The sequence below is a fragment of the Astyanax mexicanus genome, chromosome 10 (assembly GCF_023375975.1).
Source record: "Astyanax mexicanus isolate ESR-SI-001 chromosome 10, AstMex3_surface, whole genome shotgun sequence".
Taxonomy (NCBI): Eukaryota; Metazoa; Chordata; class Actinopteri; order Characiformes; family Acestrorhamphidae; genus Astyanax; species Astyanax mexicanus.
This window is the reverse complement of record NC_064417.1, coordinates 7,680,349-7,810,352: the sequence shown is the minus strand read 5'-3', so window position 1 is coordinate 7,810,352 and position 130,004 is coordinate 7,680,349. Positions and strand designations below refer to the sequence as shown.

The 130,004-nt window shown below is 37.5% G+C and overlaps 1 protein-coding gene across 1 annotated transcript; it reads right to left on the bottom strand.

Moving 5' to 3' along the window:
- Positions 1-17,986: 17,986 nt before the first annotated feature.
- Positions 17,987-117,199, bottom strand: smpd3 (sphingomyelin phosphodiesterase 3). Its single transcript, XM_022683891.2, has 8 exons — positions 117,031-117,199; positions 63,060-64,916; positions 44,412-44,487; positions 37,044-37,205; positions 33,248-33,337; positions 24,896-24,959; positions 23,112-23,274; positions 17,987-21,283 (listed from the first exon to the last, which is right to left on the bottom strand). Exons 2-8 carry the CDS (start codon positions 64,524-64,526, stop codon positions 21,182-21,184), a joined length of 2,124 nt encoding a protein of 707 aa, XP_022539612.2. The 5' UTR covers positions 64,527-64,916; positions 117,031-117,199; the 3' UTR covers positions 17,987-21,181.
- Between the last annotated feature and the right edge of the window lie 12,805 nt (positions 117,200-130,004).

Here is a 130,004-nt window from a genome sequence, read left to right as displayed (position 1 = left end):
TACATGTTATATCCAAGTGTTGTCCCATTAAAAGACATAATATAATATGTGATCAATCATCATTAATCACACTTTTCTTCACCTTAAGACTAAGCTTTACATTCAACACATTTTAATATAAATATTAGAATCCGTGTTAGATTGGCAAAATGGGGTAATATTTATATTACTCGTGTCAATTACTTAAACGAATGGTACTAATCACAATAATATTTTGTGCCTAATCATAGTTAAAATCATGATTAAAAAACATAAATGTAGTTCTTCACTTATTTTTTAGAGGACGACAAAAAATGTGTAGCGTGGTCTGTCTGGAAGACTAGATCTTTTTTTACATCTCAGGGTAGTTTATTATAATGTGCTGAGAAAAAGTTTAACATGGCATGTTAAAAAAATATTCTGTCAATAGAGAAAAAAAGACGAATTGATTGATGGCTGGATAGATGAATGGATAGTTAGTTCTAGGTCACTGAATATTCAACATGGCATTTCATGGCAAATAACTGAGGATGTGACAATTTGTTGGCATTCTAAGGACCATACTGTACACCCTGTGCAAAACACATCACAATGCTCTTTGCTATCTCACACCCTGTGGCGGGAAATACAGGTGCGCCGCTGACTGATTAAAACCCTGTCAACAGTCAGCCACTGAATCCTATCTTAGCTATGCAGGAGCGTTGTGCGCATTGTGCATGCTCATTGCGTGTGCATCTCTGCTTGGTACATACACAAATAAACATGCTGCAGCGCACAAATTCAGCATTTACATCAACAATAAACAGAATAAAGAATAAAATAACATTGCTGTTCCTTTAAATGAGCTGCTGGTGTATCTTCACATCGTGAACGAGCAGGTCAGTATCCTCTGCTGAGGCGTACAAAAGTGTTGCGCTGTTAAGATACAAACGCGCCAAAGTCAGAGCTCACCTGCCTCTTAAAGGGAATGACAACTGGCATAGTGATTGGTTTATTTTAACGTTACACCCAAATTATACTTATGATTAACTAAGAGAATAAATACATGCCTTGTGTATTTTAATAACAAAAAAGGACACTCACTCTCTTAATTAAGCTGCATGATCTGCAATTGACCGATGCACTATATATATATTGTTAAAATAGGACTCGTAACTTAATGTTACGTCATTAATAAATCACTAAAACCATTCTTTATAGGGAAAAGCACCATAAAACTGGATAATTGGATAACAAATAATTCTATGCATAGAGAAATATATTACATACACAGAAAGAAGAGTGTCATAAGTATCAAACACAACACAATATTCTGTTTATATACAGTATTGAAATTTTTTTTAGGCACCTGTGGGAATTTTAAGTAAAGAAAAAGCTTTTTATATGTGTAGTAAGTGTTTATGAGCTCAGTAAAACACTAACTTAGCATTACAATAAACAGCTTTTACATCACTGTTTTCCTTAAAACATCTCCTAATATCTCCTCATCTGAGTTTAATATGAGTTATTTTGTTCTAGTTCTCATCATATTAATCAACACCTGGTTTGGTAAATTGGTAAGTGTGGTAAATCAGGTGAGCTGCTGACAGAACTGAACATAATATACACATGCTGGCTGAGGAGCATCCAGGAGAAATCTGGAGTCTCTACAATTTGTTCTTCAGCTTGGCTCACAGGATATAACATACTTAGTTAAAAATGAAAATTCCTTGTTGCGTTTTAATGGATGTATGTTTATTTGCATCTGTTCAAATCATATGTGGTGCTTTTTTCAGGTAAAAACACTCATATTGCTGAGATAAATGGATTAGTGTAATTTGCTTTGGTGCCTAAAACATTTGCACAGTACTGTATATATTCTGTATATTATAAAAAAAACAGTATATTTGTTTTTAAATGTAGTGAGAAAGTAAGAGTATGTGCATGTGTGTATTAAAGTCAGCACTCCTCCACAGCGTTTCGGATCCTCTTTCATTACGTAGCGCAAGGCCTGGTGGTGATTTGAGCTAAATTTGGTGACCAAAAAAAAAACAAAACAAGAGAAGTATCTGCTTGTGTTTCGCAACTCTTCCCACGAAAGTCACATAAAAAGAGAATTGAAAAATAAATGATCACATCTGCATTTTTAGTTAGTAAACAAGAAACGCGGATCTAGACGTGACGGACCACAGCGGCACATGTGAACAGTACAGTGAAACTCCTACAGATATGATTTCATCTTCAGCTCCACACTGTAGACTTCAGAGGGGAAAATCCCTCGAACAAGCTTTATTTAAATGAACTCACTCATAGCTGAAGGATGGATGACGAAGCTCTTTCAGAATTGTTCAGACTCATTTTCATAGAACTACAATATATTATCTGTAGTAATACCCGGAATCATTAGCACTTAGCACTTGATGAAGATGGGGGAAACGGTTGGGGGAAATTAAGTAAAGATATGTATATAATGTTTGATTCCAATCCAAAAATATTCAAAAATGTCTATTAAAAATATCAATCCTTTAAATTTCCCAATAATCATCAGTGCGCCTTTTAATCCAGTGCACCTTATGTATATATTTTTTTACCAGTCCGTTTGTAAAGAGCAGTAAATTGAGTCTGGAGCAGTATTAGCATTAGTTGTTAATCATGCTAAGCGCTAGCTCTTTCATCATTCAGATGTGAGTATTGTCAGCCTGTAGTTTGCTGCTAACCCCAGCTAGCACTGCTGGAGCAGCATTAGCATTAGCCACTAATTGTGCTAAGCGTTAGGTCTTTCGCCATTTAAAGGTGAGTTGTATCAGCATGTAGTTGTTTACCATGTTAAACCGAGCTACGAACCACTAGCTAATATCGCCCTGGCTTACGGAAGCACTCAGGGTTCCTCAGTGTAGCACTGTTGGGTGGAATTACCCGCTAACAGCAGCTAGTTTTGGTGCAAATCTGGAAATCTAAGCTTACAATACATAAGGTAGCGCTTTACTCACTCTTTACTCACAATTTTTTTAAGAATTAGAGTTTTGTTTACTTAGCTTAGCATCAGCTGCTGATTTAGAAGGAAAACATGTCAACACCCCTGTTCCTTACTAGTGGTGCATATTGTGCCTTATAATACGATGCACCTTGTGTATGAAAATAGACATTTGTTGATAGCGTGCCTTATAATCCGGTGTGCCTTATAGTGCGAAAAGTATCAATATGAATATTTTACTAGATTAAAAGAGCAGATAAACCACTATAGTACTATGTGCTATAGTGAAAGGATATGTACTCTATCACAAGCATTCATTAAAATAAAAGTATGGAAACTGTTTCATAATTCACTGCCTGTCCAAAAAAAAAAAAAAAAAATGCCACCAAACAAAAAATGTCAGAAACTCTAATATTTGTTTGGACCACCTTTAGCTTTGTTTGCAGCACACATTTACTGTACCAATGTTTTGATAAGCTTTTGCAATTTCACAAGATTAATTTAAATCCAGTTTTGCATTCATTTTTCACCAAGATCTTGCAGCATTGATGATGGTGGAGTCTGACCACTGCACAGATTCTCAATGAGGTTAAGGTCTGGACTCTGTGGTGAACTCTCTCTCAATCCATGTGTGAAAATGATGCTCTCATGCTCCCTGAATAAATCACTCTTTCACAATTCCAGCCCCATGAATCCTGACATTGTCATCTTGGAATATGCCCACGCCATTAGGGGAAAAAAATCCATTGATGGAATAACCTGGTCTATATTCAGTATATTCAGGTAGTCAGCTGACCTCATTCTTTCAGCACATACTGTTGCTGAACCTAGACCTGCAGACCAACTGCAGCATCATCAACCCCACATCATTTACTTATTAAATCCAGGTGGAGACTTCTTTTTCTTGGCCAGGCATTGTATAGCTGTATCATACAAAATATATAGGCATTGTAATGCAATCTAACATGATTACAATAGCAGGAATTGTACTATAGTAAAGGTTTGGGTACTGTTTCACAATCTAAGAACAGAAAGTTTAGTACAAAAAAATAAAAGTATTCAATTTTAATAAATGTTAATCTAAGAAAAAACAAAAATCCAAAAGTTTTTTTGAAATTGGAATTATCCACAACTGTCCATAAATTCAGAATGATTCAGCCTGTTTGTATCTGTTTGTACTTGTTAGTCTCTTTACTAAATGTTAAGTGGCCGTCTATGACACATTGTTTTGCTGAATGATGACTGGTGAATGGTGTGATACACAGTTAGTCAGAAGTCAGGAACTGCACATGGGAAATGTTGCTAACACAAAAATAAAAAGGAAAAAGAAAGTTTTAAACTTCTGGCAAGAGCCAGGCAATAGATATAAAAGCAACCCATAAAAACAACTGTCTATGCTTACCCATCTCCACTATAAGGGGAATAATAACGATGTTTCCAACAATTGGAGTTATTATGTCTTGATATTCTATCTTGGTATTTTTAATCTCAGTGTCTTCATGAGGGAGAATCAACTGGAATAGTTTTTTCAGCTTCTTAACCCTTGTGTGGTGTTCGGGTCTGTGGGACCCATTTTCATTTTTCATCAAATGATACTAAAAAAATATTAATAAACATTGCTTCATTTGTAAATTTGAAACTAAACAAATTTTCTACTCATATCTTGAGTTTAATTCATTTTCTTTTACATTTTATTAAAAAAACTAATAAAAAAGAGTAGCACTTTAAAAAAAATGTAACATAAGAAAGGTAAAGGGCAAATATTAACCATGTAAGCTGTTTATATTGCTTGCAATTTAGGTGAAGCAAGCATGTGTAAAGCATTTTAATGTAAAATTGCTTAATTTTGCTGAATTAAATACAAGTAACAAAGAAAACGAGTAACAAAAATATGAACACCACACAAGGGTTAAAGGAGTTCCTGGAGGTGCTGAACAATAATTGCTGCTTTTCCTTTACTTTCCTTTTACTATGTAACACCTTATGTGTCTATTAATAGTTTTCATGTTTTAATATTAATATACAATGTATATTAATAAATTAAATAAGAAATAAAGAAAAACAATAAATGAGAAGGTGTGTTCAAACTCTAGACTGGTACTGTAATAGTAGGTTGCCTGTTTATTAGAGACATTAATATTCTCATTATTTTACAGTACAGTTGTACTTGCTTTTAAGGAATACTACAGTAAAAAAGACCCGGATGTGTTTTGAGTTGTTTGAGTGACATTCCTGACATTCCCTTTAGTCTCCTCAGTCACACTGACCGGGTAGATTCCTACCATTTAAATTCTTCAGCTAGTAAAGTTTAAGGTACATTCTGACATTCATCAGAAGGTCTGCATTGTTTTCAGGCCTCTAACTGAGGCTGACTCAGACGGACTTCCCTCCACAGGCCTCTGATGAAGAGCTTGGCTGATCATGTGGATGTGGTTGACTATTGATGTGTAGTGTTGTAATGAAGGTAATGTTACTATATTATGAAATTTACTGCTTAAATAAAGCAGAAAAATGTGGAGAACCAACATGACTTGGCTGATCAATCACATCTGGAGTCTGTTGAAAAGTTAACGTGCTCGATTCATTTGGAATCAGTAATGCCTTATTATTTTTTTAGCACAAACCATAAGCGATTTGCTTGTGGTGAGAACATGATTTGGTCACGATCCAACCAATGCAGACAAACCAAGTCTCCCTGAAGCTGCGGGAGTCTCCCCCATTTCGGTAGCGGCTCCCTGATGCCCGCGAGTCACATATAGTCTCCCGGAATTCAGAACGAGTGCCCCAAACGTGCACACAGGCAACAGACTTTTATTCTCTAATCGCGTGTGGGAAGGAGAGAGAGAAAACAGAGAGGGTTCTGATTGGCCTGTTCTCTGCAAAGAGTCTGTGAGACAGCCAATCAGTTTTTAGTGTGGGCGGGCAGTGTTTTTCCCCCCTCCCGGACGGGATTTGTTCAGCGAGTGAGAGAAAGCAGATCATGGCGGAGGCAATATTAATAATTATTGTAATATGATATGAAATGTTTTTGATGTTGTGCATTTCCTTGTGATATTGTAACTGTCAATTTTTGTCAAATAAAGGCTTTTTTTCCCCCAAAAAAAAGAAAAGCAGAGGCAGGGCCTTCCAAAAAGAAAAAAGATAAAACTAATTTTTAATACTCTAAATTTAATAAAAAAAAAGTAAAATTAATTAATAAAAAAGTAAAGTTTCGTTATCCTTAGGTGTGTGTACAAGTTTTTTTTTTTTTTTTTTTTTTTGGGGGGGGGGGGTAACCTTCCTGAAATCAACTTTTGCAACTTGGGATGTCTGCCAATCTATCACATACACTTTTTTAATTTTTTTTAGTTTTAATTGAGCCAAACTGCTGTTAAAGTGCAGTTTAATCCAATATGTTAGCCAGATAATATACTGCTATGAACAAACGCTGTCTTTGCTGCTCCATGCTGTTTACACTCGCTATATGTGCAGAGTTCACTGTTTGAAAACACAGTTTGAATTAAAGCACAGTGGCAAATGTTCAATATTCAGTGTTAAAGCAGCTTCTTCACACTGCATAGATACACGCAATGAAACACAGACTCTTCCCGCTATATTTACTCTCTGCTCCTCTGACCAATCAGAGGAGACAATATGCTTGCGTGGTTTATTGGTTCATATTTTGATGTTTAGGTTTATACCTGTGTGAAACCAAACCAAACAGAGGGAGAAAACACTCCAAACAAATAAACTCATCAACTGATCCGGACCATAGAAACTATAACACAACTACAGGAGTTCAAATGCTCTTTTATACTCAGCTAAATAAGTTCTAAATCAGAAATTCTGGGTACCACTTTAAAATAAGACTACCTTTATAAAGGGTTTATAAATGTTTTACAATTAGTTTATTAATGGTTACTAATTAGGTTGTAAATGCCTTAAAAATCATTAATAATCAGTTATAACACATATGTAGAAAGGGCAACAATGACCTGTTGTTATAGAGAAAATATGCTTGCGTGGTTTATTGGTTCATATTTTGGTGTTTAGGTTTATACCTGTGTGAAACCAAACCAAACAGAGGGAGAAAACACTCCAAACAAATAAACTCACCAACTGATCCGGATCAAAGAAACTATAACACAACTACAGGAGTAAAATGTTCTTTTATACTCAGCTAATTAAGTTTTAAATCAGAAATCCTTACAACCAAGCTGAGATGTTTACAGTAATGTAAAAAAAGTTTCCTCTATTCAATGTTTCATGCATTCTTTATTCCAGGGCCCCACGTTGGCTTTACTTACTAGTATTCTAATGAACACCACTAATATAATTATAATTGAATTTTACATTTCTTACATTAATTCGTTAATTTAAATTTAAATATCCACTATAAATGCCTTCACATGCTCCCATCTGTGTGCTTACCTGTTCATTTGTAGCTCCTCCCCCTTGTTACCTGTCTTCAGGTGTTTCCTGTTTCGTGTACCCGTTTGTGTGTATAAAGAGTTCCCTTTGTTCCTGTCTCACTCGTCCGTGGTTGTGCGTTTTTTACGTCAGTCAGGTTCTCGTGTTTCTTTGCTTTCATAGTCCTCAGTATTCTCCCTGTTTCATGTTTCGTATTTTATTTGCTTCAATTGTTTTTTTCTTTGTTTATTTAGTTCCTCGTTTGTTTCTTTGTTTATTATTCAATAAATCTACTCGCATTTGTATCTGCCTCCACGTCTCCTCCTTGCCCCAGTATGACATAAGAAGAACAAGTGCGATTAATCGCAGTTAATCACAGAATATTTAATCGAATGACAACACTTATATATAGGTAGTGCATAATGAAGTTGTAATAAAAACAGTATTGAGTCTTCCTCATTTTTTTCATTGTTGTTATAATAATAATAATAATAATAATAATAATAATAATAATGATGATGATGATGATGATGATGATGATCAGAGGCACTTCAGAGTCACTGCGCTTTCCTCCGAGCGTGCTGTGATGCTACTGGGCAATGCTACATCAGCAGCAGCTTTAAAATAGTCAGTAGCTGGCTACACATGTATCGGAGGAGGCATGTGCTAGTCTGTGCTAGATGGGATAATCAGCCTAACAAAATTTGGGTGGAAAAATGGGTTCAAAACAATGACCATCACTGGTTCAAACAGTCAATTCAAGTTAAGATGTTAAATTGGCAGATTAACTTGTTAGTTGTCATCAAATGTAGCATTTTAATTTTCGGCCAACTTAAAATGTATTACTGCTCATAATTTTGTTAAGGTTTTTAGCAAAATTAATGTGATAAAAAATAATCATTTAAACTTTTATGTTGTTTACAATGTATTTTTTTACATTGTAAAGCCTCCAGAATTAACTTCTAATAATGTCAACATTTAGTATGAACATCTAATATGTTTATTATTAAGCATACAATTCTAGTAATGTTAATTTCCAGTGTGAACTTCTAATAATGTTAATATTCAGCATGAAGTTCTAATAACATTAATATCCAGTATGAACTTCCAATAATGTTAATTTCCATTATGAACTTCTAATAATGTCAATATTCAGTATGAACTTCTACTAATGTTAATATCGATCATGTTTACATTGTAAAGCCTTCATGGTCTTAATGATGATGATGATGATGATGATGATGATGATGGTAATTGTTATTATAGACACCTAAAACTTATTGGTGAATTCCAGCATATTCATTGTTAAGAGTGGAGCTTTATTAAATGTTCTGGTCTTTCAGGGGTAAAGTTTTCTGCAGGTACTTTCTGAAGTTTATGAGTCTGCTCTGTTTGAAGGTCGTGTTTAACCGAGGCTGATTCAGACTCACTTCCCTCTACAGGCCTCAATAAATCACACTAAACAGGGTTTTTCCTTCAGCCTGAGGAAATTACTTCCAAGGAAAAATCTGCATTCTTTATTACATTTATCTTCAGCTTTGGAATTTTTGGAAGATTTGTGTTTAAAATTAGTCTTAGCTGAGTCTGGGCCTTAACACGAGATCTGGACCTGCTTTAATAAACATTGTAAGTCGAGTCATTCATTTTGTACTCCTTATACTCCTTTTCAATTATATGAGGATTATCTTTAAACTGGGCATCTGGTCCTGCCAGTTAAACCCAGCATGAGGCTTAATTACTGGCACTGAGCCAGTTTAACAATAGACTGTGATGATCATTACCACGTGGACATGAGCCTGACTCACAGTCCACCAGCTGAGTTATCATATGAATCTGGAGATTACAGAAGATCCCCACACAATTCCTTAGTAATAGCTGTGTAATGTGTTATTGTTAACTGCGAAATATACAGAATTTCATATATGCTTCAAAAAAACATCAATAAAGATATTTACTCGTAATTCAAATGAAGATATGCTTCTATGATTTAATAAGATTTTTATATTAAAAGTTTTCATTTAATGCCATTTAAACTACATTTAAAAATAAAAAGATACATATTGAGTAATAAATGGTTAGTATTCTGTAACTCTACAGCTAAAATAAAGTCTTACTGTGTAATTGAAATGAGGTTTACTGTAAGAAAGAAGAACTTCTAATAGCATGCATATCCAAACCAAATTTATAATAATATTAATATCAGAATAATTTGTCTAAGAACATTAATATCCAGAATGAAACTCTACTAACATTAATATCCAGAATTCAATTTTAATAACATGCATATCCTAAATTAATTTCTAATTCATTTATTATGTAGATTGAACAATAACATAATAACATTAATATCCAGTGTAGACTTCTAATAATATGTATTTTCAGTATGAAGTTCTAAAATTCATATCTAGTATGAACTTATAATAATATTAAAATCAAGTATGAAACACTATGTTAATATCCAGAATTAACTTCAATTAATGTCAACATTTAGTATGAACGTCTAATATGTTTATTATTAAGCATACAATTCTAGTAATGTTAATATCCAGTATGAACTGTGAAATGTTAATATTCAGCATGAAGTTCTAATAACATTAATATCCAGTATGAACTTCTATTAATGCCAGTATTCAGTATGAACTTCTATTAATGCCAGTATTCAGTATGAACTTCTATTAATGTCAATATCCAGTATGAACTTCTATTAATGTCAATATTCAGTATGAACTTCTATTAATATCAATATCCAGTATGAACTTCTATTAATGTCAATATCCAGTATGAACTTCTATTAATGTCAATATTCAGTATGAACTTCTATTAATATCAACATCCAGTATGAACTTCTATTAATGTCAATATTCAGTATGAACTTCTACTAATGTTAATATCGATCATGAACCTTTATTAATGTCAATATTTAGTATGAACTTCTAATAATGTTAATATTTAGTAAAAAAAAAAATAATAAGGTAATTTTCATTATCAACTTTTAATAATGTTAACATACAGTACAAACTTTTAGTAATGCTAATATCCATTATGAACGTTTAATAATGCTAATATCCATTATGAACTTTTAATCATGTTAATAATCAGAATGTACTTTTACGATCATTTAAACAGAATAAAACTGTAATAACGTGTATAAAAAACAAATGTCTAATTAATTTAATATTCAGAATGAAGTTTTAATAACATTACATTTCTGAATAAAGTTCTAGTAACAATAATATCTAGTATGTATTTCTATTAATGTTAATATTCTAAATAAGACTCTAATAACATTAATATACAGAATGAATAAAAAAAAAATAGTATGCAAAATTACGTATTAATACCAATATTAATTTCTAGTTCTAGTAGCACTAACACGGAAATGAAGGGATAACATTTAGACCCCGTAGTAAGACTTTTATAGACTTTTTTAATTATATATTATATAATTATATATAATTATATATTATACAAAATAAACATTTATATATAACTAATATATGATGTATGATTCATATGTGATTCAAAATCCAACCTTTAGATAGTTTAAATGTCTGTATTTTCTCATCTATATAAGATTCTGAAGTGTGTGTGAGAACTCTGAGTTTCTGGTTTGTGTGGTTAATACTGTAGTTCTCTGTTTAAGTTCATGTGACGTGTGGCTCTATGTGTAAAGTAGCATCCCCCCCTCATTCGTGTTCACTGTGCTCTCTCTCTCTCTCTCGTGCTCTCTCTCTCTCTCTCTCTCTCTCTCGTGCTCTCTCACTATTGTGTGTGGTAAACCTGGGAAGCCCCCAAAACCCCTGCTCTCACCGCACCCCCCACAAATAAAGACACGGAGGCCAAATCAAAGAGGGAAACTCTTTATAAAAAGCAGAAGAACAAAAAAAGCAGTTAAAAAGAGCTGAGACAGAGAAAGTCATTCAACCCCCCCTCCCCCAATCCACCCCCCAACCACATTCCACCCACCCCGGATAACCACTCTTAGATCAAACCCTGTGCCAGATTCCATTCTCCCATAAAGAAAAACCAAAAACGAGAAGAACCTCGACGTAGTTCAGAAACCTCAGGGTGTGCTGATGGGCTCGGATGAGGAAGTGAGAATCAGTGAAACTTCGCCACACACTGCATGCACTCTACTGCAGCTCTAACTGTCTGACCCCCCCAACGGTGACCCCTGACCTGGCAGGTCTGGGTAAGAGCTGAGCTGTGTTTCGAGTTGTGGTTCCCTAATCCCTGTACCCTATGTTGGTGCACTATTATAGGGAACAAAAATGCTCCTCTGTTCATCAATTATTATTACCAATTACCAATATTACTCAGGTTCAGAAGTGTACTATTGTTGTTTCTGGTACTGTATGAATGTACTTTATAATTCACTATTGTACACAGTATTATACTCCCAACATAGTTGCACTATACTCGCTCAAGCAAAGCAAAAAAATAATTATATACGCAATATATAGTCACAATATTGTTTTTATGACCATTTCCTTGTTTCTACACTCATTGTCCACTTTTTCAGCTTTGCTGATCATATAAGAGAACAATCTACAATCTAATCTATAGTTTCTCTGCTTGCATTATTATCCTCCTTTTACCCTGTTCTTCAATTACCAGACCCCACAGGAGAGACCACCACAGAGCAGGTGTTTATTTTGGTCAGTGCATTCATGTACAGTAACTGTTCACATACTTGCCTGTGTGCTACACATGTTACTGGAGGCTTCCACTAGAGGGCAGCTCAGGCGTCTTATGACTGCTGGACAAAACTTCTGTCGGCTCCATCGCCACTCTGTTTTTTAATCCTTTTTCCGCAGTTGCAGATTTCAATTTCAATTTCAGCTAAGACGTTTCAACATCAACTTTTAAGCCAAGAGGGTCATATTTGTTGATATTTACAATCCACCAATTTGATGCTGCTGAGTACTGCACCTCGCATATGCGTCATGTTAATTTGTGCACAATCATCGCTCCAAGAAGACGCAGGATACAGGATACAGAAGGCCTCATCCATCCATCCATCCATCCATCCATCCATCCATCCATCCATCCATCAAACACATAGTTAACAGAAACCATATGTCTATAGTGTTTGTTTTGCTGGTATGAATAGATCTCACACAGCAGTACTGCTGGTGTTTTTAAACACCTCAGTGCCACTGATAGACTGAGAATGGCTCACCAACCAGAAACATCAAGTTAATAGTGTCCTGTGATCATTGATGAAACACTAGAAGATGACCAACATATTTTCATACACACTGAAAAAAATGATGAGTAAAATTTACTTTAAAGTTTCTTAACTTTCTGCATTTGCTTTTTTTTAAGTAAATTTAATTTCAAATAAATTTAAGTAACTTCAACTCGGTTTCAAGACTTAAATGTTACATAGAGTAAATAAGTGAACTAAACTTCAGTCAATCCTTTCTTTTAGTAAACTTTACTTCATTTCTGCATACAATATTACCTAAATAAAATAATAATAATAATTTATACAATATTCCTCAAATAATTTATGATACATAATATGAATAATTTCTGAAATTTAAATATTTTTAGTTAAAACACACATTCAAATATTTACATAATCTCAAAGATTATTTTGTAAACAGACCAAGTCTCACTGTCTCAACACATGGATGCATGTAATACATTGTTTTTAGTAAACTAGTATAAAGAATGTATTACAAGCCATCCGTGTGTTGAGACAGTGTTATATGTGTGTTTTAACTAAAAATATTTAAATTTCAGGAATTATAATATATTGTGTATTATAATTTTTTTGAGTAATATTGTATAAATTATTATTATTTTATTTAGGTAATATTTTATGCAGAAATTAAGAAAAGTTTACTAAAAGAAAGGATTGACTGAAGTTCAGTTCACTTTTTTACTCTATGTAACATTTAAGTCTTGCAATCGAGTTGAAGTTACTTAAATTCATCTGAAATTAAATTTACTTAAAAAAAAGCAAATGTAGAAAGTTGCAAACCCTTTTTTAAAAGTAGATTTTACTCATAATTTTTTTCACTGTGGGGAGGATAACAATGTTTTTGAATTTCCTTCATTTTTACACAATATGTCTGACTGTGGATGAGTGGAGTCCAAACTCTTTAGAGATGGTTTTGTAACCTTTTCCTGCATGATGAGCATCAACAACTCTTTGAAAGTTATCAGGCTGGAAAAACTCATCAACGTTGTGTGACCAGGACTAAAGGGATGAACAAGACAAACTGCGCAGCAGCAGATCCAGAGCTTCTGTTTCTGACTTTACTTTATCTACAGTGAATGAACACAGTGTTTAAAAACTCCATCAGCACTGCTGCTGTATCTGATTTACTCACTGTACCAACAGCACAACACACACTAACACCTCATACACCAGGTGTTTACCACCATGCTAATCAGTGCTAATCACTGCAGTGCTGAGAATAATGACCCACCACCCAGATAATATAGTACAATATCTCTGTGGTGGTCTCTTCTGTGGGGTCCTGAGCACTGAAAAACAGGGTGAAAAGAGGATAATAATAAAGTATGTAGAAACACAGATGCAGGACTACAGTATCTAATTATAGAACTGCATAGTTTTCCTATATGAGAATGTAGAAACAAGGAGGTGTTCATAATAATCTGACTTAATATTGTTCTATATTAAAGTATGACTTACAACAAAAGTGAAATCCTTTTGTTGTGCCATATAAAAAGGGAAAATTCAACAGCTATAGTTTTCCAACATATTAAAGAGCAATTTAACCAGATCATTAATTAAACAATGTAAGCATTTGAATGGTTCTTAGTGAAGTTATGGTTCTGTGATGATGGATCTGGAACCACTGTCTGTACTATAGAACCAAGGAAGTCCACCCCACCTTTGGAGGAGTATAGTGAATATGGCAGTTTCAAACATATTCTTCAGCAAAGAGGTTCTTTGTAGGTTCTTTAGTTAACACAGAACACAGAACTCATAATTGATCATAGATAAAAGGGGGCTTTCCCTGTTTAACAAGTTCCTTTCTATAAACTTCTTTCTATGAATAGAGATTCTGGAAACCCCACCAAATAGGATTACACTATTGTTAGAAGTCAAAGAATCATTTTCACTACTATATAGAACCTTTATTTGCTGGAGTGTACAGTATAGGCCTGGTCTTTTCAACACATCCCTTGTTCAAGGATGAAAATGAATTGAGAGTAAATGCATTATTCAGGTAGGAATTGGAAATGCTGACCTCTCCAAAGTGGTTCTTAATCCCAGGCCTTTGAAACACATTCCCTATTAAATTCAATTCAGTTTTATTTATATATAGCGTTTTTTTATATTACATAAGCTGTTACAAAGCAGCTTTGTGCAAATCCAGGTCAGGTTTATGTTATCTAACACAGTGGTTCTCTAATTGGTCCTCAGGGCCCAAAATGGTCAACAGTTTTGCTGATATTTAAAGCTCACCTTCCGCGAAAATCCGATTTTTCTTGTTTTTTGTGGAATACAGTAGGTCTCTCCGAGTTGAATGTGTACACCTGCACATTAAACTGTTTTGCAGCCCCCATTGTCTGCAGGAGCTAAGCAAAGAAATCCCCCCTCCCCCCCTCCGAAAAACGGGTGAATTTTGAATTATCTTTCTGCCTACGTAGGCAGAAACTCACAGACCAGCCCACCTTGGCTCGAGAAACTCCCAGAGGCGGAGCTGAAGCGACGCAACATCACCGCTCATCAGTTAGGAGGTGGGAGGCAGTGAGCGGCAGAGCGGTGGAGGGGCGTCGCAGTGCTCCTAGCCAATCAGAGGAGAGATATTTGCATGCTGTTTGCATGTATGAATATTCATGAGCAAAGCTGGAATCCGGTCATTTTGGACACACCCCTAAAACAGTCCATTAAAAAAGAGCTATACAGAGACACCTGAGCACTTTTTTTTTTACAAAAACGGCTCACATGTCATTCATTCATACTAGAGACCACAACTAGACATTTTAAAATGAAAGAAAAAAACGACGGAAGGTGACCTTTAATATGCTGCATTATTTAGCACAGAGATTAAAGAGATTTTAATGTATTAATTATTACTGAGTGTTAATTACTAAGATATCATGATATATATATACTTGATTGCATGTCCTTCAAAATTGTTTCTTTGAGCAATGCCATAAAAAAGAGCATTTGATTCCATAAAATAAGGGTTTTCTAATAGAAATGTTTGAATGCCTTATGCAGGTTTAAACCCCTAAATCCCATTTCTTTTAAGGGTTACTCACACAACTCAACTATTACAACAAATATTTAATACAACCAAAAGTGTCTCTTTTATGGCATTGGCCACAGAACCATGTAAATCCCATTTATTTTATTTATGAGAGTATGTCTCGTTTTCTTCAAATCTACTGTTGTATCTAGGCTATTAAGTTCATTATTTCTAATAAAATTGTCATTTTTAATAGAATATGTACAGGTGCATGTCAAAAAAATAGAATATATTTGAAAAGTTACTTTATTTCAGTAATTTAATTAACAATGTGAAACTCATTTATTATATAGATGTATTACACACAGAGTGATCTGTTTTAAGTGGGTTTTTTTATTTATTTTACTGTTGATGATTATGGCTTACAGCCAATAATAAAAAAAAAATCAGTATCAGAAAATTAGAATATTATATTAGACCAATTGGTACTTTTGCATGTGGGCAGTGAGCCAAGTCCTGCTGGAAAGTAAAATCCGCATCTCCATAAAAGTTGTCAGCAGAGAGAAGCATGAAGTGCTGTAAGATTTTGTGGGAAAACAAAAATGCACTGACTTTGGACTTGATAATAAAAAACACAGTGGATCAACACCAGCAGATTTCATTTTCCAGCAGGACTTGTCACACTGCCCACATGCAAAAGTACCAATTGGTCTAATATAATATTCTAATTTTCGGAGATACTGATTTTTGGGTTTTCATTGGCTTTACGCCATAATTATTAACCATAAAATAAATAAACGCTTAAAATAGATCACTCTGTGTTATATATATTTAAACAGTATGAGTGTCACATTTTGAACTGAATTACTGAAATAAAATAACTTTTTAATGATATTTGAATTGTATAAATGCACATGTATATTGTTGGATCACATGTAGGATGTTTCTACTTATAGTTTGTTGTGTTCAAATAATAAATTGTGAATCTAAAAATTTGTGTACCTGATTAGGAGCACAAATGTGCAGGCCTGAGGACTGGTCTGATTATGACTGATCTTATAACTGAGCTCCTGGATCAAGCTTTGCAACTGGTGGTAATATTTTAGATACTTTTACTCTTTTACAAAGACCTGCTATCTCTAATTTTGTTAAAAAAATGTCAGAAAAATTATCTTTACTTTCAATGGAAAACCACAAAGATAGAGATAGAAGGTTTTTGCACAACAGTAAAATGTTTATTCCAGTGGTTCCCAATCTAAGACCTGAGAATTTTTTTTCCTCTGATATAACACAAGTAAATAATACAATTTAAATTAAATTCATTAATTATCAGATGTGTTAAATCATTGTGTGTATACTCAATGAGGTCCACCAGAACCACTGTGTTAAAGTCCACTGAGCAGTTTAGGACTAAAATTAGTTACTAAGAGATTTAAGCAACTCTAATTAGATACAACTGTAGTGTGTAATAATGCCCAAACTCTTCCAGAAGAGTAGAGATAAATGCTCCTGTTTCATGTGGGTCTGAGAACCTGAACACCACAGCATCCACCCTGTAGTTAATGGGCGCAGTTGAAGGATGTGGCAGAAGGTTCTAAAGACTGGTCCTGTAGTGGGTGGGGTTAAGACTGGCATTAAGTTTAAGACTGGGGTTATTTACAGTAAGGCTGAAGACGTCTCTTACCACACTAAAGGGCCGAATCTCTCAGTTTCCTCCAAACAGAAAAGAGCTCTACACTAGATCTTTAGCAGAGTCCTACAATAGCAAGAAAGCAGAGCGATGCATCATGGGAAATGTAGTCTTCCGTTGCAGTTTTGAGTCATTCATTGAAAACATTCACTATAAATTACAACCAGAAATCATCTCGGACCCCCGAGGCTATTAACAAGGGCAGTGAAGACAGCCTAAAGTGAAAAAGGCAGCTGCCTCTCGCTCGGACCTCTATGGAGAGGACATCTGACGGTGCCGAATCCTACAGTATTTAATGAACACATGCTCTACACTGGCCTATTTTATATATACGTTACAACTCAATGCCTTCTAAAGGTTCTGATTAACGTTCCTGATAAATTGTAAAATGTAAAAGCTAAGAAATGCATGAAAAGTTCTATACAAATAAAGCTATTATCTACAAAAATGATATCATAGTTTTTCTTCTGAGGTAAAAATATTTTTAAGGTTATACTCATTATTATTTAGATCAATTATTCAGATTTGGCCTCACCGGGTGAGAACCTGTAGGCCTCGGCTCATGTTATTGGCTGAACCGGTTCCCCACAGGTCCACCCTGCTCTTAAAGTGAATGGTCTACTGTTTTTTTTTTTTTTTTTGTCCACCTCTAACAAAAGAAACATGGTTTAAAATTCACCTGCAAGTAGAAAAAGGGCTGTAAGTGCCAACATGTTGAAGTACTGCTATTTAACATATTGTTCTATAGGCCTGTTTTGGTTTAGGCATTTCAACTGATGCACAATGAGTCAAAAGTCAAAAGTATGATATAATACAAGATTGAAAAGAAGTAGAATATTTCAAAATAATATTTTGGACGCCCAGTGAAGTCCAGAACATTTCCAAAGTACCTTCAAAAGTAAGTATTTAAAAGCCCCAATTAGGAACTGCTTCAATGGCCACACCAGTAAAGAAATTTGTCAGAACCTTCAAACATCAGCACTATAATGACTCACTGTCGTCCGTTATGAGTATATTTATCATGCAGGTGTGAAACTCATGACCAGAGCTGACCCTGAAGAAGCTGTGGCACTGTTTTGGCAATTCCTGATTAGGACATTAAGGGGAATTCCACAGACATTTTTACATTTCTGCTTCAGTCAGCTGTTAATATGTAAACAAAGTCATTCGGAGTGCTTAGAACTGTTCACAGTGGTGGTAAATGGAACCCCTAGATAGTGAGCATTTATCAGTCCACTGCCTTAAATAAAGTCGGCACAATATCTAATCTAGCAAAAGCAAGCAAATTATTTTAAATTAAATTAAATGCACAGAGACTTTATTTTTTAGGTTTTAGAAAGTAAACTATGACAAATACTAAAAACAACTAAGAGATAATCAATAGAGACTAGTTCTGGTAAAATAAATAGATCTTAGTTGAAAATGCTGCAGACACTGAAAATGTTTCACTGAAGGAATTTCATTTAATAAAAAGGATAGGAAATATAAGAAAACATTAATCAAAATGCGAGTGAGTGGACTGCCAGATTTGCAGATCTGTGGGTCGTCAAACCTCTTGTTATAAGGAATGACATAAGAAGGCAGACATCCTTTTAATGTACCCATTACATACATTTGGTGCACCTTATGTAAGAAAATAGACCTGTATAGTACTGTATATAAAATAGCTATATCTGATGCTGGTTCCAATCACCACCACTGTAATGAAATTATAGTTTGATACTAAAGCCAAACTCTGCAACACTTTGCAATAAGGGTACATCAATCAACAGTAATAAACGTTGTTGGTTCAGTAAATGGTTCAGTACACTTACATACTGCCTTTCACAGGAGAACATGGAAACTCAACCCAGATAGAGACTTGAACCCACTACCAACTCTGGGAGGCGAACCTGCTAACCACTAAGCCTTCATAATTGACTTTATAAAAAATTTCAAAATTTTAATGTTTAAGAATGTTTTTCTAAGTCATGTTGATTAATAGTCGAACAAGCCATTAGACATCCCAATTTTTTCCCATTTTTTAACAATAATTAATGTCTTAGTACAGACATTTTGTCGTAAGTACTGTTAATTGATGTTTCCTAATTGAAAACTGCAAGCCCCGCCCTCAACTCTCATGGACTCTGTGTACATATCAACCATGTGAAACCATACCAAATAAAAAAAAATCCCCCTTAAGGTGGAGGTGAGTTGGACGTGCTTCCAGTTGGACTGTCAGCAGCTCGGCTAATGTGGGAAACACTGCAACGTTTCAACAGAAAATAACAAGAATCCTAATTAATTACCATTAATGATGGTAATAGTAACAATATCAATAATTATCATTTAGAAAGAGATCTATAGAGAGTATAAAAGCAACTAGGTGAACAGATGAGAAGACAGCACTGAAATCAAATCGAGTCAAGTCTGAAATAAAGTCCGGTCCGGATCACTCGTCCTCCGTAGTGTCGCCTGTAGTAGGTTAACAGGTGTGTAAACATTTGCACGGGTGCCACCACGGTAAACGCAACACACAGAGCCTTGAGGTCCTTTGCAGCTTTGCAGCATCCTGACAACGCCCCAAAACCTTCCCCCTGGGATTTAGCCAGGGCAATACTGCAGGCTTGGGTGTATGTGTGTGTGTGTGTGTGTGTGTCTATGTTTGTTTGTCTATGTCTGTGTGTGTTTGTGTGTGTGTGTGTGTGTGTGTGAGAGAGAGAGAACTGACTGTGACTGACTGGGATTGAGTCACTTTCTGCTTCTCTGAAGGCCGGTGGATCCACGGCCATGAGCGTTCTATGGGTCTCCAGAAAGCTGTACTTACTACTTACTGCACAACTGCTTTCCTATGGTGCACGGCACGTGCACAAACACACACACACACACACACAGCCACACAATCAAATGATCAAATGATTGTAATTTACTACAATGAACCTGACCATGCTAGAAACAGAAGATCTCTCCATCATGTGATGTGGTTGCAGTTCATTAGCTTGATTTAGTTGGCCGGCCACTAACGGACTGACCCAGGTTGCCAGTGAGTGTTCAATATACAAACTCCCTACAAAGCCCACAAGCTCGCCCATAGAAAGGTCTAGAAAGAGGTTAGAAAAGAAAAACACTTCTTGCTGAGGTTCTAGAGGAGGCCTGTGTGGAATAAGGAGTGGGAAAAGTCCTTTCTTCTACAAGTAGACTCACGTCAGCAGGATTATCTGTGTGTGTGTGTGTGTTTATTATTGTTTTATTACTATAATTATTGTTATTATAATCTGTATTATTATTATTAATATTATTAAAGTGGCAGGTCGTGCAATACTGTGAATCCAGGATTTTTTTTTCTTCTTCTCATGCATTCTTCTTCTTTTTTTTTCTTCTTCTTCTTCTTTTTCTTTTTCCCTGAAAGACTTCATCCCCCCTCCCCGGGTCATGGCACCAGAAAATTCGCTCCGGAGAAGAGTTAGAACAGCAGAGGTGAGCTGAACTGGAGCGTTTACAGGTTACAGGTTACAGAAAGACGTAAACTCTCTCATTCTAGGGATGTGGAGAGTCCCGCAAAGAAGGAAGTGAGACTGTGAGGTCATGGAATTGTCTCTGGCCTCCGAACACGGAAACAGATCAGCATGTGAAGTGTGTGTGTGTGTGGGTGTGTGTGTGCGTGTTTGAATGTGGGCTTGTGTGTGTGGGTGTGTGTTGGTGTGCCCTCGTGCTGAGATTGAGATTGACAGTGTTCTTAAGAATCATGCTCCAAAAAAATGTCACACAGTCGCTCCTCTCCTCCTTTTCCATTCCCTCTCTCTCTCTTTCTTTCTCCATTTCTCTTTCTCTCTGCACTTCAGAACCTACACTCACTTCATCATCAGGTGACGATGACTTTAACAGCTCTCTAAACTTCCCTCTTCATCTATCGTATTAAGCTGGAAGTCCCTACGCCATTCTTCCCTTCTACTTTTTCATCTCTCCCTCTCTCCTTCTGTCCGTGGCGGTGTGTAAAAGAACAGCCAGGTCCTAGGACTCCTCTTCTCCTGTAGAAACAGCCAGTCTTGCCGCCACAGAGAGATGGTCAGTCAGGCCGGCCAGCTGGGTGATGAAGCTGAACTCCTCGATGTCCTGTAAAGAGGGGAGATGTGTGTTAAAAATTCTCTTTTTTGTTAAAATACAGTATATAGTCTGTTCTGAATGAGCGTCTCAGTCGAGATCGAGCATGCCGATATTAAAGGCTTTGGCTTTTTTTTTTTGCCTTGTGTTTCTCTTTCTCACACGCTTCATACCTTTTCGTAATTTCAGTTTTATTCTTCTTCAGTTTTAATGCTTGTCTATTGCATATTATTAATGATAAAAAAAAAATGAAAAAAGTTGTTCTTTTTAACCACTTTGGGCCCAATTTTGGCAATCAGAGCCGTCAACCATGTGCCTTTAATATCGTACTGACGGGAAACTAATTTCCTTTATTTTGCACGTCTCGAAATACAGAAAAGGCATATACTTATTCTTTAAATTAATAATTGGTGTGTTTTGGGCGTATCGTGAAATTAAACCATTCAGCATTACACTTGCCATTAAGTTGCGCCCTGACTTTAGCGGATTGGTAATTTAACGGCGCAGCACTTCTGCGCTTCTCAGCGGAGAAAAATAATATCTGATAATAATAATTTCTAATCTCAGTTTAGAATCTTTTTAAATCGCAGTCTATCTATGTATCTATGTATCTATGTATGTATCTATCTATCTATCTATCTATCTATCTATCTATCTATCTATCTATCTATCTATCTATCTATCTATCTATCTATCTATCTATCTATCTATCAGGTTGTTCTTAATGTGAAAGTTGTGTTTGTGCACTGCTGCGCATCCTTGTGTAAGTGTGCCTAGATAGCAATGAACATCTGATGGTTGACGTCTGTCTACACACCACATATTTACCTGAACACAGTTTATTTCAGGACCACCACACCCATGGGTGTAGACATATTCGTAAAATCACTATTTAAAAGGCACAGGCACAAGGGGTGAATTTAGACTGTTGGTGAGGTGTAAGTTAGCAATAAACATAATATAGGACCCTTTATGATTTATGAGTGCTGTGTGAAGCATGCTGTTGTTTCTAAATGCCCTAAATAAATAAATGTTACACAGTCATATTACTAGTCATTTTACATACTATTTTAGGACAGATAATGACGCATAAAGGTGTTTAAAAGATTTTTTTGTATAATGTTAGTCACTTGTAGCGCATGAATATGCATGAATACAGTAAAATACTGAATAAAATAATATATTTTTGCAATACCGAACTGTTAAATAAAACTAGTTAACCTTATTTAAAAAGCAAACATACAGATTACCTTAGAAAAGTGATGTTAGTATCATATGCAGTCCAAACTAACACAACTGACAAGTGAACTCAAATCAGTTTAAATCTTTAAACTCCAAAAATGTAAAGAATCTAAAATATAAAACATATTCTGTTTAACACTTTTTTTGTTCACTAAACAGTTTATGTTTTTCTCTTTATAGTTTGGATGGTTTAAGTATTAATCTACAATGCAGAATATTTCTAAACAGGAAGTACATTGATGAAAATGCCACAAGGGGGCAGAATAGAGCCGTATTTCCTTTAAAAGTACAGCTGCTCTAATACTGAGCTGAACTGACCACTTATTATACTTATTCATATGAAATTATTTTGACCCTCTGTTAAAAGCAATAATCACACCCATCTGATCTGAGCTCTGGCCAAAAGGCAAAAACACGACTCCAGCTGAGCCAAAATCACCAGCTGAGAATTAATCAACTGAAAATATTCAATTACTGTGTTTCTGAGCTGAGTCTCATCTGATATTTAGAATCTGCTGAACTGAAACTGACCAGCAGTTAATAGAGCGTAACTGACCGCAGCCGCAGTGCGGAGAGCCAACAGAGAATCTGAACTGACCACTTTCCAGTCCGGCTGCAGGCCTTCCTCCTTGTAAAGGATGTAGTCGATCCTGCGGCCGTTCCCTTTCAGAGGAATCTTGCGCCCTTTCTGGTTGGGACACTGGTTCTTGCTCGCTGGAAACACCAAGTACTCTTTTCTGCCTTCCTCGTTTTCCATTACCCTAAAATAGACAAACACACAGACGGAGGTAAGCACAGATAAGCACTGCTCAGTGAGTACCAACTACTGACGTGACATTTCTATGGACCTTCAGTTGATTTAGTCGAGGCTGACCGTTATATTATTATACTGTTTACATTCATGACCTAACTATTATATCTCAGTAGGGATAAACGATATTGCCCTAAAATATGTTATGATATATTAGATAAGGATACAAAATCAGTGTAACAATATTCTCAGCTATACAACAAAACATTGATCATTATTGTATTAATTTCAAGTATATACTACTGCATTAAAATAAGTTTCACACATTTAGTAAAAACAAACATTTTTTCTGGAAACAACAGAACAATACCAAATCTATACAAATACAGACAAACTGCAAACATAAACAATAAAATAAATAAATAAATAAAAGTTTTACAGTAAAAAAACAAACACAAAAAAACTGATTTCGAGACAGATTATATATATATATATATATATATATATATATATATATATATATATATATATATATATTTCTTTTTTTTATTATTGTGTACCAATATACAATATGGCACACCCTTAGATCTTACATAACCAAAATGAGGTCTATTTCAGAAGTTGCCTTTATTCCATCCTCCAGTCCATCTCCAATCATCTCTCCTTTCTACAGCTTCAGGCCTGTCCACTTTTAATTTTTCACAACGATATGAAAACAGTATTCTTACTATATGACACAACACTTATAATTATTTTAATAATTTCATGTATATACTACTGCATTACAATAAATTGCACACATTTAGTAGGAACAAAAAAAAATCTTAACTTCTGCCTATTTTACAAACAACAGAAACTTTCCAAATATATGAATGAATCTACAACCAAACCAAAGTGCAGAATATTTAGTTCATGCATATAAACTGCAAATATAAACAATTATACAAAAAATATTCCCTTAAAGTTCCACAGTAACAAATTAAATACAAAACAGACTGATTTCAAGACAGATTATAACTAATTATAACTTTTTTTTATTGTGTACCATTCAATATGGCACACCCTTAGATCTTACCTTAGATCTAGATCTAGAATCAGGTCTTATTCAATAGTTGCTATAATTGCCTTTATTCCATCTTCATAGCCATCTTCAATCACCTTTCTTTTCTATAGCTTTCTATAAACACTATGGTGTCAAAATCTTGTCTTGTAATATTGTTCTTAAAACCCAAGTATCAGTTTTATATTATTATTACTTTACGTGTAAAAACCCACCCTTAGAGTATAGCAGTGCTGTACTCTGTCATTAGATCCCACTGTTAGAAATTTACCAGATTTTACAAATATGATTTATATGGAAAGTGTTTCAAGCAATGAGAGATTTCCTCAAATTTGATTTTTAAAAATATCAATAAATCTCAGTGTATCGTATGTGTCTTGCCAGTACACAGATCTAGAGAGAATATGCAGTATAAAAAATGTGATGTTTTACAAACATGGTTGTTTTATTCTTTTGTGTGTGTGTGTGTGTCTGTGTGTGTGCGTGTGTGTGTGTGTGTGAAGGATATGAGTCTGAGGGGGTTTTGAGTGCACATGTTCTAGTGAGTGTGTGTGGGTAGTAAGTGACTTACTTCTGAAGACTCTCTGGAGAGCTCACTTCTTCATCATATAGACCACTTGTGTCCAAATAGGTACCTGTCAGACACCACACACACACACACACACACACACACACAGGTTAGTTTTACTCAAACATATAACAATGCCTAAACCCAGCCCTAATCTTATCTTTAATCTAAACCTAGTGCTGATCTGTAACACAAACCTAAACCTTTCGACTAAAAGCAGATGTTTCTGCTTCTGATTCTTATTTACGATATGTTTTATGTTATTGCAATAATCAACTCAACTAAGCCATGGAAAAATTAGAACAAATTAAGAAATGAAGGTCAGTAAATCCAAAAAAATTCTATTACTTTCAAATTATTCTCAAGTGCATTCACAACACTATGATGAAACTGGCTCTCATCAGAACCATCCCAGAAAAGGAAAAGCAAGAGAAGACAAACCAACTGATTAAACAAGTAAAATCACATTTAGCTGCTGGTTGTTTAGAGTGCAGGTGTGATACTCCTGCTTTAACCCTCCAGTTCAGGGTTGCCAGATCCAACAAAAATATCTAGCCTAAAGTCAGTCTAAAACCTGCACTTCAGAAGCTTAAACAAGCCCAAAATATGTATATCACTTGTTTGAAGCACATGGCAAAACAGCCATAAGTGTACGACTTAGTATTTTGTTCATAAGGGATTTATTATCAATATTGCTATTTATCTTAGTCATAAATAATATTGTAACATGAGTGTTTTATTAGTTATTTTTATAACAGTTTTATATCCCTGTCAAAAATATTTAATAAGAACATAATAAGCAAAAAACTGACTCTTTTCTGTTCTCCTGAATTCTGTTTTTAACATTTTTTTTTTATCTCCTGGTGGTTTCTGGTTACATTGTGTTTTTTTGTTTGTTTGTTTTTGTGACTTTTTTAGTTTTTTTCGTGGCTGTGGTCATTTTAAAAGTAGCCCAAAAAAACGCACCCTGCCACCCCTGAATTATAACCCGCAGAAGGATTTTCAAACAAGCCCAATTTGGCAGAAAAAACACGAACCTGGCAACTCTGCTCCAGTTACCTTTAAATGTATTAACATTTATAATGTCTGGGGTCAATTTGAGCAATTTCCAAAGAAACTCAAGACAATAATTATATAATAATTAAATTGTTACCCAAGTTTATGTCACATGCTATATTTGTTTGTTGAATACTAAAAATAGCCTTAAAAATAATACTCTGTACAAGTTGCTGTGCAAACCTTTTATATGTCTGCAGTACCACTATGTTGTGTGAACTATCACAATGTTTTTTATATGAACAATATATTTTTCTACACAGAATGAGAAATACTCGTGAGAAGTTCTTGTGAGAATTTTGTCTTCCCCGCCCCCCTGCTGTGTGAACTCTCAGTGTTTTTTTTTTTTTGCAGTAATACAGTTATAATTATATTATTTTAGGGCTCTATTTTTTTTTTTTGAAGATTATAGAATTGCATGTCAACACAAATGTGTGTAAAACTCTAATATTTTTTATATGTTTTATACAGCTAAAACAACACCGATGTATACAAAATGTGTGACACAGAAAACATACTATCATACAAAATGTATGTTTACGCAGTCACGACATATGAAGTAAATAAAATAATATTAACTGCTTATTTAAAGACGTTAAACATTGAATGGGGTCAAATTGACCCCAAACATAACAGGAGGGTTAACCCTTGTGTGGTGTTCATATATTTGTTACTCGTTTACTCTGTTACTTGTATTTAATTCAGCAAAATTAAGCAATTTTACATAAAAATGCTTTACACATGCTTGCTTCACCTAAATTGCAAGCAATATAAACAGCTTACATGGTTAATATTTGCCCTTTACCTTTCTTATGTTACATTTCTTTCAAAAAGTGCTACTCTTTTTTTTTTATTAGTTTTTTAATAAAATGTAAAAGAAAATGAATTAAACTCAAGATATGAGTAGAAAATTTGTTTAGTTTCAAATTTACAAATAAAGCAATGTTTATTAACCCTTGGCCAAACATACTGTATGTAATATAAATGTGTGTGTGGGGGGGAGGGGTGTAAAGTGTGTGTTTATCGAAAATGTGTTTTGATATATGTTTTTCACAAAAAAATGAGCCAATGCCAATGAGTTTGAGTTAGAAAAAAATTTTTTTTAGTATCATTTGATGAAAAATGAAAACTGGTCCCACAGACCCGAACACCACACAAGAGTTAAATAAAGTTCTGCTGATCATCTCAGACATCTGCAGAGCTCTGTGTAAGACTTCTTTACCACAAATGCACATACTATAGGCCGTACAGTGATTAGAGAACCTGACTCACCGATGGCCTTCTGCCTTTCAGATTCTATATTTATATATCTGCTTTGTGCATCCCCATGCTCGCCAGCGTTCCCCGCATCCATCTCTACACCAATCACACACTCCAGCGCCTCACAGAGACACTTCAGTCATTACAAGAACACCAATCTGACATCCTTCTGCAATCAGAACCCCTAGAGAACGTTGGCGTTCCAGAGGATGCGCCCAAGAGGCTGCTGGAGAAGACGGTGAGTCATAGTAACGGTTCCTCCATCTCTCACTGAGGTACCGACCCCTCAGGGATTTTTTTTACATTTCTCTTACAGGTCATTCTCTCACTTCCTCTCTTTTCTCTCCCCCTCTCTCACTTGACCAGCTAGGGTGCTTTTTTTTCAGAAGTTTATGTTGATCAGTTCCTCTAATAAGCAGATCTAAAAAAGAGAATTTTAAAACATAATAAGGTGTTTTAGGTGCTATTAATAAATATAGATATAAATATACACTGGGGAATGTGGGAAAAGTTAAGTGCCCAATTTGGGGGTTTTACTAAAGGAAAGCACTGTACACCACCAAAACTGCGTATAAGTTTATATACAGTACCAGTCAAAAGTTTGAACACACCTTCTCATTTAATGTGTTTTTTATTTTTTATTTTCTCCATTGTAGATTCAAATTAAAGACGTGCAAACAATTAAGGAAAAAGAGTTAAAAAAAGGGTTTGTCTTTCACAATTTGAGGTGATTTGGGATGAGCTGGAGCTTCACAGCATGAATAAAAAAAGCAGCAACTATTGTTCAGCACCTCCAGGAACTCCTTCAAGACGCTGAGAAAACTATTGCAGGTGACTCTACCTAAATAAATGTGCTACTTAAAAAAAATCTTTAAAATTTATAAGTTTTTTTTTTACACTTTTTTGTTTAAATAAGTAATTCTGCATCTGTTCCTGTATAACTTTAATATAGTCTTCAATATTAAACATACAATGAAAATGAAAAAAACTAGAAAAATAAAAAAAATAATGAGAAAAATGTGTCCCTAATTTTGCCTGGTACAGTATATATATTTTTTTATTGTAAATATCTCAAGTTTATTTATTTATAGCAAATAATTTCCTCTCTGGAAAATAAAATCTTAAAAGAAGGTATGTGATGGTGCAGCTCTGTAATTTTGGGCTCGTAAGATGTAATATTTGTTACTATAAAATTTATTAATTGAGTCAATTAATTACAGTCCGACACTGTTTACAATCAGTAAGTAAAAACACAATTTTACATGTGTTTAGTAAGTTTTTACTTGCTAATTGGTGCAAATTGTGTTAAGGTGGATTTTTTAAGGTGGAATGCTAATTAAAATTGAATGTATAGGTGCTAACTGGTCACTCAACTGGACACTGATTTGTTCTTTTAATTCTCTTTTTTGATTAATATGACAAGATAACAGTGCAGATGACAGTGCAGCATATTTGGTTCATTTCAAAGAAATACTACTATATTTTGGAAAAGTTTGTGCTAGTCTGATAACCACGTCTTGTGTGCATTTCATACAGACTTAAAGCCAAATCTGCTGAGCTGGATTAAAAATCTACACAATGCCAAAATAATCCAGTTACACTTGGGTGCAATACAGGTTGTTTATGTGCTAAGAAACATGATCAAATAAGCATATAAAATGACCAATGGGCTGCTTAAAACATCAGTGTTAGCAGGGGCAGAAACAACTTTGCAGAGAAACTACAATTTTTTACATCGTTTTCCTTTTATCTGTCTACAGAAAACATCAGTTTCAGTGTGTCTTTGCTATCATATCGACATGAAAAGTACACCTTGTGCGGCTCAAAATGTTTAAAAGGCATGTATTTTTTTTTAAATCATGGGTTTGTTTTGTGCGTAATGTAAAATAAATCAATCAGTGTTTTACTTGCCATTCCCTTTAAGAGTCAGGTGCGCTCTGACTTGATTGATATTTTAAAGCTGCATCATCCATGTGTGTGTAACATGCAGGGCTGTGTGTGCACTAGGCACATGCCTGTGTGAGCATCTGTCTAGGTTGTATTTAGTCAGTGGTGCACCTGTGTTTTCCACTGCCAAGATAGCAATATGCCAGAAATTGTCGTGAACACACCTAATTTCAAGACGAGCACTAAACCCATCGGCGTAGATATGGTATATTTATGAGCACAGTTGCTATTTCAAGGAGGCAGATAGAAGGCATGAAAATAGACTGTTGGTGGGCTGTAAGATAGCAATGAAGGATAAAACCCCTCTAGCCCAGCCCTGGCATCAGACCGGGGCAAAACTAATAAAGCCATTATTAATCATTTCCACATAAAAGAGCGTTAATTATGCACTTAACACACAATACAGCCTTATAAATAAGGAATAAATCATTTACAAATGTCTAATTAAGGCTTTATTAAGCAAATAATAAGACATTAATATGCACCTAATTTGTGTTCCTTAGAATAAAGTGTTACCATTGTAGTGCTAGTGCTTTACTGAGGTTATAAACCAGGGGTATTTAATTAGAATTCAGTTTGGTCCAGTTTGAGAAAATTCTATATATTTCAATAATATATATTGTTTTAAATTGGCTTGTCACAATAATTACATTATCAACCTATCATAAAAAAAATGGAAACACCCTGAATAATTTAACATATTGAGTCTAATAATGTGAATCTGTATTTTCACTTTGTTTCAAAATGCTATATTTATTCTGTTTAATTTTACTTATATTAGATTTAGGCCTGCCTGTCAATAATAATTACATGGATGATAAATCTTACAATATATGGAGAAATGTTTACTGAACTTGGCCAAAATATCAGCTTTTTTTTTTAAACAGTAGTTTTATTTTATTTAATATTATTACTGTATCAGACTTTATTATGTTGAGGGTAAAACTGATGGGGAAAGGTGCCAATGCTTTTTGTCCCCTGGGGGCTGCCGTAGTTTTGAGGTAGGGTTGTTTTGGGAGTAGAGAGAGCGCGCCTGTGAGCGAGGGAGTTTTTTTTCTTGCTGAGGAGTTCTGATCAGGTGGAGTAAAGTGGAATATTTTGGTCTCTTGTCTCTGTTGTTTCTCTTTAATTCCTCTAAGTAACACCGTTACATTACTGTTAGCATGTTTTATAAATGTAGTATTTTAATGTTTTTTTCTGGTGCGCACCATCTAGTTTAGCTTTTCTAGCTTTATTCTCCCACTTCTCACCGCCTGCTTAGTCTGTGTGGCTCCGCGCTCTCGCATCTGCACAGATCTGATTGGCAGAGGAGAGCCTTTGGTGATCTTACAGCACACGTGATTGGTCTGTGAGTTTACTGCGCTGTAAAGCACGTAAACCATAAAGACAGTAAACGTTCTGACGCTTTAAATAAACATGGTCAGAATTAAATCCTTCTTAGTAGTTTATCCGTTTGGGTCCGGATTGGACAACGTCTGGGTCTTGACCCGGACCTCAGTCCGCCTATTAGTGACCCCGGTTATAAACATTTACTTCACAGATAAGAGCCTTTTTTTTACTTAAATTTCTTACAGGTGCCTAAAACATTTTCACAAAACTGTATGTATTGTAATATGTCAGGTTGGCAAAATTTGATTTCATATCTCCACTTTTAATCAGCTAATTACTGACTCCTCCAAGAACTGCAAGGTCCAGCAGTTCCAGCACTACCAGACACACAGCTTTAAACAGTCCATCAATATTTGTTCAGTCAGTGCAGAAAATATGAGCCAAAATGAATAAACCTAGCAAACATTTATTTTATTATTATTTTTCTTTCCAGAAGGATTTGGCAGTCGTCTCAGCCCTGCTGCTCCAGCCCTGCTCCTCCGAGCGTTTGAACACGGAGGAGGGCAGCGTTTTTAAGGACTGGACAGCAGCCACTGAACCTGAACCCACTGCCACGCCACCATTAGAAAGCTTCTTTCTGTTCGGTGCGGCTGCAAAGCATGCCGGGAAGTAGAGCATTTCCATTTCCTGCCAGCTCATCTCGCACACCATCTGTGGTGAGCAGTGCCACAGCGCAGCACGACTAATTTTGCTCGAAGAGCGAGGCCCTGTGTGCATGCAGACACACACACAACACACACACACACAGATGAAAAAGCTTTGAAGGACCCTACAGAAGGGTCTGGGGACGAGACGGGTCCTGGAGACGTCATGCCCCCGTTTCCACACAAAGTTTTAATGGGAAAAGAGTCTCTGAAGAACCCATTCAAACTCATTCACAGGGAATGCAGAGGCTGTTCAGAGAAATGAATCTTTTGCTAGGAGTGGACCACACAACCTCATGTGCTGGTGCTGCAGGACTGCATGGAGAGTTCTGGAAGAAACAAACATTTACCATTTGTTCCAATACCTTTTGGCCATGATAGCTCTCAAAAACTGCAACAATAAATAAAAAAACATAGGGTTTTCCTGCACCCATTCTCTGGATAACATGATATCACTCTTCTGTAATGTACCACGGCTAAAATCAAAGAAAAAACAATTATGTCCTTGTCTTAAACTATTAAAAGCTGTTAAAATTAGGGAGAACCTAGCAAGTTTAGGTTTAGCTATATATGTTACATGGTTTCATTATAGGACTTACTGTTTTACTTTCATGTCCTGTTTTTTTTATTTTTCCTTCATATTTTATTTCATTTTTGCATGTATCACTCCATTGACTACCAAACTATCAGTGTTAATATCAATAGTTTGGTAATTCTGTGATAGAGTTGTGAAAAATGTAATGAGCTTATGTTGATATTGTTCTGGTATGTTATTTTTGTAAACTTTGTTGAAATAAAATAAAATTTTGAAGGAGACAGAAATATATTAATATTATAATGCCACATCATCCTGTGTGTGTAAGACGCACGGGTGTATGCGCATTGGGCAAATGCCTGTGTTGACAATTCACTGCCAAGATAGCAATGAACATCTGACTGTTGACTTCTATCTAGATTGTATTTAGTCTGTGGTGCACCTGTGTTTTCTGTTGCCAAGATAGCAATAATTTACATGAACCAGAAATTTACCTGAACACACCTCACTTCCAGACCACCACTACACTCATCGGCGTACATATATTGATAAGCATTGTTGCTATTTAAATGGAGGAGGCGTAAGGCGTGAAAATAGACTCTTGGCGGGGTGTTAATATCAATTTCATTGTTGTTAGTTGTGAAAAAGCTAATGGGCATATCTTTGGGCAATGCTGATATTGTTCTGGTGTGTAATTTTTGAAAACTTAGTTGAAATAAAATAAACATTTTTACGGAAAAAAAAACAAAAAACATACAGGTTACTGAAACTATGAAGGGGACAGAAATGTGTGTTAGGCTAAAAGCTAATGATAGCCTTCTGTTCTTCCCAAAGTCAAAGAAACCCCTAGAAAAACAGGACTACCTCAGACAGTTAATCTAATACATCTAATATATAATATATAGTTTAAATAATCTAAAACAGAAATGTTAGATGAACTGTAACATTAAGAGATATTTAAAGAAATATATATATTTTTAATATTTATAATGTTACAGTTCATCTAATATATTTGTTTTAGATTAGTTGAGGTGGGATATTTTGCACTATTCTTTTTATAGTGTTAAAACAAATCTATGCATTACTACATGGCTTCTGTAAGTTGTCATGGTGATGTAAATCAGGTAATAAAAGTAGAGCTTATCATGTTTATCACAAGCCCTTTGTTAAAGGAAAAAGATCTGTGCATTTCATTTTCAGTATAAAACATAACATGATTGTAATGAAGTGGTAAAATCATGTTCCAGCTTAAATTAGCTAAAACCGGTCCCTCTACAGACTTTCGTCATCTTTTATCCTTTGAAAGAGAGTTTAAAGTTTGTTGGTCATCTCTCCTGGTATTCTAATCTTTTTTTAGTGTGTGCAGTGACACTGTTTTAGGTACAGTGCTCCGCCCCGGTTCCCCACTCTCTGAACCTGAAAGCGTGTGTGATGATTCTGCTGGTGAAAACAGGTCACAGGCTGAGGCGTGCAACGCACCACGCCGGGGCAGTAATGGCTGTAATCAGGAGAGTACAGACTCACCCAGAGCCCATGGCTTGTCCTCTCCAGGCCCCAGACGACACGGATCTCTGTACTGCGTAAAAATAGCGTGCTGCTGCTCCAACTTATCCTCTAACAGAGAAAAAAGAGAGAGAGATAAAGAGAGAGAGAGAGAGAGAGAGAGAGAGAGAGAGAGAGAGATGTAAATTTCAACAGGAAAACGGAGCCTACCCTTACAATGTAAGAGTATAATACTGTATACCAGCAAATATTGCTTTGGATTTATTACTGGTTTAAAAACAGCAATATAAAATACAGAAAATGGATGTTAAATTTGTCTAGCATTTGTCTAGCAGTTTTTTGTCTAGCAAGTTTTAATGAAATATAAATGCATGATATTTGTTAACAATAACAATAATCTGTATAATCCAATAATAGAGTACAAGTGAAAAGTTTGGACACATCTTGAAATCAGTGTTTTTTTTCTGCATTGAAGAATTATATAAAAAAAAAAAAAAAAAAAAACATTTATTTATTTATTTCTGACCTATGCAGTTTAGGTCCTGGATTGCTGGACTCCTGCACAGTTTGCACAGGTAATTTTCCGACTCTATCCGTTCAATTAAACCTGATAACTAACAGTTGAGTTAAATAAAGTGTGCCTAAGATAATGTGTTCTTTCATGAAAACCACAAAAATGTACAGTAATTGAGCACCAAGACACAGAAACCTGTTCTTAAAGATTTTCTGCTTTTGGTTTCCACATACAATATCAAGTCAAAAGTTTGGTCACACCTCTTCTTGTTCATTGTGTTTTCTTACTTTTTATGATTTTTTATATTGTAAATGTAATATTTAAGGACATTAAAACTATACAGGAACAAATGATGAAATATCTTGATTAAAAAAAGTGTTAAAAAAAACAGAATATGTTTTATAATTTCGATTCTTCTAAGTAGCATATTTATCTTTGAGGACACATCTGAACACTCTTGGTATTTTAATCTCAGTGTATAGTTTTCTAAGCGTCTTGAAGGAGTTCCTGGAGGTGCTGAACAATAGTTGCTGCTTTTCCTTCATGCTGTGAAGCTCCAGCTCATCACAATTAAATCACCCCAAATCACCATCTCAGTTCATCAGGTTTAGATCAGGGGATTAATGTGGAGGACAGACACTTTTTTTTAATTTACTATGTAATTCCATATGTGTCTCTTAATTGTATCATGTCTTTAGTATTAATTTACAATGTGGAAAATCAATTAAATAAAGAATTCTAAAAAACACTGAATGAGAAGGTGTGCTCAACTGTTAACTGGAACTATATCTTCTACAGAGGCTGAGTTTTATTCTGCACACATTTCCAGAAACACATTGCCACAAGCTCTCAATGGGGCATGTTAAATCTGCAGATTGTGTAGACGCCTCCTGAATTTCCTCAGAAACACTTCTATCTTGTATTGTATTTGGAATGTCTCTGCAGGTTCCTGTGGAAACAGAATCTGTACAAAAATACTCTTAACATCAAAGCTCAACATCTCAGTGTGATGGGCAGTGCTGCACCACTGGCCACCAGCAGGGGAGCTAGGCAACAGAGGAGAAAAAGAAGTGGAGTTGGGTCCAGAAACTCCAAGTCCCAGAATCCACAGCGGTGATCTGTGGCAACCAGCCACACCTGTGCAGCACTCTAAATAAAGCCCAGTCAAACCACTCATTCTCGTTGCACCTTTAAAGAGGGGTGACCGGTAACAGAGAGTGTAAGAAAATAAAAAAAGAAAGAAAATAAATGAATAAAAGAAAAAAAAGAAAGAAAGAAAGAAGAAAAGAACAGAAAAGAAAAGAAAGAAAGAAGAAAAGAAAGCTGCACAAAAAAGATATAAAAGATCTCAAAAGAAAGTAAAAGTAGAGGACTGAGCTGTGCTTGTGTTTTGGTTTATTTTATTTTACTATAAAATTATAAAATATAAATTTTATTTAGTTATTTGAAGCTAAAAAGCTGTGTTTCAGTTGTACATGCCATTTTGTGGCATTTCCTTTGTTCTGTTTCCCGCCTTTTTTCGTGCACCTCTTCAGAGTTTTGTTTTCCACCTATTTTCCAGTCTCCCCTGTGGAAAACCAAACCAAGTTCCACAAGCACACCCTTTTGACACAAACACTATTAAAACATATTTATAAATAGCCGAAACCATTGAATAATCAAATAATTATAAATATACCTAAGTAAACATATATCATTGAAGATATAAATAATTAAATAAATCCAAAAACAAACAACCATTTTGCTCTGCACTTGGATCCAACACCACCCTCTCTCGTAACACTCAGCACGTCTTTTGGATAGCCAGCATATAATCAAAGATGTATTTCTGTGAGAAAGGCTCAAGATCGAGGATGTTTCAGCAGCACTAGCACTGTTAGCATCTTCAGTGGACTAGAATGAGGCTGCCTCCACAGCTTAGACGTGGTGATCAAACTAATTAAGCTGTTTAATTCAGTCCAGCCGTGCCGAACTGGACAGAGCGGCTGATGCTTCATCAGCAGCTTCTCAGCCAGAGATTAAGATAGACTTTGAGCTTAAGCTGTTCAGACAGAACTTCACTTCAAATCACTGACTGAGAAACACTATGGGCCCTATATTAGTGATCTATAGTGCACCGGTCAATTGCGGATCATGCTGCTGGATTGAGGGCGTGTCAGGGTGTCTTTGGTATCACGAGGGTGCAAAAAATCAAATAAAAAACGCCTTGTGCAGCTCAAAACTTTCCATGTAATGATTCTCTTAATTAATAATGGGTGTGTTTTGGGCGTAACTTGAAATAAAGCAATCAGCGTGCCAGTAGTCATTTCCATGCTTTCTGACTTTGGTGCGTTTGTATCTTAACAGCACAAGGATTTGTATGTCTCAGTGGAGGATTCTGACCAGCGCATTCATGCTCTGAATGTACACCAGCAGCTAATTTAAGGGAACAGTAATAATATTTTATTCTTTATTCTATTTATTGTTGAGTTAAAAGTCAAAATTAAATGGAACCTGACTGTTGACTGTTCTCAGGATTTAAATAAGTCAGTGGCGCACCTGTGTTGTCCACCGCCGAAATAGCAACACGCCAGAAATTTACCTGGACACATCTCATTTCCAGACTACCATGCCTATTAGTGTAGATGAATTCCTAAACTCTGACGCAATTTTAATGGCGGGGGCGAAAGATGTGAAAATAGACTGTTGACGGGTTGTACGATAACAAGATATCATGATGCACCTTGAGCAGGGTGTACAATTAGACCATATTCAAGGAATGAACAATAAAACTGAAACGGTTTTAGACCACAATAATTTATTGTGGTGACGGACAGTTTTGGTGGAAACAGGAGAGTTGAGGTGCACATTGAATTCTGCCGTGATTTGGGCAGCCGTGGTTTTATGTTCTTTGGATAAAATCTGGGTTAGCACCCGAACATCCCTTTCAGACAGCTTCCTCTTACAGTGTCCACAGTAGGATCCTGTAGGATGCGGTTCGTCCTTATTGGTGGTATGCTGACATTACCCTGGATACCGAGATCAGTGAGGTTTCCAAGATTTCATCCAAGATCTAAATCGTGTTTTTTTATAGTAACCAAATTCACACAGCCATGCTCCAAACTTTAGTAGAACACTTCTCTGGACTGTAGAGACATTTTCTCTAACAAAGGCTGGATAATCTTTTTTAAGAGAAAATAGAAAATAAATAATAGCAGGTTTACCATAAACTTTGTCCATACCTTATCAGAGAACCTTAAAAAAACACATTATGAATGAAGGAAATGTGTATGTAAATATATGCAAAGTGGGTTTCTCACTCACCAGAAGAGCAGTTATCAAAGTTAAAGTCTCCGAGGATGACGTCAAAGGCCACCTGATCCTCCAGAGCTTTCTCTTCACCTGCAGGAACCGATGTAGCCCTCCTGAACTCAGCGCCCCACTCCAACAGCATGTCCAACTGCTCACAGCGCACTGACGAATCACCTGAAAAACAGAGAGAGAGAGAAAAAAGAGAGAGAGAGAGAGAGAGAGAGCGAGAGAGAGGGAGAGGTATTAAATGCAGGGCATTGGTAAATGCATGTTTCTATCTTTGGTTTAGCATTAAAGCTACTAGGCTAATGTCCTGTAGCTATCAAACAATTGAAGCTTATACACGACCAATTAGAATGGTGCTAACTGCATGTCTAACAATCACTCCTGTCTATAAGGTGCTATTAAAAAATATATACTGGCTGAAGCACTGTCGTCAAGAGATCCCAAAAAATATAACATATATCAGCCCTTTAACTTTTTTGCAGCTTGTTATCCTACACCTATACACCTACTTCAATTTCTTTACAGTCATAGCCAATGGCAAGTTATAGTACACATCAAATTTGGGACCGCGAGGCAGGCTTTAGGTGCGGGCTTATTTAAATGAGTAGGCTGTCTCTCCACAGTCTTTCTCCCTCCTCCAGTCTTTACTGCCGGACTCGGGTTTCAGGATCGCCAACATGGCGGAAGATTTTGGCTTCATTTTTATTGAATGAATGGGAACGGCGACACGGCGTCCATCTTTTTTACAATCTCTGGTTAAATTGTCCAATTTCAAAAATTCCTTTTTGTCTGAAACAAACCCATTTAATCAGGGTCATGGTCCAATACACTACTGGTAAAAAAACACACTTATGAAGAGATAGGGAGAACAAAAACAGGCAGAGAAATAAGAACGGCCGGAAACTAAAATCAAGGAAAGCGCGTCAGAAAGACAGGGGAATAATGTAAATAAAAGCTCATTAGAGAAGCATTTTATTCATTTATTTTTTTTCATTATACTGTAGTTCAAACAACCTCACGGGCCATATGTTTAATGCTGGGGCCACACCTGGCCTGCGGGCTGCCTAGGGCAGACCCCTGATAAGTTTGCAATGTATTTATTGTTTGCACATTAGCTGGCTGCATTGATCTGAAAATACACACTCTTACACACAACATTAGCTAAAGTAAATGCTAAATTGTAAAAAAAAAAGCCAGTATTTGTCTTGTAGTCCTTCTAGGCTCTGAGCTGTCACCATTTATCAAATGCATTGCCAATATTTGTCAATTGTTTTTCTTTGTCTCTGCATGTGTTTGCTTACTAGTTTGTCCCAAACCTGGAAAACTGGGGGTTGCAATGTTGGAGTGGGCAGTGGGTGGGCAATAGACAATAAAAATAATAATATACTAGCTATAGCACTTCTATCAAGAGGTGCCCAGTGCTTAAATTTAGCATCCTTTCTATCTGATGACACGGCTGGTCATTTTATGTTATTGCTGAGTTAGTACAGAGTTAGAGGTTTACGTGGTGTAGTAGTTAAAGTCTGCTGTTTGAGGTCTGAAGCAACAGCATGTAACCGCTGAACCAGTTACGATAGAATTTTACATGCCGACAGAGAGAGCAAGAGAGAGAGGAAAAAAGAAAGAGTGGAGAGGAAAAGTACAGCATTTCCACTGCATTTCACACTACCACACATTTTAGACCATGCCTGTATGTGTGTGTGTGTGTGTGTGTGTGTATGTGTGTTCATTGCTATGTGGAGACCGAATCCCCCAAGATGATGCCAGTGTGAACAGTGAGGGGCTGGTTGGATGCTGAGCCGCTCCCAAAAACTGCAGCTTTTATTAGAAACACTGAACGAGACTGAAGCTGTTTTCGGCTGCTGAGGTTAAGGTTAGGGTTGGTATAGGTGGGGCCTTGGAGCTTTTACACACACGCTACAATGACAGGAATACTCACAGGTGTGTGTATGTGTGTGTGTGAGTGAGAGAGAGAAAGGGAGATGCTGAAAGTGTGTAGGCTGATGTGGATGCTGGAGCTGAGAGGCTAAATCAGGCTGCCTTCATTTTACTGAAGACTCAGAAGGAGAGCTCGCATTAAATCAAAGCTCAGCTCATGAGTCAACCAGCCAGTGTGAACCAACAGCATTAGTATACAGCTGAAGAATGAAGAACATCCACCTCCACAGTGTCCTCAGATATGAGACCTTCACGTATTTACACACACTCACACACACACATAAACTTAAGAGGATGTTTCAGTACAATCTAAACCAACATAAGGATCTATTCTGTTTAACATCATTCAAAGCGGAAGCAGTCCTCCTCTCTCTCATCTTCTCATCTCACTCACTATACTTGCGTCATGTTGAAACAGGAAAGGGCCTGACCAATATCAATATATAAACCTAATTAAACTATTATACTAGGGCTGCACGATATTGGAAGAAGTTTACATTGCAAATGTTCTTTTTTCAACTATGTATATCACAATATTAAACAATGCAGAGCCCATGACACCACCAGCCCTGAGCCCATCCGCACGCTGTCCTGCATCCGGGCCGATCAAGAGCTGAGTCAGCGCAGAGCACTCAAAACCAGAGCAAAACTGCAAAACAAAATCAGGCATTTAAATGGCTTTTTAAAAAGGAAAAAGGAGCGTTTTCCTGGGATTAAAAGCGTAAATTCAGCTGTAAGTGGAAATATCTGCGCAAATTTAAATTTAATTGTAAATTTTTCGTAACTTTTTGCAAAACAACCAGTTAAAAAAACTCTTATTTCATTTTTTACCTAAACCTCTGCTTTCAGTCCTTTTACTTCCGTATTTTGTTTAGTTTACTTCCCTATTTACCCTACACCACAACGTCTTTTAATATCGAACATAACACTTAGCAACCATTTCAAGCTGCTTTACCAGACAAGTCCATCAGAATGACCAGCTTTCCCATGACCATGACCATGCTGGGTGACCACCATGAACCCAATACTCAAGCTGGTCGACCAAGCCTTGATAACACTGTTCGACCAGCTAGGCCATCAATCTAAAAAAAAAAAGCATATGCTACACATATAAAATGCTACGTAGGTCAACCAGTTTACCAAAATGGTTCACCAGCAAAAGATATGCTTTATCCTTAAAGATCACCATGGCCAGTTAACCATCAAATACCATCTGAGACCATCTGTCTGAATCTAGATCATATGATTTGACATATGGAGAGCAGTAATTAAGGGTTGAGAGATTGTACGCTTACATGTATCCCTTTGGTGGTGGTGTGGCAGAAATAGCATAGCCTACTAATTAGATGGAGTGTCCCCATACTTCTGGCCATGTGTTTATGTGTCTATTTCACTTCATCCTCCTACTTCTCTGCACTCTTCACCATCTGCTTCTACACCTCAACCCTCTCTCTCTCTCTCACTCCTTCTCTCTCTTTCTTCCATATTTCTTGGATGTGTCTAAAATAGCAGTGTGTACTGTAATTAGCATGGCCAGTGGCTGGGTGTGTGTGTGTGTGTGTTAGGGGTGGTGGGGGGGGGGGCGGTGTATCCTGGAATAGCAGCAGATTTGTCTTCCCTAAACCCGCCACGACGCTCCGGCTTTAAATAGCACCACTGACGCTCAGCTCGGCCACAGACAGTCACCATGGGAACAGACCTGCGTGAGTGTGTGTGTGTGTGTGTGAGAATGTGTGTGTGTGTGTGTGTGTGTGTCTCTGTGTGTGTGTGTGATTGTGAGGGGGTGGATTGGAGGGGCTCTGATCGTTAATCCGTGCAGAAAGAGAGAGCAGGGCGTGCAGGTCAGCATGTGCATTGATGTCACGGACGTTTGTCTGTCTGCAAGTGTGTGTGTGTGTGTGTGCATGGGGATGTACAGATGAAGAGGTACATACAGTGCTGAAAGAGTCTGACACAAGTATGTCATCTTTTTTTCTTAAACGTAAACACTCACACACAATTTCTCTTTTTAGCCTCCAAGATGTGTCTTCCACCAGCATCTGATTAGTGTCTCACTCTCTTCCTGTCTCTCTCTCATCCCTCTCTTCTTTCTTTTTATCCCTCCCGCTTCCTGTCTTTCTCTCTCTGTGCCTTAAAGTGTTTCTCATCTGTCTCTCTCTACTATCTCTCTCTCTCTCTCACTTTCAGAGAGAAGGTTGTCAGATCCTTTCAGTGTTACAAACCAACTAGCACAGCACCGCTGGGAGGCTTTGTGTGTGTGTGTGTGTGTGTGTGTGTGTGTGTGTAAGCAAATGTGCTTGTATTGCTATACTAATCAAGGCAAAACAAAAAAAAAATTATATATAATAATAATATATAAAAAAAATTCTTACATGTTCATGTGTTTGTATGTTTAAACATGAATATAGTGGTGTAATATAGGGTGTATTGCATGGGTGTGTTATTGTAAGTATGTAATGTAGGAGCATATAATTGTAGGGATGCTATGCAGAGGTGTATTATTGGGGTGTAGTGTAGAGGTGTATTATTGTAGATGTGTAATGTAGAGGTGTATTACTGTAGGGGTGTATTGTAGAGGTGTATTATTGTAGATGTGTAATGTAGAGGTGTATTATTGTAGGGGTGTATTGTAGAGGTGTATTATTGTAGGGGTGTATTGTAGAGGTGTATTATTGTAGGGGTGTATTGTAGAGGTGTATTATTGTAGGGGTGTAATGTAGAGGTGTATTATTGTAGGGGTGTATTGTAGAGGTGTATTATTGTAGGGGTGTATTGTAGAGGTGTATTATTGTAGGGGTGTATTGTAGAGGTGTATTATTGTAGATGTGTAATGTAGAGGTGTATTAATGTAAAGGTGTATTGTAGAGGTGTATTATTGTAGATGTGTAATGTAGAGGTGTATTATTGTAGATGTGTAATGTAGAGGTGTATTATTGTAGGGGTGTATTGTAGAGGTGTATTATTGTAGGGGTGTATTGTAGAGGTGTATTATTGTAGGGGTGTATTGTAGAGGTGTATTATTGTAGGGGTGTATTGTAGAGGTGTATTATTGTAGATGTGTAATGTAGAGGTGTATTATTGTAGGGGTGTAATGTAGAGGTGTATTATTGTAGATGTGTAATGTAGAGGTGTATTATTGTAGGGGTGTAATGTAGAGGTGTATTATTGTAAGTATGTAATGTAGGAGCATATAATTGTAGGGATGCTATGCAGAGGTGTATTATTGGGGTGTAGTGTAGAGGTGTATTATTGTAGGGGTGTATTGTAGAGGTGTATTATTGTAGATGTGTATTGTAGAGGTGTATTATTGTAGGGGTGTATTGTAGAGGTGTATTATTGTAGATGTGTACTGTAGAGGTGTATTATTGTAGGGGTGTATTGTAGAGGTGTATTATTGTAGGGGTGTAATGTAGAGGTGTATTATTGTAGGGGTGTATTGTAGAGGTGTATTATTGTAGGGGTGTAATGTAGAGGTGTATTATTGTAGGGGTGTATTGTAGAGGTGTATTATTGTAGGGGTGTAATGTAGAGGTGTATTATTGTAGGGGTGTATTGTAGAGGTGTATTATTGTAGGGGTGTATTGTAGAGGTGTATTATTGTAGGGGTGTATTGTAGAGGTGTATTATTGTAGGGGTGTATTGTAGAGGTGTATTATTGTAGGGGTGTATTGTAGAGGTGTATTATTGTAGATGTGTAATGTAGAGGTGTATTATTGTAGGGGTGTAATGTAGAGGTGTATTATTGTAGGGGTGTAATGTAGAGGTGTATTATTGTAGGGGTGTATTGTAGAGGTGTATTATTGTAGATGTGTAATGTAGAGGTCTATCATTGTAAAGGTGTATTGTAGAGGTGTATTATTGTAGATGTGTAATGTAGAGGTGTATTATTGTAGGGGTGTATTGTAGAGGTGTATTATTGTAGGGGTGTATTGTAGAGGTATATTATTGTAGGGGTGTATTGTAGAGGTGTATTATTGTAGATGTGTAATGTAGAGGTGTATTATTGTAGATGTGTAATGTAGAGGTGTATTATTGTAAAGGTGTATTGTAGAGGTGTATTATTGTAGGGGTGTAGTGTAGATTTGTATTATTGTAGAGGTGTAATGTAGAGGTGTATTATTGTAGATGTGTGATGTAGAGGTGTATTGTAGAGATGTATTATTGTAGATGTGTAATGTAGAGGTGTATTATTGTAAATGTGTAATGTAGAGGTGTATTATTGTAGGGGTGTAAGTTAAAGATGTAATGTAGAGGTGTATTATTGTAGGGGTGTAGTGTAGAGATGTAATGTAGAGGTGTATGATTGTAGAGGTCTAATGTAGAGGTATATTATTGTAAGGGTGTAGTGTAGAGGTGTAATGTAGAGGTCTATTATTGTAGGGGTGTAATGTAAAAGTGTATTATTGTAGGGGAGTAACGTAGAGGTGCATTGTATAGGTATATTATTGTAGGGATGTAATGTAGAGGTATATTATTGTAATAGTGTAATGTAGAGGTGTAATATAGAGGACTATTATTGTAATAGTGTAATGTAGAGATGTAATGTAGAGGTATATATTGTAATAGTGTATTGAGGAGGTGTAATGTAGAGGTATATTGTTGTAATAGTGTAATGTAGAGGTGTAATGTAGAAGTATTTTACTGTAATAGTGTAATGTAGAGGTGTAATGTAGAGGTATATTATTGTAATTGTGTAACGGAGAGGTGAAATGTAGAGGTATAATATTGTAATAGTGTAATGTAGAGGTATATTATTGTAATAGTGTAATATAAAGGTATATTATTGTAGGGGTGTATTGTAGAGGTGTAATGTAGAGGTATTTTATTGTAGGGATGTAATGTAGTTATATTATTGTAGAGATGTATTGTAGCAGTGCAATATGGGGTGTAATATGCAACTGTAATATAGGGGTGTAATATAGAGGTATATTATTGTAGGGAAGTACTGTAGCAGTATATATTGGGGTGTAATGTAGGGGTGTACTATAGGGGTGTAATATAGGTGTTTAATTTAGGGATGTAATATATGGGTTTAAAGTGCAAGTTTAATTTCGGGATGTAATGTAGGGGTGTCATGTGAAAGTGTAACATACGGTTTTAATAAAAGTGTATTGCTCTCACAAGAAAACTTCTTTACTCCAAAACAAGAGACCAAATTCACATGAGACTATGCAAATTACCCACATGCTCAGACTGCTGATAACACTCCTGGGGTGTTGGAAACCAAAAGTATCTGAACACACTTCTCTTCCCTGCTCCTACACTAGAAGGACAGAACATCAGCAGCTGTTCTAACAGTATAGGCTTAGTGATATTGTAAAGGGCCAGAGTAGGTGCTGAAATAAATATATTTCTGTTCCAAAGCTACTTTAACTGTGGTGTTAGTATGTTACTGTACATGTGTTTAAGGTGTGTATGAGGTGTAGAGTTACTCACCCTCTATAGCGTGCAGGTGAGTGCAGGTGATGTATCCAACAACCCTCTGCTCCTGATGGGAGGTGCCCACCTGTACCTGCAGAGAGTGAGAAGTTAAATAAATTAAAAAAGAACAAAGAATAAAAAGGGAGACATCTGTGTGTTTTCTATGAGTTGTTTTCTATGAAGTGGAAATATAATATTAATATAAATATAAAATTATTGCTTTACAATTGCATTACTCAATGCTTATGAATGTGTTATTAAGCCCTTATGATATTTTTTAGGAAGAAACATTTCATATATTCCAGTTTCAATAAGGGCTGTGCAATACACCAATTTTTCTGTTTAAATTATTTCTTTATATTTTTATGATAGTACAACCACACTGATTAACACATTTTTAGATATAGCAATAAAAGAATAGGAAACTATTTTAGCCAAACCACCTTTTTGAGCAGATTTTAATCTTTGTGTGCAGTTATTGCATAAAAACATAGCTTTTGTTTAAAAAGGTAAAAAAAATACACTTAATAAGTATTGTATGAAAGAAAGAAAGAAAGAGAGAAAGAAAGAACGAAAGAACATGCAAAGACAAAAAAGAAAGAAAGAAAGAACATGCAGACAAAAAGAAAAAAGAATACAGGAAGACAGGCAGAAAGTAAGTAAAAAAGAATGAAAAAAAGGAAGACTTAAATATTAAGGAAAAAGAAAGAAAGTAATAGAAACCACAAAAAAGACAAAAGACCAATAAAGAATGTGCGAGAGAATGAAAAAAAATAAATAAAGCGAGAGAGAGAGTATTATTTATTACTCACTCTATTCCTCTAAGCACTGAAACTGGGGTTTAAGTGAATGAAGCCTCAGAGGCGCCAAAACAGCATTAAGAGGACAGACGTTTAGAATCAGTCTCATCTTCACTTTATCATCTGCTTCTACTGAAGGATATGAGAACAGGAGAGCGGAACAGATGAGCGGAAAACGCATTTCCTTCGGCTGTTGTTGAGACTGGGTGCGGCACGTCTCTGCTGCTCCCTCACTCGCCCTCATCCCTCGCTTTTTACTCCTCTACTCACACAGGACCAGCAGTCAGTCATTACTGGAGCTGAATTTTCTATATAACTCTCTCTGTTTCTCTGATTTATGGGGATTGGCTATGTGAAGTCTGATGTCATTTGGATCAATAAAGTTTTTTAATGTAAATTATAGAGCAGCAGCCAGAGAGCAGCTCTCTCCTCGCCTCTGCTCCGTCTCTCCTGAGCTGTTCACAAGCCAGCGATATTAACAGAAGGGAACCCTCGACCTTCGCCTGGTGCACCAAGCAGAAGCACTGATGCAGCAGAGCCTTCAATCAGACTAAGCTTCTGGATCAGCGGGAAATCAGTGGTTAAGAGTTTCAGGGCAAGAAGCAGAGCAGGGCAGTGAGGAGGGTCTCTGTTTCATCATAAGTGGACTACTAGAGAAGAACTCACTTATCTATAAAACATGGCTGCTTTTCCACTGCAGGGCCAAATCGTTAATAAGGGCTCTCTACATCATTATGATGATGTGAACCTGGTTACAGTTTATTTTCCATTTGCTGCATTGCTTCATTAAGACCACAAAAACAGACAAACATCACTCCAACAGCGTTAGCACACCGGCTACGATCCTCATCCCACACTACCACCAACCTCACCCATCATCACTACTACAGCGTTAGCACACCAACTACGATCCTCATCCCACACTACCACCAACCTCACCCATCATCACTCATACAGCGTTAGCACACCAACTACGATCCTCATCCCACACTACCACCAACCTCACCCATCATCACTCATACAGCGTTAGCACACCAACTACGATCCTCATCCCACACTACCACCAACCTCACCCATTATCACTCCTACAGCGTTAGCACACCGGCTACAATCCTCATCCCACACTACCACCAACCTCACCCATTATCACTCCTACAGCGTTAGCACACCGGCTACAATCCTCATCCCACACTACCACCAACCTCACTCCAACATCACTCATACAGCGTTAGCACACCGGCTACAATCCTCATCCCACACTACCACCAACCTCACCCATTATCACTCCTACAGCGTTAGCACACTGGCTACAATCCTCATCCCACACTACCACCAACCTCACCCATTATCACTCCTACAGCGTTAGCACACCGGCTACAATCCTCATCCCACACTACCACCATCATCACTCCTACAGCGTTAGCACACCGGCTACAATCCTCATCCCACACGACCACCCACCTCACCCATCATCACTCCTACAGCGATAGCACACCGGCTACGATCCTCATCCCACACTACCACCAACATCACTCCAACAGCGTTTTTTTCCAACATTGCCAAAGCAACATTAGCAAGAAAGAAAGGAAACATTTTTTTTTTATCTTTACTGGTCCTTACTGAAATCACAAACACTGTGTTAGCTAGCCAAAAGTCAGATCCCTTACTGTTTAAGCACCCCACTGAATGTGTTTGGGCTTAAACACTGAGGGATCTGAATTTTAATAATAATAATAATAATAATAATAATAATAATAATAATAATAATAATAATAATAATAAACAAAAAATAATAATAATACCATAAAAAAATTAGTGTATAGGCAAATTAATCCAATAAAGAAAAAAAATAAATAAAAAGTAGTGTTAACCATAGCAGCAATAAATAATAAATATAAATATATTGTTGGAAACGGTCGAATTAAAAGGTGTGATTAGGCTGTGTCATCAGGCATTAAGGAAACATGCAAAGCACTGTCATCTCTTGCTCAACAGAAAGAGAACACCTCAAGCTCAGAAAGACAACAAGACCCTTAGCTGGCAACATTTCTCCTAAACAGATAACTACTTTAGCCAGGTAATTTTCCCCAACCACTAGGTTATCTCAATAAGAAACTGCATTTAAACTGATTTAAAATTTGCATTCATTGGCCTGTGTAAAGCTGAGATAGTTAGCTAGGTTAGCAACGTTAGCTAAAGTGATCTGGACTTTGCTGGCTAATGCTGTTGCTGTCATGCTACACATGCTAACGTGAACTGCTATTCACGAGTATGTGACGAGTTTGCTAAAAATATATATCAGAAACCGAATGTTAGCCTCTATATTGGGTCAATTTATCTATAAATGTAATTATAAGTTTAGCGACTTATTATATCCAAAGCGAGTAAGGGTAAACGTTACTCATACAAAAGGTACTGGGTGGAGCTCTATTATCACTCCAGAAAACACATTTCCACTTACTTAAAATATATTGAATTCTGATTTTTTAAAAATTACACAAATACGAGTCACCTTCATTCAGCACCACAACACAACACATTCACACATTTTATCTACCCCATATCTTAAGCTGTAGGGCTTCATTGTTCAGTATTTAGTTTTTCTCTTGATTATATGAGCTGTGGTAAATAAAAAAAATCAATAATTAGATGTAACAGGAAGCTAAATATGAAAGGCAACCATATTCTATATTTAGTCCTACTTCAGATCATGAACAAATAATTAAAAAACATAAATAACAAAACAATTGTATAAAAATGAATAAAACTGGAACTTCTGCAAATCTGTCTATATACAAAATGAGACAGTACGCACAGCACCCTGCAGTAGGGGACACAGCATTTCTACTGAAATAGTGATAAAAAAGAAGTGTCCCACATTGACAATCTAGGACTTTCTAATTAGCCCAATATCTCTCGCTTCATAGCAAAAAATCTGGATCTCTATCACTCAAAGAACAAACGAGCAGCGAGGCTCTAAATATTTGCCAAATTTTTGTTCCGCAAGTGGAACAGCTGAACATCTGACTGGTTTAAAGGTTAGAGTGGTTCTTTTGTTGACACCGTAGTTCAGTTGCTAACCCAGCATGTAAAATCTCAATAGAAAAGCATTGCCAGTAAAACAGGATGCACGCCATAAGCACATGACCCTAAGGTCACTGTGCCCAATCCTACAGCACAGTCACACTACAGCAAAGAGAAGTGGCTCCTTTGCCATCTACTGGGCACTTGGAGATGTGCCACTTTAAAAAAGCAAGCAAACAAGTGTGTCAGGGGTTCTATGCTGTGTTTGAATGAGACACTGTGGTTATTTTTTTTATATATAAAAATTAATTTGGGATGCATGAAATATTTGCCAACTGTAAATATCTGGACATCAAAACTATTCAGCCAAAAATGGCAAAAAACAGTTTCTGTATATGGCCAAAAAAAAAAATACAATAATTTATACTGAACAATGACAACTTTATTCTAGAATCTAGATCATATTGTAGTGTTTCCTCTAGGAATTCTCTCAGCAGTGGCTGCCCTTTACTGCATTCCCAGAGACAAAACTGAGCCAAAAAAGGTCACAGTTTCTAAAAATAGATAGAAAGGATCCCTATAGCCAGAAAGCAGTGTGAAGACTCAGCTCGTACTAGCTTTAGCCTAGCCGAGGCAGACTGCTGTGTCTGTTAGTATTAGCCTAGCCGAGTCAGACTGCTGTGTCTGTTAGCTTTATCCTAGCTGAGGCAGACTGTTGTGTCTGTTAGCTTTAGCCTAGCCGAGGCAAACTGCTGTGTTTGTTAGCATTAGTCAAGCCGAGGCAGACTGCTGTGTTTGTTAGCATTAGCCAAGCCGAGGCAGACTGCTGTGTCTGTTAGCTTTAGCCTAGCCGAGGCAGACTGCTGTGTCTGTTAGTATTAGCCTAGCCGAGGCAGACTGCTGTGTTTGTTGGCATTAGCCAAGCTGAGGCAGACAGTCGTGTCTGTAAGCATTAGCCTAACCAAGGTAAACTGCTATGTCTGCATCCATTGTTCCAGATAAACAGCTCTTTGCAAGGTTTGTAATTGTTATTTTATGATATTTCTTACGCATCTAAAGCAGTGATGGCAATAATTTTGCAGCAATGGGACACTACTGGAAAATATATGCAGTGAAAACACAGAATTGTTCCTTGTTTGTGTGTCTGCTAGGATGTAAAAAATATTTAATGTTCAAAAAATGTATAAATAACAGTTTTGTAAATGCATTTACTTTGAAAAGCAAGATAAATACACATTTCATGTTTTTGGTAAATAACGGAGGGAGTGGAAAAACAGGTTAAGCCTGGTGTACTGAATTACACCGGTGGTTGTGATTCTTCATTGGAAATCAATTTTTTTCCCAGTAGTGCTTTTAATCTGTCTGGCCATCTCTGATTTAAATCCGTTGGTATTAAATACTGAGGGAATCAAACACACTGGCTTTGTGGATACGGTGAAGTCACTGCAGCCGCTGAGTGTGTGTGTGTGTCCTAGTTTATGACAACATAGGAGTAAAACAGATAACATGGTCAGTGTGTGTTGCTGTAAACGGTCACCATGTGATGCAGAAACTGAAAGGTGCAACAATGGTTTTCACACAATGGTCAGCCATAACATTAGAAACACCTTTCTAATATTGTGTAGGTCCCTCTCATGATGTCAAAACAGATCTAACCTGTCAATGTATGGACTTCACAATATCTCTGAAGGTGACATTATCAGCAGGGCCATTACCAGCAAGCCTTGTAAGTGCATTAGTTACTGATGGGCAACCATGACCCTGTTATCTGGTCACCAGTTGTCCTTCCTTGGTGTGATTTAATGAACAATGTAGACAGGAACCAAATTACAAGAGCTTTATATCCATTACAGTGTGGTTCTTTTTTCCCTTTGACAGGTGCCAATGGAGCCAGAGATCTTAAGCAAAGAAGCTAAGAAGAGCAGGGCTAAAGTTTGCATGAAGTAAGACCAAGGATTAGAACCTAGAGCACTGAAATAAGATAAAATAATCTTCTCTAATGAGTCCAAATTTCAGCTCTGCCTAACACCTGCTCGTCTAATGGTTAGATGGAGATCTGGAGAGACGTACAAGCCACAGTGTCCCACACCCACTGTGAAAAATACTGGAGTATACTGTAGGTGATCATCTGGGGATGCTTCAACAAGGCTGTAATTGGGCAGATCAACCTTTGTGAAAGACGTATAAATCAAGAAAAAGCTTCTTCTGCTCTGGACATGTTGCCCAACTCTAAAAGACTGTTTTTTTCACACTGCTAGCTCAATCAGGGTGATTGAAAACCTCTGGTCATACGCCATCAAACAAAGCTGGCATAAGGTCAGCCAAACGCAGTGTGAAAGACTGGTGGAGAGCGTACCAAGACACATGAAACTGAACTCATTAGTATTAGTATCACTATTGTTGTTTCTTAATTGATATGAAATTGTTTTCTTTGTATTATATGTGGTCCGAAAGCTCTGCATCTTTTTACTATTCTGCAAATAAATGCTCTAAATGTTTTAATTTGGAATTTGCGAGAATTGTTGATAGTAGTTCATAGAATAAAACAACAAAGTTAATTTTATTCAAGCATATACCTATGGCAAAATCAGAGAATCTGATCATGTTGATTTTTTTTCTTAACTGTATGTTTGCAACCCTTAAGACTGATATGTCTGTTAGAAAACCTTGCACTAGTGAATACGGAATTAAATATTTAAAATAGTTGGTGTCATTCTTGCCATAGCTAGTGTAGTTTTAAACTATACAAATCCAACACTGCACTGCACTTTACCGCAGTGCTTCCATGATGTTCCTGGAAACATATTCTCCACATGCAGGCCTACAATCATGAAACCACTTATTATTCTACATAGCTTGAGAACAACACACACACACACACACACACACACAAACACACACACACACCACCTCTTGGGGTGAGAGATGATGGATGGACTAAGAACCTCCACTGACATTTTAGAAGTTACTCAGTAAGTAAAACAGAATTATGGTTATTAATTGCTAGTTTTAGCTCTTGGTTGTGGACTGTAATTAACTTTTACTTTACTACAGTAAATACTACAGGTGGTCCCTAAATTATTATCAGGATTTTTCAGGGTATTTTTGCTATAATAATGATACGTATGACGAAACACATATGAAATTGTTTAATTTCAAGAATATAATACTGCAACAAACTAAATAAAGTTTCATTCAGTAGAAACAAAAAAAACTTTAGTGAACAGTAACTTACCAAGTATAAAACAATTTGTGTAAGGAAATAAAGTAATGTAACAAAAAAAAAGTCTACCAAAACTAAAAAGTAGTACATTTAGTACAGGTAAACTTTGAACGAATAATTAAATATAGTAAATAGCAAAATTAATACAAAAAGGACTGCTTTTAAAAATACCATGATATTATAATATGGAGCTTTTTTAACATGTCAAAATTTGGGTCGTATTATTGTAGATAATATGATATGATACATCCCTAGTAGTAACAACAAATTGTTCTTTGAGGGTCCCTCAAGGATATTTCAGTCAGTAGAGTAATATTACAGGATATTACACTAATACGGCTGGCATTGCGCATCATTATATAGATCTGAAGAGAGATGATGAGAGGAAAAAGCATCATGTAGCCACATAGAAAGAGCATGGACAAAAGTCTTCCTTTGGGCCACGGTGGCTGATAAAAACTAAAAATCAGAAAAAGAAAAATCATTGTGCTCTGTTAGGAAGAGCATATCGGAAATCAGGGTTTATACACCCTTTAAACCAATACATTTCCATGATATTTTCATGACTTTTCCATGCCTTCAAGGCAAATTTTCATGACCATACGATTTTTAAAACATCAGTGCAGACATAGACAATGAAACCAAAATCAACTTTGATAATCAAAATTGATTATAGTAGGCCTAAAATAATTCTGATAATCTTTAATAATTAACGGAAAAAAAAAACGGAAAGTGAGCATTAGTAGACAAGAAAATGGACAGCAGCAGTGATATGAGGACTTCAGTGGTGAAAAAACGAGATTAAAAGACCTCAAAAATATTTGGTGTGATGTGTTTCTTCCAGTAATATTAGAAGTCTTGTGTCACAGCCACAAAGCGTTCTTAATGAATCGGCCAAACGCAGCTAAAGATCATGGCTGTAACTTCAAAGGAAAGTTAAAAAATTAATACTTGAACGTAGCCGAATAAAATGTCCTTTTGAGTGAGCTGAACCGAATTCTCGGTGATAAACTCTGCATAATCTGCATTCTGAACTCTTTCATAGCTCTTGAGATTCTGGTTGGGATTAAAGTGAAACTTAACGTGAAGCATTGCTCTGTTGTGCATGCATGCCACTTACATAGCAATAGTTTGCTGAGCCACTGAACCTGAGTTCTAAAGCTAAGAATACCCAGACATGTATAAAGTACTAGAGACTTAGATGTGAGTAAAAGTACTAGAGTTCTTTATCAAAAAGGTGCTGTGAGTATAATTTAAAGTGTGCTTTATGCACTAATCTTATGTGGAAAATACTAAAGTACTTAACATTTTTGTATTTAAGTATTGCAAGTAGATTATTGTAAAATGTAGTACTGAAGAACTGAAAGTAAAAGTACAGTACTGTGTTCTGTAGTTATTAACAGTCTTCTTCTAAGATCAGCTTGATCTCTTGATTCACTTAATGATGAGGAGCTTCATCAAACCTGGTGACCTGGTGATAATTTGGGTTTGGAATGATTCCCAACTTTTTATAATTGTTACAAGAAACGATGCAGCACGTAAAAAAGTTATAAAAGTGTTAAGGATTAAACTCGTCCAAAATATGCAGCTAGTGAAGTAAAATTGGAATTAGGAGAAAAAATAACATTCCAGTAGATACAGATACAGCATTTTGGTATTACTTCGTTACTATACATATCTGAAAATACCTTGCAAAGTGCAGAATTTGGTCTCATATTGTTGTCCTATTGTTGTAGATTCAATTTATAATTACTTTTAATAGAGCAGTCATTTTTTAACACAACAGGAAGTTAAGCAGTTGTTTTTAAGCTTGTTAATTTTTGAAAAAAAAAAGAAAAAAGATCTTTTTCTTTACATTTTATCCCACCAAAGCAACAATACATATTTCTCTACAGGTTTCTCCTCCTGCTGACCCATTTCAGGCTTGTTTGTTGTGAAGGTGTCCACTTCAATCCATCCTCAATTTGCTGTTTCTTTCCTCCTCTATCACAGTTTCTGCTTCGTGTTTTCCACTGCTCTTAGTTTAAGTGCTGAGAGGATTTTTCCTCCCTTGTTGAGTTTAGTCCAAAAGCAGAAAGGCCCAAATGCCCAATTAGCCCGAGTGGATAAAACGCTAGCTCTGCGTTTCAGAGCAGAGCAGCTAATAAATGGAGCTGTTTGTCTGTGCTGATTTGTAGATTTAATTACATTAGGGGAACAGTAATGAACCACTGCCATAGTCCACTTCTCTTCTACTCTAGGATGGAACTCTATTCCCCTTTACTTCTCTTTCTATTGCTCTCTCTCTTTCTCTCTCTTTCTCTCTCTCTCTTTTATTTTCCCTCCTTCTATGTCTCCCCCTCTCCTCTCCTTCTCTCTTATGTGTGTGTGTGTGTGTGTGTGTCCTTGAGAATGAATATTTTAGGCAGTTATCCATGCTTGAGTGGATGTGTGTACTTGGAGACTGACAACAAGCGGAAGAGACTTCATAGGAACTGATGTGCGTGTGTGTTAGTGAGTAAGTGTGTTAGTGAGTGAGTGTGTGTTTGTGTGTGTGTGTGTGTGTGAACCCACTGAAGTGTCTGACAGCACCCCTTCATACACGCCACCTTTAGCCTGCTACCAGATCCCACGAGCACAGACAATTCCAATTAGCACTCTTGACCTAATCGCCTATTTGTAAATACATGCACGGCCCTGAACTCACACACACACACTTACTTATACACACACAATTACACACACACACACACACTCTCACACACAGTCTTCATATACTTCTAAACAGTCCCCTCAGACCATGTGGAAGTAAATAAGCCCAGAGAAGTGAAAGCTTTTACCTGCAGCTCGAGACGGCAGTAATTTACACCTGCCAAGATTTCTCCACCAACTGAAAGATAGAGATACACAGGAGCCTCGCCATGAGCTGAACCGTAACACACACCTTATTCTTCTGCTCAGCCACAACCCAGCTGATAACACAGACACTGTCTAGATAGTTTGGTGGAACATCTACATTTACAAAATAAAAAGAGGTGCTCAAATAAGTAGTTGAATGATGCCATAAAAGAAACACTTATGTTTCCATAAAAAACAGCAAGTTGTGTGAAGCGGAAGAAAATATTTAAAAGGTTTACAAGCTTTCATGTCAACTGAAGGTTCTATTACCTCAGAAATTCAGTTCAAAATTTAAAACTGGTACTTTCTATATATTTTATAGATGTATTACACACAGTGATCTATATTAAGTGTTTATTTATTTTATTATTGGTGATTATGGCTTACAGCTAATAAAAACCCAAAAAATCAGTGTCTCAGAAAATTTGAATATTAAATAAGACCACTTGGTACAGTGGTACAGCAGTGTGCCAGGTCCTGCTGGAAAATGAAATCTGCATCTCCATAAAAGTTGTCAGCAGAGGGAAGCATGAAGTGCCGATTTTATGGAAAACACTGCACTGATTTTGAACTTGATAAAACACAGTGGATCAACACCAGCAGATGACATGTCTCTCCAAACCATCACTGATTGGTGGAAACTTCACACTAGACCTCAACCTCAGTTTGGACTGTGTGTCTCTCCACTCTTCCTCCAGACTCTGCTTCCTTGATTTACAAATGAAATCCAAAATTTACTGATGATCAGTGATCAGTGTTTGGAGAGTCATGTAATCTGCTGGTGTTGGTCCACTGTTGGGTTATATCAAACCAAATTTCTCCTTCAATTTTAAATAACAGAAACAGTAAAACATGGGATTAAATGCCCAGAAGACATTAACATGCTGGGTATGCTGATATTTTTTGAGTAAAAAGACAATGAAAAAGTCATCAGGTCATTGTGCTGTACATGAGTCTTTCAGTTGTTGTGGCTTTCAAACTAAAGGACTGATCTGTGACGTTGGGTCACAAATAACACAATGGTTGGACAAGTGGTTTGCTCTGTATATAATTTATTTTGCTGTAGATAGTCACAGTCGCTGACTGGTCTAGATGTTGAACTTGCTAGATGCCTTTGCGGGGAATCTGTGACTTCTTAGCGACCACTCAACAACGACTCAGCAAACGTTTATCAGGACAAGACTGAGTGAGCGCTGAGTGAGCGCTGATTTGCCTACAAGTAGAGGTTTTTGCCAGCAATCTCGAAAAAAAAAAAACAACAACTACCGACTGGAAAACCTGGATAAAATCATGTAGTGTGAACTAGGCATTATAGGGCAAAGTTCAGTGTCAATGCAATGAGCAGTTCTTACCCCTCCACTACTGTATTTCTAGTACTCAGCACTTTGAGCAGAACATTTTGATTGCAAATTAACGATTAATTGACACTTACGTTTTGTTTTAACTATTTTTTTTATAATCAACATAATTGCAGATTATGATGACTAATCACTGCAACCCTCCTAGCAATCACACCTATGATACCACAGCAACCGCACATCAACCAGCTGCAGCACTTCATTTTTTAAAACTGTACTAAAATGATTACACTTATTTCACACACATACACAGATACACACACACACACAAGCAATAAACACAGTCGAACACCAAGTCAAATGCCAAGTGACACTTAGACAGGTCCTCAAATCCACATCCACACACACCCACACACACACTCACACACTCTTACACATAAAAGAACCAGGATCCCAATGGAGACATGTGCAAAATAAAGTGAGACATTCATACAAACACACACACACACACACACCCTCCCCACCACAAACAAACATCCAGCCCACCCAAACCCACGCTGACTCCGGTCCCATTGAGAGCACGGAGAGCTTTTAAATAATAATAAGTGGGATAAGAGCATGCTCTGGAAGCTTTAATTAGAGAGGTGCTCTCTCTCTCTCTCTTTCTCTCTCTCTCTCTCTTTCTCTCTCTCCTACGGGAAACTGTTTTAATTAATATTCACACTCTGTACACACCCCTCCTTCCCTCTCTCCACCCCTCCCTCATTCCTCTCTCCTCCCTTCATGGTTGATCACATCAGACTGTATCTTCACCACCACAGGCAAGACCCCTGCTTCAGGATCACGCTCATACAGTAGCGTAATACAGAATATGGAAGATATGGAGTGTATGTGTGTTTTAGTGAAACATGCAGGGCACTATAATAATATAACAATAATACAGTATATAACAATAAAGCCCTATAAATAACTGGAATATTGTGCATCCTTCTCAGAATGTTGCTATCTTTTAACTGGTTTAATTTGCCTGAATGGTTGGAATAATGTGCCCACTCATTTGGAATATTTATTAATTACTGGGTTGAATAATTATACCACTGACTGAAGATAACACGGGCAGTGCAACAACTCTCAAATATGAAGCAACCTCAGGTCTGGGTTTGGGTCTCTGCTGGCTGACTGCAGTATTATGTGTGGCTCTGCCCATCCTAATATATAAATTAAATATGTTTAATTTGGAGCTACTTAATATATTTTGCTAAATTTTGCTAATAAAGCTTATTTGCAATGACCGTTAAACACTGGTGATTCTAGGGGCGGGGCCACAGGGGCATTGGCCCCAGCTGAAATCTGATTGGCCCCCTGAAGTGCCCCTGTCCTGTCAATCACTTTCACCAGAAAAAGTGATGATCAGATTATAGGTGGATGCAATTCCATGCCCAAACACAAGTGGCACTAATGAGCCAAACAGGAATGTCTGGTGTGATTAAATGTAGAAGAGGCAAAGTAAATAAAAAAGTAAAAAAAAGCAGAAACAAAAAAACTTTAGCAGCAAAATCCACAAAAAATTCACAAAAAAGAAAGAAAAGACTGGCAAAATCCATACGCACAACAATTTTCAAACAATTGCAAAGAATAATGAAGTGAGCAAGAGTATTTAAAAATCTATATCTGATTTTTTTTTCTGTTTTGTATTTTCAACATACACTTTTTCCTTTTTATTCTTAAAATTTTGATTGCAGATTTATTTTTTTGTGTAAAACCTTTGACATAAAATTAAATAAAATCAATTTTATGGTGTATGTTTGTTTAAAAATTACATTTAAGTATTTAAATTCCATTTAATAATTGCCCCCTATGAATATTGTGGCCCTTTAATGGCCCTTTACTCAGAAAAATCCTAGATTGGCCTCTAGTGTTGAATAATTTTGATTGCAGCTGTAGATCATGTAACACCATGAAATCACTGAATATTTCTGGCTCCTTGTCAGATTTTGTATAATAAGCAGTCAGACAGCAGGGGGAGAGGTGTGTCAGTCATAAAGTGTGTAGTCCTTTGAGGGCTTTCTGTAGTTTTTATCAACTTCAAATATGACTTCTTTTTCAGGGCAGCAGGCAGACAGCTGTCAATCAACCGACAGGCCTGACAGTATCACTGTGTGTGTGTGTGTGTGTGTGTCTGTGTGTGTACGTGTGGTTTTGCGGGTCTATGGTGGAAGTGCTGTCAGTGTCTGTGCACGCTGTTGCTCCACAAACAGTATTTAGTGTCTATCAGCAATGACACACACACACACACACACACACACACACACACACACACATATATATAAGCAGACTTGTCTAGCAGTCAGTGGCAGCAGCAGTGCTGGAGATGGCCCTGAGGCCGTACTGCCAATTCAGGGATGAATATGACCCCTACATCTCTCTCTCTCTCTCTCTCTCTCTCTCTCTCTATCTCTCGCTCACACAGACACACTTAATACGATCCCTTTACTCCCTCTAAAGAGCCAACCATGCACACATTAACACACCCCAAAGGTGTTAAACCCACCCCAACTTCTTCTCAGCTTCACTCCAGGGACACAAAACACAACACCACAGACCAGCAGCTCCTCTTCAGCACGCAGGAACAGAGATCCGTGTAGAAGAGTCTGTGTCTCTTTGGGAATTACGGATCACACACTTCAAAAAGACCCTCCGGGCTACAAAGCCATAGCTATAAATTATTCAGCGTTTATACGCACAAAGCACTTAGCCAGAGTCAAACCTGACCAACCCCTGCCCCAACTTTAGGAGTGATCTGCTTGATGTGTGTGTGACTGCCGAGTTACTGTAAAGCTTATTACACTCTCCAGGAGGGTTTCACAGGTTGGAATCGCTTGTTATATTATTAGTTACAAAAGTTACAGTATATTGGTACCACTTTAAAATAAGACTACCTTTATAAAGGGTTTATAAATGGTTTACAATAAGTTTATTAATGGTTACTAATTAGGTTGTAAATGCCTTAAAAATCATTAATAATCCGTTATAACACAGATATAACGTAGAAAGGGCAACAATATAAATGGCTGTAGGTTCACTATTTGACAAACAACAGGTCATTGTTGCCCTTTCTACGTTATATCTGTGTAAACCATTTATAAATCCTTTATAAAGGTAGTCTTATTTTAAAGTGGTATATTAATTATATTGGTACCACTTTAAAATAAGACTACTTTTATAAAGGGTTTATTAATGGTTACTAATAAAGTTGTAAATGCCTTAAAAATCATTAATAATCAGCTATAACACATATGTAGAAAGGGCAACAATGACCTGTTGTTTGCCAAAAAGTGAACCCGCAGCCATCTATATTGTTGCCCTTACTACTTATGTGTTATAACTGATTAATAATGATTTTTAAGGCATTTACAACCTAATTAGTAACCATTAATAAACTAATTGTAAACCATTTATGAACCCTTTATAAAGGTAGTCTTATTTTAAATTGGTACCGTTATATTAATTGCTATTTCTATAATAAAAAAGTTATATGGGCTATTTTTTTAAATACAGTGTGGCTTGGAATTGATGGCACAACATTAAAAAAATGTCCTAACACTGTGATAGTCAGCACTCACTGATGGAAATTTCACTGTATATTAATAAATTACTATTATACTATTATACTACCCCCTGCTCAGTTTTCACTTTGCACAATTTGTTTTATTTTTTTTTTTTACTTTATACTTATATATAAAATATTTATATTTATATTTATATTATATCCTTTCTGTACTGCTTACATATTTTTGACTGTAAATTTTGTGTTAAATTATTATTAATTTTTAAGGATGGGAATCACAAGGCATCTCACAATACGATATTATCTCGATATGTTTCCCACCACAACAATGATATCTGTGTTACCGAAGAGGATAAGATGCTCCTAAATAAGCAAATACCTGGAATTGCAGATTTATTGTTGTCAGTTTCTCAGAAATTCACAAGTAACGCAAGTTTACCCTATTTATTTGATTTTATACAACTGTTAGTTCAGACCTCACAATCTGATTGGGTGAGAAGTGTTCTAGCCGTGCTGATATGTGTGATAACATCACGGCCTTCTCACACTAAACTTGTATCACTCTGACGACACGTTGCCCAGTAACGGCTTATACACACAGGACACCTGCAGCAGCGTTAGCTTAGCACAGGCTAGCGCTCAGTCGTGGAACGCTCGCCCGCAGTGCTTGCTCGTCCTTTGTGGAAAAAAGGGAAAGAAAATCGCTCGGTTACTGCCGTCTGAGAGCCAGAACGCTAACCAGCCAGGTTAGGCTAAGCTAAGTTAATGCTGAGCTAAAGCAAGCTACGCTAACCTAACCACAGTCCTGCCGGCTAGCTAAAACCAACACCACCCAGCAAAACAGAGTATTAGCATTATTTCACAGTCCTAATGTTACCATCTTTGCTTATTGGTGTTGGTCTGTATAAACCATGCAACGTTTTGTAGTTAAGTTTCAGTTCTGTGACAGTTTTTGTGGTGGAACTACTTTTTGGCGGAAGGCACAGTCCATATTAAAGCATTTTCAAACTGAAGTTCTTTGATTTATTTTGTTTATTCATTTTGTAAAAAAAAAACTGTTGTATAAAAGCAATAGAACACTCAAGGTTGTGTGTTATCACGAATAACATCACGGCTGTGATGAGCCGTGATGTTATTTGTGATAACACACTCCCTCTCGTGTTCTATTGCTTAAATAGCGCCACCATGTGGGGAAATGAAGTCAAATTGGGGGGTGAGTCTTTAATAGCTTAGGGTCCACCCACACTGAGCAATCCGTGCCGTGCCTGGGGAGCCACAGTTACCTCCAAAGCATGGCTCGATTGATTAGTCTAAATGCTCCGAACTGTGTCAGGCTGTGTGAGCGCGATCCGTGCCCAAGCACGGAACAAGATGATGTCAGTGATGCAACGTTCCTGGAAAAAAACATAGCAGTGTTGTGCCAAATTCAGCACCCCTGCCAGAAAAAGCATCCCCTCTCGGGTTTGCACGCCATCTCACTATGTATGTAACCGTGATTGAGATATCCATGACTTGGTGCATAATTCTAAGCAAGTTAAAGTGGATTATCTCTCCCGAGAGATCCCATTAATGTTCACAAGTGTCTGAATGCAGCCAATGTTCTAGTATCTAGTGTAAAACCTAACCAGAAGAGGCTGTTGCAGCAACAAGGGAATCTTGATTTTTAAAGAAACAATAATTGGAGGTATCCACCAACAACTGAAGCATTTATACTTGACCTACAGGGTTTTTGAGAAATTACTGATACCACTCATTAAATTCCATTACTATTCCATATTATATTTTTTATCATCAAAATGCCTCACGTCTGATTAGAGCTGTCACATTCTGGGAGTTGGCAAAAGTCACAGGACACAATCCTATTCCTGTTCCATGATTTTTGGCATGTCATTTTACATTAAAACTAATCAAGAGGAAGTGCTCCCGAGAGATCCCACTAATGTTCACTAGTGGCTGAATGCAGCCAATGTTCAAGTATCTAGTGTAAAACCTAACCAGAAGAGGCTGTTGCAGCAGCAACAAGGGAATCTTGATTTTTAAAGAAACACTGGATGGAGGTAGCCACCAACTTTTGCTCATTTATTGTACATAACGAAGATCAACTCGGAGTTACAGAACTCACTAGTGAAGAGAGTAAATGAGTAATGAAAAACAATAAAATAAACAGAGAATGAGAGTAAAACAGGCAGTCAGTGACGGGAGACGCAGGTCATGAGGTGTATGAGATTGTCCCTGAGGTTGCTTTTGTCACATTAATCCTCCCACCGTTTGCATAGGTTTGCATGACATTTAAAAGACAGAGAGACAGGAAGGAGGTACATAAGTGAAGCACAACTGCAACCAATGTGCACAGCAAACCAGCCTAACCACAGATAACCTCTCACACCACAAAACACAGACTAGCAAACAAGAGAAAAGACCACTGAACACAAAATTAACTTCCGTTTAACACAGTTCAGTGCAGGGGAACTATATTTATACTCTGACTTTAACAATCATGGGAAACTGCTTAATTATCCTTATTCAAACCAAATAAATATTTAGTCTGATTAGTTGGTGATAATATGAGCGTGATAAAATTAGATATTTAAAAATATATATAATGGTAAATTATAAATGAATAATAAACCAATAAACTTTTATAACTTATAACATAAGTGAAGGCCACAGTTCCATTACTATTCCATATTATATTTTTTTTATCATCAAAATCCCTCACGTCTGACTAGAGTTGTCAAATCCACATTCAAGTGGAGCATTTTTTTTAGCTTCTTTGGGAGATGGCAAAAGTCACGGGACACAATATTATTCCTGTTCCATGATTTTTGGCATGTCATTTTACATCAAAACAAATACAAAAGAACGTATACTGGTTACTGGTTATGTCTTTTAGTTAAATTGCAGAATAAAAAATGTTAATATTAAATATACATTTAATACTATTTAGTATATTAAACATGGACAAAGTATAATTTAAAACTATCTAGTATATAGGGCTGGGTGATATTGTCAAACAAAAATCTCACAAAAGTGTGTACACCACTTACATTTTTGTAGATATTTTATTCTATCTTTTTATGGGGCAACACTGAAGATATGACACTTTGATACAATGCAAAGTAGTCAGTGTACAGCTTGTATAACAGTGTAAATTTGCTCTGTGTCAATAAAATAACTCAAAACAAAGCCATTAATGTCTAAACCACTTTTACCCTCTCCGGTGTCATGTGGTTAGTGTTACAGGGTTTAAGGTGCATAGGGAGCAGGCCTGATAAATTAGTTTTTTGAGTGTTTCTCTCATACTGACCACTGGATATTCAATATAGCACTTCATGGCAAATAACTCTCTAAAGATGTGAGAAATATAATTGTTGCTCTCCACAACGATGGACAAGACAAAAGGAAGATTTGCAAACACTTAATAATTAAAATACAACATGATGTACAATCAGTATTATGCAAGCTGTACACTGACTACTTTACATTGTTTCAAAGTGTCATATCTTCATTGATGTCCCATGAAAAGATATAAAGTGCTTGTACTCACCTTTTGTGAGACATCGCAACTATATAATGTTATTTGTTCATATTCATTTTTGTCTGCCTTTTGATGTGTTTATCTCCATTTCAATTTACCTATGGGGAATTCTGGATATCACTTGTACATTGGTATGTTACAATGCTATTTTTGTCATTTTAAAATGGCAGATCATACATCATCATAACTGTTCTTTTTTATTTTACTGTATGTGGAGGAGTGGGAAACTGAAGGGTAGACTTAAGGTTCATAAGGTTTTTTCAATTTCATAACCACATTTTATTCTCTGTTTTAACCTTTATACTGGTGTAATATGAAAATCTACAGCTCCTCACCTTGGCGTATAGCGCTCCCTTGGCTGCGAGGGCATCCTCACTGCGGCCGTTAGGGTAGCATTCATAGTGTGCATCTAGGATGGGGTAGCGACTGGCCAGGAGCAGGCCGCTGTTGAGGAACTTAAACCGCGAGCAGCAGCCCTTCCAGCCGTATCGCCCCACGTCGCTCAGCACGTAAGGGAAGTAGCGGTGCAGCTGCCGACAGAGCTTCTCTGATGCCCTCCGATCAAACACTTCCTGCAAGCACAGGAAGTCCAGGTTGGCAGGGAAGAAGGCGGAGATTTCATGGTCGAAGCCATCGTCACCGTGTCGGCGCTTGCGACCAGTTGGCCTCTTGAAGACAGATGCGCGGTGCTGAGAGAGGGTGTTGTTGGAAGAGATTCCGCCACCATCTGTTGTGCCGTGGAAACGGGTCAAGGACTCTCGAGAGGCAGTGCGACTGTGAAGGCTTCCGGTGTCTCCGTCGCTGGGGCAATGGTTTCTAGTCTCGGTTGTTTCCGGTTCAGGGGAAGTGATGCTGATCTGGACAGAGGAAGGATGCATGGGGCAGTCGTCTGAGCTCGGAACTGCTGTCGTGGAATGGACCGGACAGTCTCCAGATGCTTGCTGGTCTCCGGACTGGTGAACCGGGCAGTCCGAAGATGATTCCTCAAGGCAGGAGTGCAGTGGACACTCGGCAGTGTTCTGGCTGTTATGGACTGGGCAGGTTGAGTTTGTCCCTCCTGAAGAATGAACGGGACAGTCTGATGTATTCTGGCCATTATGGATGGGGCAGTCTGAGCTTGATCCTCCAGAAGGATGCACAGGACACTCGGATACAGGCTCACTGTCTTGGTCACTACCAGCAGTTGGCTCTGGGCGATGATCAAGTGAGGATGTCCGTCGGAAGCCCTGTGTGGCCAGGCTGCAAAAGGATGCGGCACTGATCGAGGTGTTGGTAGGCGAATCAATGTAGATCTTTATCTGTGGCCGACTGGCTCCGTTGCGGATTCGCTTGCCCACTTCCCGTGCCCTGCACTGTGTGTCTGCCAGGTTGTTGAATCGGGCCAGAGAGTCAGGCAGCAGGCACACATTGGCACTTCCGAAGCAAAAGCTGCGGCCTTGAGGGCGCCATTCGCTGGACCCTGTAGTGGACGGTCCCTGCTCAGCCCGATGAACGTCCGGTTTACGGTACGAATAGATGTACGGGTGCCGGGAGGCCTGCAAGGGTGCCCAAAGCAGAAAGCCAAGCAGGGCGAAAGGTAAAGAGGCCAGCAGCAGTACCAGGTACAGAGGTGTAGAGATCAGCACCCCCAGAGCCAGGAAAGAGCAAGGGTCCTGTGACCGTCTTCGCTTTTCCAACGTTGTGGCGACACAGGAGGCCAAGAGCCTGTCCAGCATCCAATAGCAGGGGAACACTAAGGCCCAGGACAGGCTGCTGAGGAAGCTGAGGAAGGCACTCGGGTAGGGGGAGGTGTGCAGGACCATTTCTGTCTCGCAGTCTGGTCCAAGACTTGACACAAACTAGTGAAGGAAGTGATTAAAAAGGTAAAAACGGACGATTAAAACGAGCTATAAAAGCTAACCCACACCCCTTAGGAAGAGAAGGAGGTTCTACATGGTTCCGCGGCTGGAGTCTACTGATATTACCAGAGTTTATCTTGGTTTCAGGCTTCTGTTTAACCCTTCCTCCCTCCCCAGCAAGGGCTCCTGTTGGAGGAATGCAGGACTACAACCTTCCAGGGATTCTGGACATCTTGACGGCTCCGAGGCTTCCAGGGCCTTGAAATATTCTACATTCGTCAGCTTCAGAAAGCTGTCAAACTGCCAGCGCCGTCATCATCACCATCATGATCATCATCATCATTAGTGTCGAACCTGCAGGTAACCAAAAAGAAAAAAAACAGGGAGTCAGCTGAAAGGCGAGGAGAATGTGCAATCAGATAAAAACGGAACTAGATAGAACTCAAACGTTAATGGAAATCACCATGAATAATGAATAAAATTAGCTTCTCACTGAGCTACAAGAATCAAGGAGATTTTTGTGCAGCGGAGGTACTTCAGCAGCAGGCTTCTACTGATTGGATGTGTGTGTGTGTAGGTATGCATGTGTGTGTGTGTGTGTGTGTGTGTGTGTGTGGTGTATCTGTGGTTGATCAATACCATCTGATTACAGGAATAACAAGCAGTTTGTGTTCTAAATGGAAAAAAACACACTTAACTTACAAAACTCAGTTATTATGTTCTACAAGCACTAAGGATGTCCTTCTGTCAGTTTATTTTTTCCTCCCAACCACATATATGATATTTATTGTACCTGTTCTAATGTATAAAATGATGTGATCATCATCTGCACATGATGTATAGGCCTGTCACAATATTTACATTATCCACTTATTGTACAATCAATTAACATTACCTCAATAATACGCATTTGATAATCGTGATATCGTCTGCCGTAGTTATTTGTATGTTTGTTCTCATATATAATAGTGAACAGTATTCCAGACTAATGCTTCAATAACTGTGACTCCATATACACAGTGTGCAGTGACTGCAGTTTGCAGTTTGTGGACAAAAAGTATAAATTTCTCAAATTGCGATTAAATTAAATGTTGGATATAATTCCTTTGTTATGCTATTGTATTATCCTTATATCAGTGGTATTTGATTGGTCTTAAAATGACAATAATATTGTTTATCACAATAATTTCTGGGAAGATATATGGTCCACAAAAATCAAATATTATTGTGACAGGCCTAATATTGTACAAACAATTAAATTAAATGTTTCTACCTATTCTAAAGTGACAGCAGTTTAGCTCCATCCATTAATGCTAAAGTTATGCTAAATATTTAAGCCTGGACTGATTTTTGCATTAAACGCAAATCAAAGTGGCACCAACCAAAACCTTAGAATCTCATTTACATATTAGACTTCAAAGCAAGGCAACAAGGTAGCAAGGTAAAACATAGTTAATAAAACAACAAAATTAATGATTATCATTTATTAATTTAGTTTACTTGCATAAATATAGACAATAATGATAAATAAAGAAAATACAAAAAAAAAGTGTTATAGGCATAGGAAAAAACATAAGGTAAGCTACATCAGGAGAAATTCTGCTGCTCATGGAAAAAAAGACAGTAACCTAAGAGCTTGTCACCTGTGACCTTGTTACATATATATGACCTCTCCGTATCATGAACATGATCATGGGAACCAGAGCACGAAAACCCTGAGATTAATCGTTAGAGCAGTTAGACCCAGATCCTGCTGCCAATTATCCCCTGTTTATCATAGTTCATAGGTCAAATGATTTTTTTCATTATTTATCTAAACATTTCTTGAAGCCTATAATATTTTAATTATAAACCAACTTAAATTAGGAATGCACCAAATACCTGTAAACTGAAAATGTTTAGGTAAAAATGGCAAAAAGAACATTTTCGATATTTAAGAACTAAATAATGTTTGCAGAACAGTGACTAATCTATTTTCTGTTTCCTCTAGCATCAGTTTAGAGGAAATTGGTGGAGCTGAGTTAACTCACAAGCTGCAGGTTTAAGTTTATTTTTATGCTCTACTCGCATATTTTTAATGGTATCAGTTTCATACCTGTTCACACACTGGCTGTTAGCTAGCTGAAACGATAAAGCTGTACAGGGCTAAAGTAGCAACTTTAGAAGAGCTAACTTTGCTTTAACATTGTTTTGTTTTTTTTTTCCAATGGACTGGACCTAGTTATATATCTATGTTTGACTTGAGTAGGACTGCTTAAATGCTATAAATGTATGATTAGAATAGCACTACGGAGGTAAATGTATAACTAAAATAGCACTGATTAAGTAGCCAGAGAAATGCCAGAGTTCAATAACACAGTTAAAGTACATTTATGATTAGAACGGCACAACTGAGGTAAATTTCTGACTAAAATTGAATTTAATAGTTGCATGCTTGAAATTAATTTATCATTAGAATAGCACTGCTTTTAGGCTATATCATTATTAAACGGTGAAAAAAGTGGCAAATTTAATCCAAATTGTTTAATATAAAGCCAAAATATGTATTTAGAGTGCATCCCTAACTTAAATAAATACAGTTAAAATGCCAAAATTAGATTTTATGGAATTAAGTAATACAATCTAATTAGCACAGGGACACAGTTATGCTATATGGACTTAAAAAAAACAGCTCATGTTTCTTACATGTCATACAATCAGCTGCATACACTCAACTGCAGCTCAACCCCCAGCTGCACTGACTCTTTATCTGATTATAAAATAAAAGCCAGAACAAAGAGGAAATAAGATATAGGCAGCTAGAGTTAACTCAAATCCTAATGAGCTACAGAGCTCCACAGTTCAGTGGGCTGCCTGTTTCAACACACCTGATTGAATACCATAGTGTCTAATTAATGCACTCTGTGGATTAAATACATTTCCTTGGCTCGTCTCTTGGAATGGAATATCCTCACCTTGATTAAGACCTACTATGAAAATGTAGCTGGAAATGCACTACAGGTGCATTTAAAAAGTAAAATATAATTAAAAAGTTACTTTATTTCAGTAATTCAGATCCAAATGTGAAACTCATATATTATATAGATGTATTACACACAGAGTGATCTATTTTAAGCCTTTATTTCTTTTATTGTTGATGTTGATGATTATGGCTTACAGCCAATTAAACCCAAATATCAATGCCTCAGAAAATTATAATATTATACAGTATAAGACTAATTAGTACTTATAGCAGTGTGGGCAGTGTGTCAGGTCCTGCTGGAAAATGAAATCTGCATCTCCATAAAAGTTGTCAGTAGCAGAGGAAAGCATGAAGTGCTGTAAGATTTTGTGGGAAGACAAAACTGCACTGACTTTAGACTTGATAATAAAACACAGTGGATCAACACCAGCAGATGACATGTCTCTCCAAACCATCACTGATCATCAGTAAATTTTACATTTAGGATCAGAGTCTGGAGGAAGAGTGGAGAGACACACCGTCCGAACTGCTTGAGGTCTAGTGTGAAGTTTCCAATTAAGATGTTAAATTGTAATATGAGGTGTTTTTGAGATTTGCACTGCTTGAACTAAACAATAATTTTACTTATGGCAATATTTATGGTACTGTATTGTGTGTGTTGATTAAAACCAGTTAAATGGTTTGTTCTCACATTAGGTGCACCCTTTCAGACCTTGCGTCCATTACAATGGACATCATATATTTTCTTATTTTTGCAAATGTTTTGTTGCACATAACATTTATATAATAATAATTGTAAGAGTTGTATAAGAGTTGTTTTTAATCAGAATAGACTATAAACGAGTCAATTACATTTTTTATAAGCCAATTAAACAATAGCTTAGCCCTGCCCACTGCACTGGAAAAAATAATAGCATGAGTGCCAAAGAGACAAATTAAAAGAGCTACTATTTTACTATTTTAACTATTTGTACATAATTTAGAACACTTTTGTTAAACACTGTTTATTTTAGTGTTTAGGCATGACTTTTAAACAAAAAGTTCAATATCAAATATCAATATCAATAGAAAAAAATGTTAATGTTCCAATCTGATAGAAATAAAAAACAGTTACTTATTTCAGTTAATTGGATTTAATGTTAATATAGATTTTAGATAGGAGAGATATAATAGGAGAGTCTTCCTTTATGTGCATTGCAGACAGAAATCAGCATTGTTATTATTATTTTATCATTGATATTTTTTCAATACTGGAACATAACTCAGGTCTGAAAGGGTTAAAGAGACTTTTTGCAGCATAACTGATAACCCTTTGTGCACTAGAAGTGAAAAGGTTGAGGATTATGTATCCATCCGTCCACCATTCATCCCACCATTCCTGCCTGACACCTGACCTTGGTACAGGAGCAGATGGAGGGACGGAGGCCGGGTGAACAGAGGGAAAAAAAACATCCATAGCTTTTTTTAACAATAACACCTCCCATCCGAATGTCCCTCTGCCCCCTCTGATCCTGCCAACCACTGTAATCCCTCCGAGTGATGACAGAGAAGGCAGCAGTGTATTGAGTAATGAATGACACACACACACACAAACACACACATACACATACACACACACACTAATTGCACGTACAGGCATGTACATATAGACTGTACATATAGGCAGTGACTATTCAAATAGAAAATAAAAAAATAAATAAATTTAAAGATTTTCCCTGTAGTGGTCCCCTTCTTAAACACACACACACACACACGCAAACACACACACACACACAAACGCTGCGGGTGAATAATATCATTCAGAAGAAGAGCTTTACCCATCCCAGCTGTGTAATCTGGCCTGGCTGGCTGTCGTGTCTGCGGGAGGACGGGGAACTGACCCTCTTTTTGTGTGTTCAGAAGGATTTTGGTAGAGCGTCTGTGCAGCTCTGCTGAACGAGTGAAAGAGTGCACAGAGCACAGGAAAAGGAAGATCACACCAAAACTACACACGGAGGCTTTGCAGCTGTGCGGACAACCCACACACACACTCACACACTCGCACACACAAGCGTGCACTAGAGAAAAGGGGGTGATGAGCACACCTCCTGTTTACACATTGCACACCAGCATTCAGGTCACACACATAAAAAATTCACACATTTGCTTTTATACAATGTCAGGAGGATGTGGGGTCAAACATCCTGCATGTGCACATCTACATTAATGTTCTGTACTGTATATGTGTGGTAATATGTCCTAGATGTATGTATATTTATCTGTTAGATCAATGTAAAATATTGATATATACACTGTATGCATTGTGTTCCATATAACACACACATGCAGACAAATGTCTGTGACATCAATGCATGCACTGACCTGCACACCCTGCTTTCTCTTTCTGCTCGGATTAACGATCAGAGCCCCTCCATTCCACTCCCATAACTTATTACGGGATACCTATTCATTATTATATTATTCATTATCCAATTATCAGCAGTAAGAACAGCACCACTACAAAGAAGGTTTTATTGCATGGTGGGTCATTCTTTAGAGAGTATTCAGGTTACATACTGAAGGGTGTGTGATTGAAGATAACCACACCTTCATAATCGTATTCTTAACTGTTTTATAAATTTTTATGTACATATATAATTTTTACTGTTCACTTAATACATAAGCTTTATGAACTTTGCTCTCTGTTTAACTGTGTTACAATGACACAAGGCTTTAAAGGTTGTTTGTACTTTTTCAGGATTTAGGAAGGTCAGAGTGTTTTCATCAACAGAGAGAGAGCTGTGAGGAGAACGTGACCCTGAGTGGCAGAGAAGCTTCACTGCTGTTCTGCTGTTCTGGGACCAGTGCATATACAATCATATGAAAAAGTTTGGGCACCCCTATTAATCTTAATCATTTTTAGTTCTAAATTTTTGGGTGTTTACAACAGCCATTTCAGTTTGATATACCTAATAACTGATGGATACAGTAATATTTCAGGATTGAAATGAGGTTTATTGTACTAACAGAAAATGTGCAATATGCATTAAACCAAAATTTGACCTGTGCAAAAGTATGGGCACCCTTATCATTTTATTGATTTGAATACTCCTAACTACTTTTTACTGACTTACTGAAGCACAAAATTGGTTTGGTAACCTCATTGAGCTTTGAACTTCATAGCCAGGTGTCTCCAATCATGAGAAAAGGTATTTAAGGTGGCCAATTGCAAGTTGTACTCCTATTTGAATCTTCTCTGAAGAGTGGCCTCATGGGCTCATCAAAACAACTCTTAAATGATCTAAAAACAAAGATTGTTCAACATAGTTGTTCAGGGGAAGGATACAAAAAGTTGTCTCAGAGATTTAACCTGTCAGTTTCCACTGTGAGGAACATAGTAAAGAAATGGAAGACCACAGGGACGGTTCTTGTTAAGCCCAGAAGTGGCAGGCCAAGAAAAATATCAGAAAGGCAGAGAAGAAGAATGGTGAGAACAGTCAAGTACAATCCACAGACCACCTTTAAAGAGCTGCAGCATCATCTTGCTGCAGATGGAGTCACTGTGCATCGGTCAATAATACAGCGCACTTTGCACAAGGAGAAGCTGTATGGGAGAGTGATGCGAAAGAAGCCATTTCTGCAAGCACCCCACAAACAGAGTCGCCTGAGGTATGCAAAAGCACAGACAACAGGCTATCTGAGTGAAGTGCTGGGAACCTCTCCTCATATATCCCGTGCATGCCTGTTCTACATGGCGTAAAGTCGTACACAGGCCAGAAGATCTTTGAATCCACTCTTTTTCTCAGTTTCATCTTCTCAGAGACCTTAGCACCTTTAAGGATTGTTTGATCCCTGCATGAAACACATGGACTGTTTGCTGTGTTCATGAAGAACACAGAGCTGAGCAACACTGTGATAGAAACTTGTTGCTCAGGCAAGCAGGAGCTGATCAAGTTATCGTAACTGGACAACAAGCTTGTGAATTAGAAGTGAAAAGGTTCATAGCATGATAATCACAATATAGCAAAGTAACAAATCAAACTGTGATTAAAAAAAGTTGCACAAGCGTGCAGTGCACTCTCACACTTGACTTACAGTGCTGTGCAGTGCAGTGCATCATAGTCTTACTACTGTTTTTTTTTTTTTTTGCTTTTGCCCATTGACTGTTCACTTATAATAGCTTAATGAACTGCTCTCTTTTTAACTCGGGCTCGAGGCGGGGCAGTGCAGGCCTGGGCAGAACGTGCACGGGCTCGGGTCGGGATGGGACAGGTTGAACATTTTGGGCCTGATCTAAGCTCTAATTAATATATTATTAATTTATAAAAAATTTAAAACCTTTTATAATTAACTTTCTGCCATTTCTCCCTATTTTTTGTGTTTCCCATAATGTTAAATATGCGCATTTATTTGTGGGCAACAAAGGACCACAAAGGATACATCAGTTGCGTCCTTCAAATCCCCTTAAACAGCTGTTACATTTCTTCACTTTATACAAAGTGTCTTTATACAAAGGATCTAGGTGTGATCCGCCTGTACCAGCACTAACATCTCATACACCACCACCACCATGCTGAGAATGATTATCTACCACCCAAATAATACAGTAATAGCTGCTCTGTGGGGGACCTGAGGGGTTCCTGGCCACTGAAGAACAGGATCAATAATGAGGATAACAATGATACAGGAACACAGTCTGGAACTATGTCTCTCCAAAGTACTCCTATATGATCAGTGAAGCAGAATAAATCAGCAATACATATAGAAACAAGCAGGTGGTTATAATATTGTGACTGTGGCTGTGTCTGATGAGTACAGAGCATCCTATAAACAAGTGCATCTAAAAATATGCAATGATGATTCTGTTGCATACACACTCAGAAGTGGCACAACTACTGTACATTAGCACATATGGATCCATCACAGTTTAAATGACATTCTGTGGGTAAACAAACAAACAAACACTGGCTGAGCTGTAAGCCGAGAGCTACGATGACTCCACTTCCATCAGACTCTACATTTAATTCCCTCTTCCCACTCCTGCAGTGGTGACTGCTCTACAGTTCACAGAGCCTTCCAGAGCTTTAATTAAAGAAGACTGAGAGGCTGTCCTTCATTACTGACAATGCCTGTTAGATACAGCTGTAATGATGGGCTGATAAACGGAAAGTCGTGCAGCTTTCTGTACAATCTGTGCTCATGTGGAAAAGATAAGGATGGATGTTTATAGCCCAATGCATTTTTATTAAAATTTAAAGTCAATTAATTTCACTGTTTAGTGATCTATATCTGGATGTGATCCCAAAAATAGAAGTGAATTAACATCAGTAACCCACAAATAACTGAATTAGGTTAAAGGACCGATATGTATTATAAGATTATAAGATAAAAATGGGCGATAAGATATAAAGAGGGAACATGGATGTTCAGCACTGGCATCTCATGACAGCAGTGCTTTGGCTAGTATGTATTTGCCCATTCCTCAGTCATATTTCCTCACCCCAGGTTGGCAAGTATTGAACACTAAAAGCAGGCAAGCACACCAAACTTACAGAGTTTGAACCATTTTTGTTTTTATCCTGTATTAATTTCTGTAACTCTGCTCAGTGCTTTGAAATACATGCTTGCTGTCATTGAGTACATATTGTTCCTTTAAGTCTTGTGATAATTAATGTAATATTTGATATAATTACTAGAGATGCACAAACACTGATACTGGTTTTAGTATTGGGCCCAATACCATGTACTTGTACTCATACTGTCCAACAAGGCTCCAACACCAACATCCAATACCTAGTCCACATTGCTGTGCTAACAAACAGACAACTGGTATATATATATATACATATATATATATATATATATATATATATATATATATATATATATATATATATATATATATATATATATATATATATATATATATATATATACAAGGGCGTAGGAGCGGGCTTGATATTGGGGGGGACACATTTGCCAATATGAACCCAAGCCCACCCAATAGTTTCCTAGAACAACATTTGTGGAAATTACTTTTAATTAAAAGTAAATTATTATTATAAGGTGATTTTACAACCTAAACATGTTACTCCACATTACAGCTACTGTTGTTAGAAAAATTATGCAAGCAATGTCTGAGTTATCACCTAATATTTAAAATAATATAACAGATTATTATTATTGTTATTATTATTATTATTATTATTATTATTATTATTATGATTATTATGTATTGGCATGTCAATTCTGTTGTATATTTACATTTTCTCCTGCACTTTTATTTTTTTCTACTGAGAGCTCTTCTTAAGATGGTGTCCTTTTATGTAAAAGAATGTAACTTTACGTTTCATAGAGACTTTTATAAACGTCAGGATATGTGGTCTTACTGTGAAATACAAATGAACAGAAGTCACGTTACAGCAGTGTTTCTCAACCCAGTTCTTATATATTCTACTGCATATTAACACTGTTCTGCATATTCTAGAGCTTCCTCTGGTGGATATACATGATTAATTTAGGCTCCATAGGGGGCTAAAGGATTTTAACAGGTAAACTCAGTAAATGACTGTTTATTAGCTGGTCAGGTGGAAAACACTAGTTTAGGGCAGTGATCGGGGTTAAGTAACTGCTTTAAACTACCAGCTTAAAGTACTGTACGAAATTCTGGCGATCATCTACATCCAGCTTCTAGATAACTAGTTAGTTAAATCAATTTTCGTTCATTATAGCTCACAGTAAGTACTGTAATCCTAAATGAATAAACAGTTTGAAAATTAAAGTGATTAGCTGATCAGGTACAGGGAAACATTACATATATATTTTATTTTTTTCCTTTAACCCTGACTCCCAATCTAGCTAATTCCAAAGATAAGCTTACACACTAACACAGCTGCAGTTTATTAATCACAGTGGGTTTAAACTGTGTGCTGATTCAGAGACGTGTATTTTTAACCAGCTATCAGAAACATATCATCACAGTTGAAGTGGTTAGCCTATCGTTACCTTTCTTTTAGAAAAATCTCCGTATATCCAGATCTGTTTTAAAATCAGCTGAAGCTGCTGCGTCCCGATCCCGCTGCTAAATCTCACAGCGAGGGGGCGGGGCTTCCCCAACAGCAAACTGCCTCTGCTCCGCGCGCCGCAAAACCAGCAAGCTGATCGGCTGTTTCTACTGAGAGGCGTGACTTAATACCTGAACCGGCTCCGTGATTGGTCCGGTCTGTCTCCTCATTAATAGTACAGCTGACCTGAGCGAACTGATATCATTTTTGGGGGGGACAAATCCACCTGTTTCTAATATTGGGTGGGACATGTCCCACCCATCCCCCCCGGTTCCTACGCCTATGTATATATATATATATATATATTCAAACCAATATATATACATATATTTCCGCTCAGTTTTACTGAATGCAAGCGGCTGGTGGAGCAATGGAGACTTCAGAAGGGGAAACTCAGAGTTCAGTAGCACTGAAATGAAATGAAGGAGTGAAGTTTCTGACTAAGTGCTCTCTCTCTCTCTCTCTCTCTCTCTCTCTCACTCTCTCTCTCTGACTGAACATAACCTGGAATCGGATTCATCCGCTCTGAAAGGAGCCCGCCTCACACCCGCCCAGTTTAAAATGAGGGCCCTAAATCCCAAAACGTACAGACATCATCTTTAAGTACCCCATGAGAAGCTGAGGAGCTGTGGGAGCTGGCAGGACTGTGTCTGTTAGCAATGCAGCTCTTACCATTTGGAGGCTGGCTGTTAGCATTGCGACTAACCTGCTCCAATTTTGAGGAGCCTAGCAGCTGTGTCTGTTAGCATCATGGCTCTAATCCTGCAGGGGCTGGCTGTTAGCATCATTGCTAACCTGCGTCAAAACTGGGTGCTGTGTCTGTTAGAACTTAGGCTATTACCCTGTCAAGGCCAGCTGTTAAGCATTCAAGTTCCACAGGGGGGATTAACGTGAATGTGTGTGTGTACCAGCTATAAACACTAAGAGCCTCATCTCTGCAATCTATGTACAGCAGGATATGAAAAGTTTAGATGCTACAAGACTTGGACTGACTGTTATTGATCAGTTTGTTTGTTTTGATCAATTTGTCATGATTATAGTATTATGAAATTTTGGTGTGTTATTTCTACACACTGAGACTAAACACAAAGACACACACACACACACACACACTGCAAAAAAGAATCTGGTGCAGAGATCTGTGTCTGGCAGCCTAAGTTGTGTAAATGACAACCACACATACAAACACAAATACACACACACACACACACACACAAACACACATAGATACCACACAACTTCTGATTCACAATATAATTACTTTGCTTTTTTGTTCTTAGGGATGACACTATATAATTTCTTTATAATTTCTGTACATTCTTAAGGCCTTCGTTAATTTTTACACAGCTTAGCAACTGTTGTTGTCTGCCTTGGTCCATCTTTCAGTTGAGTAGATGCATGCCCAAGTATATTTCTGGGAATCAAATGTGAGGGTATTTTGGTCAATTGTGTGTAAAGAAGAGTTCAGATTCTCTGCCCGAGCCCGACCCAATGCCTGACCTGAACTCGGACACCTTTCAACAGGCTGTTAGCCGCTGCGTGTACCAGCATGTGCCCAGCCATGTGGAGGCCGTGCTTCTCAGGCAGCAGCAGCCTGTCACTCACACAGACACAGAGACAGACACATCGCTGCTCACTCAGAAAATTACAACACTGTGTATCTACTTTTGATTCTTGTGTCAAGAATATCCCCTATTTTTGTTATTATGTTAATGTTATAATATTGCAAATATCACGTTATTACTTTTTATTATTTTTTTTTTTTAAATAATTTTATTTCAGATTTTTTCCCCATTTTCTCCCAATTTGGTTATCCAATTGTCCCACCCCTTTGTGCGTCCCCATCATCGGTGGCGCCTGCGACCCTAGGAGGATGTGGACAAGCACACGCCTCCTCCGACACGTGTGAAGTCAGTCACCCCTTTTTACGAGCTGCTGCTGATGAATCATTGCCTGAGCAGGTAGCGCGCTCGGAGGAAAGCACAGTGGCTAGGTTCCGATACATCTGCTCACAGACGCCTCGTGCCGCCAGGCGCCACCTTCAAGCGTGATGGGGAGAGAGCGCCATCTACCCACCCGGAGGGCACTTTAGACCGCTGGACCACTCGGCGCCAATCCTGGACATTTTTAAGTAGGTCAGTTGCCATATTTATATTTATTAGAGTGTTTACTTTAATATAAAAACAACCATACAAAATATGTTCACAGATAAAACGTATCATGCAAAAGTGACTCATACAGTTGGAAGTGTACATTATAATAAACAATATTATACTAATTACTGTTCATTGAAAAATAAGAATAATAATATATATAACATCCATTATATGAACAGACGATTGAGAGTAATGAGGAACGGTGCAGATGTTTCTGTTCAGGCACAGAGCTCAAATAAACCACACATTTTAATAAAGAACACACACACACACACACACACTGCATCTGCTCAGTTGCTTTATCACCTTTCATCAGTCTCTCTCTCTCTCTCTCTCTCTCTCTCTTTATTTCTGCCACTATCTCCGGTGAAAGTTGGCAGTGCTGGCTTCCTCTGCACACACGTGTGTGTGTGTGTGTGTGTGTGTATGTGTGTGTGTGTGTAGGTGACGCCCCTCTGAGCACACTGTGGGGTGTTTGTTGTCATGGTGACCTCATTGCATTTATCCATGAGCTGTTATGGCATTGTCCATCACACGGCTTGATGGCCATTTAACACAGCCTCACACACACACACACACACTCACACACACACACACACATTTTAATATCACTTTCAGTGCTGTTTATTACTCAAAAGTGACAGAAGGTGAGGGCTGCTATCAGGAAAGGTCAACACACACACGCACACACATACACATACACACACACAAACACAAACAGAGAGGTGTGTGTGTGTGTGTGTTTTACAGCACAAAGCCCTATCAAATCTAACACTGGCTGAATTATATACACTACAGCAAACTTTCCACTGATAACTGGATGTCTGATAGCACTACATGTTTAACTTTCCTCTCCTTCTGTTTACTGCAATAGTTAAGGAGTGTAATACACTTTTACTTCACTGCAGTAAATAAGGGGTGTCGTGATTTTGACATTTCATCGAAATCGATCGAAATTATGTCATGGTCTCGAGCATCAAAGTTAAAAATAGGATCTACGATCCCTCACGCAAATGGCAGCCCTTTCTCCAGCCCTTTCTCCAAAAAAAAATTAGAAAATATAAGAATAACAGTTGTTTTGTCTAGCCTCAAATATGTTAATAGTTTTGGTACCTTAAAGAGCATCTTTCTTTCAGATAAAGTTAATAATATATCTTTGTTAAAGAAAACTGTCATTCTCAGGGACTGAAAAAGTCTTAAAGTCTTATTTTTCATGTTTAACTGTTATAGTAGGATAGAGTTCAGTTTGTTAAGGCTCTAATTGTTCTAATATTTTTTACATGACTGTTCCTGTATTTCTTTTATTATTTATTTTGTTATGTGCACACTGCTGCTACCAAAAAAAGCCACTAGATGGCATTACAAATATATCTTAATTAAATGATTTAAATTTGACCATTAGTGCCTGATGTGGTGTATTACTGATCACTTGTATCACTTTGCATCACTTATATCAAGCCCACCTTTTAAAATAAGATGTTGTAAATTTGATTAATCAAACCAATGAATGACCATAGACTAATCTAATCTAATACTGGCATATGACTCTCTGCTGTAAAAAAAAAAGAAAAAAGAAAATCGAGAATCGAATCGAATCATGACCCTAAAATCAGAAATAAAATCGAATCAAGCATTTAGAGAATCGCGACACCCCTACACTAAATACAAATCACACTTTAACCCTTGTGTGGTGTTCGGGTCTGTGGGACCCGTTTTCATTTTTCAAATGATACAAAAAAAATATTTTTTCTAACTCAAACTCATTGGCATTGGCTCATTTTTGGGGAAAAACATATATCAAAACACATTTATATTACATACAGAATGTTTGGACAAGGGCTAATAAACATTGCTTCATTTGTAAATTTGAAACTAAACACATTTTCTACTCATATCTTGAGTTTAATTCATTTTCTTTTACATTTTATTAAAAAACTAATAAAAAAAGAGTAACACTTTTTGAAAGAAATGTAACATAAGAAAGGTAAAGAGCAAATATTAACCATGTAAGCTGTTTATATTGCTTGCAATTTAGGTGAAGCAAGCATGTGTAAAGCATTTTAATGTAAAATTGCTTAATTTTGCTGAATTAAATACAAGTAACAAACAAAGGTAACGAGTAACAAAAATATGAACACCACACAAGGGTTAAGCTCCCTCTCATGGACAGCATGTGTTTGTTGCATTTGAGATACAGAACTGGCCTCTGAAGTGCCCTTGGCTAATTCTAAATAATAAAAAATATATTATTATTTCAATTTTTACCCAATTTTCTCCCAAGTGATATTTGACCCAATTAACCCAACCGCTCACTAAGACTTTCACCATTTCTGTCAAGTCCCAGTTTTGCTTGGGAAACTACCGTATTTTTTCCCTCTTTCCCTCCGTCCTTCTGTATTAGTATTTTCCTGTAAATTTCCTGTATTATATTATAATTTTGAAATACCATTGCTGTGCTTCTCCAAACTAAATTGTTACTAACCTCTCGAGAACTACCACCCAGGCTGCTGCAAGTGGCAGTTCTCGTGAGGTACTTTTCTTTCTCCAAACATAACATTTTTAATTTGAACAAAAAAACAAAGCCTTCTTGTTTTTCCACTTGATCTTTAGCAAACTGCAGATGAGCAGAAACGTTAGTTTTGTTTTTTTTTTGGAGAGAAGTGTCTTTATCTGCCATGCACCCTATTGTTGTTCAATGTTCTCCTGAAGGTGGATTTATGAACATTAACATTAGCCAATGTGATACAGGCCTTCAGTTGCTTAGAAGCTACCCTGAGGTCATTTGGGACCTTGCTGACTATTACACACCTTGCTCCTGGAATGATCTTTGTTGGTCGATCATAGGTTGGGTAACCATGGTCTTTTCTCCATTAATTTCCTCCATCTGTATCTATCAGACTGTGGATTGGTGGATTACAAACTCTTTAGATATGGTTTTGTAACCTTTTCCAAAATTATAAGCATCAATAACTCTTTTTCAGATTATGTTTAGGTCATATTCATGCAGAAATATACAAAATTATAAAGCTTTCACAAACTTTCAAGCACCACTGTAGGTTTGGATCCTGCCTAGCATAGCCATGAAGTTTTGAGACGTAGTAGAAATCTAGGTTCTTTTTATTCTGCTTTTTATGTAGAGGGAGGGAGGTCCAGGCCTCTCCAGGCCCCCCACAGCTAGACCCCTGCTGTACCAGTATGTGGCTGACCTGTATTCGAAGCAGGTTGCCAGTTAGCAGTCTCACACATATACTGGCAAGTGTGAAGCTCATTACAGATGGTTCTCATGTCTGTGTGTTTCAGCCCAACTCTCTCACAACTACTTTCTAAAGGACAGAAGCAGCATTTAGTTTGTTCATGGTCACTGTGCCTTTTAGAGACAGCTACTGGCCAAATGGCCACAGCCAAGCGGGCATGGTTTAAATGCCAGCTGATGCCCACTGCCACAGTGCCCTTGAGCAAAGCGCTAACCCGTGTTTCTGCGCTTGGATTTGGACGAAAGCACCAGCTGAACATATAAACACGGCCATCAGGCCTATTCCAACTGGACGCTTCCATTTTGCCCAGTTTGCATGCAGGCTGTTTAAGATGCTAATGAGTGTGGCGTGTTTGTGCAGGGATTATAACTGTTAGATCCTTGATAATCCCTCATTTAACAATCCAGGTTTTACAATCTATCAATCTGGCAACCGAGTCCAGCGTTCTCAGTGACAGGAAACAAATCTTAGAGAGGATTTTTTTTTCAAAATGCACTAAACATATGTTTCTTAAAATAATAATAAATATTTTGGCAAATAATTAAAAATTCACACAGTTGCCAAAACCCCACCCACACCAATCAACAGCATTAGTCATATTAAAGACTGAATGTTGTCACTTTAGTCCATGTTTTCAGATAACAATGAGTCATAGAGTGAAACAACATAATGAAGTCTATAAGAGATAACTGTCTGCCTTTATTTATTTTTATATTTTTTACTGAACATCACAGAGTTTGAGTAGAATGCGTAATGGTTTAAGACTTCATTTACCATCATGTCATTAGCTTACTGCTAACGTTCCTCAATAGCCTCTAAATTGCTGTGAATTGACATCTACAGACTGGAATTTACATTGTCTTTACCAACAAATCCAGGTTCTTTTTGGAATCTAATGGGCCTCATGGTAAGCATGTCATTCCTGCCTCAGCTGCTGGTGTGATGATATTATGAGTTACCGTATATGACAGTCAGTCACCCCTAGTAGTGATATGAGGGACAGCAGCGATATGCTGGAAATCTGGCGCCTTTATGTACTGCATCTAGCATTTTTCAGCAGGATAATGCTCGCCTATACACAGCAAATATTTCAAGAAATGTCTCCACCGAATGTAATTGCCGAAGTTGCTCCTGTCTCTCTCACACTCAGCTCTACCTGTGATATCCAGTCTCCGGACTATAATACCCAGAATGCACCTCACAATGACATCACTACCGATCACAATCACCTGACACTGCACACGGCACTACAAGAAAGTTCATCATCAGAATATTGATTTCACCTGTTCACCACCATATATATATATATATATATATATATATATATATATATATATATACACACACCGTTACCGTTTTTTATCGTGCTTGTTTCTAATTTAATAAAGTATTTAACCTGCATCTGCCCATGTCTAAATTCTGTCCAGTTACGACATTATTTCCAATCAAACGTTTAAAAGCTACAGGATCTACAGGCCCAGCTGCATCATCTGTGAGCAAATGTCTACTACATAACTAAGTAAAACAAAACATCACTTTAAGAAATGAAACAATCTGAAAAAAATACAAGAAGTACTCTTAAGTGCAGACCATCAAAATGTTATGATGAAACTGGCCCTCATCTGGACGACTCCAAGAAAGTAACAGCAATATTTACCTTTGTTGCACAGGATACGTTAAGTTACCATGAGTTACCAGCCTCACAACCTGATAGGAGCCACCTAAATGATCACAATTTTTTTTTTTTTTAAAACCTTAAGTTTACTGATTGATTGATTCATTATGTGTTCCTTCATAGCCTGGATGACTTCAGTATTCTTTTACAATGAAAAAAAAAATAATTACAAAAAAAAAAAAAAAAATAGAATGCGAAGGGGTTCCAAACTTTTGAGTGGTACTGTATATTATTATTATATTTACACAAATAAAATTTCATTCCTTCCCACTTTTATTTTTGTCAATAAGTGAAGTCAGTGAGTGTTTGAATGTGTCATTTTGTAAGGAAGTCCCCACAGTGTTGCTGCTGCACTGTTGGAACCGTTTCTGCTCTTCACACAGGCAGGATTTCTAACCTCAGCCGGTCTCTATAGCCAGGCTCTCTCTCTCTCTCTCTCTCTCTCAGGTCCGGATGCTGGGCTGGGCTATGTATGTATGTGTGTGTGTGTGTTTCTGAAAGTGAAATGTGGTTACAGCTGATGAATAAGGGTGGAATTATTAGCGCAGTGTAATGATGACACTAATTCAATCAGAGCTGCAGCACCTGCTCTCCAACACACTGATGCACATTTTAACACAGAATTGCTGTCTACCATCTGAGTTTACTGTAGCATATTGTAAACAAAATAGAACATACAGTAATACAACTATACACAAACATAGCTAGGTACAGTTCTGTTATGTTTTACTGTTAACAGTCTTATTGTTTATCGGTAATCTGACTCGTTCATGCAGATTTCTCCTGTATGAGTCTTGGAAAGGATTTTAAAAAGATCTCAAAACAATTAGAAATTGCGGCTCCGAGTGGTTCAGCCGCCTAAGCGCTGTCACTATGATTAGGAGATCGCCAGTTCGAATCCTCTTTATGTAGCTTGCCATCAGCTGCTGGAGCCCTCAGAGACCACAATTGGCCTTTCTCTCTCTGGGTCACTCTAAAGGATGATGTCGGGGGGCGTCGAGTGGTCCAGTGGTCTAAAGAGGGCGCAAAATTAGCCCTGCTTCCTCCGGGTGGGTAGATGGTACTCTCTCTCCACATCACTCCTAGGGTGATGTCCGCAACACAGGGTGTCCGTGAGCTGATGTATATGTAGCTGTCCTCCAAGCGCGCTGGCTGCTCGGCAATGCTGCATCAGTAGCAGCTCGAAAAGAGGCAGTGGTTGACTTCACATGTATCGGAGAAAGCATGTGCTAGTCTTCACCCTCCTGGTGTGTTGGGGCATTACTAGTGATAGGGGGAGTCCTAGTGAGTGGGTTGGGTAATTTATAAAAAAAAGCATGATGTCGATCAGCACAAGGCGTCTGTGAGCTGATGTATTGGAACCGAGTCGCTGCTTCCACCGAGTGTGCTGTGATACTACTCAGCAATGCTGCATCAGCAGCAGTTCAAAAAGAGGTGGTGGCTGACGGTATTCTAAAAGAATGGGTTGCTCTCAGGAGCTCAGTGAATTCCAGCGTGGTACCGTGATAGGATGCAGCACCTGTGCAACAAGTCCAGTTGTGAAATCATTACTGAATGTTCCACAGCCAACTGTCAGTGATATTATAACAGTGAAACGGACTGGGACCGACAGCAAATCCCTCTGTCAGTGTAAAATAACAGATCGGTGTCAGCGCATGCTAAAGAGTCAATCACTACAGACCTCTAAACTTCATTTAGAGGTCTTCTTCAGATTAGTTCAAGAGGGTAATAGAGAGTAGAGAGCTTCATGGAATGGGTTTCCATTGCGGAGACGCTCCATCCAATCCTTTATATTCCCAAACACAATGCAGGTGTGTATCTGTATCTGTGTACCTGTGTGTGTGCGTGTGTTTGTATGTGTGTTTGTGTGTAAGGATCAGAAGCAGAGGATTATGATGATTCAGATTTACCCATCATGCTCTAGGACAGCAGTCCCACATTGCTCTCCTCTCTCTCTGCTGGTATTTCACACCAGCCTGTGTTCACCCTCTCTGTGATCTGTGGCCCTGTTCTTCTCCTATAGAAGGTCGGAGGAGCCGAGGCGGTTCTGTGCTGTCAGTTGGAGTAAATGTGGCCTTTCAGCAGAGCGCTCAGAGCCATCTCCTGACCTCCACCTCGCTCTCTGGATGAAAGAGGACCTCCTACTTCAGTGAGTGCTCAGGGCCAGTGCTGGATTTAGTGTAGCCGCTTGGTTCTGATGTCTAAATGTTTGTAGACACTCCTTTTAATGAATGCATTTACCTGTTTTAAGTTGTACACACTGCTGACAAAGATGAATGAACACACATGGCTTCTAATACTGCCAATAGAATAAGACTGTCTGGAGCAAATGAACATGAACCTACTGCATTATGCCTAATGCTATGTTTGGTCCAGAGGAGTGTAAAGCACCCCAATACTGAGCTGTGGAACATGCTTTTGTTGGAATGAGCTGGGGAGTCAGAAGCCTTCGCTGAAGAGAAAATGCTACAACCATATGCATATCTTCTCTATTTTTGGGATGCTTAACCCAAAAAGAGAGACCCTGCATCCTCATATAGGGACATTACATTTCTGCTTTTCTGCACCATGACACTTATTTTTTTTTAAACACTGACCTCATATAAAGACACAGCCCGTACCATCTAGTGGTCACATGACAACATAACACTCAATTGATTGAAAACATCCCAGTCAAATGTTTCTACAGCCAGTCCAGACAGAAACATGAGCCAGGTAAAAGTTATCATCCAATTATATTTGAAACTAGATTATTTACTTACTGTACAAGGCTAAGCTTTTGTCTATAGAAAAACTGACTTCTTCTGATCCCAAATAGCAAGGATAATTTTTTAATTAACTACTGTTTCCATATAAGGATATTGGTTTTAGCAAAAACAATGTCCTATACAGAAAGTTTAGTTTTTTTACTTGACAGAACATGATACTGTGTGTGTATTATGTAGTAACAAAAACAGCTTACTGTATTAAAAATGCCTGAATCTTCAGGTTATGTGACTTTGTCTGACAAGTTATTTTAGCATTACAAGTTAAAATTTATGACAGCATCAAATATGTTTTTTTTTTTTTCATTTTCATTTAATTTCTGCATTTATCTCAATACTTTTGCTTTTTTCCAAACATATGCATTTTATAAATAAATAAATTGCCTACTTTTGATCCTTTAACTGCATCATATGATTGGCATTCATCACTGCACAGGAACTTAGTGTAAGAGTTGTTTTTCTCTTTTTAAAACGAACATTTTTGCTGTGTTTGCTTTACATCACTGAATCATTTAAATATATCCACATGATTACATAATTTATGACACAGTTATATAATGGAGTGCATTTCCATTTAATTTGCATTCTGTTCAGTTTTGCAAGAAAAGGAATGTAAAGGATGGTTTTCTAGGCAGGCAGGCAGACAGACAGATAGATAGATAGGTACTGTATATTGTATAAAAACTTATTTTTTTTTTTTTTTTAATGCTGATACTTTATATATTTAAAGTACAATATTGTAATGTGTTGAGTAACTGAGCTTCAATGGAGTTACAGAGCTTTAACGGAAGACATAAACGCTAGTGTAGCTCCACATTCCACACTAAACAAATCTTCTTTTTGACCATGTATAACTAAATATTTTTATTTGCATAAAAAACACAGTCAAGTTTCTAGATTAATCTCATAACGCATTAATACAGCTCTAACAGACAGACAGATAGATGGATGGATAGATAGATAGATAGATAGATAGATAGATAGATAGATAGATAGATAGATAGATAGATAGATAGATAGATAGATAGATAGATGGATAGATGGATGGATGGATGGATGGATGCATGTATGGATGGATAGATAGATAGATAGATAGATAGATAGATAGATAGATAGATAGATAGATAGATAGATAGATAGATAGATAGATAGATAGATAGATAGATAGATAGATAGATAGATAGATAGATAGATAGATAGATAGAATGGTTAACTGAATGAAGACATTTAATGCATCCAAGTCACTCTAGATACTTAATGTCGAATTTCATATTAATCTGGCAGATATATACCCCTGATACACTCTCCACACACACACACACACACACACACACACACACACACAAACACACAGACTCTCAAATTTCATAAGCAGTTCAACTTCAAAGCCTGGCCTATTTTCCTTTACTATACAAATATAGATCTGCTTTTAACATTGATTTGCTCCACATTTCGAAAGTCCGTCACTCCGGATGTGTTTATATTTGGAAGTCCCAGCTCACACCTACACCCAGAGGGAATTCGTTCTGCACAAACACACACACACAAACTTTCACACACAAACACACACACTGAGAAAACACACCAAATCGACTGTGTGACAAAGTTTCAGAAATCACATTCAGTCTTCTTTATATTTTAATTTAACTTTAGACAAATAATAAATAAATAAAACACAGCATAACTGATATACAGCATATAACTGATGATGAACGAACAATTTGAATGAAGCATTACTTGACTTAATACTAAGTATTGATTTGAGTTGTATAAACCCAATTCAGTTGCTTGTTACCACATTAGAGTTGAAACAAACAACTATTTAAAATAGCATATCAATGTCAATGGTCTATCAATTATTCAAGCAAATAAACTGATTATTTAGAGCATAAATTTACATAATTTACAAACTATTTTGGCTTTAGAGACAAATCCAGGTTGTGTTTTCATAAGTAAATGAATAAATAAATGCTGATGTCCATATGATTTGGGATTAAGGTCTCTCTCTGGTGAGAATGGGTTATTGCACTGAGCATGTGAAAGAATCTTTTTAAATTGGGAGGGTGTGATGGGGTCTCTTTTCAGAGCGGATGAATTCGATTCCAGATTATGTTCATTCAGAGAGAGAGAGAGAGAGAGAGAGAGAACGCTCAGTCAGAAACTTCACCTCAACTTTGTTTTTAAAGTCTCCATTTCTCCACCAGCCATTCGTGTTCAGTAAAACTGAGCCAGATTCTCTTTTAGAGGCTGTACATGTGACGTAAGTATGTAAAGACACATGACGTGGCCAGAAGAACAAAAGCGACTCGACACCCCAGTTTTTAGAATGAATATATTAGGCTTAGCAGGGATGGTCGTTCCAGCACACTGGTACCATTAAACACAATATCTTATCCCTTCTCCACTCAGAGATGCTTCTGCTTTCAGTTTAGAAACAAAATAATACAGACTGCCTCTTTACCTATAGGAGATATGTATGATCATGGTTCATTAAAATCATTTGACCAATTGGTGCAGGGATTTACCCTGCCCAGATCACAATTTTGGAGATACATGCAAATAAATCATTAGCTCAAGGGATTTTTTTTCACAATATCAAAATACTCCTCAACAGGCAAAATGGTAATTAGAGATTCTAAAAATACTGCACAGTACAGGCCAAAGGTTTGGACACACCTTCTCATTAAATGCGTTTTCTTTATTTTCATGACTATTTACATTGTAGATTCTCACTGAAGGCATCAAAACTATGAATGAACACATGTGGAGTTTTATGTACTTAACAAAAATGACCTGAATCCAATCCAGATGGTTTGGGGCGAGCTGGAGCACAGAGTGAAGAAGGCAAAGGGGCAACAAGTGCTAAACACCTCTGGGAACTCCTTTAAGACTGTTGGAAAACCATTTCAGGTTACTCTGCCTCTTGAAGGTCATTGAGAGAATGATGCCAAGAGTGTACAAAGCAGTGAACAGAGCAAAGGGTGGCTATTTTGAAGCAACTAGAATATAAAACATGTTTTCAGTTATTTCACTTTTTTTGTTAAGTACATAAAACTCCACATGTGTTCATTCATAGTTTTGATGCCTTCAGTGAGAATCTACAATGTAAATAGTCATGTTTACTACTCTTTGCTTTGAAGTCTAATTATAAAGTAACAGTAGGGTTTAAGACAGTTTGGGCAATATATTTAAATATGCCACCAAATAATGAACTGTAGGATAGAATTTAGAGTTAGACACAGTTCAAGATTATGCATCAATTCTACTGGACACCTAGTAGACTATATCTAAGCTTGGCTTTAAAGAATCATCAGAATGCTGGCGGTGTCAAAGAGAGGAAGGTGCTTTGGTTCATGCTCTGTGGTTTTGTTCAAGTGTTCATGAGTGTATATTTGAAAAAGGGAAAATCACATTTTCCTTCTGTCCCAGAGTCTATATGCTTCTATATTCTTGAGGATCCTACAATTTAAGCTCAGTCTCATAAGCCTACAGCTGATTGGATCCATACTAGTATTATGATTGGAAGACAATTTGTGCTTAGAGAATGGAAGTCATCATCAGCTCATGTTGTACAGGAGTGGCTCAGTGAACTGACACAAGCATATGGAAATATGTCCTTTAGTATATGGGAAAAATGTACAAATACTATAGGAAATGGGGCTTGTACATACACAGGTATATAGAGAATTGAAGGTGAAGTGCTTATTAAGTCCTATATCACTAAAGCGATTGGTGAACAAAGTACAACTAGTGAACAACAGGGCAGCAATAAATAACAACATACCAGAATGTAGTGAGCTAAAAGCAGGGTCGGTACATGAGTAAACAATCAGGAGTAAAGGGATCAGGCAAGAGAATAGTCAGAGAGGAAAGTAAGGTCAGTAACTAAAGATCAACAGCAGAACAATAGGGCTAGACAACTGAGTAAACTAAAAACATAAAAGGGTCGATAACAATAAGACAAGAAAGCAAGGAAAACGCATTGTAACAGAGCTATTAAACTAGATAATACTCGGCAGAGAACCAAGGGAACAAAGGGCTATTTATACAAACACAAACAGGTGTGGGAAATGAGCAATTAGAAAGAGGGAGATGCTGGCCAGGGACTACAGATGAAAATGAGCTTTTACGGCTAACTCTGGCTTATTTACAGTTGTTTTTTTTTCTTGATTAATGAGCATTGTCCCTGTCAACTAAATAAAATAAAAAAAAAGAAAAACTAGAATGCTGCAGAGTCATGTGTTCAGCCGAGTCATTGTAGTTCAATGTTGGGAAATGGAGTTTTTAGGAGAACAATTTTCCTGAATGGGCAGACTGACAGCAAAAAGACTGAAAATATAAGAAATGTTTACACACTAATGTAGCCTGTATGCAGCATTATACCTGTTCACTATGTATAAAATAAAAAAAATAGCAACTAATTCAAAGCATTACTCTTCGTTTTTAAGTTGCTACAGGACTCTTATCTAACTGACAGCTGTTTTAACCAGTCAAAGCTTTGTAAAATGGCTTCTGCCCCCTTGTGTCTGCGTGACTCTTCCGCTGGGTGTAGTACTGAGTCTATTAGCAAAGTCGCAGGACAATCTAACCAATCAGATTCATGATTTTCACTCCGGGGGCGGGGCCATGACTGTCTAATCCCTTCTCAGCGTTGTGCTGGAGGGACTACGCGTTGGTTAGTGTAAAAGGGAGCGCATGCAGGATTAGTTCAATAGTTAACTAACTATAACAAAATTGCAACGATAAAATAAGACAGATATTGTGTCATGTCATATTAAAAAGCATTTTAAAGGCTGCCCTTCAATGTTAAAAGTAATTCACAATAACAGGCCGTTGGACTGGTGAGTTTTTGTGTGTACTTAATGTTTTGGCTGACCTGTCGTCTTGTAGGCATTCAAATGAGTGATATTTATTGGCCAGCTGTATTTGTAGGAAAATTAAGCATTGGTTTTGTCATTTGTAGCTGTTGTATTTTTGGGCTGTTAATGTGCAGTAAGCTCATATAACTAAGCTGAGACAGAGAATATGTAGTTCTAATACAAATCTATGTGTAGATCGGCGTGTGGGGGGGGGGGGGCGGTTGCAGAAGGTACCCACTATATTAAAGGGATAGTTCGGGATTTTTGACATGAATCTGTATGGCATCAACATGACCAGTGTCGTGCATTCTCACTGACTTACCCCCGACCATGTCCGCTGAGCGGAGTTCTTGTCCAGTATTGTCCGAGCCGAAAGTAGTCCGGCATGTTTGCTGGGGTCACGAAACGAAAGCGTTTTTCTTCCCAAAACAGTACGAGTGCAAAAGAGTGATTTATTTGCATAACAAAAAACGGTGTCTGCAAAAGTCACGCCTCATTATCACTGGGGCACTACTTTCATTTTGGATCAGTGCGCATGTCATTCTAACTGCGAGCAGCGCACTAGTCTTTCAGATCATTGGCTGCGCTCAGCTTCAACCAGCAACGCAAAGAGCAAGCTTTAGAGAGAAGTTTATCGGCTTTTATAAGCTTCTTGAACACAGATTTATACATTTGTATGTGTGTGTGTTAAAATGGTGCGGACTTGTGATTATCCAGGCTGTAGCAACAAAGATGTGGCTGATTCTCCGCACAGTTTCCATCGTATCCCCGTGACTGACATTGCTCTCAGGCAACTTTGGATACTTGCAATGGGCTTCCATGTGGACACCAAAGTGGTGAAAATGAAGAAGCTTCGTGTTTGCGGTGCGCACTTCAGCGAGGATGACTATGTTTCTCCATGCCCGCTGTTGTTTGTGATGCAGGCAGCAGCTGGCCCGCCGACGTCCTCATCAATTGACAGGTTCTGTATCTCGGGCATAACTAAATCCCACTCGTGGCAGCAGTAACATTCCACCTCTGTCGGCATTAGTTCGCACTTCAAACAAGTGCACCAGGATTTGTCGGCCACCCTTGGTATCGCAGCAGCAGCGGCTCCAGCTTCGGTCTCAATCATTTCTCTGTCCACCCTCTCTCTTTCTGCACGATCCAATTCGATTTGGGCAAGTTCCTCCTCAGTATACTCAGGCTCATAAAGATACCCCCTTGGCTCTGAGCGGAAATCAATATATTCCTCGTCGCTCTCGTAGTCCGACATGTTCCCGAACAGTAAACAGTGAAATCGAAACCGTAGGCTAGCTGCCAGGTTGCGCAATCGCGTGCACTGATCCAAAATGAAAGTAGTGCCCCAGTGATAATGAGGCGTGACTTTGGCAGACACCGTTTTTTGTTATGCAAATAAATCACTCTTTTGCACTCGTACTGTTTTGGGAAGAAAAACGCTTTCGTTTCGTGACCCCAGCAAACATGCCGGACTACTTTCGGCTCGGACAATACTGGACAAGAACTCCGCTCACCGGACATGGTCGGGGGTAAGTCAGTGAGAATGCACGACACTGGTCATGTTGATGCCATACAGATTCATGTCAAAAATCCCGAACTATCCCTTTAACTGCACGCCACTGTTGTAAATATTTGGGTGTTTGCAACAGCCATTTCAGTTTGATATATCTAATAACTGATGGACACAGTAATATTTCAGGATTGAAATGAGGTTTATTGTACTAACAGAAAATGTGCAATATGCATTAAACCAAAATTTGACCGGTTCAAAAGTATGGGCACCCTTATCATTTTATTGATTTGAATACTCCTAACTACTTTTTACTGACTTACTGAAGCACAAAATTGGTTTGGTAACCTCATTGAGCTTTGAACTTCAAACACATTGGAAAACTCAATAAAATACATAGTCATAAGTTATAAAAACTTAGTTACTTTGAAAAACTGTACCTAAATACCTCTCTTGGACATACAATATAGTTCATTATTGCGCAACACAAGGGAGCAGAAAGTCATTGGAGACTCCTGTTGTAATACTTTATATACTTCAGGTTAAATATAATGAGCATGATGACCGTTTTAAATAAGGTTGAGCTGAGGATTACAGACACTGTGTAGAAGAAAGTTGTTATGAAGAACCTGAAGAGTTTCCTCACGGACACTCGTAAGCTGTTTCTGAAACAACAAAACTCACCAAAGTTGTGCAAACACTCCCAATCTCTGGTTACCAGGCGACACAGATAGCAGACTGAGTGTGCGAGCCACTAATACAGCAGCTAATTTCACCACGGTTTGTGCTGACACAGTAAAGAAGAACCAGGAGAGACGCATCTGAGCGAGGAGCGTGGGTGTTCTAAAGTGGGACACAGTGATGGATGGAAAGATAGTTGAATGAATGAATGATAGGAGGCTAGATAAATGGAAAGACAGATGGATTGATGGAGGAGTGGAAGAATGAACGGTTTAATTAATTCATTAATTGAGGATGTTTGGATCGAGAGATGAAGACATAGAAAACTAAAAGAATGGATGGATTTTTTTTGTTTTTATAATTGTTATACAGTAAGTTTAATATCCAGCCAGGCTGACCAACCTGATAAAATAATACCTTGGTATCAGCGAACCAAAGGCCACAGGTACACACTTCTATGAATGAACAATAGCTCAGTTTGCACTTTTTTTTTTTTTACACACAAGCACATTACACATTAACACTCATCCACACACCGGTGAGAAGCGGCAGCCAATAGCGCACAGCGTACTCTCAACCGGAAACAACCGTCCACCTGGGGGACTGCATCGGGCACTAAAGCAATTACCCAGGACAGAGTGCCAATCCATATCTGGGCACAGTCATACACACACATTTTACACACACACACAAACTTACACACATACCACACACTTTACACAAACACACCAGATCAATTTTTAGAGTGTAAATTGTAAAGCGTCCTTGGGTTTCTAGAAAGGCGTTATATAAGTTGAACTTCATTCATTCATTCAGTTTGCAGTTGCTGTAGTTATTGAATAAAACACCTTAGTATGTAATAGATCATAAAGTGTTACGAAGTAGTGGTAGGAGGGTGGGTGAATATATTGATAAATAATAGATAAATAAATGCAAGATTTATATTATATTATTATATTATTTATATTTACTTTGTGTTAGATCTTTTAGTGCCAGGTTCATATACAGTTTTACAACATGGACAATAAAACCAAAAATCAACTAAAACTATAATCAAAATTGAGCATATAGTAGGCCTAAAATGAATCTGAATCACACACATTTTTTTAATAATAAAATGTGTTTCAAATACTGAGAGCTCCATTGTTTAGGGCTAAATTACTGAATTAACTCTGAGCTGATGTATTTGTTAGCTCAAAATAGATTTTCTCCATCGATAAACTGAAACACAAAGATTTGTAGACCAAATTTCCATGAATTTTTCAAAATGTTCTGGGTATTTTAAATTTTCCAAAACGTATCCAGGTTCCATGATTTTTCCAGGTTTTTCATGACCGTACGAACCCTGCAGTGCAGCAGTGGACCATTGATAAGCTGTAGGTTACAGCCACAGTGATAATAAACGCACAGAATGAGTAATAATATACTCAGTTAGTTAGAGGCTGTCACAGTAATTACAAGATGAGGAGAATTGTTGCTTGAACAACAGTGTTTTAAACCCAAGAAAAAAAAAATCCCCCCCCCAAAAAACTTCTATCCACCACATTTCACAACAGAAGAGCACAGCCCTCCTGCTTTACTGGATTAGGATGTTCTAGTGTTGTTTTTCCTTTATAAAATAGTAAGAGGAGGTTTATGGACATTTGGTTGAATGCGTTAAATTTAGCCGTATCAACTATATTGTCTATAGTTGATACGGCTAAATTTAACGCATTCAACCAAATGTACATAAACCTCCTCTTACTATTTACAGTAGTACATAGTTTTAGATATTATGTTATGTTTTATGCTTTACTGTAAAATGGTTTTACACATCATACTCCAACTAGCTTTAACATTCTGAGAACTCTGTGGCTGTAGCTGTAGCTGATCTCAGTGCTGCAGGTTGGGCAATAGTGTCTTAAACAGCAGCAGATGGAGCTTTAAACACTATAGTTAAAATAAAAACTGGACTGGGATTAAAATAGCTGAAACCCAATATAATAAAATATGCTGGGATCAACCCCTTAGTTTTCATCTGTTGCTTAAAAAGTTATTTCAGTTTTAAAAAATAGAGAAAATCATGTCAAAGCAGCAGCCAATTTTTTTTGCATAACAATTGTGCAGAACTTGGCCTGAAACCGGCACAAAAGACTTTATACCTCGGTCCTTAGTTTATGTTGCCAAATTAAGTCCGTAACTTCTCTTATTTTGCCAAAACTCTGAGGTGCTGTTTCAATAGTGGGCAAGAAATGAAATAAATTAGAGCAACTGCACTTCAGTTTCTTAGTAACGAGCCCCAGAGGAGCCTTAATGAAAGATTCGGTCTCAATGCACTGTTCAGTGCTGAGGGGAGATTTACAGAGAGATACAGTGGACCGAGAATGAATATTTAATGAACACTAAATAAATATTTAACTTATACACTGATCAGCCATAACATTAAAACCTCCTGCTTAATGGTGATCAGCCCACCATGTGCCTTTAAAACAGCAATGAATCGTCAAGACATGCATTAGATCTCTGAAGGTGTCCTATGGTATCTGACATTAACAGCAGATCCTTTAAGTCCTGTAAGTTGTGAGGTGGGGCCTCCATTAGCATCAGTAAATCTCTGGCACTCATGATCTTGTAGCTGGTAACTGAGAGCACTTCGCTGGAGCACTTCTGGTAAGTACTGACCAATACAGGGTAAAGAGAACACCCCTTAAGACCTCCACAATTAATCAAGACTTCACAGTTTGATTCCTGTTAAGTGTCTTACTCCCTATGTGCAATCTGGGTGATCTGGTCATTTATTATACGTGAGAATGGGAAACAATGTGTCTCAAAGAGACACATCGCAAACATAAATTACGCAAATCACATTTTGGAGGTGATCAGAGACACATAATAACATCATTATTACTGCATCCCAAAAGCAAAGCATTAATCCCATCACTGCCAAACCATCTACAGCTCTGAAACAAAATAAGAGACCACTTTTTTATTTTACCAAATTGAAAACCTCTGGAATATAATCAAGAGAAAGATGCATGATCACAAGCCATCAAACCAAACTAACTTCTGCTTGAATTTTTGCACCAGGAGTAAAGGCATAAAGTTATCCAAAAGCAGTGTGTAAGACTGGTGGAGGAGAACATGATGCCAAGTTGCATGAAAACTGTGATTAAAACCAGGGTTATTCCACCAGATATTGATTTCTGAACTCTTAAAACTTTATGAATGTGAACTTGTTTTCTTTGCATTATTTGAGGTCTGAAAGCTCTGCATCTTATTTGTTATTTCAGCCATTTTTCTTTTTTTTCTGCAAATAAATGCTCTAAATGACAATGTTTTTATTTGGAATTTGGGAGAAATGCTGTCCGTAGTTTATAGAATAAAAAACAAATGCTCATTTTACTCATTTTTAGACATAAACCTATAAAAAGCAAAATCAGAGAAACTGATTCAGAAACTAAAGTTTTTCAGAGCTGTATAATCACCGCAAGACTACAACATTCCCTGTCTGCATAAATTAGCTGACTATGCTACAATAACAAGATAAATAGATAAATATGATTATTCATATTACATTCATAGTTGCTGCACAAACAAGCTACTTCATCTGGAGAAAACTGGAAAAATCTTACCATAACTGACCTCTTCTCCAGAGGAAATGAAATGTGAAATCCAATGATTAGCATTCACCAGAGATCTATTTAAAATACCAGGTGTGAATGGCTACATGTTTTGGCAATCATTTGAGATTGGATCACCCAGGATGCTATGCTGTAAGATGTTAGCTATGAGTTAAAAGACCTTAATCAAAATTTAAACAGAAGGGTTAAAAAAAATGAGAATCCAATTCTCTCACCAAATCCAATGTTTATTTTAGGCTGTTCTATACAATGTTTTTACCGTGACCCATATCTGACATTGGTGTGAACAGTTTGCTCTGTAACTGACATGCTGGCACAAACCATCAATGCTTCACATCAAGTTTCGGTTTCATCCTGAATCACAGGAGCTATAAAGACATTTCAGCTGCTGAGAGCTGGGAAAATCACAGAGTATGACTTGAGCTTGTTGTAAATAGGGCCTCCTTCACCTGTCAGTGGTTTTAATGTTCTGGCTGATGAGTGTATGTGTAGGCTGGAAGCTGATTGTACTCACAGCGTAATTCAGTAAAATGAATGCTCTGAGGACGAGCGGGAGATTTACAGTATAAACACTGAGAGGCTGCTTCTCTGAACTCCCTGAGGAGAGTGGAGAAGTGTGCGGCAGTCAGAGACTGGAGTGGACACACTGAAGATGACTTTATATCCTCCTCCACAGAAAGAGAGGGAGACAGAGAAAAGAGAGAGGAAGACACAGACAGAGAGAGAGAGAGAGAGAGACACTCAAGTGTATGCGGAGAGGGTTGCCACGGAAACCGCCCAAAGTTCAGAACACAGCAAACAGTGGCACACGTAACCCTGAGAGTGAGAGAGAGAGAGAGATAAAGTCATATGGAGAGCAAGAGCTAGAGAGAGAGAAAAAGAGAGACATAAAGACATACGGAGAGAGATGGAGATATATAAAATCATTATAGAGGAAGAGAAAGAGAGAGAAAAGGACATTGTGACAAAGTAACAGAGAGAGAGATAAAGACAGAGAGATATATAAAGACACAGATGGAGAGATATAAAGAGATGCAGAGAGAGAAATAGATATATATTAAGTAGTTAAATAGAGAAAAAAATAGAGAGAGAGAAAGAGAGAGAGAGAGAGAGAGGGAGGAAAAGAGGGAGAAAGAGAGCGTGGAAGAAACAGATAAACAGAGGATGTTTTCACGCCTGAAAGTCCAAATTAGAGCCCAAAACAAGATTTGTGCGCATGTAATACACTATGAACATTTAATCCAAGTAGGTTTATTTTCACACTGCAGTTTAGTGAGCAGACAAAAGGACTTTGCTGCATCTTTTCATCATCAGCGTCAGCGGCTGCGTTTCCATATACCTGACACTGAATGGTTTGTAGAATGTTGTGTTATGCCAATTGTCATAACACATATTCTATAGCATTAATACTTCAGATAGCAGTGTTGTCATTAGATCCCACTGTTCTGACTAGATAAAAAGTAATACCGTGGGAGCTTTCCTAAAATTTGATTTGAACAACAGTATCAGAATATATTAGAGTATATTGAATTGTAACCCCTGTATCATGATACGTCTCATATAGTTAAAGGCTTGCCAATACACAGTAGGGGTGTGCCATATCATATCGAACGTGATAATATCGCCAAAAAAACTTTGAATATTGTGAATGATACTATGCCCTGAAATATCGTGCCATATCACCCACCCCTAATTATCACATCAGAGTACTACTTTTTTACTGTTTTTAGCAAAAGAAAAATTCACACTGTTCTCATTTCCCATTATATATCTACTAGAGACAGATTATATCTGTCCAGTATAATTTATTTGACTTTAATCCTGGATATATGGAGATGTTTGAAATGCATTATTAGTATCATAGGATCATTGACTTCTGTTAGAAATCTGATAAAATTCTTTTTTTTAATATCTTAGTAAGCCATATAAGCCATTGCATGCAATAATAAAATTCTAAATACTTTTTTGAATTCAGTGTTTTGTCATATCGCCAAAAGTATTATTATCGTAAAAATACCATGAAATATTATTTTAGAGCCTACTACATAGCCCCTGTTTCACACTGCTGAGAAATCAGACCATGGTTCAGCTGATCCAGACTGAGACCAGCTCTTTTGGTCAGATCAAATTTTGATGCTCTGGCCCTGAAAAGTCCAAAAGTCCTGACCAAACAAAGCAGATGTCAATTAACAGAATGTGAGTGTGTGTGTGTGTGTGTGTGTGTGTGTACTGGATACAGATACTGTGTATTTCTCCTAATGTTCAGTGAGAGTGTGTCTCAGCTTCAGCACCTGTACTAACACTCCCTTTACCAACCCACACCAGCAAAGTCTATTACACACCCACACACACACACACACACAATACCCCCCCCCACACACACACAAACCCCCCCACACACACACACAACCCCCCCCACACACACACACTCACTTAGCCTTTTTCTGACATCTGCTCTGAGGTCAGTAAACTGAAGTAATGACAGACCATCTCTCCACTCCTATAGGGGTGTGTGGCTGGGTGTGTGTCTTGTGGTGTGTCAGGGTGTGTCCACTTTAGAAACAGAAACCCTCTGTAATCACAACCAAGGGTATAGAACACACACACACACACACAAACACACAGAGCCAGTGGCACCACATGGGCCCAGAATCACGTCTCCGCCCAAAAAACCCTAGAAACTGAATTATAGAGAGCAAAGAGACATCAGTCTAAATACAGCTGCACAGAACTGACAGAGTGGATGGAAGGATGGATGGATGGATGGATGGATGGTGAAACCAATGAATGAATGAATGAATGAATGAATGAATGAACAGAAATATATATGGATAAACTTATAAGTGGATGGATTCAAATGAAGACAGAGAGATATAAAGAGATGCAGAGAGAGAGAGATAGAGATATATAAAATAATATAGATAAAATGAGAAAGATAATGAGAGAGATAATAGAAAAAAGAAAGAAAGAAAGAAAGAAAGAGCTGGCAAAAAGGATGGTGGATGAATGGATGGATAGATGAGTAGATAAAAGTATGCATGGATAGATAAATGAGTGGGTGGATGCATGGGTTGATGGATAGATTAGATGCTTAACACAATGAATAGATGGCCGGTCAGGTGAATGGATGGATGGATGGATGGATGGTGAGTTGAGTAGATGGAAGTCTGGCTGTATAGAAGAATGGATGGATGGATGGATGGATGGATGGATGGTGAGCTGAGTAGATGGAAGTCTGGCTGTATAGAAGAATGAATGGATGGATGGATGGATGAATGGATGGATATTGATGAGTGCATGGGTGTCTGTGTTACTAGATAGATTGGATGAATGGATTGATGCATAGACAGATAGATGAACAGGTGGAAAATGGATGGATGGATGGATGAGTGAGTAAAAGGATAAATAGACAGATGGAAAAGAAAAAAGAATGGATATATGAATGGGTGGAGGACTGATGGATGGATGGACAAGTTAATCAATGGTGGAACAGAAAAATGGAATGCATAGACAGGAGGGCAGAACATGAATAAAGGATTTTAAGAAACAATTTTACACACACAAATACACACACACACACACACAAGCACACACTGGTCCTACAGATTAACAGGTACAAAACACCAAATCCCCCTCTCTCACTGTGTTCATTTTTCTCCATGTACCAGCAGAGCACACATAATCTCTCCCTGTTCATACAGACTGCTCACACCACACTGCCAAGACACACACACACACACACACACACACACACACTGCATGTACATTAGGAGAACAGCAGCACAAAGCTAGAACTGATTCAGGAAAGCTAAAATTGATTCACTAAATCGTTCAGTTTGCTTTTTCAATTTTAGTCCAAGAGCAAATGTGTATAAAGACATAGTTTAGACCACCATAGCAAACAACACTAAACCCCTCCAAGCAAATTATAACCAGCCACATTCATAAACACACTGTCCTCTCTGACTACTGAACTACACAGAAACCCTCTATATACACTGATCTTACTGCCAAATCCAACCTGGATGAACCTGCAACACTACAAAATACAATCTTAGCAAGTGAAATTTTCTAAATTTAAGGCAATAAATCTTAATTTCTTCTCTGATAAGACTTTTTGTCTTACTAAGCATTGTGTTAGAGTGTTAGATTATTTTGCTTATTTTAGGGATAATTATCTTAATCATTCTTACTTAGAATTTGTACCTTATTTAAAGTAATTTAAACTCAAAATAAGCACAATCAAGCAGCAATCAAGTTATTCTGATTCTTTTGTCCAAAACAGTGACTTTTTTTTTGCTTGATTTAGGTGTTACTTCACTCATTTTGAGACTTTGCCATTGATTTTTGTAGGAATTTTACTAAGAAAATTTTCTAACCCCATTGGCAGATTTGTTTGCTTAATATACATATATTTGTCTTAATTTGCATATATTTTGTCTAGTTTTTGCCAATGGATTTTTTGCAGTGTATACACACACACACATACATAAATGTAGCTCAAATTAAAACTATTTTAGTAAAACCAAAGCCAAAAGCACTTTGATGGGGATATAGACCAGTAGGGCTGCAACGATTAGTCGATATAATCAACAATGTCGATTATTTAAATTTGTCGACTACAAATTTTATTGTCGACTAATCGTTAATTTGTAACAGTACTGCATTACACAAAGTGCTGGAGACAGAAGAAACTTGGTCTGTGCCTCCAAAAGTGCACAAACACAACAGATTACATATTTATTCACTAAATATCAGTACTCTCCACTTTTAAACAACATGTGGACATTTAAATGCCTTTTAAATCTCTTGTTTAGCTGTTTTTTCTGTTGTTTTTAGAGATGGAGGACACGGCAGAAATAATAGTTGACTAATCGACTAATCAAAAAAATTATCACCAGATTAGTCGACTACCAAAATAATGAATTAGTTGCAGCCCTATAGACTAGATCTCTTTTCTCTGCTTTTAATATAAAGTTAAGACACTGTTATCCTCAACAAGGTACTAAAACAAATTCGTCCTCTTTCACGCACATGCACACACACACCTATCACTGCTTCCCCACACACACACACACACACAGTGCAATGTGTTTCTTCCTTACAGGCAGTGGAGTGTGTGGGTCTTTAGAGAGCGAGACGAACGGCGTCTACTAAAAATAGCCCCCACACGTCACAATCCAGCCTGCTGCTGCTGCTGCTGCTGCTGCTGCGTATGATTGTTGTTGACATAATCTGAAGAATTCCCGTTCGGTTTAGAGCGGGAGAGAGACGGAGAGAGGACGAGTGTGCTGCCCTCACTCTCTTAACCTCCGCCCTGTCTGAGAGAGTGTGCTCTAAGTGTGAATAGTCCCCAGTGCCCAAAACAGCCCAGACTCAACACCATTAACCAGAACTTCAGTACCAACAGCTCAGCACAGACAGTTCAGTGCACTGTAAACCCATATGATGTTTGAACTCAAATGATTTAAGTCTGTTTTACATAAAATTGGATATTTAAACAATACTCAACAATTTTGAGTTAGTTGAACACTTGTGCGCACATACACAAACACACACATTTAAACTGAGATCTTTCAGATCTTTCAGTTGAACCAACTTATATTAACCAAGTTTAGTCTGTTGTCATTGGCAGCTTCTTTTCCATTGGCTTCTGTCACTATCTATTTGCATACTGGGTGTGTCCAACAGTTTCTGACATTTACCATCAGTGTGTAATGATTCCCCCGGGGCTACCTTAGAAATAAATCAAGTTTCCCTTTAGTTGTAATAACTTGATGTTTTAATTTATGCTACCTCAAGTTTTCATTTCCCATTACTTAAAAAAAAGCAAACCAGCTGCCTTAAAAAGTTAAGTAAACTCAACTTATATGGACTTACAGTATAACAGAAATAAAAAAAAGTTAAATAAACTTCCCCTTTAGTTGTAATAACCTGATGTTTTTAGTTATGCTAACTTAAGTTTTATTAACCGTTTCCTCAATTTTTTAAAGTAAATTCAACTTATCCGGGCTTACAGTGTAGTAACAGTTCAGCAAATAATAATTCAGAACCAACAGTCCAGTAATAATAATCCAGTACCAACAGTTAGAACCAGTAGTTCAGTATTGAGAACCAGCAGTTTAGTAATAAAAGTTCAGTACCAATAGTTCAGCATTAAAAGGTTAGCATCAACAATTCAGTATTAACAGTTCAGGACCAACAGTCCTGTAATAATAATTCAGTACCAACAGTTCAGAAGCAGCATTTCAGTAAGGGCAATTCAGAATACACTGCAAAATCTGATGAGGAAAAGAAAACTGTTGCCTTAAACTATTTAGGTGTCAAAACACACAAAACATGTTCAAGTTCTTTGCACTAAATCACTCTCACATAAGGAGATCTCACCAGCTCTATTCTTGCCAGTTTCAATTCCCCTGTCACATTTTTTGCAAATGCGTTGTTGATGGCCATGCCATGGTTACGCTGAGTATTTACCACATGTTAGTGTTGGCTTGTGCTAAATGGGAAAACACGAACAAGCTAGTTCTTGCTTAACTGCGATAAAAGCATAAAACTTACAATTACAATTGCTCATCTGCAGACTTGCCACAGACAGTAGGTGCAGATCCCCCCCTCAGACGAAGTCTGCTGGCTAATTCTGAAACAGTTTCCTTACACATTACCTTAAATCACTTGAGCTTAATGGGGACATATTGTACCTCTTTTTAAACAAATTAGAATAGGTCTATGGGCTATACAAAACATGTTCATGATTTTTTTTGCACAAAATCACTCTCACACAAAGAGATCTTTCCAGCTCTATTCTTGCCAGTTTCAATTCCCATCAAGTTACATTTTTGCAAAGCTGTTGCAGGCCATGCCATGGGTATGCTGAGTGTTTACCACATGGCAAAAAAGAACAAGTTTGTTCTTGCTTAACTGTGATAGAATGAATAGAATCTTATCTGCTGAATTGCCACAGACAGCAGGTGCAGATCCTTCCCTCAGACGAAGTCTGCTGGCTAATCATGCTGTGTATTTGACATTACTCAAACAGGCATTACTTTTTAAATCTGCACCTTGAGTCCAATGTCCAGTCCTGGACTTTGTACGTCTTGGTAGGTGTGATTCAAACTGACCAATAAATTACATTTACATTTTTCTTATCATCACTGTCACACACAAACCTTGTGTCTTCATTTCTGCTAGTTTGACAGAAAGCTATCTTACAGTTGTTTTTTATGGTGTGGTAATTTAAAGATGACAAATAGAGATGCTACAAGATGATTTGGACTAAAATATTTTATACTGTCTTTTTATTAATGATTTGGTACCAATAGTTAAAAATCAAAAATTCTATTTTAACTATTCATTACATTTACTTATTTTTTTATATATATATAATAAATTACATTTACAGTTCGCTTAACTTCTAGCAAGAACAAAATCCAGGCAACTGATCCAAATAGATCCAACTAGATCCAAATTTTAAACCTGGCTGGAGTCGGGACTGGGGCTGTACATTTCACTGATACAATACCTAATTCTGTCAAGTAACAGATACTGATAGCATAATTCTGTATTAGTATTAGTGGCAATTGTAGCATTTAGCCAACATAAAGATGCTCTCAGCAGCAGTGAAAGTGTTAACCTGCTCTACATTGAAGCCCAGAAAGATACTGTGTATTGTAAGTGAACACACAGGGGAAGGTAGCCTGAGGGAAATGATTACACATTTATGGTGAGTAAAGGGAGAAAGGCACAGCCAGTATGTAAATACTGTAGAAATTTCCAGGAGCCAATGGGAAATGTGTTTTCCTTACTAGCTCAACTGAATGAAGCCACCTCAACGAACTGAGTGTGTAAATCAACTGTCCGGTTTGTGTGTGTTTGACTTTAATATAAGCTTAGATGATTCCAAATGTCTGAAGTATTTAAGTTGTGTTAACTTAATTACTTTAATATGCAGGGTTAGGGCTGGAAGGTTAATAAAATTAATTTGATTAATCAAATTACTGTTTTAATGCAATTTTCTAAATGAGATAATGGAGATATATATATATATATATATATATATATATATATATATATATATATATATATATAAAAGCTGCAGAGTGAATCTCAGTAGATAGATATTTGCTTCTTTCAGAAACCTGTAAAGAAATCTTTTATGTAACAGTGACTTACACTTATTTTTACACTTTATACTTTTCCTTAATTGAAAAACAAGGAGGTTATATTTACAGTGTGCTTACTATTCTGAAAATAAATAAATAATAAAAAACATTCATTAAATGGGAAGGAACAATAGCTTGCACAACAATTTATATGTTACTCTTTGTTTACAAGTAAAAAGCTGAAGTTGTTATGTAAGAACTAAAAATCTAAGTCTTAATGGAGAATACCTCATTTATTTGAAGAATATCAAGATATATATTTTTTCGCCCAGCCCTATGTAGGGTAGTTCTATTTCACAGTGTACCAAACATTCAGGATCAACAATTCAGAACAAGCAGAGTGAAAGGGCCTTATCGCACACCCTGCGCAAGACGCGGCGCCATGCTTGTTGCTATCTTACACCCTATCAACAGTGTTGCACCCACACTTTTAAAATAGCGTTGAAGTTTAGAAATATATTTACACTGATGGGCGTGGTGGTCTGGAAGTAAGGTGTGTTCAGGTAAATAAATGTCATGTTTCTATCTTGGAAGTGGTAAATAACTGGCAGCCGGTTTCCTTAAATGTTTTAAGTAAATTCAACTAAAAAAATTGAGGAAACTGGCTGCCTTAAAAAAGTAAACTCAACGTATCCGGTCTTACAGTCTAAAACAAATAAAAAAAATCAATCAATGTACCCTTTACTTGTAATAACTTGATGTTCTAAGTTATGCTAACTTAAGTTTTCATTACCCATTACTTAACGTTTTAAAGCAAATGGGTTTCTTACATTTTTTAAGCAAACTCAACTCAATTTTTTTTTAAGCAAACTCAAACTCAAAATCCGGGCCTACAGTAAATGTATATTTTCTTATTTAGTGTGTCTAGTTTGTGTGTGTGTGTGTGTGTGTGTTGAGGGAGTGTATGTCTGGCCAAAGGTTGATAATCATGCCAGTATATCAGTAGTAAATGCTGCACTTGGCAACTGTATCTTAAAACATTAACACAAGTTCTGTGCCAGCAGCCCATCTGTCCATCACAGCATTCACAGTTTAGCATCAGAAGCTCAGAAGCAAGCCTAGCAGCAACAAAATCAGAATGAACAGTTTAGTATGAACAGTTCAACATGAACCAGACTCAGTTTCCCAAAAAGCATTCTAGCATTAAGAACAGCTCAACATGGAGAGAGAGAGTACTCAGTGTGAAGCTCGCTCGACCATCTAAGAATCATCTAAGTGCTAAGAACCTTTCAGGAAAGGCCAGCACCAACAGTTCAGTACCAGCAGTTCAGCTCCAACAGCTTATAACCTCAGTACCAAACATTCAGTACCAGCATTTCAGCTCCAACAGCTTTATTACCTCAGTACCAAACATTCAGTACCAGCAGTTCAGCTCCAACAGCTAAATTACCTCAGTACCAAACATTCAGTACCAGCAGTTCAGCTCCAACAGCTAAATTACCTCAGTACCAAACATTCAGTACCAGCAGTTCAGCTCCAACAGCTAAATTACCTCAGTACCAAACATTTAGTACCAGCATTTCAGCTCCAACAGCTTATAACCTCAGTACCAAACATTCAGTACCAGCAGTTCAGCTCCAACAGCTAAATTACCTCAGTACCAAACATTCAATACCAGCAGTTCAGCTCTAACAGCTAAATTACCTCAGTACCAAACATTTAGTACCAGCATTTCAGCTCCAACAGCTTTATTACCTCAGTACCAAACATTTAGTACCAGCAGTGCAGCTCCAACAGCTAAATTACCTCAGTACCAAACATTTAGTACCAGCATTTCAGCTCCAACAGCTATATTACCTCAGTACCAAACATTTAGTACCAGCAATTTAGCTCCAACAGCTTATAACCTCAGTACCAAACATTCAGTACCAGCAGTTCAGCTCCAACAGCTTATAACCTCAGTACCAAACATTCAGTACCAGCAGTTCAGCTCCAACAGCTTATAACCTCAGTACCAAACATTCAGTACCAGCAGTTCAGCTCCAACCGCTAAATTACCTGAGTACCAAACATTCAGTACCAGCAGTTCAGCTCCAACAGCTTATAACCTCAGTACCAAACATTCAGTACCAGCAGCTAAATTACCTCAGTACTAAACATTCAGTACTAGCAATTTCGCACGAACAGATCAGTTTCAGGAGTTTAAAACCAATAGTTCAGTACCAACAGTTTAAGACTAGCATTTCAGTATCAACAATACCCTTCATTCCTTTCTGCTCTTACCAAATTGTAAACTGCCATTCACCTGCAGCATTTCCTGGAGTGGGCGTGTGTGTTTTGAAGATCATGGAAGTGTGTGTGTTTTTAAGGTGTGTGTAATGAAGGCATATGAAGAGGGTGTGTCTGTCTGGTCAAGGGTCATTAATCTTGCTACTACAGCAGTAATAAATCGTCACTGTCACACACAAACCCTGTGTTTCATTTCTGTCAGTTATACAGAAGGCTATCTCACAGTTGTTCTTTATGGTGTGGTAATTTAAAGATGACCATCACTCCAGGATGATTCAGAGTAAAATATTTTATACTGTCTTCCATTGAAAGTGAAGTACTTTTCCCTTCAATGAAATGCTAATAAAATAATAAAACAACAAAAGGTCACCATGTAAAATACAGCATGTATTCCATTCATTGTGAAATGTGCAATAACAGGAACAGGAATAACAGGAATAATAATTCATTAACAACAGCACTATATTAATTCTTCAGTACCAATAGTTTAGAATCAAACATTCAATCATAACAATTCAGTATTAACCACTATGTTAAAACAATTCAGTACCAACAGTGCAGTAAAAACCATTCAGGATCAACAGTTTAGTAATAACAATTCAGTACCAACAGTCCAGTAAAACAATTTAATACCACCAGTTCAGTACCAACAGTTTAGAAATAACAATTAAGTACCAACAGTGCAGTAAAAAACATTCAGAACCAAAAGTTTGAAAATAACAATTCAGTACCAACAATTTAGGAATAACAATTCAGTCCCAACAATTTAGGAATAACAATTCAGTACCAACAATTTAGGAATAGCAATTCAGTACCAACAATTTAGGAATAACAATTCAGTACCAACAATTTAGGAATAACAATTCAGTACCAACAATTTAGGAATAACAATTCAGTACCAACAATTTAGGAATAACAATTCAGTACCAACAATTTAGGATTAGCAATTCAGTACCAACAATTTAGTACAAACTGTTTAGGAATAACAATTTAGTACCAACAATTAATGAACAACAATTCAGGACCAACAGTTCAGAAACAACAATTCAGAACCAACAATTCAGCAAAAAAAATCAGTACCAACAGTCCAGTAAAAACAATTCAGTAGCAAGAATTCGGTAAAAATATTCAGCAGTTCAGTAAACATTTAGGAATAACAATTTAGAACCAAAAAAATCAGGAATAACAATTCTCTACCAACACTTTAGCAATTTAATAAGCCATTCAATATTTCAGTTTCTGTTGGTCCATTTATCATAAAATGTGAAAATATTCAAGAGATAAATTTTGTAAAAATATTCTCACCTTCACTCATTTATTTTATAAACACATGTGCAGGCTAAACTGAGACCTCGTCTTTGGTGGTGTGAGAGTGAGGAGCACACTGGAGTTATTAAACCCAGTTCAGATCTCTCAGTGTTTGAAATCTGGCCCTTGACGAGGATAAGGACGGGTCTGAGCTGATTAGAGTTTTTGTTGAGAAAGTGCTTGATCCGGCTGACTCTCTGCTTTAAGCAGATTTACTGCAGGTTATTCACTCCTTCCTCTGCTAATCTTTCTCTAAACTAAGAGAGAAAGAAAGGGAAGGGGGATGTCAATCATATCAGGCATGATACACTAACCAGAACACCAGTAAAAGTCTATCACACACACACACACACACACACACACACACACACACAAACACACGTCTCTGACCATGTGTGCAACCAGATTACAGTGTTCACAAGGGAAAGAGAGACAGAAAGAGAAAAAGAGAGAAAGAGGGAGAGAGAGACAGAGAGAGAGAAAGAGAGAGAGTCAGGTTATAGCTAAGGCTATTAAAAAATAGTTTATCTTGCTTTTGATTGAGTAACTGTCACTGCTGGCTGTCCAGTGATGGATTTCTATTTTTCTATTTCTATTTTGGAACATTGCTGTAAGGCAGGGATGGGCCTATTATAAAATATTACATGACAATATTTAACAACATTTACCAGCACTTTATCCAGTTAAACACGAGTTTTTAACACTATGTAATGAACCATACAGTACATGTAGTTAGTGTTTTTAAACAGTGACAATATCCACAACATGCTCAAGAAAATATATTTGGTATGCTGATAACAAAATGTATTAGGGGTGGGAATCACAGGGCACCACGACATGTTATTAGCATGATACCTAGCCCACAATACTCCATGATACTTCATGTCATCTGTGTTACTCAAGAGAATAAAATACTCTTAAATAAGCAAATTCCATGAATTTATTATGGATGTATTGGTGTCAGTTTCACAGAATTTCACAACCAATATATTTTCAGTGCAGATTTACCCTATTCATATGATTTGCCCCACAATGTCGGGGTACTTTATACCACTCTAGTCTACACCTGGCATTAGGAACAGTACCAGTAGTTTAATATTAAGCATTTGTCGGCTCAAGAGAGTCCTATTACCGGTATATTGGCAAAAACACTGTACAGGGACCTCACAGGTGGACGGTTGTTTCCGGTTGAGAGTATGCTGTGCGTGATTGGCTACCGCTTCTCACCTGTGAGTGTGTGGATGAGTGCAGAGTTTAAATAGTTGTGTATAAAAAGTGACTGTAAAGCTTCCTTAGGTTTCTAAAAAAGGCACTAAAAAGTGTAACTTCATTCACGAAGATGTAATAACATATTAATGCATTTACACAATACTTTTAAAGAGCCCTGAAAGCTTCAACATTGGAACACAATGTAAAACAATGATAATAAATTAAATAAATCCACTGTTTTAACACAAATTTGGCATCCCAGCTCAGGCAAGTTATGGGCTCTTTTTGCAAAAAAAAAAAAAAAATAACATGCAATATCATGGTACGCAAAAAATATTGAGGTCAAGTCGAAATTTAATGATCATGACAGCTCCTCCCAAGAATAAAAGAGTGTAAACTGCTTATCGTCATTGTCCAATGAAAAACAAGTATCTAAATTTTTGTTAAGTTTTGGTTTACTACATAATTTGAACAGACAAACTGTTTCTTACACTGTGCCAAAATTTCTGGATGAATGAACCAATAGAAGTAGTATAAAATTACCTGAAAAAAAAAAAAAAACATTTACATTAACTTCCATTAAAAGTTTAGAAGATTTTTTCTTTCTCCTGTAAAGTTGCTGTTTTGGAGATACTTGTTTTTCATTGGACAGTGACATTATGCCCTCGTGCCACACATACAGTCCACATGCATAGTGAACACTGTCATGTTCAGGTTTTGTATCATTATGGTTTTCTAGAGATACCAGTGTTACATCATTCTCCGCTGCAGGTATAGAATAAAAGGGCTGGTCTATCACAGCATCTCCCTGCTGCGCTGATTTTAACACAGCGAGTGAGTGTTTTCCCCCCTGAGCTTCTAGTCGTGACTTGGAACTTGGATAATATCTTGACTACGAGTACTTCAATAGAAGACCTTGACGAATCCAGATCACAACTCGTTTACAGTCAGGATCACACAGAATAGGTGGAGGTGTGGGTTGTATACAGTATACACCCTGAAACAGGATATTAAACAGCTAAGTTACATACACTTTTACATTGAACATGCCATAATGGAACGCAACACCGGTGTGAAGACAGCGAGGACCTGGCTGCATCCACACTAACTCACTTTACTTACTTCTGCCTGTACGCGCTCAGCGGGAAACCAGACGCTGTGGTGTCCCGTATCACACCGTGGCACCTGACCTCGCCTTGACTATCTGATCTATAACTAAACATTGTCTAAAAGAGGCCTTTATACAGTCAGCAACAACAGGCAGGAATACTGACCTGAGTACTGTTCTAAAAGTGTGTACTTAATTATTGCATCATACAGCTGACTGTCTGAATGTATGCTGACGTTTTTCCAGGCCAGTGACAAATGAAAAATGATGATGCCACATTTCAACAACAACACACTTTAGCAAAATTGAAGCTAAACTGAGGCCTCCATTAATCTGATTTATATTTAAGCCTCAAAGTAAAGTGGAAACATTTATAAAGGTCTTTATTTTAGACTGATTTGCCTATTCTTTTTTATGCAAAATTTTAAGCCAATATTAACATTTTTGTAAAACACTTTTTTGTAAAGAACTAGGTATAAAATCTATACATCTGAAGACAATTTGAATACAAAAGTAGGCCAATTTATGTGTACCAAAGTTGACTTATGGCATGAGTAAATCTTATCCACCTACATTAAAGGTATAGGTACTGGTAATACCCGAAAACAACACAAATAAGGTAAAACAACCATAGACCTATCTTGGGATAACAATAACTCAATAGTATTATATATTGCATAATATTAACTGTCAGCTTTTCTCCATCCATCACCCACCACAGATCAGCTGCTCATCATCCATCTTACTCTCCACTACAGATTACATCCAAGCCATTATTGGCGCTATTATACTCCTGAATATATAAATCCTATGTGGATGTATAAAAGACTTGTTAAATTTTAATTTAAAAGCCGTTTGACCAGTGGTAGGATGGTCCCCCCTTAAATGTGAGTCTTGGTCCTCCCAAGGTTTCTTCCTCCTCCTGCAGCTCTGAGGGAGTTTTTCCTTGCCTCTGCGCTCACTGGGGGTTCTGTATTCTTTATTTTGTATGTTTAATGTTTTTGCCTGATTCTTTGTCCTGTAATCATGTTTCTGTAAAGCTGCTTTGTGCCAACACCAGTTGTAAAAAGCGCTATACAAATAAATTTGATTTGATTTGATTAACTGTCAATTTAAGTCAGAAGGCTGGTGCAACATGGAAGAAACAGTACAATACAGACAACACATAGTAACATTGTAAACACACTGTGCAGCATAGAACTAAAACAATACAATAAATATAATAAATACAGCAGACATGAGCCAGTACAGAACTATCTTAAAGTGTGTGTTCAGAATAAGGTGCAGAGATATGTAACATACTGTAACATATAGGTCATACATGATCACAGCAGTTAATATGTATATACAGCTCTGGAAAAAAAAGAGACCACTTGACAATTATGAGTTTTTTTATTTTTACCAAATTGAAAACCTCATTGAAAACCTGGACTATAATCAGGAGGAGGATGGTTGATCACAAGCCATCAAACCAAGCTGAACTGATGGAATTTTTGTACCAAGAGTGGCATAAAGTTATCCAAAAGCAGTGTGTAAGACTGGTGGAGGATAACATGCCAAGATGCATGAAAACTGTTGAGTAAAAAACAGTATTATTCTACCAAATATTGAATTCTGAATATGAACTTGATTTCTTTGCAATATGTGAGGTCTGAAAGCTCTCAATCTATTTTGTTATTTCAGCCATTTCTCATTTTCTGCAAATAAATGCTCTAAATGACAAATTTTTTTTTGAATTTGGGAGAAATTTTTGTCTGAACAATGTTCATTTTACTCAAACATATACCTATAAATAGCAAAATCAGAGCAACTGATTCAGAAACTGAAGTGGTCTCCTATTTTTTTCCAAAACTGTACATTACTTAGTGGATAGCATATAGCATTTGCAGCAAATATTGCTGATAGGGAAAGAGACAGTTACAGTCCTGTTTGTGTGTGTGTGGAGTGATTGAGCTTCCAGTAGAGTCTTTGTGTTGTGTTTGTGGGGTCAGGCGTGTGATGGTCTGTGAGTAGAAGCTGTTGCAGAGTCTGGTAGTGGAGTCTCAGATGCTCTCATATCTTCTGCCAGACGGCATCAGTGTGAAGAGTCCGTGTGAGGGATGGGTGGGGTCGTCCACAATGCTGGTGGCTTTGCGAATGCTGTGGTGTAGATGTCTGTTATGGAGGGGGGAGAGACCCCAATAATACCAGTGACATATGAATTGGCACTGCTTTGTCGGAAATCTGTAGGTAAAGACATTCTTGGAGATGCTGTAATATACACCTCAGCTCATATCATCCAGCCCTATAGCTCTATCCCATTAATTGCCTTTTTGAAATACCCCTGGGGCCTGTGGTGCTTCAGCAGTTAGAGCACCAAGCCATCGATAACAAGGTTAGATACCTAGGCTCATCAAGCTGCCACTGTTGGGTCCTTGAACAGGGCGCTTAACCCTCTCTGCTCCCTGCGATCCACAGAAATGGCTGCCCATCACTCCGGGCACGTGTGCTCACTCTATCACGGTACGTCACTGAGTGAATAGTGTGTATGTGTGTGTTCACTTCACAAATAAGTTAATGCCAGAAGCCAAATTCCATCTTGAGCTTTCAGCACAAGTATGATCACTATGGTTGTCTTGTTGCATTTAAAATAGTGGTTCTTAACCTGTGGGCCCCAATGTACATTATATTAAGGTTTATAATAAGCCTTAATATGCATTCTCAGCAGATGATACTAAGCTGCTTGTTAATTCTGTTTATTGTTAATGTAAAGGTTTGGATAGCTGCCAACAGGCACATGCTAAGGGTTGTGGACCAACGCATGGTCATGTGTGTGTAGCAAGTGTGGTGTACGCACGTTTAGGCTGTGCCTGTGTTGACTATTCACTGCCAAGATAGCAATGAACATCTGACTGTTGACGTCTGTCTAGGTTCATTTTTGACAGTGACACACCTGTGTTTTCCATTACCGAGATAGCAATATGCCAGAAATCTACATGAATGTATCACACCTCTTTTCCAGACCACCACACCCATCGACATCGATATATATATATATATATATATATATATATATATATATATATATATATATATATATAAATATACCCATACATATGACCCATACATATATTCACAAGCGTCGTTAGTATTTAAAAAACGAGTAGGATAGCACTTTAAGACGTCTTTTAATAAGAATCTGATTAAAAGGTATCACATGATCACGCATAAAGTGCTAAAAAGGCAAATGTAGACAATCAGTCAACTAGTAGGCTCAATAAATAATTATTTTGGGGTGGGCCACGAGTCGCTAAACTTTGGCAAAAACTGGGATCCCCTGCCCTTATCATCCTACAAAAATAGTTTTAAAGACACATCTTTTTAGTCTAACCAATCTTATAACCACAATAATCCTTACTTAGTGAATACAGTATGTGAGCAAGCTACCCTATAGAAAGAGCATAATCAATACTTAAAAATTGCAAGCAGCCATTACTAGTTGGGTATAGTCTAATATCATACAAACAAAATACAGTAGTGTTTTTGGCATCTGATGCCTGTATACTATTCAAAAACAAGTCTAAAGTCATGCATGATCCTTACTGACGTACACTACTGCCCAGAATGTCCAACCAGCCTTTTTTATATTGTATAATAAATACATCTTACCAGCTTAAAGAAACAGCCCTAAAGGTGTGAGTAGATCTTGCCACTCATCCAAAAAAATGTTGAACAAAATTTCAACAATACCTAAAATATCATACAGAAACAGTTGTGAAAGTATCAATCCTACCTTACAGAAACTGCCCTAGTGTAATCAAACAGCTCTAAGGCTTATAAAACCATAATTACCTACAGCATCCAAGGTCTGAAACAGCTGTAAAAGCATAAAACAGCTCTAGTTAATCCCTTACATCCCTACAGAAAACTCTAAAGGTGTATACACAGGCATAAAGTTGCCAGTTACTCCATAGCTCATACTATCCTTCCAAAACAACCTGCAGAAACAGGCCTGAGGGTGTAAGTAGTCACATACCGATGTAATGAAACAGCTCTAAAGGTGTAAGCAGCCTTGCAAGCTGTGGGTTGCCTTAATAGACACAATTTAAACTTTTTCCTTCATGTCTCACTATTCAGCTTGCTCATGTGGGACTCACATGGGTTCCACGTGGGCACTGTGTTAATAGTGTTGAGAGTGGGAACCAGCTGAGCTTCCCAAATGGGCCCTTTCATTTCTGCCCACCCTAATCTCACATGGTTCCCATCTAAGCCCCATGGAACACATGGACAAAACTTTCTGGGACCCAACAGGGCTAAATATACAGGTTCCAAATGGGCATGTTATCTTGGACCCATACCCATACATATCATTCTATACCTCATACTACTCTTTCAAAACAATAGTCCTTCCAGAAGAGACCAGTCCTAGCATCCCTACCATACCAATACTGTCACAAGGTAGTAAGCATTCATACGGTATGCCAGTTCAACCCTAGAACACTAACGTTAAAATTAGTAACACCATCACCATCACATGTTGGGTATACACTGTATGACAAATTTTGCCACCCTTCTTAATTATACAACATACAGCATCACATAAAATAAAAAAGGTACCATGGGTGACCCTATAAAAAAAGCAGAAAAAATATTGAAAAATCAGGCGATCATTAACAGGTAATAGAAAATATAAAGAAATATACTGCTGGGAACTTGGTCTTTGGTCCACCCATTCCTGAGACATGTGAGTGCCTGATTTAAACACACAAACACTTATATCAGGTAAATTACACCCATAAAATATCTTACTCTCTATCACTAACGTCGGATGAAAATCACCTGAATGCATGCCTCTTAAAAAAAACATAGATGGGAGGAGAGAATCAACCATAACATTAATGACATCAAAGAGCACCTGAAGCTACGCAAAGTCCCATGCAACTCAGACAGCAGCAACACAATGAAAATCACATGAAAAATTTGTGTGGGTGAAAATGACCCGGCCTAAACGGTCCTAAAATTTAAAAAAAATTATAGTGTCCCTTACTGGCTTAAATGGAAGGGGCCATAAATGGTAGCTCATATTATCCTTCCAAAACATCCCTTATAATTTGAGTAATATTTAAAATACCCAACTACCACAGTCAAAAACTGACCACACAGACATAAAATTGCTATTATACAGATCTAAAAACATACCCAACAGCTCTGTATGTGTGGAAAAGCATTATAAATTCACAAAACAAAAACAGCTCTGAAGGTGAATGTACTGTATACTTTTTAGAATCAAGCTAAAAGATTCTGTCCATCCCTTATAAGCCTACAAATGCCTTAAATGTGTGAAAATCTCATTAGCTCTAACTCCCTTTTCCTTACCACTAGCCAAATACTGTATGTGAGCATTATTTACACTACTCTACAACAAACAGCAAAAAAAAAGTGCAAGTAGCACCCTACCTCACCAGAACAGGCCTGAGGTTGGAAGTAGTCATGTAACTACAAGTCTGATGTAATATCTTGAATGTGCGGGAAAAACCTGATTAATTCACAGAAGCAGCTGCAAAAGCATGAAACAAGGTAGCTTATCTCACAGATTTGTTTTTTCTCTGAATAGAATTCACAAAGGTGTAAAACAGGGCCCTAAAGATGCTGGTCACTCCATAGTTAACACTATCCTTCCAAAACAACTCTGAGTGTGTAAATTACCCTGCAGAAACACTCTTAAAAGTGCAAATAGTCAACTCTACCTCAAAGAAACAGCCCCTTGTGATTGTCCTCAAATATCTTTTAAACATTTGAGTACTATTTAAACAAAGCAAGACAGACCTAAGGTTGTTATTGTGATTATATAGTCCCAAAAGCATACCCAACAACTCTTTCCAGAGGACTCTTAGCTAAATATGTGATTTTTATTCACACTACTAAAAAATAAACAGCCATGCAAGTGCAAGTAGCCACCCTACCTCACTAGGACAGCCCTCAGTGTTTGGGAGTAGTATAATGCAACAGTCATTCTAAATGGAAACGTAACAGCCTTGAAGGTGTGAAAAGCATTGTTAATTCACAGAACCAGCTGCAAAAGCGTGTAACAAGGTATCTTACAGATTTTGTTTATTCCTGAACAGAATTCACAAAGGTATAAAATAGCCCTAAAGATGCCGGTCACTCTCCACAGTTAATACTACACTTCCACAACAACTCTGAATGTGTGAGCTACCCTGCAGAAAGTCTTAAAAGTGCAAATAATCACCTTCTTAAAGAAACAGCCCATTTTAGTTACCCTTCCAAAATATCTTTAAAAATGGAGTACTATTTAAACAAAGCAAGATAGACCTACGGTTATGATTATATAGTCACAAAAGCATACCTCACTGCTTTTTCAGAGGAACCATTGCAAAATACATCTCTGGAAAAAATTAAGAGACCACTTCAGTTTCTCTGATTTTGCTATTTATATGAATTTATAGGTATAAGGTACATAAAATGAGAAAAGGCTGAAATAACAAAAAGATGCAGAGCTATCAGATCTTAAATAATGCGAAGAAAACTAGTTTGTATTCATAAAGGAGTTCAGAAATCAATATTTAGAGGAATAACCCTCTAATAACCCTTTTTAATCACAGTTTCCATGCATCTTGGCATGTTATCCTCCACCAGTCTTACACACTGCTTATGGATAACTTTATGCCTTTACTCCTGGTGCAAACATTCAAGCAGTTCAGCTTGGTTTGATGGTTTGTGTGATCATCCAGCTTTCTTTTGATTATATTCCAGAGGTTTTCAATTTGGTAAAATCAAAGAAACTCGTCATTTTTAAGTGGTTTCTTTTTTTCCAGAGCTGAATGTGATTTTTTATTTACACCACCCTACAAAAACAGCCATGCAAGTGCAAGTAGCCACTCTAATGTGACCTCACCAGTACAGTCCTGAGTGTTTGGAAGCATTGTTCACATACAAACTACAAAAGCATGAAACAAGGTATCTCACAGAAAGGTGTAAAACAATCCAGAAGACGCTGGTCACTCCATAGTTAATACTACCCTTCCAAAACAACTCTGAATGTGCAAGCTACCCTACAGAAACAGTCTTAAAAGTGCAAATAGCCACTCTATCTTAAAGAAACAGCACCTTGTGGTTAGTCCAGGGGGTTTTTATTTGGTAAAAGAAACTCATTATTATTTTGTCTCTTATCATGCAAGTGCAAGTAGCCATCCTAACGTTACCTCACCAGTACAGCCCTGAGTGTTTGGGAAAAGTAGTGTAATACAACAGCCCTAAATGCAAACCAAACAGCATTGAATGTGTGAAAAGCCTTATTAATTCACAGAAGCCGGTGCAAAAGCAGGTTTTTGTCCATCCCTTGTAAGCCTACAACCCCCTGAAGGTGTAAACAGCCTTCACTATCCAGGAGAAACAGCCCTGGAAGGCAGCAGAGTGGATGGACCTCATGTACTGTACTAGCAGCCTGCTGTTTTATCAGCTGCTCCTCGCTGGACACGACGGGTTCAGGAGGGTCAGTCCTCTCTGTTCTCCTGTGCTCAGTTTCCCATTAGAAAACGACATAAAACGACTCGGTTTACTGAGGAGGGTTTAGCCCTCCTCAGCGGCTATTGTTCACTCTCTCCCACAGGCAAACAAATGAACAAATAACAGCCAATACACACCTGCTCTGCTCATTCGATGCCTCGCTGTCTCACACTGCACTCACACCGCCATGCAAACACCATTCAAATGATCCCCTTTAACATAAAAAACCCAAACAAGCTGGGGGTAGGTGGAGCAGCCCGGGTTTATACACCGTGGAATAATAATAATACACAGTGTAAGGCAGCGCGTGGTTGTAGCTCGAGCTTACGTGGCCATCCAGAAAAGCCACAGACCATTAAACCCCGTATTTCCCTCCCTCTCCTATTCACAACTTTCTCTTTTAGGAACGAATCGTACTCACAGGCTCCAGAAGCGGCTAACAGGTGAAGCACTTGTCCAGCACTATTCCTCTTTATCAGAAAAACGCCGTTTTCCTCCCTCTTCACGCCCCGGCAGCGTCGCTGGGGTCTCCCCTGCCTCTCTATCTATCTCTATCTATCTACCGCGGGCGACGACGTGGGTTTCTGTCCAGCACCACCACACTTTGAACAGCGCCACTGACGTCACCCCCACATCCCCACAGCCACGCCTTTTGGACCGAGAGCCTGACCAATCAGCGGCCGAGCCTGAAAACCCTGCCGCTCACCCCTCTGCTCGTGCTCCAAAACCCCACCCAATACATTATAACTAACCTACACATCTACCCTTATTTCTATTACAACACACACCGTCACACATACACACACACACACACACACACACGTACGCACGCACACGCACGCACACACACACACACACACACACACACACACTAGGGAATAGTTAACAGTTACACACCCAGGAGTAAATCATTAACAGTATGTTACTGTAGCCACTGTTATTGGTTATTATAAGGATTTTCTATAGGTTTTCTATCGATAAACCATATATATATTGCTAATTGTATTTACACAATGTGCTGCAAAAACACAAGCAAAGGGCAGCCCAGGTTAAACAGAGGTGATTTCGGTTATAAATATGACATTAATACATTAAGAAGTGATTACATTCCCCTGAGAATTCAGCAGCATGGTGTGATGCAGTAAAAACTCCAATTCCCACAAGGCACTGCTACCGAGTTGTCCTGTTTCCATAGTAACGCCCAGCGGTCTGGTCAGCAGGTCCTTAGTGTAACGCAGACAACTCTAATTTGTTTAGCTGTAGACAAGCCTATTCTAATAATTAATAATAATAATAAAAAAATAATAATAATAATAATACAAATTCCACACAGTTTTTTTTATAGTTTTTATTTTCCTTGTTGTTGTTTTTGTATGTATTTTTTTAGATTTATTATTTTATTGCAATTTTACAGAACTTAAAGTTCCAGTATGGTCATGCACGGTATATCTACAATAAAATCAACAATGTGATCACAGCTAAAAAAAACACTAGTAATGTAATACACACAGTAAATGTGTAATTATAGCTAAATCTTTTTTAAAATAAATGTTAAACAGTGGAAAACATCTGTAAAACTATTGTAAATGTAACAACTGACTAAAAGTACATAGAAAATCTCTAGTAATTGTATACAAACAGAATTTAGACAGTTACATTACTTTTACTTTACATTACTAAGTCTGTATATTATCTAATGCTTTAAGGTAAATGGTTACTAAAGTCTGAAAGCTTTAAAATTCAGTAATATGCAGTAATTTCTGATTACAGGATGTAATAATTTATAGTGTAACAAGTGTAGGGTATTCATACAAGCATTAGCTAAAGTGGCAGTGATTAAGCTGATGCATGAGATAAAGTGCACAGTCGTATGAGCAGAGAGATGAAGTAATGTCCAGCTGAGGTATGTGTAGATGCATTAGACACATGAGCTGTAGGTTGTTGTTGTTGTTGTTGTTGTTATTGTTGTTTTTTTATTTTTTGTCATACCTGTTCTCTACAGCAGATATTTTATTGCTTTTGCTCACACATTTCAGAGCTGCCCCTTCTCCCAGCACACTTGCTGCAGCTAATGAACTAATTAACAAGCCCTCCCTGAGGTGAACTGGGTGTGCCAGACCAGAGAAAACACTGCTACACTGCTCTAAATAAAAAAAGAAATTGCTTTTTAAATATGATCAATATTATTAATTAAAAAAAATAATTCTTTAAAAGAACTGCCAACTGAAATTACACAGAAAAGTTAAAACAAATCCTGTCCATGTAGTTTAGAGAGCCACTAAACCCTAAACTATATTTTTCCAGTAATAACTGAAATGTGTTCCTTTTAAGTGATACAACATTCCATTTCTGCTTAAACTCTTTTTTTTTATAAACCTTTTTTCAACATTTAAAATATGCTTTTATTGTGGTAATTTCCACCTCTGCAGCGCCCTCACAGGTTCAACTGCGTGATACATGTGCATGATGTGTTTGTCTACTTTGGTACACAGACATATCACAGTATGCAAATCAGTCAATCAATAATACTGCCCACATGACGTCCAACCATCTGGATTTCACTACTATCAGAGACACATTACTGCTGCTGCTGCAGCTTAGCCAACCAGCTCTCCCTCCTGCCCCACCTCTAATCACCCAGTGCCCCTCCCAAACTACCCCTTCAATTTTTTTGGCCTTTTTTGAAATTTGAGCTGATGGTGGAGTTAGCTAAAATCAGTGGTTTAAGTGCCCTTTTAGGAATGATATTTTCTATTTAAGGCTATAGTATTTAAACAAGCATTGATGCATTGGGATGTACAGCTCTGGAAAAAAAAGTTTATTATGAGTTTCTTTGATTTTATGAAATTGAAAACCTCTGGAATATAATCAAGAGGAAGATGGATGATCACAAGCCATCAAACCAAACTGAACTGCTTGAATGTTTGCACCAGGAGTAAAGGCATAAAGTTATCCAAAAGCAGTGTGTAAGACTGGTGGAGGAGAACATGCCAAGATGCATGAAATTATTCCACTAAATATTGATTTCTGAACTCTTAAAACTTTATGAAAATGAATTTGTTTTCTTTGCATTATTTGAGGTCTGATAGCTCTGCATCTTTTTTTGTTATTTTAGCCATTTCTCATTTTCTGCAAATAAATGCTCTAAATATCAATATTTTTATTTGGAATTTGGGAGAAATGTTGTCTGTAGTTTATAGAATAAAACAACAATGTTCATTTTACTCAAACATGTACTTATAAGTGAAACTGATTCAGGAACTCTTAGACCACACAGTAAGTGGTGAGTAAGTAGCATAGATATTTAGAAAGTTAAAAATAATTTGAATTATTTTAGAATAGGTTATGCCCTTTTTTGGATATTTTATTGTCTCTATCCCTTTATTTTTGTAGTAGTCTAACATTTTTGTGGTTTATTTTGATTATTCAGAATCATAATATAAAACGTGTCTGACTGTCTCTTTATTTGAACTTGTTGGACTGGGTTTTCTCTCTGTGTGAGCACTCGTATGGATGTTTGGGTTAATATTTAACTATTTAGCTCCTTCAACCAGAGACACAGCTCTTGGGAAGACGGTGTATATAGTAATATATGTTTAGCTAAGTTATGTACTTACCTTACATTATTTTTGTGCTGTGTTGGGGAGCTAGTTAGCTAAAGCTTGATTAGCATAGCTAGCTACTGTATGATCAGTGTCCACGGCAGTAGCTTACCCAGACTGCATTTACTTAAATACTTAAAAAACATAAACCATTTAAAATGAACTGAATGGAAATTCTAAAGATGCTAATGCAGAAGAAATGAACTCAATGTTGGGTGCGGAAGTATGTCTGCATCTGTAAAATCATTCAAATTCTCTATTAATTCTGCATTCTGACTCACCTAATAATGCAAAGCTCACTGTTCCACACAAGCCCCTTTAGCTTCACAGGTAATAAATATATCCCCCCGTCTCAGAGGCTGGAGAGCAGTCCGAGTCCTGCAGGCTTATCCTCCTGGGACGTGCCATTTGGCACCTCTGCAAGAAATATTGCGTTGGGGGAGTCAGATGGGAAATGTTGTATTCGCAATAACAAATAGCTTACCACAGTGCGCAAATATTTCTGGGCATATGTGTGTGTGTATATAAATATGTGTGTGTGGTTTTTCCCACTCATTTTCTTGTTTGGGAGATGGGTCTACTGCTATTTTAGTTTGTGGCTGTCCTTCTTCTTTTTATTTACAGAGGTGTGTTAATGTAGTGTTAGGAGTCTTGCCCAAGGAATCTTATTGGTGCAGTGCAGCATTCAGTCACCCAGACCAGGAATTGAACCCCGATTTCCACATGATGTGGTAGATCACTGGCAGGTGGTGGTGTTCGCTGCACCACAATAATCACATATGTATAGAGTTTGAATGCAGTCACAGCAAGATTGCAGTAGTCAAATCATCCTCCACAAGATATTCTAATAACCTGGATTATCTTGTCTCAGCAGAGGAAACTAACCTGTGTGTTCATGCTGTGAAGGTACACCAGCAGCTCATTTAAGGGAACAGCAATGTTATTTTATTCTTTATTCCGTTTATTGTTGAGTTAAAAGTTGGGTTTGCACTCTGCAGTGTGTCCATGTAGGTGTGTTTAACAAGTGGGGGTGTATACATGGTGTACCTATAGGAATGGACTCTGACGACTGACTGTTGTCTAGGTTTATTTCAGTCAGAGGTGCACGCCACCAAAATAGCAACAGGCAAGAAATTTACACACCTGAACACATGTCAATTCCAGACCACTTTCACCACTTCCACACCTATCAGTGTAGATTTATTTCTCTTTTTAACTTCTGACACTAATTTAAAAGCGCAGGCACAAGGCCTGAAAATAGACTGTTGATGGGGTATAAGTTAGCAAAGAGCATTGCCATGGGCCTTGCGCAGGATGTATGATAGGGCCCATTGACCCAATCATATTTCACCTCTTGTCCCTATCCTTTAGCCCAATCATCAGTTTTGGGCTAAGGGATGGAGGAGCCCTTCAAATGGAGATTTTTTGCTTCAAACAGAGGGCTATGAGAAATCACTGGCAAGATGGCTGCACAAGGGACCAATGAAACCCACAAGTATTTTCTTTTTTAAAAATATGACACGATAATCACTGAATTACCATAGTTTAATGTGTAGTTTCAGTGTTTTATGGCCATTGTCTTCATAAAAAGCATAAAACAATTGTGAGAAGTTTGTCCCGGTAGCTTGCAGGCTAGCTAAGTTTCCTAATCCACCTTAAATGGTGCAAAAGACAATAGAGGCTGTATTATTTAAGGTAGAACAGAAAAATAAAATGTCAGCTCCCCATCATAAAGAAATTAAAAGTAAACTAGACTGCTTAATTTTGGCCCTTCACTGCAGGGCTGCTAACAAGTTCTTGAAGGGTTTTCCCAAATACCTCCTGATGGGGAAGGGGTACAAATTAGAAATCGGATTGGGCCATAGCTTTTGCAGAAAGACTTTTTCTCATCTAAAGGAGGACAACCTCCCTGTTAATACTGTTGATTTCAGAAAAAAAACACTGGCTAAGCAGTAGAAGTATAATGTGATCATATGTTAATATATGATAAATTATCTCTTCTATGCAAAAAGTATGCCTTTAAAGTTGCTAACTCAACTGAATGCTTTAAATCTGCAGCATGTGTGTATTCAAAGAGTGGGCTGCCCATACAAAAACACGCTTTTACAAAATATATTTCAACAGACATATACGTAGAGGCAGCAGCCTGAGAATATTAAAATGAGATTTTATGTCAGAATTCAAATAACTATTTGATACATTATCCATCCCCTTATCTTTATTCATCTTCTCCCGCCCGAGCTTCGCTCTCTCATTACCTATTTCTACTACAGCGTCTTTGTTTATAATCATAACGCCAAAGTCACAAATGCATCATATTTCATTTCCCTGCCTGGATATTCCCCCAGAAAAAAAATACATTTTTTTCCAATCTTATTCATTTCATCTTATCGCTGAAGCCGCCAGTCTTCTGAAACACTCAAACATACACACACACACACACACAAACACACACAGGTACGCTCACAGCTCAGGAAATCAGAAATATGAGCCCTCGGCCTGTGTGATTATGAATATAGGTCATATTTCAGCCCGGCGCTTGTCTCATATTGCCCTGGATCTCTCCCTCTTAATTGATTGGATTTTTCAGTGGCTGCCAAACGGCACTGTGTAAGCAGGTTGATCCCCACACCCCCCGCACCCCTCGCCCCACCCTCTCTGCCCCGTCCCGCTGCTGCTGGATCATGCCAGACCTCGGCAACTCAAGCTTTGCTACAGAGGATGAAAAGAGCACAAACAACTCTCAGAGATCAGAAAAAAAGTTTGGACACACCTCTTCAATGTGTCAATTCAATGTGTTTTCTTTCTTTTTTATTATTTTTTTTTACTTGGTAAATTTAATATTGAAGACTATATTAAAGCTATACGGGAAGATACTTTCACAAATGCCACCTAAAACGTTACCGTGCAAAACAGAAGTCTTAAAGGTTAAAGGTGTCCTTCCACTTAAAACCACTTTTTTCTTGTTCTTGGAAAAGCACTGTGTCTACATCACCGTGTCTACGGTTTTCTTCCAACTTCCCTGGATGGATTTTTACTTTCTGGACCTGAACTATCCACCTCTGTGTAAGGAACTAGGTTTACATAGGATCTCCGGTGGATTTTGCATTTTACAGAAGTCAATGGACTTAGCAGGGTTGTACAAATGTTTTAAAGTAACATATGACATTGCAAAGACTGTTATTAGTGTACAAGTGTCTTTATTTTAAAACATTTTTAACTGTTCATCTCACATCAGAGGTGATTTGCTCATAAGTATTCATACTTGCAAACATGAGCTGAAATCCCATCGTTTTTCCCCCTGCACACTCCTCCACTAGACTGAAGCAACGTTATACCCCCCTTTTTTTCTCACGATGGAATAAAACCTTTAACTACATGCAGAAGCAATGTCAATTTCTCTGGGCTCGCAGGCATCTGGGATTAACCATTACAGTGGGAATATAATCGATCTGTTTAGGAAGAAATGAACTAATTCAGTGTGCTGTAAACTAAAGATGAAAATCCAGACCAGACCATCCGGACTGTTCAAATATCCAAAAGCCAAGGTCTGTTCTGATATGAGAAGAATGCATTGAAAACTTTGAGCAACATATGCTTCCATAAAAACAACAAGAAACATTTTCAACAAGACAATGCAAAACCACATGCTGCACACGTTACAGTGTGTTTATCCTTTACATTTACTCACCTTCAGCTAACAGCCTTTACTCTTCAGAGAAGGCTTCACACTAGATGTTGAAACATTGCTATGAGGATTTAATAGCACTTAATTGCCACAGGAGCATCGGTGAGGTCAGATACTGATGTTGAATGATTAGTTCTGCCACTCCAACTCACTCAAATGGAGTATTGGAACTCCATCACAACAGAGAACGCAGTTTCACTCCCCCACAGCCCAATACTGGCTTCATATGACAGAGATTTCTGTTCTTCTGCCAGTATCCTCTCATGAGGATCATACAAGCTGTGTGGGCAACTGAGTACAACTGAAAGTCACTAAATCTACTTTTTATAATGTAGTTGTCTGGATAGTTTTGTACAAATAGGGCCCTATTTTAACGATCTATTTTACTGTCAACTGCACTCTATGCACTTTGCTATTGTAACATCAGGAAAAGTACACCTTGCGCTGCTCGAAATGCACAAAAGGCATGAACTAATTATCTTAATTAATCATGGGTGTGTTTTGGGCAAAACATGAAATAAACCAGCATGTCAGCATGTCGCCTGCATTACCTTTAAGAGCCTGGAATGCTCTGACTTTGGCAGATTGGTATTTTAACTGTTCAGAGCTTCTGCGCTTCTCAGCAGAGGAAACTGACCTGCTTTGTATTCTGTTTATTGTTCATGTAAAAGTTGGGTCAGTGCTCTGCTGCATCTCGATGTGTGTGTAACAAGTAGGGGTGTTTGTGTGCTGAGAGCACGTTTTGCACCTGTGTTGCCAAGATGGCAATGAACATCTGACTGTTGACACTAATTTAAAAGCACAGGCGCAAGGCCTGAAAATAGACTGTTGATGGGGTATAAGTTAGCAAAGAGCATTGCCATGGGCCTTGCACAGGATGTATGATAGGGCCCATTGACCCAATCATAATTCACACCTTGTCCCTATCCCTTAGCCCAACCCTCAGTTTGGTGCATTCACAACCTTCAAAGTATTTTTCTTATTAAAATGATATGATACGATAATCACTAAATTACCATAGTTTAATGTGTAGTTTCAGGGTTTTATGGCCATTTTCTTCATAACAAGCATAAAGTTAAAAAACATCTGACTGTTGACTGTTCAAATCAGTCAGGGTTCCAATCAGTCAGTGGCACACCTGTGTTTTCTATTGCCAAGATAGCAGTATGCCAGAAATTTACCTGAACACATCTCACTTCCTGACCAGCCACGCCCATCAGTGGAGATACAGTATATTTATAAATGCTACAGGTGCGAGGTGTAAAAATAGACTGTTGGCAGGGTGCGAGATAGCAATGAGCATCACAACGCACCTTGAGGAGGGTGTAAGATAGATCCCATAGTGTCTTTTTTGGGAAATTCAACAAACTTTGCCTTTCTAATGCTGAGTTAGAAATGTTTTGCCTTGAAAAGGCCATTAGCATTAGCCTGAAGCGAATGATTAAGACAATGAGCTCTAGAATGAGCGTGTGGAGAGAGAAATGGATAGAGACTGTTAGGGAGGGGTGCACTTAGTGCCTGAATTGAGAGTCGTTTTGGAATGCAGGTCCCAAATGGAGCATTATTAGTCTTAGATTGAGATGTTGAGCGTAACCAGTGAGTCTATGAATAAATGATGGGTCTTTTGTGACCAAAGCAGGCCAGGGGTATTTGGTAGTAGATTGGATGAATAAATAGTTATTATACTTGTCATCTGGATGAGTTTGAGTTTGTGTAAGGCAAGCTGAATACAGAGCAAACAATTGGAATCAATCTGAACACCATCAATTAAGCCCAGGCACTTCCTATGAGCGGAACAGGAAAAAAAAAAAAAAAAAAAAAACACTTTAAATCGCAGACTGAACGGATGTCAGGGATGTGCGTATTAAGTGCTTAAGTGCTTCATGTATTAAGAGGTTCCCAGGATCAATGTGAAGCTAATGTGTGCTTTAGAATGAAGTTTTATAATAACATTAGTAATAGTATTTATATTAGACTATTTGTTTTGAACTTAAATTTTTTCCTTTATCATTTTTCTAATGATTGTGTATTTTTTTTTTTTTTAAAAAGACCTTATTTTTGACATTTTACTTTACTGTAGTCTTTATCTTTTGAAACAGATGAAGACAAAGACCATATTAACCATACTGGGGGTGTACCACCCTTCTGTGTCCACAGCATAGTTGTTTAAACTTCATACAAACATGTATAACAATACTTTTTTTTTTCAAGATTTCAAGACTTTAATAATACTTTTAAGTGATTAAATAACCACCATATATATATTTATTTATATTTTCTTAAAGTTAAAATGATATATTTAAACGTGTCTGATAAAATTTCCAGTCCATCCTTTAACCTTTATTCTTTTCTATTTTCTTTTTTTTTTTTTCATTTTTATTTGTTCTAATTTTCTCTCATTTTTTCTCACCAATATATGTGGACAACTGTCCCACTCATTTAGTTGCTAGTCAGCTGTATATCCCACATCAATGATGATGCCTCAACAGAAGGTGGGTGAAGACCAGCACACACCTCCTTCGACATATAAAAAAGTCAGCCATCGCCCCTTTTTTGAACTGCTCGTAGGAAAGCGCTGCGACTCGGTTCTGATACATGAGCTCACAGATGCCTTGAGCTGATCGACATCATCATCACAGGATGAGTTAATCAGAGTTACCAGTATCAGAAACCACAAGTTAACAGCTCCCCATATAAGAGCACCTAAAAGCTTCACAGAGTATTTTGGTTTGTTTAACACTTTTAAGTTACTACATGATTCCTTATGTGTTCCTTCATAGTCTGGATGAGTATTTAATTACACTAGTGTAGAAAAAAAGAAAACAATAAAATTGAATGAGGAGATTTGTCCAAACGTTTGACTTGTACTGTACACTGTACAAGATTTTTGTATAAAAAGAGAAAGAGGTCAGTGAAGCTGTACGAGTTGTACTAGCTTTACTAGTTCTAGAAAGGATTAAGCATCTCAAATATCGACCCTGTACAAGTGTGGTGATTTAAAAGCATCTCAAAATGCACAACAATGTGGCGAATCTTGAGGACGCCATATTAGCTTCAAATTCAATTGGCCAAAAACAGAAAGCTGAAGACTGGAGACATGTAGCCTGCTCTGATGAATGCTGATATTTACTGAGGCAAACAGATGGTAGTGTCAGAATTATGTCCTATCAGCATGAATCCCTGCACTTAATCTGCCTTCTGTCAGTAGCCCTGGCTGGTGGAGGTGATGTAGTGGTGTGGGGAATGGTTTCTTGGCACACTTTGCGATGTCCAGATCAAATCCAGCGAATCAGGATTAATCCGGGGATATATTTTAATTGATTGGCATTGGCTATCATCTGAATCCAGTTCTGAGTGACTATGGGCCCTATTTTAGCCTCCCATCACCAGTCAATTCCACATCATGCAGCTTAATTTAGGGCATTTTGGGTTTTTTTGGTATCATGGAAAAAAAATATGCCTTGAAATGTTTTTATTCTTTATTATGTTTACTGTTCTGTAAAAAGTTGAGTTTGTGTTCTGCAGAGCATCCGTGTTTGTGTGTGTTTAATGAGTGAGGGTTCATGCACGCTGGGAGCACCTATAGGAATGGACTCTGATGATTGTTGTCTAGGTTCATTTCAGTCAGTGGAGCTCCTGTGTTTTCTGTCAAAATAGCAACAAGACAGAAATGTACCCGAACACACCTCACTTCCAGACCACCACACCCATCAGTGCAGATTTATTCCTGAACCTTCATTTAGTACTTAGCACTTTTTCACTCCACTATATATTATGAGTCAGATATAATATGAGTATGTATTATATATAGTATGAGTCATCTGTATCTCACATACAGTGTGTGATATAACTGAGTACAGATGGAAATGTCTTGACTGTATCTTACTGTACTGTGTGTGTGTGTGTGTATGTGTGTGTGTGTTGTCAGCCTGTGAGTGTGCTGACAGCCTTGTCTCAGCTCACACCAGGCTTTGATTGGATATGAATGAAGACGAATGAGTGATGAGTCAGCAAAACGCTGTGGCACTTGCTACTCTATTAAACATAATGAGATTACAGGAGGCTTTGCCTAGATCCACTCCCAGCAAAACACACCCACAGCCTTGACTGCCAACTTCTGGGTAAATCCGAGGCTTACAGAAGTCTGTTTTCACCAGTTATAAACAGATACAGTCAGTTACAGGGATGTAGAAATTCTGATAGTGGTTTAAATGCATGTTCTGCACAATTTACAGTCGATCAGACATAACATGAAACCACCTGCCTAATAGTGTAAGAGGAGAACCAAAACAGCATTTTCTCAAAAAGGCATAGACAACTGAAGTCGTGTGTCATTCTGTAGTCCACGTATGGCTTCCGTGTCTGAGGTTTTACCTCTGAGGAGAAAGAATGGGCTTTTTTAAAAACTCGCCTCTATCACATTCTGTGGTAAATAAATATGTTCTGAACCCTGTACGTTTTATTCTGTGTACATTTACTTCATAAACTTCCCTGGATCCTCTGAATTATGAGTTAGTTTAATGGTCTTAATGAGAAAAATGCTAGCTTTAAGCTAATGCTACAGAACAGCCGCAGAGATCAGCAGGGGACTCTTTTCAGCGCAACACCAGCGAACTCCAGACACATGTTTACAGCATACAGCATTTGTATAAAAGTGACAGAGGTTTGAGGTTAGAAGTAGTTAGTTTGTTAGAGGTGTAGGTGAAGAGTAAGTGCTCTTTGAAGAGCTCTGTCTTTAGGAGGTTCTTGAGCGTAGCGAAGAACGTTCCTACTCTGGTAGCGGACGCTGATTAAGGATATGTAATTATTTTAATTGCTTTGTTGTGTTATGCTATTTAGCACAAGCTAAAACTAATGTGGGGTAAATGCTCAGTGTAAGCATGGCGTGGCCAGATACAGCTTATTTGCATAAAAGTGACAGAGCCCTTTTACGGTTCTTTCTAAAAAGGGACTGAAACTGGCAAGAATAGAGCGGTTTAGATCTCTTTTAATGTGAGAGTGATTTTGTGCAAAGAACATCATCTAACTTGTGCAAAAAGAGGTATAGTATGTCTCATATAATAACTAGAAGCTGAATAGTCAGTAAATAGAGACTGGATTATAAGATCTTAAGCACACTATAAAACACATTATTTATCAGCAGAACAGTACCTAAACTGTTGTGGGGGCAATCAATGTCTCAATTTTTTATGACTTGAATGCATTGAATTACTTGAATGCGACCAAAATTGTTCCAAAAGGGCATGGACAACTCATCCAGGAGGTCATAAAAGAAACCAGAAACCAGCATTTAAAGAACTGCAGGTCTTACCTGCCTCAGTTAAGGTCAGTGTTAATGATTCAGTAATAAGAAAGAGACTGGTCAAAAATGGTCTTCATGGGAGAGTTTCATTCTCCCGTTCTACCAACAGAAAGTTGTGTATAAGAACAGTCTGGATTGCTTTGTGTAAAAAGTTTGGTAAAGCTAGGCAACATTCACTGGAGGAGCGCAATGGGCAGGAGGTAACATAAGCCTTTAGCAGTGAGGGAAGGTAGGAGGGAGCTGCTCTATCATCACCTATAGGCAATTGTAAGAGCTTTGAATTTGATACGAGCAGAAACCGGTAGCCAGTGGAGCTCAATAAGCAGAGGGATACATGCCTGTTTTGGTGGGTTGAAGACCAGGTGCAATGCTGAATTACAGTGTCTGTAGTGGCTTTACAACACAGAGCAGGAGGCCTGTTAGCATTGCATTGCAGCAGTAAAGATATGAAATGATCACAGCTTGTACAAATAGTTTAGTAGCCTGTTGTGTTAGGAATTCGAATTTTACAGTAATTTTGTAGTTCTTGCCCAGCACTCTGTATTATGGACATATTGGGGGATATTTTGCCCCAATAAATCACTTTTTACACTTTTTTATCTAGGCTCAAAGTAGCTCCACACCTCCTGTATACATCCTGTGCTGCTAGATGTTAGCTCCGAGTGCCACCATCATTGTACTGATAATGACAGACATATACATACATAGACTCCGCATAGCCTGCCTACTGGTGCCAGCTGCTATGCTATGCGGAGTCTATGAATATATATCTGTCATTATCAGGAGAGTGGAGGTGGGCTATT

Excerpts from the sequence above, each read along its gene's own strand:
- smpd3 (XM_022683891.2), bottom strand. The coding sequence starts at position 64,526 with ATGGTCCTGCACACCTCCCCCTACCCGAGTGCCTTCCTCAGCTTCCTC. Across the intron at positions 37,206-44,411 it reads TCACCTGCACGCTATAGAGG|GTGATTCGTCAGTGCGCTGT; the intron begins GTGAGTAACTCT and ends TCTGTTTTTCAG. Across the intron at positions 24,960-33,247 it reads GGACAAGCCATGGGCTCTGG|GTACCTATTTGGACACAAGT; the intron begins GTGAGTCTGTAC and ends GGTGTCTGACAG.